The sequence below is a fragment of the Bos taurus genome, chromosome 13 (genome assembly GCF_002263795.3).
Source record: "Bos taurus isolate L1 Dominette 01449 registration number 42190680 breed Hereford chromosome 13, ARS-UCD2.0, whole genome shotgun sequence".
Lineage (NCBI taxonomy): Eukaryota > Metazoa > Chordata > Mammalia > Artiodactyla > Bovidae > Bos > Bos taurus.
This window is the reverse complement of record NC_037340.1, coordinates 78,738,294-78,851,720: the sequence shown is the minus strand read 5'-3', so window position 1 is coordinate 78,851,720 and position 113,427 is coordinate 78,738,294. Positions and strand designations below refer to the sequence as shown.

At 50.1% G+C, this 113,427-nt stretch overlaps 2 protein-coding genes, 1 long non-coding RNA gene and 1 other non-coding gene across 17 annotated transcripts; 3 read left to right on the top strand and 1 right to left on the bottom strand.

Annotated features, from left to right (window-relative positions):
* Nucleotides 1–2,867: 2,867 nt before the first annotated feature.
* On the top strand, nt 2,868–33,943 carry ADNP (activity dependent neuroprotector homeobox). The gene is made up of 4 exons (NM_001206031.3): nt 2,868–3,033; nt 23,345–23,457; nt 25,246–25,338; nt 28,488–33,943. Exons 2-4 carry the CDS (start codon nt 23,350–23,352, stop codon nt 31,593–31,595), a joined length of 3,309 nt encoding a protein of 1,102 aa, NP_001192960.1. The 5' UTR covers nt 2,868–3,033; nt 23,345–23,349; the 3' UTR covers nt 31,596–33,943.
* Nucleotides 29,825–29,919, top strand: MIR6527 (microRNA mir-6527). The gene has a single exon (NR_107796.1). It is a non-coding gene; the product is annotated as a microRNA mir-6527 (primary transcript).
* Nucleotides 33,944–42,766: 8,823 nt separating the features above from the next.
* BCAS4 (breast carcinoma amplified sequence 4) lies at nt 42,767–99,321 on the bottom strand. 13 transcript variants are annotated; one of them, XR_009496795.1, is made up of 7 exons: nt 99,138–99,321; nt 82,236–82,307; nt 74,378–74,479; nt 68,313–68,447; nt 47,401–47,495; nt 44,686–47,137; nt 44,052–44,142 (listed from the first exon to the last, which is right to left on the bottom strand). XR_009496795.1 is itself a non-coding variant. In XM_059892768.1 (7 exons), the coding sequence occupies exons 1-7, from the start codon at nt 99,225–99,227 to the stop codon at nt 45,678–45,680; spliced, it is 807 nt and encodes a 268-aa protein (XP_059748751.1). In that variant the 5' UTR covers nt 99,228–99,319; the 3' UTR covers nt 44,360–45,677. The 13 variants fall into 13 exon arrangements, 11 of the variants coding, with proteins under 11 accessions (XP_059748753.1, NP_001069942.1, XP_059748757.1 ...); XR_009496796.1 differs by lacking the exon at nt 44,052–44,142 and having other exon boundaries at nt 44,356–45,725; nt 46,604–47,137; XM_059892768.1 differs by lacking the exon at nt 44,052–44,142 and having other exon boundaries at nt 44,360–45,725; nt 46,873–47,137; nt 99,138–99,319.
* LOC132346986 (uncharacterized) lies at nt 78,296–89,452 on the top strand. Of its 2 annotated transcripts, XR_009497051.1 has the most exons (5): nt 78,296–78,542; nt 81,085–81,359; nt 82,462–82,697; nt 84,113–85,628; nt 86,151–89,452. It is a non-coding gene; the product is annotated as an uncharacterized lncRNA (long non-coding RNA). The 2 variants fall into 2 exon arrangements; XR_009497050.1 differs by lacking the exon at nt 78,296–78,542 and having other exon boundaries at nt 80,290–81,359.
* Nucleotides 99,322–113,427: the final 14,106 nt, after the last annotated feature.

The window sequence follows — 113,427 nt, the reverse complement described above, 5'->3', positions numbered from 1 at the left end:
ACATAGCTTTTAGATCATGTAGTATCTTTTAAAATTTTGAGTGAGACATACTTGAAGCAAATGAGCTTAAAATCAAGTTGACTTTTCCTTTACAAGTAAAAGGGAGAGGCGTCTCTAAATGAAATAAACATATTTATTGGACAGTATTTCTCTGACTACATTTTCCTAGTTTAATTTGGCTGCTAAAGCAATTTAAAATCTGATTTTTTCATTTGCATTCCCAACAGATCTTAGCAGAAATGAATACCAGAGTATACAAGCTTTGGTGTCATTTTGAACATGACCTGTTCCGAGGTTGGATTCACAGAACATGTTCTAAGAAGGGCCAGTGCTATTCTGTCTCCCTTCTGTGCAGAGCCCACCATGGACCCCTCGGGGAAATAACTTCTCTCATCACTGATAACAGCTAGGAAATTTATCATCACTGATGTGAAGTTAGTTTCAAGATAACAAAGAATTTTTTGTATGTTTTCTTTTTCATCTAAACCCAAAGTTAAATCTTTATTGTCAGCTATGTGGAGCAGAGATTAAATAACCACCTCAGAGATCTCACTACTAAAGTATTGCCTTCTCAGATGTCACTGGCGTAGGTTAGGTACCTTTTGCCTTTTTTAGTCTTTTGATTCTTATTCCTACAATCAATCCAACAGTATCACTGTTGGAATTTACAGTAAAGTATTTGGGCAGTGAAAATTTGGACCATTTGGAAGTTATTAGAAAAGAATCTGGACTATTTAGATGCATTTTTGTAGTAAGTCTAGTGACTTAAATACTGGAAAATCTATTTAAACATTTACATGTGAATCCAGCATCCCTTTTTACTTCGTAAATGGGGCCAAGGATGAAATCCAGATGTTCTCCCTTTGTATTGGTATTATCTCTGTATGAATCTAAGTATGGAATCTAAAAAAAAACTAAAAATTGTTTTATTTCATATTAGTTGTTGCTAGTGTCTTCTGCAACATGTAATTAGATTCTTCATCTTTGTCTCTGTAAAATCAAACTGTTTTCAGTGTCCCCCCTCTTCTTTTTTTTACAACTTTTTCCAGCTATTGTTTTCCCTTGAAGTACTGATTTGGCTTTTAAAGATATATTTTATCACAATTTCAGAAATGAATGGAATACTGAGTTGGATGAAACAGCTTGTTAAACCTGCTAACTGAAGCCTTAGACAGTAAGCTCTATGTAACCATAATTTGTACTATTTTCAATTAAGTCAGCTTCTTTGGGGGTGTTACCTATTGTTTGAAACTTAACTTGAAATTTAGAGAAACAGCAAAATAAGTGTAAGATGTACAGAGCACATCTTAACGGGTTTGGTTAATTCTCCACAATAGACATCATTGTTAAGTATGTTTAGCCAATGATAGACACTCAGCTATAAAAGATGGGTTCAAGAATGTTGAGATGATGTGTTGGCTGGGGTTGACCTAACTCTTCAAAGGCCTCCATTACGTTCTGTGCTATCCAAATTGTGGGAGCACTTAAAGTGACTGTCTTTGGGACTAGTCTGTGGTTTTCGAGGATCTTATGGAGGCCCACTGGCAACATCATTTCTCATCCTTGGCTCACTAGGCCAATGGCCTCAAAAAACGAGGGATCCCATTTGTTTTCTTCAGGCCAAAGAGAAGAGCCCATCACTGATTTGGAAGAATGCCCTGTCCCCGGGTAACAGCCGGCCTTCTGTAAAATGCAGGCCTGTCCACTGAATAGCCCACCCCACCCGCAAGGGGTCAAGCACCCATGAGTTGGGTCGCATCTCTGGTCGGTGTGTGAAGCACGAGGCCCTCACGCCTCCTCTAAGGCAGGAAGTGTCGGGCATGGCCGGCCAGGTGTCCTAGGCTTCCTTCTGCCGAGCCCCGGAGCGCGGGCTTCCCAGCACGTGGAGCCGCGGGGCTGCCCACACGCCCCTCCCGCCAGATGTAGTCCAGGCCCAGCCGGGCCCGCGCAGGGATCCCCAGCACGGCCACCTGACTGAGTGCAGGGCGTGCTGCGGCCCGCTGCTTGTACCTCCGCCGTCGGCGCTGTGACCAGAGGAAGGCGCCCGCCGTGCACAAGGGCCATGGAAGCGCACTGCGGCCATTATCCGCGGCGCCTCCTAGTGGGTCAATGGCAAATCCTTTTGGTTCTCGCGAGAGCTCCCCCTCAGTGGGGATTATATAATTTCCCTGAGGCGGGGATAGGGGTGCTGATGCCACCCTCCCTCAGAAAAAGTTACGTGCAGGCACATATGGAAGTGAGAGTTGTCTTTGGGGGGCATGGGGGGAAGGGGTACTGGCCCCCACTGCCCCCCCTACTTAGCTGGACAATGAGTCCTCTTATGCTAATGAGGTGCTTACGTCACTTCCGCTCTTTCTCGGCCGCCATTTTGGCTAGGGCAGGTTCGGGGAGTCGCTCCGAAGCGCTTGTATTGTCTGCCGAGGGGAGACGCGGGATCAGCCCCCTCCCCCGCCCGTTGCCGCCGCCGCCTCCGCCGGCCCGGTCTCCCCTCCGCCGCCCGCCGGGATCCATGAACTGAACTCCCGCCCCCCCCGGCCGCCGCCATCTTGTGCCCCCTCCCCCTCCCGCAGGCAGCGCTAAGGGGGATTTTGGCGTCTCCTCAGACACAGCTCCCTCTCTCGGTCCCCGCTGCTGAGGAGCGAAAGGAGCGCGGCCGCCGCCGCCGCCGCCGCCGCCCGCCTGCCCGCGCCGGTGAAGCCGCCTCTCCCACACCCTCCGTCTCCTCCCTCCGCCCCTCCTTTGTCTGCACCGCTCGACGACGCTGCCGCCGCCGCCGCCCGCGCGGGGACTGGAGGGATCCGCTCGCGCCGCCGCCGCCGCCCGCCGCTCTGCTGCGCCCGCCGCGCCCCCCGGCAGCAGCCGCGGCCGCGGCGCGAGCCGGAGCCCACCGAGGCCGCCGAGCCGGAGCGCGACGAGGCCCCGGGCGCGCCCTCGCCGCCGCCAGCGCCGTGCCGCCGCCATCCGCCCGCCGCCGCCGCCGCCGCCCGGCCCCCGAGCACGCCGGCCCCGCGCGCGCCTCGAGGCCGAGTCAAGGTAAGCCCGGCGGCCGCCGCGCGCGCGGACCCGCGGCCGCCCCGGCCCCCGACCCTCGGCCCGCGCGGCTCCCGCCCGCCGGCCCCGCGGGCGCATTGTTGTTGGGACCGCACGCGCTGCCTTTGCGCACTCGGTGCCGACGGAGCGCCCGCCCCGGCGCGGACCGCTACCCGGGCTCTGCTCCGGGGTCCGGGCGCCTCCTCCTGCAGCCCGACCCCTCTTCCCCGCCCCGCGAGCCCGCGGAGGCCGGCAGCCGCCCCGGCCGCCAGAGCTTTTGCCGCTAGTGGCATCTCCCTCCACCCCGCCCCCAGCGAGAACCGAGCTGCTCCCATCCTTGGAACCAATCCCTCTCTCCCGACCCCCACCCCAAACGAGCCCCCCACGCACACCCCCAATCCCTGGGACGAGCCTTCTGCCGGGTCTCCCCACCTTTAGCTGGGGGAGGGGGGACAGGTTGGGGGGGCGGGGAGCATGCAGGGCACGAAGTGAAAGTCTTTGCCTCCCCTGTGCGGTCCTTCCTCCCCAACATGCCAGCTCCTTTCTATCCTGACCACGGAGTCCTCCACTACCCCCTTTTCTCAATCGCAGCTGCCTGGTCAGCACGACCTCTTGCGAGCATTCTGAGCCCCAACTTTGCAATAAGATGGTGAAAAATGGAAATCCAGAAAGCTGCGAGTTTGGTTTGGGTTTTTTGGTTTTTTAGTGCAATGAATGGGAATAGTTCTTTGAGCACCCATTTATTCACATCTTCTCTTCCTCTGGACTGCCTCCCTGCCCTCCCCTCCCCCCCAAATCTGGATGCCTGTCTGCTGGAAAAGGCGCGATTACCTCTCTTCCTCTTCTGCCCAAGTCCAAGCGCTAAGACCTAATATTCTTTTCAGCCACACACATACCACACTGAGTCTTCTTGATGTTCTTGCATTTCCCCGTTCCTCTGGACAGTTCTTGCCATAACCCCATTTCTCAGACAAAGGCTTAGGAGGGAAAAAGAACCAAACTGTTTCCTGTGTTTGCCATTTTAATGCTGTCCATCCCCACAGACCCAAGCCCTTTCCCTCATGCTTCTTGTGCCAATGTCTTGAACCTTCAAAACGAAAGGGAAAAAAAAATCTCCTGGGTAGCTTGATAGAGTTTCTTTATAAATCTGCATTGTTGCTTCTGGTTTATGGCCATGAAGAAAATACCAGCCCCCACCCAAAATGCACCGCAGCCAAGTCGGCTAAAGGCGATGAGTGTTGGAGTCAGTAGGGGGCGCATTCCCTGCACTGGGTAAGGCTGCAGAGGGGGGAAGGGCCCCAGAGCTAGAGCAGGATGAGCTTCACAGCGCCTTCTACAGACCATGGGAAAATGGACCCAGCAAGACACTCTGACACTCTTAGTTGGTGAGCTGACAGCAACATGGTGAAGGATCAAGTGAGTCAAGAGCAGTGATTTTATTTCTATTAAAGAATCCACCCTGCAGTTTAGAAGTTTTCTCTTTTGACTTTTTCAAAGTGTTGACCCTTAGACAATCCACATTTGTTCTTGACGAATCACCTTGCCACATCTTGGTACACAGATTCCCCCTCCTCTGGAATTCTTCCGCCTTAAGCTTTGAATGTGTCACCATATCTTTCCAAGGTCAGATGGTAAAGGGAAAAGTTCAAAACCTGAGAGTAACAGGTTTGGGGGAGTATTGTTGATTTCATTCCTTCTTCATGGCCCCATGTCTTTTCAACTCTTTGAGAGTTCAAAATCCTTGAGGGATGTTAGATTTTAGTGGGGGAGTAATTTTCATAAGCATGTAGATGGGTGTCATGATTTGCAAAGCTTTGTTGGTAAACGTCAAGCCCATGTTGAGTTCTCCACTGTTAAACTCAACTGAGTTGATTGTAAAATTTTGCTTCTTTCCAACTTTGGACTTGAAATTGCCATTCATTATCCCAGTAGCCAACCGCCTTTGCAAAAGTGTTGACACCAGTCTTCTGTGAGCACCCACCTTCTTAGGGTGTGTTGATTTCTGTAGATTTTACTCCTCTTGTTATTTCCATAGGTGTGAGATGCACAATGCGAAACCTAGGCCCCAGCTTTTGCACCATGATGCGCAGGGTTGTACTTTTTGTACTGAACTGATAGGTGGCCTAGTGGTTATGCCCTGTCCTACCATTTTGAGGATCTGGACTCCGTTCCTGCCTTGCTCTTTGGACCACATTGTCAATTCACACCGGTGGGTATATTCATTTTGGAGGGTGGGAACTGCAGCAACAGGGAAGCCAGAGATTTCTTCCTCTTTGGTCACCACCAAAGCCAACACTTCCAAATTTCAGCCTAGCCACATTCCTCAAGGAACCAGTTAGAGCTGGTTGGTTAGAGCTGGTTGCTGACATGGGTTCTGAACAGAGAAATGACTTGTGGCTTGTTTAAGAGAAAATTTTAAAGTTGCTAATATTGTTTTAATGATTTTCATTCTGCACTCTTGTGTATAAAGTACCTTTAGTTTTCAATTACTGTTATTTTGATGACCCAATCTCAAGAGTTGCTGAGCTTTTAGAAACCGTAAAGATTCTCTGATCAGAACAGGCCTTTCCATGAACATGTACTTGCTACCAAAGATTGGCAGTGTTTATTGACACTCGGGGTACTTTTAAGACCTTGATACAAGTGTTTTATAAAGATTCACCAAGGTAAATCTTTGGGAAAATAAATGTTGTAGTCTTTGAAACATATTTAACCAGTTGATGCTTAAGGGAGAATTTGCATTGGACATTTGCTACCAAGTAACATTTTGGTGAGTGAAAAGGAGGCAGCTTGGTTCAGGTATTCCATTAGAGACTTAACTATAATTGCTTTTATAATTTGTTTAGTAATTAGAAGAATCAGATATATAATCTAAATGGTATTACTTGTAATTTTTAAATACTGTTTAGTATTTGTTAAGTAGATAAAATTTTGACCTGAATTTGTGTTTGATATAGAGTTGTACAACTTTTTAAATGACTAATTTGAATAAAGTTTCTTCTTTGAGGGTTATGTTGGAGGTGAAGTTTGTGAAGGTGTTTCTGTTTGATTGAGTAAATTACGCATAAGATACAATGTTAACTGATGTCCTTAGTGGTAATAGCCATTTTCCCCCTACAGGAAAACTTGCTGTGAGCTCTTAAAAAGCATAAATTCTGCAATTTCAAAGGTTTCCTGATTTTGGCGTTCAAAAAAAAAGGTGAAACAGTTGGCCTTGAAGGGCTGAAATTTAGGTAAACTGTGAGGGTTTATTAAAAAGCCTCAATTAACTAGAGGGTGGGGAATGGGTATTCTATTTAATTGAACTTTAGGTAAATATTCCTTTGTCTTTGGCCCATTTTGAAAATTTCCTAACACTGCCTTACTAGAGACTGCTTTACTTTGAACTAACTCAATCTTTGGTTTTTGGTTCTTAAAGTCTCTGTGTAGGAAATAGAGGAAGTTGGACTGAATCTCTAAAGATCCTTGGTCCTCCTTATTCTGAAAGTCATTGGTTTTAAACATACCTGTTATGAATTTGTTTTACTTCAGTTTGTCTTTTTTCCCTTAAACCGGAGTGCAGGAAAAGTTATAATACTGTTTATATTAAGAATAGAATGCCACCAAGTTGGATAGATTAAATGGCAAGTAAGTTCTAGATTATTATTATTTTGATGACCCCGTCTCAAGAGTTGCTAAGCTTCTAAAAACCTGAAACATTCTCTGATCAGAACAAACCTTTCCATGAATGTGTACTTGTTTGCAAATAATCGATAGGCTTTTATCAAATAAAAATGGCTTTTGATTTTATTAGTGACATACACTCCTACATGTGTTTATTATTTGTATTTGATTGCTAGAAGTATAATTACATTAGGTGCATTATATATTGAAGTGTAACTACTGGTAAGTTTTAGAAAATATTAAAAGTAGTTTTTAGTATTTAAGTAGCAATCTGGTGGTTAATGTACACATTCTGACTGCACATTTAATTGTGAAAAATACAGTTTAATAAGGAAGATAGGGCTGTTCTGTTATAAAGGAACAAGTAGGGATCCCTCCTTGGGTAGGGGAAAAATAAAAAGAAAACTTGAGAATTTATTCTGAAAGTAGTATTTTTTCTTTTGAGAACCATGCGTAAATAACAAAATGCATAAGTTGTTGTAGACCTTGGCAGATTGATTTTCTTAATAGATGGGTGGATATATACACACACACACACACACACACACACACACACATTATACTTTTTTAGTGTTGAAATGATATATACAAATAAAATATAGATAAAAAGTCCGAATATCAGACGTAATGTTTTAAAACAATATATTTAAGTGTACAGGGGGAGAAAATCAATTAAATGTCAGGGTGTTTTTTGTTTTTTTTTTTTAATCTGTTTAAATCTTAAACTTTTCTTTTAATGTGAAAATACAAAAATTTAATTCTTGTTTTATAAGATTAGAAACTAATTCATAGCTTACATCAAGATGCTCAAGTACTGTTATGTAATAAACTACTTGTTCAACCTAGACTTCCAAAGGACTTTCACTTTTAAAAAACCTCATAGAGTCTGTTATATCTTCAGAAGGTGAAATATTTTCCATGAGAGTGTGATTTTCATTTATTTGCCTAAGAGGCATGAACATGAAGAGAAATGTTACTCACTGTGTATTAATTATAATTAAATTCACAGACCTTGATGTGTTGCTAGCATCATGTAAACTTAGAAAGGTTTTCCTCCCCTGGTTCTATAAGAACTTGCGGCGTTAAGTCTGGAGTGAATGCCAGGTTTTGCTGATGTGCATCTCTGTTGGTTACACGGTTTGTGTTGTTAGTTTGGAAACTTGGTGTTTGAACCTGGTGTGAGCCAAACCCCACACTAATTAAGTGAATTGATATTTTGAACGTCGAGGCTGTTTCTTGTTTACACATTGGCACCTTCCACCTGGATTGCTGAGTGGCCACCGCTCCACGTGACTGTATTTTTCTGTTTGTTTGCCTGATTCAGTTCATTGGAAAGTGAGGGGATGGAGGATAGGGTTCCCTCAGTCTCTTAGGGTCTCAGTACCCCTTATACCTTTGTTTTGATCACAACCTGTCTTTGATAATCTGCCAGTTTTGAGGGGTCGGTGGAAATGAGAATTCATCCTCTGCTTCACTGGAAGGAGAAGGCTCTCTGTATATTAGCAGGCTTCTCAAACTGGGAGATACATATCTCTCTCTATAGGGATATGCTTGTATACAGGAAGTCACAGGTAAAATGTGAGCCAGCTATGTAAAGTGAGTTTTGATGAGGGGGTGCACATTTGTGTTCTAATAAGTGTAAAATGCAGAATTCTTTTCACTGTTACAGTCCTCAGTTACAATTTCTCTCCTTGTATGTGTTCCTGTCCTCTGTCTTCAGATGCAGTCACAGGCCTCCTTGGTTTTATTGATCCCTAGCTTAGTTCCAAGACAGCAGCTAGAGAAATCTTGATTATCTCAAGAATTTTAGCAGTGTTCCAGAAATAAAGGCTTGAAAATTAAGGAGAAGAGCATGAAAGACTTTGAATAGAATTACCAGGGGAAGACCGCCCTGAACGTATGCCACAGTATAAGACTGCGTTGTGGCTAAAAACACGCACGGAATCTGTAAGAGACTCCTGCGTGGACCATCTCTTAGAATTAAAAGCAAATCCTTCCACATCCTAATTGCTTCTCCAGTAAGGGTGTAGATTGTAATGGAGTCTCTTAGCTTTGAGCTGTTTGTATGTCATTTCACATATGATTTGGTCAAAGCCTTTAATATTGGTATCATTTTCTTAGCACTTTATAAACCATTCTCAATTTTCTGAGGACTGTCCTTGTTTCACAAGTAGGGAAATCAAGGCACTGCGGTGTGCAGCAGTGAAGTGAGCTTTGGAATGTGTCCGGCCCGGCTCCCAGGCTTGTGTTTGGAGCACAGGCTTTTATAGTGCCCCTGTGAGCTGTTGGGCTAATGAGGGCCCAGATGAGTGCTTCGTAACTCCATAGTGATGTTGTGTGTTTGGATGTCAGCTAACACCCAAGGATCCCAGGTAGGCCGTGCAGTTAAAGCATCTGGCTGTATACTAGCTTCTTGATGAGTGAGAGTTGTGCCAGTGGTAGTTGAAGAAGTAGCAACTGTGTGAGGTTTGAAGTTGCCTGTATAAGGATCTGAAAGGAAAGTTTGTTTATGGTCTGTTGCTCTTCCCAGTGTTTTGTTTTAGGACAGTCTTGTTCCTTCTCTCCTCTGAGCAGTAATTTTTGCTTAGACAGATAATTGCTGTCTTTTGCCCTTCTGCCTTTTCTGTCTTTTTCTGAACCCTCTATGCTCCCATTTAAGAGCTTATGGAAACTTGAGCTTCCCTTGAAAATTTGTAAGGCTTTCCTTTTCTGGTGGGAGCTGGCAACAATTGAGGACCTGTATGAGTGGTCTCTTGAAACCTAATGTATCTGAAGAAACCTCTATCTAGAGGAAATGTGGTGGGATTTATTAAAATTTACATATTGTACATTTTAAGTCAGCAATTAATTCTTGCTCTGGTGAAGAAGACGAAGCGAGACTCGCTGTGTTCAAATGCAGGGAGTGCTTAAGAATCCTGGTTTGAGATCAGAAAAATAAAGCTTTTGTGGAAAGTGTAAGGATTGAGTCATCAAGTGGCAAAACCTGCTGTAAGAATAATGCTTTTGCTAAGCCTTGACTGTAGGAGATAGCTTAAGGTAATTCAAGAAAATTATGTATTTTGTTATTCAAGAATAGTAAGAAAAACATGTCCCATTACTATGGAGAAATTATTTTGACTAGTTTTGATAGAGCATGGAAAACTTACTAAGGAATTGAAAATAACTTACTTTCTATCTTAGGCTATTGAATGCACATTTATAAATGGACACATCTGGATGTCCTCTTAGACCTGCCTGTGAATTCATTTGATTTCCCTCTGTCACATCTCTGAAACCTGGTTATCCATTGACAGCAAGCCGTTCCGAGGCTGTGCAGTTCCACTTAGGCGGCGTAGTGCTGGAGTCACTCACCACGGTGTGTCCCTGCCTTGCTGGGGCGCCTATTAAAATGGAGGAAATGTGGAAATGCTTCCCATCTCACACCCTCCCTGAAGCTAGATTGGGATGTAAGACATGTTCTCAGTCATTTTCTCTAGGGTTCTTGTCTGAAATCTGAATACTCAAAAGTGACAGTTTCTGGTTGTAGGCACTAGTCTTTTTGCCTGAAAGCCTTTTAACAGGAGTAACCCAAATTTTATATTATAAGTACACATGTACTTTATAAGCAAATTCTAGATCACACCTTTGTATTTCTAAGTCACCTAGGTTTATTTTGGGTACTTGTGGATGCTCTATTGCATTAACTATTATAAGTGCCACAGAACTTGTGAAGTTAATATGCTGACTCTAACATAAATGGCTCACAGTGATGTATAGAAACACTAATCTGTGTAAGTATAAATGCACATTATAATGCATTCAGGAACATGTATGGCAACCACATCTGATTCTCAGTTATAACAATAGTCTGTGCTTTTTAAAAGACTATATCCTGGTATGAACGCATAATTTGCAAAGGTATTGCTGTAGCTTCTGATCTAGTTTAAGGTAATAACTGCTCTAAGCATTAATTGGCTTCATCTTGATTCTTCTGACATTTGAACAGTGAAATGGTGTTATACTGGTTATGGCCTAGGAAACAGACCTCCAGAGGTTAAGTAACATTTTTAGAGTCACAAACCTAGTAAGCCGCAGAGCAAGGATTTAAACAGATCTCTAGATCTGTCGAGCTCTAGAGCTGTACTTTTCACTATGTTGTACCGTCTTTTCTAGCAGGGCAAGAAAAGTACTTGTACTATGTCGCCCTACTTATTGTATTACAGAAGTTTAAAGGTATGAAGGGCAGAGATTTTTTACACGTGGCTGATAGGAAGCTGAATTTTTGTCCATAAAACCAATATAGTCTTGCTGGAAAACAAATTTTGAGGTCGGCTGTAGTTTTACGCTTCAACTTTTTACCTCTGTCCTTCTGCTATCACTTCTGTATATTGTTACCTTACACCTTAGGCTTTGGCTGTTTTGCAGACTGTCCAGATGGAGCAGGCAGCTCTGCAGTGTGTGTGCGCTCCCTCAGATCTCAGAAGCTCGGGGAGCAGCCGTGCAGTAAATGCAGGTTTTTCTCTGAACACGGTGGCCACAGTGCAGGAGTTTCTTCCACCCTCTCCTGACCACCCCTGCCGAGAATGAACTGTCCCTCTTAGCCTCAGAACGTTTAATCTGTGACGCATCTGAACGCATTTCTTTTTTCCATATACGTATGTGTGTGTGTGTGTGCATATAGGGAGTCAGCTCTGTAAGCCCTTTGTAGACAGGGACTGTTGGTTCATTCTGCGCTTACTGAGTACATGCCATGTGCCAGCCACTGACGAGCGTGTTGAAACTTTGTGAGTCACAATGTGATTATAGTTTTGGTGACTGACAATGCGGTGAACTAGGTGGTTTACTTCCCGTTAGATTCTGGTTCAGTACTGATGAACCACATCAACACTAAAGGAAACAGTACTTGTTTAAGCTGTTAAATTTTTCAGCATTCTGTTACCTTTGGAAAGGCTTCCTGTTTTGTTTTTCCTAGGGCCTCTCCTTTTGTCCAGTTCTATCCTGTAACTGTTTGAAAGAAACTTAAAGTGATTTGAAAGTTTAATACATGAAAATTATGTGAAAATTTCTGTACTGCTTGCTGCTACCTGCTGTAGAATCATTTCAATTTTTTGCAAAATAAAAATATAATTGAACTTCTCATTAAAGTAACCCTACCTGGGTTAAACTGTTGGTTAAGACAGAGTGAATTTTACAATCTTGGACAAAAGTGATATAGTCCTCTGTTCCTGGTCTCTTGGAGTGAAGCAGTTTTGCCAGGAAAGTGAACTCTCTACTAAGGTTTATCTTTTTAAGTACTTAACAGTTTGGAGGCCATTCATGTATTACCAGAGAAGCGCTCATTTAATATAGTCCAAAATGGTCTAGAAATTTGTCAAGGCCTTCAGAGTTCTTTTATTACATCCAGGACTTGCTCTAAAGGATCTATCCTGTTCAAAGGAAGCTTTAAACAGTCTTAACAGATACTTAATAACAGCCTTATCTGCTTCTGTATTCACTACTTTTGTCTTGTATTTTTCTGATAGTCACTTTTTTTTTAACTTGAATTGTGGTAAAATATACAGGACATAAAATCGATGCATCACGTTAACCAGCCACTTTCAAGTGTACAGTTCTGTGCCGTTAAGTACACTCAGATTATTGTGCAGCAGTTACCACCATCCATCTCCAGAACTTTTACATCTTGCAAAGTGCAAACTCTGTCCCTGTTAAACAGTAAATCCTCACTCTCCCCTCCCTGCCAGTCCTCGGCAGCCACCTTCTACTTTCTATCTCTGTGAATTTCACTACTCTTGGTGTCTCAAGTGAGTGGAATCATGGAATATTTGTCTTTTGTGACAGGTTTATTTTGCTTAGCATAATATCTTTGAGGTTTTTCCAGGTTTCCAGTAGCTACTTTTTAAAAAATAAAAAGTGAAATGAATAATTTTCAATCCAGCATATCCAAAGTATTGTCATTTCAACATGCAGTCTATTTTTGGAAGGTTATTTATGAGATACTTTGCATTTTTTTTCATACTAAGCATTGGAAATCTCAAATATATGTTATGCTTAAAAGCAAATCTAGATGGGTAAAGAAGATATATTAATTGCCAAAAAGTGCATGGAAAGCTGCTCAACATCGCTAATCTTTAGGGAAAAGCAAATTTAAATTATGATGAAAGTAATAACCTCACACCCATTAAGATGCTTACTGTCAAAAAGAGAAAAACAAGTGTTGGTGAGGAGGTGAAGAAATTGGAACCTGTACACTTGGGAGTGTAAATGGCAGAGCCACAGGGTTACCACGTGATGTAGCAACACACACGTTTGTCTGTGAGAGCTGCTTGTACACCCATATTCCCAGCAGTGTTATTCAGAGTAGCTGAAAGAGCAAGTGTACACCAGCAGGTGAATGGATAAATGTGATGCCTACATAGCATGGAATGTTGTCCAGCCTGAAAGGGAAAGAAAATCTGATGTGATGCTACAGCTGGGTAAACCTTACAGGCATTTATGCTGAGTAGAATAAGTAGTCACAAAAGGACAGGTATTTATTATTCCACTTCTGTGAAGTACTTCGAGTGGTCAGAATCATAGAGGCCACCAGCGTGGTGGTTGCCAGGTGCATATGGGAGGGGAGAGATGGAGCGTTGCTCTTTGATGCAGATGGAGTTTCGGTTCTGCAAGGTGAAGGAGTTGTGGAGATGGATAGTGGTGATGGTAGCGTGGCGGAAGTTTAAAGCATCTCAGCTCAGTTCAGACTAGCCTCATTTTAAGTGCATAGGAGCCATGTGTGGCTAGTATCTGCTATATTGGAATGCATAATTCTTAAAAATTAATTTAGAAAATTTTCAAGCAATATGGGTTTTCTTGCTGTGTGAGTAAATGCTGAATAAAATACATTGATTCCCTTTTTGTGTGTATGTTGTTGTTGTTGTTTTAAGAAAAATTATGCATGCATAAAATCTGGAAGGATAAGTATACCCCAGTATTTACTGTTGTCTTGTCTTTGGGTAAAATTATTTGTGTTCGTCACCTTATCTACATTTTGTAATCTTAGGCCTGTTAACAGCTTAAAATATTTTTTGTATTTCATACAGTTCACCCATTTAAAGTATATGATTCAATGTTTTCTAGTATATTCAGAGTTGTGCAGCTATCACCACAATTAATTTTTAAATATTTTCTTCACCCCACCAAGACCCTAGTTAGTACCCAGTAGCAGGCACCTTCTATTCCCTCCCTGCCCCCACAACTCCTCCAACCTTAGGCAACTTTAATCTCCTGTCTCTGAGATTTGCCTTTTCTAGATACTTCATGTAAATGGAATCATACAATAAGTGGCCATTTGTGACTTTTCATTTGGCATGGTATTTTCAGGGTTCATTGTATTGAGCATATATCAGCATTTCACTCCTTTTTATGGCTAAATCATATCCCAATGTATCGATATTACCACATTTTACTTAACCATTTATCAGTTGATGGAGATTTGGGTTGATTCTCCTTCTTGGATATTACGAATAATGTGGAGAACATGTGTGTGCAAGCTTTTGCCTGGACATGTGTTTTCATTTCTCAGTTGCCTTTGTAACAGTAATGAACAGGATTTGGCAGGGGAAAGGAACCTGAGCTTTAGAGGCAGTTGAGAGCAGACTAGTCCCCCGCCTGCCCTTGCCCTTAGAGAAAGAAAAAAGATGGCTAAAGCCTCTGCTTTTTCTAGGCAGTTCTCAGAACACTCTTTGAGCATGATAATGGTTAACTGGTTCATTATCATAAGGGAGACCTAGAATATACATCTGGCTTTTTAAAAGCTATTTTATTTAAGGATTCTAAGATTGTGGTTCTCATTTTGCAAGATGCTGCCATTACAACTTGGATAGAAAGCTGTCTCTCAGATGTGACCATCTAGTAACTGTCGGCATCCATAGTGATGTTTAAAGCACTGTAGGGCAAGTGGTCTCAGTCAGAGCTGAGTTCATGTCTCACTTCTTTGAAGGTAATGGGACCATCTGATCTGAGATGTATGTATGCATTCTTAATCTTATATCTCTGTTTGAGCTGGTTTGACTGAATTATTTATGGTTATTTCATCCTTGGATATTAAAGTCTTGACACTTTCAGATGTGTGTATATCATATGCATTGTTTACTTTTAATTAATGTCAGTGATCAGAGCTTCCTCTGCATGGATAATAGGAAGAACACTGCATCCTAGGTCTGAAGATGACCTTGAGACCCAGCTCTGTGAGTGACACGCTCGTTGCCCTTAAGCCGGGTGCTTCTCAGTTGCTTCTCTGTAAAACAAGAAGAGTTTAGATTAAGTAAAACCCTAGATTCTTCTCAGTGATTCAGAGTGCTGCATTTTCATAATTGATTTCAGTTGATACTATGATTTGAAATATGAATCTTAATCTTTTGTCCTTCTTAAGGCCTGTATGTCCATGCCCCTTCAATGAGAAGATGCCTAAAGATTGTTGATAGTTATTTCTTTTGTAACCAGACACGTATTCAGAATAGAGTATCTTTTTCTCATCAGCTAAACCAGCTAATGCTGAAAACGATGGCACATGATGCCAAAATGAAAAAGGCTGTTTGTAGTCGTGTGTGTGAAGTGAATGCAGCCAATACAGATGCACCTTTTAGGAGCATTAGTTTAAAAATCATATTGAGAACTATGGAAGCACTGTCCCTCTTGGCCTGATCATGTCACGCCTGAAGTAACCATGTTTTAACAGGGCACCAGAGATTGGCCAGCTGGAGCCCATTTGCTGGGGACTGGCTGAGGTGAGGAGGGAAGGAGCTGTGAGAAGCACTGAGCGTGGGAGCTTGGAGAGGGGGCTCCTGGGAGGGGAGCGGGGAGGGGTGAACACCTGGAAAGGCTGTTGGGCAGCTCAGTGTTTAGACTTACGCAGCTGAACCGAGAGTCGTGGGCTGCTTTCAGAGCGTGTCGAGTAAACTCGTGAACACAACTGTTCCGCGCGGGACAAGCTGCCTGGTGGGGTTTGTGCTTCGCTCACACTAAGCAGTCAGGCAGACAGTCTCTTAGAGCAGAGCTGTGTGTGGGAGAGAGTCACACACTGTTGATAGAGAGGGGACAGAAGTGTCCCTGTGATAAAACATTTCTGTACAGGATGCTGTATCTAGAGAATACAGACATTTTGCCTTGCATAAATACAGTCTACCTACCAGAGAAATAGTTAGGAAAACTTAGTTATAAGGGGTTTAATAACTGATTTGGTTAAAAACTTGAAAATGTTTTTTTAATTGGGTTTCTTTTATTATCAAACTGAAAGAATAGTGGGAAAAATTCAGTTAGTAGTTAAGAACAGAAGAAAAATTAGTTACATTTCCTATTTGCTTCTTGTCTTTATTAACAGTGTTCTAATATGATCATCCTAAGCAACGCGATTGATGTTTAGTGTTTAAATTTACCTTTGGTGCAACTGTATCTTCGTTGGCAAAGTAGTTTCTTTTTCTGATCCCTCTGGGCTTTCCAAATTCCTTGGCACTACTGAACATTTTCTGGTGAAAAGGAGACTGAACTTTCTTTTATGCTGCACAGTTTTATCCACTAATCCAGAGTAGCATTCTATTCCTGGATAGTCAGTTACTTGTTTTGTGGTGTTTGAGATTGAGGAAGAGAGGAAAAGGAGGACACCCAGCTGCCTTTTATGTGAAGAGCCTGTGGCATCTGGAAGGTCTTTTGCCCACAGTTATAGGAAATTGAAAGATAAGCTGCTTCTGTTCGGGTCTGTGTTTTAGGAAAAGATTGAGTGGGGTGATTGCTTCCAGACTGGATGTAGGCTCTACACTCCCGATGTGTTCACTCATCAGAGGGTTGTTCTAGAAAGGCTTTACAAGGTTCATTTCCTTAAAATACAAATGTATAAACCTTTTTACATCTGGCTGAATTTAAATGTAGGGCTAGTGACAACCTGCAAAGCATGTAAGGTGTCTGTGTTCACCACTTGGGATCCCAGAATAGTCAGGAAAGATAAACACTTAATTGGTTATAAAAAGAAAGTGTTTTATAGTGACCACACTTTTACTCAGTGAGTGATATTTATAGTATTAAATATGTTGCTGAGGGGTGACAGAAATATGGAAATGAAGTTTTCCTTCTGCCTGAGTAGTTTTTAACTTAACAGGTCCAAAATGTTTCCACAAAGACATCACACACATATTTTTAAGTGCCATCATGGGTAGCAGTGGAGTACCTGATGCTTTAATTCTCTTCCTGTTTCTCTTCAAATGCCTACGCCTCTTAGAAAAGAGCATAACTTTAAATATTATTTAGTTAGATCAGTGGTTTAAAGAAATTTCAAATACTGACTTAAAAACCCCAGTTTGGGTTATATAAATACTTGTACCAACATTAAGTGGAATATTGTTTTAAGTATTTAGGATCTGAATTTCTTACATATTAATTTGGGTTGATGATGTACCAGAACTGAAATTGTTTATACTGTAGTGTATTTGAATGTAGTATATATTGTAGTATGTATTTGAATGTCTTCCTGATTTTTTTTATTGACTTAGAATATATCGCTGCCTTTTTTTTTTTTCTTCACTAGTAATGGCATCATTTCTGGCCTTTGATTCTCCCCAACTCCTTACCAAAAAGATGTTTCCAGAGAGGTGTTTTTTTTGTTGTTTTTGTTTTTAACAGCTTTAATGTAGAAATGTTTAGAAAACAGGAGTATAAACTGTGTCCTAATTCTTAAGCTTACTGTGGGCTTCCTGTAACTGTATTCTGATAAGACTGTAATTTTATTCAGGGGAGATTTTCAGTAAACCACTGGAATTCTGCTCTAGCCATCAGATTTAATGCTTTGGGTGACCTTGGCATAAATTTGCATATTGAGCTTAGTTTAGACAAGTTACTGTTTCAATGAGAGACTTGGAGAACTTTTCCTTCTTCCTCTTTCTATCAACCTGAGCCCCTCTCTCCATTTTTTATCCTTTTCATATTTCAAGTAAGATTTCTTTTTTTTTTTTTTTAATTTGGCGCCCTGGATCTTGGTTGCAGCACACAGAATCTTTGATCTTAGTTGTGGCATGTGGGATCTAGTTCCCTGACCAGGAATCGAACCCAGGCTCTCCGCATTGGGAGTGAGGAGTCTTAGCCACTGGACCACCAGGGAAGTCCCCAAGTAAGATTTCTTTAAAAACAAGGATTTCATCTCTTTAAGGTCAGGTGGGGGCAGTGGAAACCACTGGTTTAGACTGAGCAACTTATGTTCAGGTTTTACCAAAAACCTGGTCTGGTCTGCCTCTCAATAGTGTTAGAAATGCTTTTCTCCATGAAAATTGTAGATTTGCATTCACTAGTATAACTGATATAGTACTTGTCATTCTAGCGTATGTTCAGATTTCACTTCCTACATAAAGTATCAGAGTTATGCCTGCAGGTGCTGGAAACCAGGACACACTACTGTATTTACTTCTGTATTTGCTGGCCTGTTAAATTAGCACCATATATTTTTATTAGCAACTTGAAACATGTAAGAATGCACATAAAAATATGAAGAATTTGTATACTGGAAAATGCTGTACTAGATCCATACTTGCAGTTATTTAAAATATAATCTGTAGAAGTTTGATTTGGAGGTTGTTTTTTTTTTCTTTCCTGATTCAATTATGTATGGCTAGTCAAAGGTTTCGGAGAAGGCAGTGGCGCCCCACTCCAGTACTCTTGCCTGGAAGATCCCATGGAAGGACGAGCCTGGTGGGCTGCAGTCCATGGGGTCGCTAAGAGTCGGACACAACTGAGCGACTTCACTTTCACTTTTCACTTTCATGCACTGGAGAAGGAAATGGCAACCCATTCCAGTGTTCTTGCCTGGAGAATCCCAGGGACGAGGGAGCCTGGTGGGCTGCCGTCTATGGGGTCGCACAGAGTCAGACATGACAGAAGCGACTTAGCAGCAGCAGCAGCAGCAGCAGACAAAGGTTTAATATTGGGTTTCATGGGGGTTCTTTTTGTTTTGTTTTTACTTTGATGGCGCAATTATAAATGCTTTTCTTCTAAAAACAGGGACAAAATGATGCTGTCCTTGATATGGTGTCTTTGCTGAGGGACTGCAGTGTACAGACAAGCCCTGCTGTCTGTTGGTCCTACACATCTTGCCTTCAGCCTCCTGAACTAGCACTGTCGTCTGTTGGGCTCCTCTCCGTGTTCTTGGCCCAGATGAGCCTGAGTGCAGCCCCTGACAAGGTTTAAGCCTCCTGGCAGAGCTCGTTTCTGAAACGATGGTTATTGTGTTTGTCAGTTAATGACCTCTTTGCCTAAATAAAGTTCACAGTCATTGATGTGTCATGATCCTTCTGTCAAGATTTGACCTGTAGATACTTTCTCGTGAGGCAGGCTCTTTCTGCTTTTACTTACCTCTTTGTAGTTGTGTAGGTGTGAAGGAGTATTTTTGCTTTTGAGATAAGAGGTTCATGCATTTGATCAGTCTTATGTATAGTTAGAATTCATATGGTTTTAAATCATCTGTACCCTATGGCCTCAGATCACATATTTTCATTTCAATCATCTGACTCTTGCTTTCTGAGGAAGGAGTTACTTTCTGAGAGGGAATATGGCCGGGGTTATTAGTAAAACTTTAGTGTTTTGGCCCTAATCAGTAGGTGTGGGTATATTTTGCAGAGATTGATAAGAAGGAATATGGCTGAAATATTCAGTAGTGAATTTAAATCATTCTCAAAAATTGAAGATTTAAGTGTAGTTCATCAGATGGCATATGCTTAACCAAAATTCACTTCAGTTAATAGAAGACTTAGTAATGTTAACTCCATTATTAATGAGTTTGAACTTTTCCCAAAATCTTTTAGAATTTACCAGGTGTTTTACTCTTCCTATAAAGTGTTTTTGTTTTTAATTAATGAAACCAGGGCCCGATGCCTCTTTCAGAATAATTGTATCTTCCTGACAAATTCCTACTACTCCCAGTTCACGAATGTAATTATTTTGCATAAAATTCCCAATCTTCCCTCTTACTTACTCACTTCCTCTTCTGTTTCCCACTACCAAAACTTTTGGTTGCAAGCACCATGAACTAAAACTTAAGCAGAAGTGATGATGTGCTTGTACTTGTTTATGAAAAGTTTGGGGGAGGAATGGTGAAATCAAGAGGACTGTCTTTCGGGCACAGCTGGATTGAGGATCTAGCAGCAGCAGCGGGAGAGTTTTCTGTTCTGTGCTTTTCTCATGCTCACTGTTAGCCCTGTTTGGGGCACATGTCAAAGTCTGTACTTAATCAGAATCTTCAGAGAGAGAACACTAATTGGTTAACCAGAGTCATATACTCTCTGCTCTGGCGGTTCCAAGAGGAAGCTGGACAGGGAGGGGAACGAGTATCTCCTTTACTCCAGTGACCCAGTGCCTGCTGTATACCCGAGAAGCAAGATGGGCTGTTGAAGGGGAAGAACTGTATCCTGTTCAGCTCTCTATATTTAGCACATTAATGGATAAAGTGCTCCAAATGATTGATGAACCCATGAACAGTGGTTTCATTCTATTAAATTGGATATTTTCCCCTTTTTTATGCTGTGAGCCCAGAAGTGTATGGTTTGGCTAAAGGAAGCTTTCCTTAGTATTCGGATAGTGGTGCTGACCTGCTGAAAGTGGCCATTCTGATAGCCAAGGAGGCTCATGAGAATGGTTAGCCACTTGGGGGCAAATCTGGAGAGCATGCCCATCCATCTGTACTCCTTTCAGTGCCCACCTCTAGGCAGTTTGATGTTATCGTAAGACACCTTCCTCCCTAAGAGCAATGATGGTGAATATTTTCAGGTCTGTTCAGAAGTGAGGAGTTCCCCTTAACCTCAGGCAGTCAACTGCCTATTTACTCTGTCCTTCTCCCTTCCCAGTTAAGAACAGAATAAATAGGAAGGTGTGGGCCCTTTGATTCAGTTTCTGATTCAAAAGGCTTTTAAGGGGTGAAGCAGAGGCCAGTGTCTTTTAAATGTTTTTAAACAAGAATCAAATAGATAACATCAATGAACCCCAAAGGAAGCTGTTGATTTGAAGTTGTTTCTTAACAGCAAGCAATGAGCTGGGAAAAAAATTAAAAAACATAGGGCCCTTGAGTTCTTTTTCTAATCACCCATAATAATTCTAACATTAGCTGATAGAGGTTGTTGGAGACTTTCTTTCAAGGAATCTTTGGCTTGTTGTCGGCATAGAAAAACTGAAGAAATACACACAGAAAATGGAAGATAGGAGTAGGAGGGAGCCTTCTTTACTCATTGTATTTCTATACCATGTACCTGCTTTATATCTGAAAAAAGTGTTTTATTCAGTAAGTGAAAAGCTAGAGGAAGTTTTAATTGTTTTTGAGGGTGCTAACACACATGAATGTGTTATTCTAGCTCCAGATGGACAAAATTTTGGAGATGGTCTCCGTGAAGGGTACCTTCATCCAGGGAAAGGGGCAAATGATAGAATTCCCAAGATGATGAGAAATGTCAGAAACCTGCTTATGAAGACAGTTACCATCTTAACCGAGAATATTTTTCATCTTTCAATGTAAACTTTAACTTGGATTCCTCCTAGCTAGTTGTAGAATAACCATTTTCTGTACAGCATTTTCCAGTAAGCAGTGTCATTATTTATAAGACTGTTTCATTCAACTCAAGTAAACTGAAGAAATTTACTTTATGGCTGAAATAATCATCTTTTATATGTAAGATTTTGTAGCTAAGCTCCCTTATGAGCATATTCTAACTTTTTCACAGCTGTAGGTAGATAACATTGGGTACCATGGAGCAGTGAGGTGTGCCTCACTCGGAAGTCTTACACCAACTTTGTTAGCTGTTGTGGGGCGGGCACTTAGAACACTGGTGTTCTCCGTAGGAAATGGGGTTTTCTTTCATCCTGAGCTGCAGTTTGACTCCCCAGGATGTTTTCTGTGTGTGGTGACATTTCCAAATCTTTCTATATTTGTTTTACTAAGATGTTGAGCTGCTTTTCCAGGAGGCAGGGAAAACCAGAAAGGGCTGTCTTTGGGTCACATCTCTGCTCTGAAGTGGAATGGGATTAACATGGAAGTTCCAAAGGAATTGGATTTGGGCCCATGGAGAGTTTATGAAATGAATGGAGAAACAAGATGTCTCTTCTCAGAATTCATTGTGATGCTTGGTCTCTTCAGAATTAGCCTAGAACACCTCCTTTATTTCTGAAACACTTTTCTGTCAGGTGGTTTTCTCTAAATGACCTAGTTTGTGGGAACCTTTTTTTTTTTCTTTTCTTTTTAATCAGTTTATTAAGCAACAGATTTTTTGAATCAAAAAGATGGTTCAAAACAATTTAGCAATAAAATTTCCATAAGGGATAGTGAATTTGGCCTTTAATGCAAATCAGTTTGCACCAGAACTGACTTCCCTGTCTGTTGGCTAAAATACTGGGCAGAATGAGATGCAGAGTGTGCAGAGGACGCCAGAGCCATGCTTTATGACTAACTAGGGTTCCATCGTGAGGACGTTTGTCTCAGCTGCATGCTGCTTTTGGCCTCAGGTATACCAAGTTCTGGTAATATATCCAGATTTAGGATTTCTGGAAGTTGCTGGGGTTTTTGGTAAGATTCATTTTCCCCCTCATTTTTCATAGTTAATATTGATTTCTAGAATAGTAGTGCAGTAACTTATCTTACCACAGTTGAATTAGTTGACTTTATGATCGTGGTTTACAAACGGTGGTGGTATGAGAGTGACGGCCTTAATGATTAGAAAGCCAGATTTGCATGTACTGAACTTTAAATCCTAATGTATTGGCTTTTGTTTCTGCCTGGTTTTGGTCTTTAGAGTTACTTTATAGCCTGTAAATTTTATTTAGATTATTAAGTCAATGATAAATTTTTACCCTGCTGTGTAGGGAACATTCATGGTCACTTTGCAAGCCATACAAATTATCAGTTGCCCAAGTTTTATCTTATTTTCTTAACCATTGTTTTTAAGGAACTTGGAAAAGTGGATCTAAATTTCTGCTTTTATGTATTGGGTCATTTAAATAATTTTTCAGTTCCCTCATATACACAGAAGCTTTTCCTTTCTCAGAAGGATCCCCTGATTCTGTCAGTTAACCGTTTGTTCTGACGCCTAGTGCGGGCTTTCCCCGTCTCTGCACTGACTCCACGGCACGAGAGTGCCTTTGTCCAGGAGTGGTGCCGACTGTGGGGCGGGATACACGGCCATCCATGCCTAGTTTGGGTAGTGTGCAGAAACTCCCAGTCCCGTCACAATCTGCAGGATAGTTCCCAGGCAACACAAACTTACTTTCTCTGGCACTCAAGATTAGGTGGTAATGACACTGAAATGGTGAACATTTTTCTGTTTTCAGAGGTTCAACATCACAAGGAGAAAAACATTCACATTTGATTTTAAAGTAATCGGTTGGGATATAATCCTAATTCTCAACTTTAAATATTTCATCCCAAACTAGTTTTTTAAAGGTCTGATCAGAACTCTGCCTCACTGGATTCATGTCATCTACAGCATAAAATGTCCTGTTAGAGGTAGAGAAGGTCAGGCTGTGCTTCCTTTAAGGGTTCAGAACATACTGGATAAGGATATCTACTCACCTTTTTTTGTCATACTGGGCCAGGGTTTATGATCCTACCATCAGTGGAATTAGTAAATATTGCAAGTTGCTCGTGTTTTGACTTGACTTAAATTTTTTTTTCCAATAGAAACTATGTTCCAACTTCCTGTCAACAATCTTGGCAGTTTAAGAAAAGCCCGGAAAACTGTGAAAAAAATACTTAGTGACATTGGGTTGGAATACTGTAAAGAACACATAGAAGTAAGTAGCATGCCGTTTTCTAATTTTCACACGACTCAGCTTCTGCTCCCTTACTTTGTGTCGGTGGCCAGGATCGTTCGTTTTTAGATTCGATTCTGAAGTTTAACTGCAGCATTAGCTTTGCTAGAACTTTCTCAATTAGCCTAACTTGTTCCCTTCTCCCTAAAGTGGGCTTTTTCATCTTTGCGTCCTGAAGCAAAAGCAGTTACCACTGAGAACGTGCCACATCGGACGTTTTCTACTAGGTGCTTTAAAATGGTCTCTAAATTCAAATCCTTTAAAACAGCCCCTAGGGGGGTATAGGAATTCTTCTCTCAGATACGCATGTGAAGAACCAGCAAAGGACTAGGTCCCCTCACAGCTGAGCATGTGGCAGGTCTGTCTGTGGGACTCCGGAGCCCTTTCTCCTTCCGATGTGCCTGAGTGTTTGGCCGGCCTCCTGATTGCTGAGGCGCAGTGCTTGGGAGCTCGTCGTCTCTTTCCTCGGGTTTGAGCGTTTGTAGGCCCTTTTGACCCATCGTAGACTATTGTCTTTCCCTCGGGAACAGTTTGCACTTTACAAACTGTTTTTCTCGCCTTTTATTCTGTGAGCTTTCTACCAGCCCTGTGGGATAACCAGTGCAGTGGTCTCCTCTTCTAGATCTCATTACTCTGATCTTGTGCTTAGTGGATCAGAAACCTCTGATTGGAAAGAAATGTTTAAAGCTGTTTTTCCCACTAGCCTTTTATGTTCCAGCTGGCCAGGGACTGTAACTACCTTGCCCATCTGTGTCTCCTCAGCACCTAGCACAGTGCTGGGCACACAACAGGCACTTGGTAAATGTTGGGAAGAAATTGAAAGTGAAAAAGCAATTTCCTTCATGCAACAGGTTTTCTTTTCCTGGTTCCCTTACATACTCTAGGGGCATATCATGAAGACTAAAGCTTCTCAGAATTGGATTTCTCTAGCTATGTCATCCCCAGTGTGGAAGTTCACTCCACACCCTCTCCAATACTTCAGGTACAGGTAGATCTACCTGATGAAGTAGTCCATTTACTTCCCATGCAGTGGGGTAATCTTCACAAGAATAAATAGTGCAAATATTAAAGGTACTTTTCCTATCCTACATTTGATTTGTTCATCCCTATTACACCCACTACGTACTCTGGAATATATTTATGTATACTTGATATTCCACTCTGAACTGTGAACCTTTTGGGAACAAGAGGAATTTTACCATAAAACTTAATATTCCTAGCTCAAGCTTGGGGGGGGGGTCAAATTTTTACATAAGAGTAATTTAACATAATATCACATGCTTTCTTTGAGTAGCTGTCCTCCTTTGGGGGTTCAGAAATCCTGAGTTTTCCTTCTAGTCCAATCCCACCCCACCCCCATCTCCATAGAACATTTTTCTTCACGGAACCAGAATACCACATTTGTAGTGCTAAGACTGAGTGAATGTCGCTGTCTTACGCTCTGCTCTAATATTACAGCTGATGAGGTACAGCTCTTAAGAAGGGTGCTTTGGTATCAATACATGGCTTAATTTTTTACTTAAGTAGAGCTTCCAATGGTTTCTTTGGAAACCTGGTGACCATGAGGAGAATGTTCAGTTGATGTACCGTGTTCACTGTAACACCTACGTGCCCTTTTGTTTTTCCTAAGAACCTTACTACTCCTCGTCTCGTTCTGGGTGGGGTTGACTTTCTGTTCATCTCCCCAGCCCTAGTAAGAGAGAGGATTTATATGTCAAGTTGGGCTAGAATTAATACCATGTTTTTGAAACTTCTCTCACTGTTTTCTAGGACTTTAAACAGTTTGAACCTAATGACTTTTATTTGAAAAACACTACATGGGAGGATGTAGGACTGTGGGACCCCTCGCTTACGAAGAACCAGGTAAGCGGCGCGGGAGGCTGCCCCAAGGCAGCGTTTCCCCTTTTCAGTTCTGGGCCTTTCATAGTGTTACATTATTTGTAGACAACCTAATGTGGAAAGTGTTAAAAATTTATTATTTCATACTTTCCTAAGAGATAGAGAAAAATAGGAAGAACTTTGGTCTAGTTTTTTTCATTGTCCTGAAACTATATGTAAGAGGAATAGCAAAGTTTGTTACTTAAAAGTTGTAACGCCCAATGTATACCAGAATTCCCCTCTCCTCCTCTCACCCTGCCAAAAGTATTCTGGTTCTTCTGATTCTCTAGTGTTCCGTCCAGTGTTCAGTTTATCTAGGGTATCCATCATTTTTCTGTGTTGCAGTCCTTGTTTTTTCTATAAAGGGGAAGTCAGGACTCTTTCTTCCATTTAGGTTTTCTTGCTCGTCTGTATCGTCACCCAGCCTCTGGGGGGTAGTCTGAGCCAGCACTCGGGCTGTGGGATAGGTGGCTCTGTAGGGTGGTAGAGGTGGGCAGCTTAACTGTTACTGATTGGAATTACAAACGGTATTAGGTAATCAAAGGCACCAGCAGTGCCGACAAATAGCAATAGGTGATGTTACAACAAAAGATAGAGGGCCACGGGCGATGTGTCTTCCCAGGGAGAAGTGATCATCAACTCAAACTGCACCATCATTTATTTCAGTGGTGATTGAATTCTGGATTGTTTATCTGTTCATCCGTTGGAACATACTTGGCAGGGAGTTAGTACTTTTAAATGCCACCTCAGAAATGTGATGTCATCTGGTTCTTTTCTTACTAATAACCCAGGAAAGGGTATTAACCAGCAGCCTTAAAATAGGAAAGCTTCCAGTAGGACACATCACTTAGTTAATTCAGTTTTACCAATACCAGAGAAGGAAAAGCACAGTACTTCATTTTGGTTGTAACCAGTGTCTGAAACAAGGTAGATTTTTTATAAGAAAAAAATGATCACCTCTCACCAAACTTGTGTTTCCTCTATCATGAAAGGACCAACTGCACAGATGTTGATGAACTGTTTCTGTAAGTTGCTCTTTGACACTAGTAAATTGTGCAGTGCTTGTTTTATTGGCTTTTTAATATCCTGCATTCCCCACATTCTGTAGGAATTTTTACTTAATTTCTTAATTTGAATCAGAGCAGCTGTCACTTCATTACTTCTTTTGAAACTGCTCTTGCTTGAGAAGAAGGAACAGCATGGCTTACAGAAGAAAGCTGACTTTTCAGATCAGTGGGGTTTTGATCTCAGTGAAATCCGAATACTACACTCTACTTAGATCAGAGGAGGAGAATGTTTGAAATTTTTGAAAATGTGCCCTTTTTTTTCTATGAAAATTTTTCCATGATGGAAAGGATCAAAGGTGTGTCTTTATGTTGTATGGCCTAATTGCACTAGAACACTTTGGGGCCTGAGTTTTAGTGTATAGTGAGTCTGGAACCTTCAGCAACTTAACAGCTGTACTTACAGAGTAATTGTAGTGATTTCGCTTAGCTTATTCTTTGTCCTTTCTAATTATAAAATGTTTATCTTGAAGCCATTTGTCTTTGGGTTTCTCTAAACCAGTGAGCAAATGTGACTGAATGTGACTGTTCTTTTCTAAAAACACTGAGGAAAAATTCTGAATGGAGTTTTTATTTGTAACACCAAAATAAGTGTTTATTAGTTTACAGCCGCGTTTTCGTCTGGGTTTGTATTAGGTTGGTACAAAAGTGATTGCGGTTTTTGTATTGTTGGCATTTACCTTTGCTGTTGGACTACACTTAAATAAATGTAGTTACGTTATACGTTTTAATGCACATGTCTCACTTTATGTTTTTTTGTGAATGACTTATTACTTGCTGTTTATATTTATTTTAGACTATGGAAAGGATGTTAGACAAAAAGCAAATTCAAGTGATTTTCTTATTCGTGTTCAAAATGGGTTGTAAAGCAGCGGAGTCAACTAGCAGTACAGTGCATTTGGCCCAGGAGCTGCTAACGAGCGTACGTGCACTGGTGGTTCAAGAAGTTTTGTGAAAGAGACGAGAGCCTTGGAGGAACGTAGTGATCACTCATCGGAAGTTGACAATGACCAGGAAGTTGACAATGACCGGGTGAGAGCCATCATCGAAGCTGATCTTCTTACTGCATGAGAAGTTGCCAAAGAGCTGAACATTGCCCATTCTACAGTTGTTCACGATTTGAAGCAAATTGGAAAAGTGAAAAAACTCGATAAGTGGGTGTCTCATGATAAGCTAACCGAAAATCAAAAAGTCGTTTTGAAGTGTCTTCTCTTATTCTGCGCAACAACAGTGAACCGTTTCTCTATCGGATTGTGACATGCAATAAGAAGTGGATTTTATATGACAGATGGTGACAACCAGCTCAGTGGTTGGACTGAGAGGAAGCTCCACAGCACTTCCCAAAGCCATGCTGGCACCGAAGAAGGAACGTGGTCACAGTCTGGTGGTCTGCTGCCTGTCTGATCCACTGTAGCTTTCTGAATCCTGACGAAATCATTACAAGAAGTACGCTCAGCAAATCGATGAGACGCACCAAAAACTCGACCACCTGCAGCCGGCACTGGTCTGCAGAAAGGGCCCGGTTCTCGGGCACAGCACCACCCGGCGCACGTGGCACAGCGGCACTCACAGGCTGCACATGCCGGAAGGTCCGCCTCGGCCGCCGTGTCCACCTGGACTCTTGCCAGCCAACTGCCACTTCCTCAGGCATCTTGACAGCTGTTTGCAGGGAAAACGCTTCCACAACCAGCAGGAGGCAGAAAACGCTTTCCAAGAGTTGGTTGACTCCTGAAGCACAGGTGTTTACCACGCTGCAGGAATAAACAAACTTACTTCTCATTGGCAAAAATGTGTTGATTGTCGTGGTTCCTATTTTGATTTATAAAAATATGTTTGAGCCTAGTTATAATGATTTAAAATTCAGTCCAAAACCGCAATTACCTTTGCACCAACCTAATGTTTTATAAATTATGCATTTTGCAGAAGGAAGTTTTACTCAGATCAATGCATTACAGTTTCAGTTCTAAAAATTGCATTGTCTCTTCAACACTATCTTGGGGAAAAAAATCTAGAACCTGTTAATGCTTATCTGAAGTGGCATTCTGATTCCAGTTTTTGTCTTTTCTTTAGGACTATCGGACAAAACCTTTTTGCTGCAGTGCTTGCCCATTTTCTTCAAAATTTTTCTCTGCCTACAAAAGTCATTTCCGGAATGTCCATAGTGAAGACTTTGAAAACAGGATTCTCCTTAATTGCCCCTACTGTACGTTCAATGCAGACAAAAAGACTTTGGAAACACACATTAAAATATTTCATGCTCCAAACGCCAGCGCACCAAGTAGCAGCCTCAGCACTTTCAAAGATAAAAGCAAGAGTGATGGCCTTAAACCCAAGCAGGCTGACAGTGTAGAGCAAGCGGTTTATTACTGTAAGAAGTGCACTTACCGAGATCCGCTTTATGAAATAGTTAGGAAGCACATTTACAGGGAACATTTTCAGCATGTGGCAGCACCTTACATAGCAAAGGCAGGAGAAAAATCACTCAATGGTGCAGTCCCCTTAGGCACAAATGCCCGGGAGGAAAGTAGTATTCACTGCAAGCGATGCCTTTTTATGCCAAAGTCTTACGAAGCTTTGGTACAACATGTCATTGAAGACCATGAACGCATAGGCTATCAGGTCACTGCCATGATTGGTCACACAAATGTGGTGGTTCCCCGATCCAAACCCCTGATGCTAATTGCTCCCAAACCTCAAGAGAAGAAGGGCATGGGACTCCAGTCAAGAATTGGTTCCCTCGCTTCTGGAAACGTACGGTCTTTGCCATCACAGCAGATGGTGAATCGACTCTCAATACCAAAGCCTAACGTAAATTCCACAGGTGTCAACATGATGTCCAATGTTCACCTGCAGCAGAACAACTATGGAGTCAAATCTGTAGGCCAGGGCTATGGCGTTGGTCAGTCAATGAGACTGGGGCTAGGTGGCAACGCACCGGTTTCCATCCCTCAACAGTCTCAGTCTGTGAAGCAGTTACTTCCAAGTGGAAATGGAAGATCTTACGGTCTTGGGTCAGAGCAGAGGACCCAGGCGCCAGCAAGATACTCACTGCAGTCTCCGAATGCCCCGTCTCTCTCTTCAGGCCAGTTAAAGTCTCCATCCCTCTCCCAGTCACAGGCATCCAGAGTATTAGGTCAGTCCAGCTCCAAGCCAACTGCAGCTGCCACTGGCCCTCCACCACCCAATACTTCCTCAACTCAGAAGTGGAAAATATGTACCATCTGTAATGAGCTGTTTCCTGAAAATGTATATAGCGTGCACTTCGAAAAAGAACATAAAGCTGAGAAAGTCCCAGCAGTAGCCAACTACATTATGAAAATACACAATTTCACTAGCAAATGCCTTTACTGTAATCGCTATTTGCCCACAGACACTCTGCTCAACCACATGCTAATTCATGGTCTGTCTTGTCCATATTGCCGGTCAACCTTCAATGACGTGGAAAAGATGGCGGCTCACATGCGCATGGTTCACGTGGACGAAGAGATGGGACCTAAAACAGATTCTACTCTGAGTTTTGATTTGACATTGCAGCAGGGTAGTCACACTAACATCCATCTCCTTGTAACCACGTATAACCTGAGGGATGCTCCTGCTGAGTCTGTTGCTTACCATGCCCAAAATAACCCACCCATCCCTCCAAAGCCACAGCCAAAAGTGCAGGAAAAGGCAGATATTCCTGTTAAAAGCTCACCTCAAGCTGCAGTGCCCTATAAAAAAGATGTCGGGAAAACCCTCTGCCCTCTTTGCTTTTCAATCCTGAAAGGACCCATATCTGACGCACTTGCACATCACTTACGAGAGAGGCACCAGGTGATTCAGACGGTTCACCCAGTGGAGAAAAAGCTCACCTACAAGTGCATCCACTGCCTTGGTGTGTATACCAGCAACATGACCGCCTCCACCATCACTCTGCATCTGGTTCACTGCAGGGGTGTGGGAAAGACCCAGAACGGCCAAGACAAGACAAATGCACCTTCGCGGCTTAACCAGTCCCCAGGCCTGGCACCTGTGAAGCGCACTTACGAGCAAATGGAGTTCCCCTTGCTGAAGAAGCGAAAGTTAGATGAAGATAGCGATTCACCTGGCTTCTTTGAAGAGAAGCCTGAGGAGCCTGTTGTTTTAGCTTTAGACCCTAAGGGTCATGAAGATGATTCTTATGAAGCCAGGAAAAGCTTCCTAACAAAATACTTCAACAAACAACCTTATCCCACCAGGAGAGAAATTGAGAAGCTGGCGGCAAGCTTATGGTTGTGGAAGAGTGACATTGCTTCCCATTTTAGTAACAAGAGGAAGAAGTGTGTCAGAGACTGTGAAAAGTACAAGCCTGGTGTGTTACTGGGCTTCAACATGAAAGAGCTAAACAAAGTTAAGCATGAGATGGATTTTGATGCTGAGTGGCTCTTTGAAAATCACGATGAGAAGGATTCCAGAGTCAATGCTAGTAAAACAGCAGACAAAAAGCTCAATCTTGGGAAGGAAGATGACAGTTCCTCAGACAGTTTTGAAAATTTGGAGGAAGAATCCAATGGAAGTGATAGCCCTTTTGACCCTGTTTTTGAAGTTGAGCCTAAAATCCCTAATGATAACCCAGAGGAACACATACCGAAGGTAATTTCTGAAGATGCTTTAGAATCTGAGAAGCTAGACCAAAAAGCGGAGGATGGTTCAAAATATGAAACTATTCATTTGACTGAGGAGCCAACCAAACTAATGCATGATGCCTCTGATAGTGAGGTTGACCAAGATGATGTTGTTGAGTGGAAAGATGGTGCTTCTCCATCTGAGAGCGGCCCTGGTTCCCAACAGGTGTCAGACTTTGAGGACAACACGTGTGAGATGAAAGCAGGAACCTGGTCCGATGAGTCTTCCCAGAGTGAAGACGCGAGGAGCAGTAAGCCAGCTGCCAAAAAAAAGGCTACCGTGCAAGGAGACAGAGAGCAGTTGAAGTGGAAGAATAGTTCCTATGGAAAAGTTGAAGGGTTTTGGTCCAAGGACCAGTCACAGTGGAAGAATGCCACTGAAAACGATGAGCGCTTATCCACCCCACAGATCGAGTGGCAGAACAGCACCATTGACAGTGAGGATGGGGAGCAGTTTGACAGCATGGCCGACGGGGTGGCCGACCCGATGCACGGCAGCTTGACGGGGGTCAAACTGAGCAGCCAGCAGGCTTAAGGGCCGGCCTCTCGGGCCTTGGTGACAAATGCTGCGGCCTGGAACTCTGTTCTCCTTTCAGTTAAGACTGCAAAGCTGTGTTCTAACTGGTACTGCCTTTCGAGTGCCGGGTCATCAGGCGGTGGGGACATGTGGCCACTCCAGTCCCAGTGGTCATTTCTAAGTCTGTGACACGTGATTGGCTGATCTTGGCTTTAGAACGCTCTGTGACAGACACAGTAACTAAATGTGAAAAACCAATAAGCTGGTGGCTCATGAACGCACATGAGAAAAAGCAGAGGTTTGTTTTATCTGCCGTCTCACCATTTCTTTCCCTCTGTAAAACAGTGTCTGGTTGGACGTCCTTGAGAAGCATTCTCCTGATTACAATGGTCGTGCAGGGCCAGCACACAAGCTACCAGTCCAGTGTGTACAGTAGACTTCGGGGAAATCAATTTTTTTCATGTATTCATTCTGAATAGTTGAAATGTATATTTGTACAGTCTTTTAGACCTATTCAAGTGAAGCTTACGATACTGTTACTGTGTACCCATCATAGACTCTTTTCTTTTTTAGTGTTGCCCTTGCTGTGTAATAAGCGCTGTATCTAGCTGACCTAGCAAAAGCCTGAAACTACGCTAGTGTGGACTTCGGGACAGACTTAGTTTTTGCACATAACCTTGTACAATCTCGCGACAGAGGCCAGCCACGTAAGATATATATCTGGACTCTCTTGTATTATAGAATTTTTCTTGTTCTGAATATCCTTGACATTACAGCTGACAAAAACAAAAACTGGTATTTCAGATGTTTTCTGAAATCTTTTAAGCTAAAAATCACATGCAAGAATTGACTTTGCAGCGACTAATTTTGACACCTTTTAGATCTGTATGGAAGTGTGTTGTGTTGAAGCAGCAGGCCAATGAGTGCTGCTTTTTGGATATTTAGTTTTATCTTTAGTTAAACACCACCCTGGTGTATTCATTTATACCATCTAATATATGACACACTGTTGTAGTATGTATAATTTTGTGATCTTTATTTCCCTTTGTATTCATTTTAAGCATCTAAATAAATTGCTGTATTGTGCTTAATGTAGATACTTACTTGCGTTATTACACCTCCAGTCCTCTGTGTCCGTCACGTCTTGTACCAGTTGATGCCTCATCAGAGAAGGAGGCACAGCCACCGAGGAAGCTTGTGGAAGACCAGGAATGGCATAAAGAACGCTTTCTCTCAAGGCTCTTGTTACACATTCTTTGGTTCGGTTTGGCTTTTGTCTGTTACCTTTTTAATCACTAAAATAAACATCCTTGAATTTTTTCAGGTCCCCTGTTGTTAAGGATCAGAACCTGCTTAGATATGTAAATGTCTCAGTGATAAAGGATGTAAACATAAATAAGCATTGATTTGCAAGCAGAATCTTACTACCCTGGTGTTCTTTCTTCTAAATGAAGTCCATGTTAGTTTTCACTTCATAATGGGAACAGTTGTACTAACCAGGCAACTACTCTTCTTTTAACTCTGGACCATCTTGCTATTAAGAGAAAGGCTTTGGAGAGCACATGTTCTGGGGGCTATCAAGATGCAGGAGCTGGTAGGGCGCGAGTGACCCCGTACCAAAGAACAGGGAGTTAGGAGGTGGCAGAAGTGGTCCAGTGTGTTTGGTGGCGGTAACATGACGGGATGGATGCTCTTTAGTCCATGCGGAGGCTGGTCAGTCACCTTTCAGGGACATTGGCCTAAAGAGTTCTGAAGTGGACTAGTTTCCATGATTTCTAAGACTCCAGAAAGTTCAGTTTAACGCTTTTGTTACCCGAGAGCAAAAGTTTGACCAGCCTCCCCCCAAAATGTAAAGCTGTGCCTCTCAGAACAATATAGGAGAAAGCACAAGAATGGACTAGAACCTTCAGGGTGTTTGGAGCTGGCACGGAGCTAATTTTTTTTTTTTTTTTGAGCTATTTTAAACTGTCACACAGATAGATTATAAATTCTGTGGACATCCAATATGCTGCAGATTACCTAATCAGAAAAGGTGGCGTTGAGAACATGTCTTACCTGCATTTAAGCCATCTCACATTTACTTTGAAATTACTCTGCCTAATAGGAAGAATTTAGCCTGGTCTTGTGAGTCCTACATGAAGTACTAGTGAGACTTGTGCAGTATAGGGGTTGAGGGTGGGGAGGTGTGCTCCGGGCTGGACATTTGAGCAGAGAGATGGGGACGCTTCTGTGCTGTGGTGGTGTGAGTGGGCCTTGTCAGCAGGGGGAAAAGAGTTTAGCCACCTAAGGACTGGAAATAAAGATTCCCCAGTAAAAACTGTTGGAGAAGTCCTGAAAGTGTCTCAATAAAAGCCATTTTAAAACAATGCCGTTGCTACTGTTTGCTTTTGGAATAATCTGGAAAGAAAAGCTGGCTTTCTGCCATCTTCTAATTAGAGAGGGTCTATAACTGTAGACTGAATAATCCTGTAGATTTTCTTTTGAACAAGGAAAAACAAAATTCCAGAGCACTTTTTGCCCTCTGTGGCCAGAAGTTCCAGACTCAAACTGAGTAAGCACTGTGGTTTCTCTCCCGTTTCAGCACGTAGAAGCATTTTCTTGTCCCATCTTTGGTTCCTTACCATTGATTAGTACGAGGGTCTTCAGCAAACAGCTCTTTGTTCCCTCTTAAATTCCAGGCAGAAAAGGAAATGCCCCTTCCTCCCCCTCCCAACCCCCATGGCTGTGTCTGTCTAGCCACTTGTAAAGATTCACACTTCTTCAAAAGGGAGCAAAAAGATTTGAAAATGATTTATATCAAAGATTGAGGAATGCCCCACCTGAAACACTTCTCTAGGGGCGATTCACCTTGCTTTTGCCAAATGAGTACCGCCATATAGACGGGTGTCTCCCTGCTCTGTGGACTAAATCTTAAGGTGGGGCTCCCAGATCATCTTGACACTACAGCTTGAGAGCCACTTAGCCTGAGTGATGGATCTGATTTTTACCAAGAGGTTAGGTAGAGCATGCTGAATCTGGATTCCACAGAGCAGCTGGTCAGCCTTCTGCCCCTCCCTTAGGCAATGGTCTTTTCAACCCATTTGACACTTATTTCTAACCCACCCAGTAGCTTATTGGCCTGGCACCAGTTGCAGGCATGTTTCACCAAAGTGTCATGTAGGAACATAACTCCTCAACCCCCAGAGGCCCAAAAATTAAGGCAAGAGACTGCTCTCACCAAACTGAAATGCATTCCGACATACCAGTCATTAAAGGGCCGCTTTGACGTGATCTAGAAAAAGACTGAGAGAAACCAGACAGGCAAGTTAAAAGATAAAAAGGTGTTTTCTACCAACTGCTACTGGGTTAGCTCAAAAATGGATCAAAACTTGCACAAAATGAAGATTATTTGGAAAAGTATTGGCAATTCTTTGCATCCTGCTACTTCCGTCAACAAACTCTCAAAAAACTAATATTCACTAGAACTTGAATCCTAGAGGGATTACGACTTGGTGGAGTTGTATTTAAAAATCTGCATGTAAGGCATAGCTGCAGATACCCTGAAAATCCTTGAGTCGTGTTTTCAAAGGGCTCCAGCTACAGGGATACAGGAGGGACGGGCCCCAGGATTTCCAGGACACATGCTCTGCACCGCGTAAATGAGGTGTTGCGGGTGTCTGTTTTTTTCAGCATATGTACAGCGCGCATCTGTGATGCAAACCAACCCCCAGGCTCGCAGCAGGACACCATCAGTACCCCCTAGAAAGGCGTAAAGGCATTCAAACCTAAACTGGTTGTTGCAAAGATCTGGCTGTACCTTTATTAATGTCTTCTTACTACCAAGTGAAACAAAATGGATATCCTGATAGCAGATTGTTCACCTGGAAGCTGATAAAGCAAGAGGCTAGAAATAAAGACCTTTTCCAAAGCACGCATGTGATCTGTCGCCATCAGGCCTGAAGCAGAAGGCAACAGCTGTGTAAGAGGGACAGCCATCTGGGAGTCAAAACTTTTAAGACCCCGCGTTGAGGATGGCAGGTGAAAAGATGCCTGCACGGCTGCATCTGCTGGGCTGGCTCTATTGGTATTGGCTTCCCCCGGGGGAGAGGACTCCAGAGGCTTAAATACAGAGTCCTCCAGGCCAGGGGTGAGATTCCACCTTTCCCAGGAGTTTGACACTGTTCATAAAATCGCCCCAAGCTCACCACACATCCTGAGCACATATTGACTCAACAAGAACTTTCCAAACATCACAGAAGTGTTTAGGACTAGTTGTAGGGCACTAGATGCCAAGATAATTTGAATCCTCAAAACAGTCCTGCCTCACACCCCCACCCCCTCAAAAAAAGTATTGTAAAAGGAGTGTTAGTTCCCAGGACATGATGCTTGAGCAAAGCCAATTTGTCCCAAGACTCCACCTGGCAGAGAGGAGATGCTTGTTTGGACCCAGGCTATCCGAGTCCACAGCCCCTGGATTTCCCAGCCACACCATCCAGCCCTGATTCTGGCTGAAGACTACCCTCTTGAGAAAGGCTTTCCCTGCTGTGAACGCAGAGACACGTGAGCCCCAGGTTTTAAACCAACACCTACTTTCCCCAGCACAGTGTCTCCCAAACGACTCATTCACACTGCCATCTTCGTCATTTTTGCCACATCTGCCTAACAGCTGCTTTACATACTTGGTATGTTTCAACTCTCCTTTTTAGAAGGGAAAATTATTTTTGCAAGAAAAGTCCAACCAGCGTGCTTTGCTATTAATGGTAGCACCCCTGAAAACAAGGCAAAACGTTAAGACTGAAACTGTGCCACCTGCCATCGCTTGCCGAGGGCTGTGAGCCCGAGACTTGCTTTGTTGGTTAAAAAGGAAAATCACAGGGATCCAGGGCAGACTAGCACCAAGATGAGACCTTTTCCTTGACCCAGGCAAGGCTGGAAAAATTGGATATGTCTCTGTGGACTCGTGTTACCTAACGCATGCCAGATGGCACCAAACCCATTTGTCAACAGATGGCTCCGGTTCAGTGTTTCCCAGGGAAGTCTCTGCCCATCAGTGAGTACCCAACTCTTCTTACCTGGTTTTAGACTCCTTTTTATGACATAGGACTCTCATTGGCAGTTATGGGAACTCCAACTCAGATTGGGCTTTTCACAAGGGAAAACACAAGCAGCCGTGGTGCCCAAAGAAGGCAGGCTGCTCAGCAATGCGGGCAGGGCCTCCGGGCCTCTTGTCTTCTGGTCCTGCCACCCACATGGTCACCTTCATTCTAAGCAGGCACCCTGGCGTTCCTGTTGCTTCCCATTCACCTGCCCTGAGAGAGGGCATCGCCTCCCTCGCTACTGAGCAAGGGTCCTGAACTTGGGGCCAATTGGACCATTCCAGAACCAGTTTCCATGCTGGTAGGCTTAAGATGGGCTTCCCTGGTGGCTCAGTGGTTAAAAAAAAAAAAGCCTGCCAGTGCAGGAGACTTGGGTTCAATCCATGGGAAGGAAAGAGCCCCTGGAAAAGGAAATGACCACCCACTCCAGTATTTCTGCCTGGGAAATCCCATAGCCAGAGGAGCCTGGCAGGCTGCAGTCCATGGGGTCGCAAGAGAGTCGGGCACTGCTTAGTGACTGCTGCTGCTAAGTCACTTTAGTCGTGTCCGACTCTGTGGGACCCCATAGATGGCAGCCCACCAGGCTCCCCTGTCCTTGGGATTCTCCAGGCAAGAACACTGGAGTGGGTTGCCATTTCCTTCTCCAATGCATGAAAGTGAAAAGTGAAACTGAAGTCGCTCAGTTGTGTCCGACTCTTCACAACCCCACGGACTGCAGCCTACCAGGCTCCTCCGTCCATGGGATTTTCCAGGCAAGAGTACTGGAGTGGGGTGCCGTTGCCTTCTCCGACTTAGTGACTAAACACCACCAAACAAGGCTTAGACCAGAACTACCTCGGTGAGTCACTGTGAGCTAGGTTCACCTGGATGGGCTTAGATCAGGCAGTACCCATCTCTGGAGCTGAGGCGGAATCGGTTCAACTCAAGCCAGAAACCAACTCAAACCCAATTACACTCGGGAGGCTGTGAAACGGATATTGAGGTCTCGACACTCTTCAAAGGAAACCTTGAGATTTTTCTTAACTGCTCTTCTTGGAAAACATGTCCCAGAACCGGCTGCGTCTCCAAATCACCTGGGGAGTTTTAACACTTAGAGATCCTGAGGACCCTCCCCCAGAGATTCTGATGTAGTTGGTCACAGGCTATGGCCCAGCTGACTTCAAAGGACAAGTAAGCCGGAGAACCACCATTCTTTTTTTTCTTCGGTCGTGCCTTCTGGCATGTGGGATCTTAGTCCCCGACCAGGGATCAAACTTGTGTCCCCCTGCAGTGGAAGTGCAAAATCCTAACCGCTGGACCACCAGGGAAGTCCCTTTTTTAAATTATTTTAAATTTTTTCCCACCATTCTAAAGACACAAGTGAATGATGCTACAGCATGAACCTTCCGCAGTTCATCCCTTTGCTACCAGTGGTCTCCTGGGTAAGACCACTGATTTTATTTCTCTCCATTCAACAAACATACCCTCGCCGGACAGCCTGAGAACCCCCGTCTCTACACCCAGAGGTGCAGTTTGTGTGCAGAAAACAGCACGTGTGCAGCTGATGGCCCGATGTCTCCACAGTTCCCTGGGAGCCATGAGGAGACCGTGGGTGTACACAGGGCACCCTTACTGCAGGAGAGGTCACTGCTGCAGCCACCCCAGCCCTGGTGCCCACAAGAAAAGCACGGACTTCATCATCCAGGGTGCTCCTCCAGGTCTCCTATGCCCGCTCCTCGGGCACATCTCCCCCTGGAAGAGCCTTGCTGATGAAACACTGACCGTTAGCATGTATGATGGTGCTGCTCCCTGGATGACCCCATGAGGAAGTCCTTCCGGTTGAGGGGCCGACCTCCAGCATTCAGGCTTGGCTGGACTTGGTGCCTTGAGGGAATCTTGCCATTCTCCTGATACATGCCCCCAGCAGCCATCTCTCTACCTCCTTCCTCAAACTCGGCATCACGGGCCGACAGCAAAGCACAGTCGTCAGAAGTCCCAGTAAAGAAAGCAGAAGCAAGGCTCCGGCCACCGGCCCTGCCCAGCTGCTTGCAAGGCTAAAATGCATCCAGATGGTGCTTCCTGATAAGATGAATTCTGATGATTTTATGTCTACAGCGAACACACGGGGCTGAGAGAGGAAATTCTGTGACAGCTGCTCAGTCATAATCGCTTTGAATTCTTGTAAACCCAAAGATGGTTGTGCTCTTGACCGGGACACAAAGCACAAAGCGGAATTTTGTTTGAAGATGGAGAGGGAGATGCCCTGAGGCCTCCAGGTGCCTCGGTCAACAGGTTGTCTTGGAAGAACTGATAGTCCTGGAAACAGACCCCTTTAGGGGTGTCTGCCCGGCTTCTCGCCTCTTCTCTGGAACTCCCCTTTTGACCCCAAGAAAGAGCGCTTTTATGATGAATGGACATTGAGTTTTGTCAAATGCTTTTTCATGCATCTATGGAGATGACCATAAACATCTATGTGAAGTTTTTTTTACTTTATTCATCCAAGTGTGTTGCACTGATTGATTTTAAGGTGTTAAACCCACCTTGTATCCCTTGGAGACAGTCCACTTGGTCATGGTATATAATCCTCATGGTGTATAATGTTTCTGGATTCAGTCTGCTAATAATTTGTTGAGGACTTCTGCAAATGCAAATACCAGTGAGTCCAGGCATGTAGAGAAATTAGTGAGATAATCTGGATACAAGAGAAACATGGAGAGTGAGGCCCTTCTAAAGGGACTCAACTTTATTGTCCAGCAAGAATATGAACCCAGTACTGCCATATTTTAGTTTCTGAGTAGAAGCTGAAAATCCAGTTCTTCATGAGAAATGTCCTGATTTTTAATTGCTAGCAACTTATTTTAATCAAATTTTTTGAATAGGGAAACATCGAAATATCAAAAAGTATAAAATAAAAATGGAAAGCCCACATCTCACCGAAAGCAGAATGTTCACCATTTTCAAATATTTGTTTATCCTCCCAGAGAACTTTAGCGCTTTCCTTTCTTACACAGATGATAGCATATCGTGTCCTTCTTCTTCCACTTTGGTTTTGGGGATTCTCCACACCAAATCGTAAAGAACTCCTAATCCAACTTTTACATCTTCACAGGATTCCCCCACCCATGCATGTGTGGCGGTACTATAACTGAGCCAATCCCTAGTTGATGGACACTTAGATTCTGTCCCATCTCTTGCTATTTCAATGTGCCGTGAATAAATTTTTGCATTTATCATTTCTCTTGTGTGTGTATATTGGGAGGCTAGATCTCTAGGGATGGAACTGGGTATGTACATTGTCTAAGAACACATACATTTCTAACTTGGATAGGCACTGCCTGTGGACCTCCATGAGAATCGTGTCCCACCACCAATGTATAAGAATGCACCTTTCTTCAAGATTTCACTAACAGTGTCATCAAAAACATTTTACTTTTGCCAGCGTGATAAATGAAAACTGAGTATTCAATATTCTTTCATACTCGCAGATTGAGGTTCATCTTTTCATATTTTGAAAATGCCTTTTGCATAGTCTTTTCTGTGAAACAGGTATTCATATTCTTTGCTATTTTGGGGGGTTTCTTTCCTCTTATTTATTTGTAGGAGATGTTTATATATTAGGGGGATCATCCCTTTGTAGTACAAGCTGCAAGCATATTTTCCTAGTTTGTCATTTGGCTTTTGCATTTGGTTAGAATTCTGTTGTTTTGTTTTTATTTTTTATTTTTTGGTTGGATTTTCTGCTTGTTTTTGCCATGCAGAAAATTTAAACTTTTTAAATATCACAATTTTCTTCTATGGCTCCTGGATTTTTTATGATTCTCCAATGTTTCTGCCTCCTTATTCTATAAATTCACTTTACACATTGAACTCCTCCTTAATCCATTTGGAATTTTGGAACTGTTCCTGGTGTACAGAGTGAGGTATGGAACTCACTTTATTTTTTCCAGATGGTAACCGCGTTGTCTCAACATGAAAACAATTTTGAAACAGTTTAGGGCAAACCACACGGTTCTGCCAACCTGTGGGCCACCGTTCTGAAACCTCTTGCTCTGGACAGATGTGAAGTTCACCTCCATGGCGAGCGTGGGAATGATCAAAGGACCTAGCTCTTCTGAAGACTCACAATGGCCTAGGTTCCGGCACCCCTGTCCGAAAACAGCCACCAAAGAAGGAAAAAGACGAAGATCGCCCTTTCCCTGGCTGCAAAGTGACCCTTGCCGTGGGCTTGGGTTTGACCCTCCAAGGGGTTTGACCCTTGGTGGGTTTGACCCACCAGGGCTTTCGTCGACTTGCCAGGAGACATCCGACACTTGTTTTGAAGATGACGCCCGTCAGGGTACCTGGCCCCAGGCCAGCACCTCAGCTGCTCAGAGGACCGAAGTCAGCGATTCCTAGCAGGCCCTGTGCCCTGGCTCGCCCTCCCGCTCAATGTCTCCAAGCGTCCCTAAAATTTCATTGTTTGGTACTGCAACTCCAGGAAACTTGGGAAACCAATTCTAGCTCATGAGTCACCATCTCCCCATAGATGCTGTCAAGGAAACTCACCCCTCCTCACTGCCCTGGGGGTGTGGGGGTGACCCTACAAACAGTCCCCGGACAGCAGAGTCGGCTAGGTGGAGTAGGACTCCGTAGCTCTCACTCGCCATTGCCGCCTCCTTACGCTGAAAGGTAGGGCCGTTCCCAAGGCCCGGGCCCTTGGATGCCAAGAGCCCAGCAAGAAACACAGGCCAGTCGGCCCTTCCCCGGCCCAGCCCCGTCACCGTCACAGCCCCCTGCTGCCCAGCACCCATAGCCAGGCCCCGACACAGGTCATCGCTCCCTCACTGCAGCCCCAGAGGCAGGCGCCCTTATTCTCTGCCTCTTACTGGGGAGGAGGCTGGGCTCAGAGAGGGCAAGCCACGAGCCCAGAGCCACCGGCCCAGAGCTGCAGGAGGCGAGGGCTCTGAGCCCTGGGCCTGCGGGTCTCTACTTCAGGACACTTTGCGGCTGTGGCTTGATCACGTGACCCCCACCTGCCTCTCCCGGGCCCTCGGTCCAGGCTTTGGAAGGAGAAAGAAGCATGGGCGTCTCCAGCCATCAACATATGCCTGGTTTTCCAGAAACGTGTGCCCTCGCTGCTTGTCTGAAAAACGAACTTGCCATCGACTCTCCACTCTCCCTCAGCAGACCGGGGCACCGGGAAGGGTCTAAGCTTCTCTCTTCGTTAAAAACAGTCCTGCTCAATATAACGCAGCCATGACAACGAACGGTCAGCAGCCGCAGGGACGCTGCCCACAGACTCGGCGGCAGCCGCGCGAGCAGGCACAAAGCCACCACGCTGAGCCTGCACACGCCAGTCTGCCTCCAGGGACAGAACAGAAGCCCAGACAGCAGCCCCGTGTGCGCTGTGAGATGTCAGGATGCTGTTAGCTTGGGGCGGGGGGGTCAGGGTTGGGTGGTTGGAAGGGAGCAGGAGGGGGCTTCGGACAAGGAGTGAGCGCTTCTAGACGGGGTGAGGGCCAGGCAGATGTGTTCAGTGTGCGAAGGTTCAGTGACCTCAACACTGGATTTATACTTCAGTAATGGATAATAAGGTCTCAACGTTTTAAAATAAGTTTACAAAATTATCTGTATACAGAAACACTGGCTCTACTTGAAGCGAGGGCTTCACGTAATATCTTATTTTAAAAAGTATCCTAAAATTGACAAGGCTCAACTTTTTTTTTTTTGCCTTGCTACTACTGCTCTCTTGCCTGATTCATGATGTCAGATTTCCTTGAAACTTGAATGCAGGTCTGCAGAACAGGGTGTGTGCGTGTGTGGTATGTGTGTTGAAATCTGAATGCAGGTCTGTAGTACAGGGTGTGTGTGTGTGTTCTTAGCTCTGGGAAAGATTCCAGAAACTAGAAATATCCATCACCAAAGTGAGGAACCCAACGTTTCGGGACGATAGCTCAAAACCCATCTACATAAGAAGTTAAAGCAAACACCCCTTGGGAGACCTCAGGAAATCCTAATGGTCTCGGCATTCTGCTGGGCATCTGAAGGCCAAAGCTGTGCACTCCCCTCAGGTGAGGAGCTTTAGAATAAGCAGCTTCTGAGGATCTGGCTTGACTCGGTAGCAGGAGCACCCATCAAGGAAACATTTACACCAGGTGACCTCTTGACACTTTATTGAGATGGTTCACAGGGCCAGTGGGCACTGGGGTTCAGACAAACCAGCCAAATCAGATGGACCTGAAGCCATGCACCCTGGTGACACCTCCCAAGACCCCAATAATTCCTGTGCAAAGATATCCAAGTCCCACAGCCCACCACCTGGGGTGACCAGCTATCCCCAGGGGTGACCACCTCGTCCAGACCATCAGGCGGGCCACAGCTGGTGCAGGAGGCCTTCCCAGCTCATCACCGAGGCACTGTCCACCTCCTGGGTCCCAAGCGCTTCTCCAAACCCCATGCACCCCCATGAAGCAAGGGGGAAAACTCAGAAAACGAACCCACAATAATAAAATAAAAGAAGAAAACCACATCTGCTCTGCACACAGATTTCACTTCCCAACACCCGGATGGCAGGACGGAAGCGCTCACAGACGCCTTTGGCAGCTGGGGGCTCAGGGCATCACCTCCCCCACGTCCACGGGAAAATAGTCCTCCGTTCTGTACAACACGGGCAGCTCGAACGTCGGGGCCACCGGTGCCCATCGCTTCTGGAAAGACAGAAAACCAGGTGCCCTGTCAGTCACGTGAAGCCACCTGTTCTGAGACCCAAGAACTCCAGTAGCAGGAGTTCACCCCGCAGGGAGGGTGGTCCAGGTGAGCAGAGTCCATGATTCTTCATCAAGAATCATGGTGAAGAATGAAGAATCAATGTCACAGTGCCTGCGACAGCCAAAGCTAGCCCACCTGACACCTGATGGGGACCGGCAGGGCTGGTATGTGTGCCCAGAGCTCCGTAGTGTTTGAGAGGACAGGCGGAAGAGGGTTCTGGGAGGATGGCTGAGAACGCGGCTGCACCTCAGGCCACCGAGTGCGAGGAAGCGGCATGTAGGACCCGCAGCACCGGGAGTCTAGACCGCACCTCAGGCCGCCGCTGGGGGATCTGGGGTCGGCGATAGTTCTGTGAGCGCCCATCTGTGCTCCTGAAGGCCTTGCCATATGCATGGTTTAAGAAGGGCTTACTTATGTCTCGTGTGGGTCTTTGTGGCAGGGAGATTGGGGAGGGGAGATTTTCCATCAAGCAATGGTCTCCAAGCTCTCCTAACCCTACAGGTTACATAGGCATCTCTGGGTCAAACCGGTTTCACAGAGGACCGCCCCAAACAGTGCTTCTCAAACGCGGCTGCACAGGGGACCCCCTGCCAGACTCCTGGAGGCTTATGCCCAGGCCCCGCCCCCAGAGCCTGAGGTCATCGGTCTGGGGTGTGGCCGGGCACCTGGGTATTGCAAAGCTCTCAGGTGATTCTCAGTTAGAGCCGGGGCTGATCCCGTGACCTGCTCGGAGGAGGGAAGTCCTGCAAGGCTCCCAGGTGTACCTGGCAGACAAATACGGGCATTAATGTGGGGGTCCGGGGGGCAGAGGGAGGAGGTTCTGCACGTCTCCACCTGGGGTCCCTCTGACCACCTTCTGGTCCTCCCACCCCCACCCGCAGCTCCCTCTGCTGTGTGATCTACAGGCCACCTCCGCCCCCAGGTCCTAGCTCCGCCCCCGAGCCCCAGCCCCGCCCCAGGCCATAGCTCCGCCCCCAGGCCCGCCCCCTGGGCCTCAGCCCCGCCCCTGGGCCCCAGCTCCGGCCCCCAGGTCCCAGCTCTGCCCCAGCCTTCAGCGGCCGTCACAGGTGCCAGCGAGTGGTGTGGGGCTCCAGTCCACGGTTAATAACAGCGCCACCAAAACTCAGCCCCCCATGAGCCCCACACTGCCCTGCGTGTACCCTCACCTGCCCCATGCTTGTCCCTGCAGCAACACCAGGCCCGCCCTCCCCACTGTGGCGGGGGGCGAGGGAGACAAAGCCCAGGAAGGTGCCTTACCCGCCACCCCCCGACCTGCAACTCCGAGCGCCTGTCCCCTCAACTCCTACCTTACGCGTGCTCGCACCCGGCCAAGGCCACCACTGTAAACACGACGCAGCCCCAGTCATCAGGGGCTCCCTGCTTATCCTCAGACAAGGGAGCCACTGGGAACACACCCCCAACGTGTGACGGGGAATGCAGGGCTCAGAGGTTCCCAGGGGCAGAGGACCTAGGAGGGGCTGTGTGGGGGGCGGTGGGAAGGGTGGTGGCCAGGCTGCAGACACCCCGTGTCCGTGTGGACAGTGCTGGGGGTGTGTTCTGGGCCACAGGCACCAAGGTGGGTCCATCTGTAGTCAGGCTGGGTCAGCGTGTGGACAGGAAGTTGTAAACCAGGGCCAGATGATGTGGGCTCTTGGAGGTGGTACCAAGAACTTTATCCTAAGAGATCAGGAGAGAGACGGGGGGGGGGGGGGGGGGGGGGGGGGGCAGGGAGTATGTGTAACGAGATGTGTTTTAGAAAGAGCAGAAACCAGACTGGAGGGGAAAGAGGGGACCAGAGCGGAAGCTGTTACAGGCAGGCGTCCCTTCAAAGTGAGAGTGGCCGGATTTGGGGTGAGAGAGAACAGACTCTAATGTCTGACCCCTGAACTCCCCACTCCCCACCAGAGCTTGTCTCTGCTGCAGAAAGAAACCACCAAAGAATACCTTATCTACCTTATTTCAGATGAGGTAGAACTCACCTGGGGTCCACGGACTGCATACCTCCCTGAGTCACCACCACCCACGTCTGGAAAGCTGGGACCAGCAAGCAAGTCACCTTGGCCAAGGGTCTGCCTCACGTAAGGGAACATTTAACCAGCAAACGCCGGGTCAGCTGCTCTGGGCTCAGCCTGCATGGCGGGGTGGGGGAGGTACTTGGGCAGCATCTTCCTAGGCTGCCCCCCACCCCTGCGACTGGACTCGAGTCCTCCCATAGCACCACGACCAAAACACAGCTGGGAAAGGAGCCCCAAGATTGTCTCACAGCCTCAAGGACGCCGTCCGTGGATAAGCCATCGTTTTAGATAATCCTCACCCTCTTTCTCCTGAGATCTGACCACTGTGGTGTCTAGAAAACGCAACAGGCAAGTAATGACAGTTAAAAGAACAGCTCCCTTGTCCTGACACATGGCATGGGGGCTAAAGTGCACCTTCCTCTCCTGATCTCGGGACCCAGGGCAAGGGGCCAGGCCAGAGCTGGTATCCCTGTCCTGGGGATGCCGGGCCTCTTGACCCCGTTCTTTTCGTACTTTTAAGAATATTTATTTATTTATCGTATGTATCTGGATGTGCTGGTCTTAGTTGCGGCATGCGAGATCTAGCTGCGGCATGTGGGATCTAGTTCCCTGACCAGGGATCAAACCCCAGCCCCCTTGCACTGAGAGCTTGGAATCTTAGGCAGTGGACCCCCAGGGAAGTCCCTCCATATTCCTTCTGAAATGGTTCTCCCAACAGGGACGGGGCTTCTGCCTCCTCTCTCAAGGAGACAGGCTCCTGGAAGGAGGAGAAAATCCATATAACGATGAAGGAACCAAGGAGAAGGAGTCCTGAGAGACTGCGAGCAGCTTTAAATAAAATCGTATCTTTGGTTCCAGCAAGGTCTGGTGCAAAGAGTGGCGGCACCTTTGCTGGTGACGGAGCGGAAGCATCCTTCCTACATTCAGGGGGGCGGGCGCCCGGAGAGGTGAGCCTTCTGCTGACACCATGGGTTACTAGAGAATGGCCACGTGTGCGCTCGCAAGAGGAAGTCCCTTCACCCGGACCCCACAGGGGCTCATGAGGACGAGACATCCCGGACGAGCTTGCTCCCCTTTTCCATGGGGGGCCCCCAGCCTGGGAGATGGCGAGAGACACCCTGGAGGCCAGTTCGCCCCTCCACACTGGCCCTGGGCCCAGCCCCTGACAAGTTCTTGGGGCACGTAGGAAATTTGTGGGAAAGTGACTCACAGCTCATCGGAGCTCTGGGCCTGCAGTCAGCCCGGCGGCAGGGGGACCCGAGCTGAGCCGGGGGCTCAGAACGTGGCCGCTTCCAGCCCTCGATGCTGCTCTTGGAGGACGGGTGGGCACGGGATGCTAGCTCAGCCTGTCCAGCCTCCACGTCCCGCATGGGTATCAGTGCCTTGATGGTCTTGAGGGGTCCCTGGTGTCAGCTCCCCATCCCCGCTGCCCTCCCCAGCCCCCCAGCTGAAGGAGGGGTGAGAGGAGGCCTGACCCACCCGGGCCGTGACTGGTCCAGGGGTGAGCAGATGACCCAGGATCGTCCAGTTGAGAAACAGGCTTCTCTGGCTACTGGGAGAGGCATGTTTTCTGCCCCCGTCGGCCCTTCCTAGGTTCCTGTGAGGACGGGCCATGAGCCTGGAGGTCACTTCTGCCCCCATGCTGGCAGTCGATTCGGCCCAAGAAAGAAGCCAACACAGGGGAACAGGGGAGCAGAGCTGGGAGGTGAAGCAGCACAGAATCCTGACAGGATCACTGGAGCACCTGAATCACATTTTGCCCAAGGTTAGTGTTAACTCGGCAGTGTTGGGCTCCCCCGGTGGCAGAGACAGTGAAGAATCCGCCTGCAATGCAGGAGACCGGGGTTCGATCCCTGGGTCGGGAAGATCCCCTGGAGAAGGGCGTGGCAACCCACTCCAGTATTCTCACCTGGAGAATCCCATGGACAGAGGAGCCTGGCGGGCTACAGTCCACGGGGTCGCCAAGAGTCGGACACAACCGAGCGACCAACAAACACTTAGTGTTACCTTGGGGCTTTTTCTGTTCCTGAGACCACGGGATTCTCTTCTTTTCTTAAACCAGGTTGACCTGAACAGTTGCCACTTGCAACGAAGCATCCTGCCTAAAGCAAACAATAAATCTGCAGGAGTGCAGGGAAGCGCCTGGAAACCAGCAGGGAAAGGGCAGGTGAAGGCTGGTGCGCGAAGCTGCAAACAGCCGGGCACCCCCGATGCTGTCCGGCTGAGCAGGGCCACACCCTGGAGGCCCGGCCCCAGTCCCAGCCAAGGAAACCCAGCTCTCACGCCCATGCTTTCTTGGATTCTCAGGACGACCTGCAACAGGAGGGGCAGTCCCCAACTCAGAGGTCACATGAGCCAGGGAACCACGGAGCTGGGGTCCACTCAGGCCTCTCCGGCTCCAGGTCAGCCCTGCCCACTGCCCCACAAGGCTCCGGCCTCAAACCCAAATCCTGGAGAATCTCGGAGGGGACTTCTGAGAGCATCCCTGCCCATCCCTGGCCTGCAGCTGATGCTAAGATGCTTCTCCAGGGGCAGCCAGGTTCGCAAGGAGGCTTCATCCCTGCCCCCAGCCTGTGGGCGGGAAGGTTCCAGCAGGGGGGAACCGGATGGGAGGAAACCTGAGACCACAGGTCCAGGGCTCTGCCACCCTCCCCCCAGCCCCCAGCTGGAGGAGGGCCTCTGGAGCCGGGGCGCTGGGCCTGGCAAGCCCTCCTGGGTCTGCCCAGCCTCCCACGTCTTCCTCACTTCCACCCGGGACCCCCGCGTTCCCAAACCTGCAGCCCACACACCAGACACACACCAGTGTGTGTGTGTGTGTGTGTGTGTGTGTGTGCGCGCGCACGCACGCACTTGGTTGGCTACATGATTTTTAAAAACTGGAATTCATTTCAAACATGTTGAAAAAAATCAGATTTCTCAGAAAAACCAGCCTGCCAGCTAGCTTCTCTTGGAAAATCAGATGATCTGGAAGCTCCCGGTGGCTGGGTTGAGGCGCCCCTTGCGGGCGGCCCCAGGCCCCTGGCGGCCGCGTCGCCTTCCCAGAACCCACTGCTTCTGGTGGTGGATGCTTCGGGGCTGGCCCCCCTTGGCGGGTTGCACCCCTGACAAGTTCCTCTTCTGACAAACCCCCACTCGGTCACTGCAGCATGTGGCAAAGGAAAGCCTCAGGCCAGCCTGGGGTCGGGGCCTCTCCTGTGAAGCCCCCTACCACCCCAAGTCAGAGCACCATCTGCTGAAGCTGGGCCCACCTGCCTCAGGGCTTCATCTGCCCAGTCCCGCTCCCAGAAATCCCCCACGGCCCCCCGTGAGTCCCAGCCCCCTTCTGTCTCCCTCCTGGAAGCCCCAGCTACACATTCCCGAGCCTGGACTGCTTTCTCTGCAGGCCAGGCTCAGCACATTTGTTTTGCAAAGAGCCAGACAGTAACTGTTCACAAGCCCCATGGTCTGGGTCACAGCTACTCAGCTCTGCCCTTCCAGCACCAAAGTAGCCATGGGCGATGGTAAAGTAATGGTGTGGCTGTGTGCCAATAAAACTTTATTTACAAAGATGGAGGCAGGCCCCACGGACTCCCCTGGTGGTCCAGTGGGTAAGACTCCACGCGCCCAGTGCTGGGGGCCCCAGGTTCAGTCCCTAGTCAGGGAGTTAGATCCCACATCCTAAAGCCAAGAAATTCACATGCCACAACTGAGATCCAGCGCAGCCAAAAAAAAAAAAGATGGGGGCAGGCCAGATTTGGTATTTTTAGTTTGCCCCTAAATTAAATCTGCCTTCCTAAGTAGAAGAGGCATAACAAAGCCACCCCTGTATCTCCCATGCAAGTGGGCACCAAGCAAGAGGCCTCCAGACAGAGGCTGCAGGGTCAGGGCGGGGCCCACTCACCCCAGGCCAGAGTGATGCCTGGCCGGCTGCTCTTGAGACGCCACTGCAACTCCATCCGGTCCCAACTCACTAAGCATCCTCCACTTCAAAAGAAACACCGCACCTCCATCCCACACGTGGGCCGGGTTCTGAGGCTCCAAGGTGTGGTCAACCTCTGGGAGGCAGAGGTGTCAGGCTGACCGTGGATGCAAGCACAGGAAGCCAGACTCACCCTCGCCCGCCAAGTGACCAGGCACCTCCAGCGCAGGGGACTTGGAAGAGGCCCAACCTACTGGGTAAGCAACAACCTCGCCTCCTGTGACCCTGTTCAGTATGCTCATCTCTAACCCTCACAGCACTGCTTCAAGGCTGAGCTTTCCCATCCTTTAGAGCCTCACTTTCCTCTCGTCAGATGAGGATAATGCCATTGACTTCATGGGGTCCTGCCTGGAGCACAGCAGTGATTCTAGAGGTGGTGCGGCCACCTTGGCACTGTGAGGACAAAAGCCACAGGCTTGAGGATGACAGCCAACTGGCCATTCAGGACTTCCTGTCACACAAGGAGAAGCACAAACCCTACTTGGTTAAACCACGTCAGTCAGGTCTCTGTTGCGCAGCCTGACGGATGTATGCTATTCCGCTCACCATCACTCCAGCGAGTAGCGAGCTGCCCACGGTCATGCAGCTACAAATGGGTGGAGCCGGGACTCAACCCAGGTCATTCGTATGATGAATGGAATGAGAACCAAAACACTGAAGACTTCTGGATCTCAAAATTGTCCCAAAAGGTAAAATGGAATTCCAAATAACTGAGGTATGCATTGCCCCCTGCAGAGGCTCCACTCCCCTTGCGTGGGGGCTGCACGTGGTGACTTGCTTCTTCGGCAGAACAGAGCAGGGGAGAGAGCGGGGTGGAAACAACCACCCAGGAGAGACACCTGGCAAACACTGCCTCGGCCAGATGGTCAAGGGCAACATCATCCGTGCTACGTCACGTTGAGAGCAGGGGCCCTGGATCTGACGTGACGAGAAGGGCACTTCACCTCTGTGGTCTCCTCCCCCAAAACCCACAACCCCAACCTAACCACGAGAAAAACATCAGATCAGCCCTAATTGAGGGACGGTGTACAAAATACCTAACCAATAATCCTCAAAACTGTCAAGGTCATCAAAAACAAGCAGAGCCTGAGAAGCTGTCATAAACCAGAGGTGGCTAAGGAGACCCACGACTATCTATGATACTGAACAGAAAAGGGCACTGGGGAAAGCTAGCGAAATCTGAATAAAACTTGGGAGGTTAGTTAGATAGCAGTGTATCAAGGAGGGTCCTTTAGCTGTGACAATGCACCCCAGTCAAGCAGGATGCTAACAATAAGGGAAGCTGGGTGAGGGGTACATGAGAACTCTGTATCATCACAGCAACTTGTCTCTAATTCTATCATACAAAATTGTACTGGGTGGAGGCAGGGCGAAACAGGCAGATAGCAGAAACATCCTGGTCCATCAGGACAGACCAAGCCCCCAGGCTTTCTCATCTCAACCACAGTGATGAGTAATGAGCTCTTCCTGAGTGCCCAGCTCACAGCGGAACCTACAGGCCCACAGCCCGTTCACGTCCAGCTGCTGAGACAGACGGGTGTTCCTACTCCCATTTTCCAGAAGAGGAAACAAAGGCTCACAGACACACCTGCCCAGGATCGCCCCACCGGGAACTGGTAGAGAGCAGAATTCAAACCCAGGCCCGCCCTGGCCTAGCACAGCCAGGACCCAGGGGCCCTGGGGCTGACTGGGGCAGGGAACTGTGCTCTCGCCCAGGACTTGAGACATCCCTCCAGGATCTGCTTTCCAACCTTGGACCCTCAGGTGCCCCCCTCTAGCCTATTCAGAAACAGCAAATCATGGCCTTTGGGTAGCATCCGGCCCACACACTTGACAGAATCAGTTCAGTTCAGTTCAGTCGCTCACTTGTGTCCAACTCTTTGCAAGCCCATGGACCGCAGCACGCCAGGCCTCCCAGTCCATCATCAACTCTCAGAGTTTACTTAAATTCATATCCATTGAGTTGGTGATACCATCCAACCATCTCATTCTCTGTCATGCCCTTCTCCTCTTGCTCTCAATCTTTCCCAGCATTAGGGTCTTTTCCAATGAGTCAGCTCTTCACATCATCAGGTGGCCAAAGTACTGGAGTTTCAGCTTCAGCATCAGTCCTTCCAATGAACATTCAGGACTGATTTCCTTTAGGATGGACTGGTTGGATCTCCTTGCAGTCCAAGGGACTCTCAAGAGTCTTCCCCAACACCACAGTTCAAAAGCATCAATTCCTCGGTGCTCAGCTTTCTTCACAGTCCAACTCTCACATCCATACATGACCACTGGAAAAACCATAGCCTTGACTAGACGGACCTTTGTTGACAAAGTAATGTCTCTGCTTTTGAATATGCTGTCTAGGTTGGTCATAACTTTTCTTCCAAGGAGTAAGCAAGCGTCTTTTAATTTCATGGCTGCAGTCACCATCTGCAGTGATTTTGGAGCCCCCCAAAATAAAGTCTGCCACTTCACAGGATGGGCTGGTGCAAACTGTAAAATGCGTTACCTGCCACCGTGGAGGCACCAGGATGGTTCAAGTAAACACCGCACCCCTGTTTCTCCTGAACAATGCAGCCACCTGGCCGCGCTGGGCCCGTTTCCTGCGGGCTGTGGCGACTTGGACCCCCTAGATGGGGCATGTGCCATCTGGTCTGCCACGGGCCTGCCTCACTCGCCCTCAGGACTTGCCAAGCCCGTGGGCATCCGGGCCAGCAGTGGCTCCAGGTTCACATCACCATGGGGCCATGGATGCTTCCAGTCCTGCAGCCTGGTCCCCTGGGGGCAGGGGGAACGGCCAGCCTGGGCCGCTGCTGGGACCAGTGGCTGCGCCCTCAACCCGGGGGCCCCCCAGGGCACGCCAGCACCCGGAGTCAGGTGCGGCCCCGGGGCTGTTCTGTGGGGAAGACCGCCGGCTGGGAAAAGGCAGGGAAGGGCATGTGCCCAGGGTCACACAGCTGCTAAACGGCAGAGCAGAGCGCCAAACGGGCTCTCCTGAGCTCCTGGCAGCGGCCTCTACCTCCGCCAGCCCGCAGGCCCTTCACCCCCGGGCCCAGCCTCCCTTCTCAGCCCCATCAAGGCCTCCTCAGGTCCCGCCCACCTGCCCTGCCGGCCACGCCTGTGAATGCTGCAGGGCCCCCAGCCTTCCAGAACACTCTGACAGCTGTGAGCAGAGCCCCTCCCATCCCTCTCGAGCAGCCCCTGCGTGTCCAATCCTGCCCACAGGGTGGGCTGGCCAGCCCCACGGTGGCCGCACGGACCAGCACCCCTGCCCCCCAGTCCCCGGCTCCGCCAGCCCCGCCAGCCCGTTCAGCAGGGCAGTGGCAGAGGCTGCTGCGGCCACAGTGACGGGGACAGGCCTGGGGGCCCCCAGCTGGGACAGCTCCAGTGCAAGGGGCACCCCAGAAGCAGGGACGAGCTGGTGCAGGCTCGTGAGAGGCCACGCTGGCCCTGGCGACTTCCAGAGCCCTGTGGATCCCGCTTTTAGCTGGAGGAAAAGTGTTAACATGGAAACCAGCAGAGGAGGAGCCCCAGAAAGTTCTGCCAAGACAGTGGCGACCAACTGCAAACTCACACGGGGTCTGGGAGGCAAGACAGGACAGCGGGTAGATGGAGTCACAGCACGGCCCCTCCAGAGCTGGGTCTCTGGGGGCTCCCTGACCCCTCCAGCCGTGGCCCCTCCGCCCTCCCTGGCCATCTCCTGGAGGAGGCGGGTGTCTGACCTGGGCTTTGCTTCTCATCAGATGGCCACTGAGGCTAACCGTCTAACTACTGTGCACTTACATGTATATATGTTAACTGGGCACCTGCTACATTTCAGAGACTTAAATCTGCAGATCACAAAGGCCCTTCCCAGATGAGGAAACAGGCTTTCGGGAATCCCCGGCAGTCCAGGGGTTAGGACCTGGCGCTTTCACTGCGTAAGGCGCACGTTCAGTCCGTGGTGACGGAGCTAGGATCCCACATGCTGTTTGTACAGCCAAACAAATAAAAGCACACAGTAAAAGCAACGCATGGCTCTGGAGGGGAGCCTGGAACAGAAACCGGATGAGAAGGGAAAATCTGGTAAAATTCAAAGTTCCGTGAATAACACTGGGCCAGTGTGGGAGGTCTTGGTTTTGACAACTCTCCCAGTGGTTGTCAACCCACCTGTCATGTGAGGTGACGGGAGATGGGGAGACGGAACAAGGGGAGCCCGGAAGCTCTCAGGAGTACCGTCTTTATAAAAGGTTTTCTGCACATCTGAAATTACCCAAAATAAAATGGTCATTTAAAAATAAACACACGTGAGGAGCACAACACAGGTGAAGAGCTATCAAACAGTCACACTAATGTCCTAGTGATGAGGCGAGGAAGCCGGCAGCCAGACCTTCCTTTATCTCAGCCACTGCTCAGGACAGTCCTGGACAGGGGCTAGGCCTGGGTGTCCACCCCATTTTACTGAGATGCTGCAAGCTTAAGCTCCATGCAAAGCACGACACTTGCAAGTGATGGGCAGGCCCGGCCAAATGGCTTGATCTGATGCTCTGCTATCACTGTCTTGAAATTCTCAGTAAGCTGAATATTTTAGAAAACTTTTACTCGCTTATTTCTGGCTGTGCTGGGTGCTCCGTGCTGTGCTCGGCCTTCTCACTGCGGTGGCTCCTCTTGTTGGGGAGCTCGGGCTCCAGGGCACGTGGACTTCCGTCGTTGCATCACTTGGGCTCACAGCTGTGGCTCCTGGGTGCTCTGTGGCGTGTGGACCCCTCCTCCCAGACCAGGGGCCAAGCCCATGTCTCTGGCATTGGTAGGCGGACTCTACCACTGAGCCGCCAAGGGGAAGCCCCTCTCAGTGAAGTCTTCACAAAGGGGCCCCAGGTTTTCATCTTGCATGGCCCCCGCCAATTCTGCAGCAGGCTGCGGTGACAGAGCCGGATTACAAACTGGGATCTGCGTTCTCCATCCTTAGGACAGTCACACGTGGTCAGCTCCGTGCCCAGCGTGGGCCCAGAGCTCCTGGATGAGGAAACCTCATGGGGCCAAGGGCGGCTTGTGGCAGCAACGGTAGAGTTTGGGGAGGACCTCAGTGGATGGATTTGGCTGCAGCTGGGGCTATCCCAGAACAGATCAGGTAAAACAAGATGCTTTTCCAGGCCAGGGCACCAAACCAGCTGCCCACGGCCAGTGGCCTCCCTGTCCCACTGGGGTTCTCCACGTCCACGTCCATGAACCCAAACCAACAGCTGGCCAGGGCCCAGCAGCTGGTCACAGTCTCATCAGAGCCATCCTTGTTTCACTCTGATGCCGATTTTCAACAGAATCTTCGAGGCTTCATTGGCTGACCTCAAAGGTGGTTGACTCCATGAAAGGATGTTGGAAACAGCACCAGTTAGCTCTGGGAAGCAGAGAGCAAACACACATACACGTGACCGTTTTGTTGGCATCCCGCACGTGGGCAGCTGTTCTCCGTTAAACAAGCCGTCAGGGCGAAAACGGAGGCAGCCACCAGGACCAGCAGGCACCGAGCAGCTGCCCACGGGCCCGCCTTGCACCCCTGCTCTTTGCCCAGGACTGCAGGAACCTGCTGCAGGGCCGCCCCAGGCCGGCACTGGGCTCCCGCCCCCCGACCCCAGGCAGGTGGGTGGCCTGGGAGCCTCTGATGGTCCCTGTCACCATCCCGTCCCCGTGGCCCCAGAGGCGCAGACACGGGTCTCATGAGGCGCTTTCACAGAACTCAGCTCGCACACTGTCCTGGTCGGATTAGGACATTTTATCCATTGGGCCCCCTGAGAGTGAAAAAGGACGTTTTCCAAAGTCTGCGACATAACATTTGAGAGCAAGAGAAAGGAAAAGAGGGAGAGAAAGAGCTTGGTGGAAACGGAGAGGAAGATAATTAGAGATGGGGGCTTCCCTGGTGGTTCAGACGGTAAAGAATCCGCCTGCAATGTGGGAGGCCTGGGATCGTTCCCTGGGTTGGGAAGATCCCCTGGAGGAGGGCATGGCAACCCATTCCAGTGTTCTTGCCAGGAAAATCCCATAGACAGAGGAGCCTGGCGGGCTACAGTCCATGTGGTTGAAAAGAGTCGGACACGACTGAGCGACTAAGCACAGCACACAGCCCAGAGACGGAGACTCGGACAAAGGGAGGTAGAGACAGAAACAAGAAACAAAGGAGAGAAAAATATGAAAGAGCCAAAACAAGAGAGAGAGAAGATGCAGAGACGAGAAACAGGAGAGTTCAGAAAGAAGAAATAGATGGGAAGGAGGAGGGAGAAGATGGGGGGGTTGGTGAGAAAATGAGAGGGAGGAGGAGAGGGAAGCGCGGAGAAGCCCCGACAGGAAACGGGGGGCTGTCGGGGGCGGGGGGCTCGGGCGAGGACCAGAGAGCAGACGTGATGGGAGCTGGGGAGTCGGTCCTGGGATACGGGGCCTCCCCAATCCCAAACCTAGGTGGTGTGCCCGGCAGGGACACAAGAAACTCCCAAGTCACCCCACCCTAAACCCCATCCCTTTGTCCAAGAAATAATAGTATTCTGAAAGGACAAAGGCCAGTGCAGAAGACAGGGCGGTCTGGGTGCAGCAGACTCCATCTGGCCTGAGGGACAGCACCAGGCTCTTCTCTCATCTGACTCAGGACCCGGGAGAAACCTCTGGGCTCCCCCTTCCACCCAGGGGCGGTGCCCTGTCCCTGGCTGCAAAGCCAGAAAGAGGAAGAGAGATTCCGGGCTGTCCCCTGCCCCCCACAGCCAGCCCAGGCCTCCAGCCCTGCATCAGGGGCGTCTTCCTTCTCCTCTCCTCCGTGACTGCATCCACTGCGCCCAGGAGCGCCTGGTGCACGGCAGATGCTTAATCAGCAAGTGCTCGCTCTGCCTCCAGGCTAAGCCCTCAGGCTCCTGTTAGACCCCTCCAGCCCTGAGCCCCACCATTGCATCTCCAACCCTGGTTCCGCCTGCCAGTGCACCCAGAGGGACCCCCGACCCACAGCCACCTGGATGGATCTCCGGGAAATTATGCTGAGTGAGAAAAACCAGTCCCCAAAGGTGACCCGCTGTATGACTCCATCCATAGAACACTTCTGAAATGGCCAAATTTTTGACATGGAGGACAGAGTGGCGGCTGCCAGGAGCTGGGGAGAAGGCTGGGGGAGGGAAGGTGAAGGTGGTCACAGAAGGACGTGAGAAACCCCTCCGGGGCTGGGACCGTTCAGCCTGCGCTGTGGTGGAGGAGACAGGAACCTCACACAACAGGACTGTACAGGACAGATCCAACTGTACAGAACTTAAAACGAGTGAGTACAGGTAAACCTGGGGAAACCCAAGGGACTTCCCTGACTTCCAGTGGTTAAGACTCCCTCCAAGGCAGGGGGGCGGGTTTGGGGCTTCCCAGGTGGCGCTAGCGGTAAAGAACCCGCCTGCCAACGCAGGAAACAAGAGACGAGGGTTCCATCCCTGGGTCGGGAAGATCCCCTGGAGGAGGGCATGGCGACCCCCTCCAGTATTCTTGCCTGGAGAGTCTCATAGACAGAGGAGCCTGGCAGGCTGCAGTCCATGGGGTCGCAAAGAGTCAGATACAACTGAAGCGACTGAGCACGAACGCAACCACGCAGGGAACTAGAATCCCACATGTCATGCGACGTAGCCTCCCAAAAAACCCAGGGAGATCCAAGAGCAGCAACAGATTGTATCAAGGTCGAAATCTCAGATGTGATGGAGCACAGTTCTGGAAAATGCTGCCATCTGGGCAAAACTGGGCAAAGTGTACAAGGGCGCTTTCTATTCTATAAACTCTCACAACTGCATGTGAATCTCTAACTGTGTCAATGAAGAACTTCAATTAAACCACACACGTTTCCCCACCTCCACTCTCCAGGCCCCCAGTGTCTCCCTATGGACCACCCCAGCAGTTAGTTCCAGCCTCCCGATCTCCACCCTTGCCCTTCCAGCATCTCCCTCCGTATCTCGAAACCCTCCAGGGCCCGGTCCTTGGACGATCCCAGGACCTGCTCCATCCACTCCCCTACCTTCACCTCCAGGTCCGACACACCGCCCACCAGGCCTCGCCTCCCGCCCCTGCCTGAGACGCCTGCACACTCCCCCCTCACCTCCTCCGCGGCCTCGTTGTGCCCCATGTCTCCTCAGGGAGGCCTTCTCTGACCACCTCCTGCCCCTAGACCCACATCACCCCCTCCCTCACCTCTTTCTCCCCCAGGAGGCACTGCATATGCTGCACTAGACTATCGGCTGTTGGGGGCGGGAACGCTCTCTGTCCTCCCCGGTTCCGAGGATATGAAACAGCCTCTGGCTCAGATAGGTGGGGGATGATAAGTACTTGTTGAACGAATGAATGAAAAAGGAGGTGGTTGGCGGAGATCTGGCATCAAAGGAGTTAAGCCCGGCCCGGGGGCTGCGGAAGAACAGGGTAAAGGGCTGGGGTTGCCCACGTGGTGGCTCCTGGAGCAGCCAAGGCCTTCAGGGGAACAGAAGTGGAGACTTAAGGGGAGGAAGAGCCCAGCACAGAGGGGGATGGGCGGGCTGGCCTCCAGGCAGAAGCTCTCTAGGTCTCCCGGAGCAGAAGCCCGGGGTACGAAGAGACAGCAGCCAGGACAATACCGGCAGGCTGGGCCACACTGTCCAGCCCACCCCACCCACACGCTCTCGAGAACAACACACCGGGGTGGGTTGGAGGCTGAGCTCCCTTTCTGGGGCCTCTTGGGGGGCCCGAGGACAAGCCGTAAAGGCTTCCCACCACCTGCCCATTGCCTCTGAAGTAGCTCAAGCCGCCAGTGGGAACGGGGTTGGGAGTGAAGGCAGGGGTCACAGAGGACCTCTGACCGGCACTTTTTTTTTTTAATTGAAGGATAATTACTTTACAATATTGTGATGGTTTTTGCCATCAACACGAACTGGCCATGGGTACACGTGTTTCCTCCCTTTGGAAACCCCTCCCGCCTCCCTCCCCACCCCATCTCTCTCCGTTGGCACAGAGCGCCAGCTCCGGCTTCCTGCATCACACATCAAACTCCCACAGCCGGCTTCACCTCTGGCAATGCACACGTTTCAGTGGTCTTCTCTCAGATCATGCCACCCTCCCCTTCTCCCACTGTGTCCAAAAGTCTGTTCTTTCTGTCAGTGTCTTGTTTGATGTCCCACACACAGGACTGTCAGTACTATCTTTCTAGATTCTATATATATATATATAAATATACGATATTTGTCTTTTTCATACTTCACTCTGTATAATAGGCTCTAGGTTCATCCACCTTATTAGAACTGCCTCAAAAAAGTGTTCCTTTTTATAGCTGAGTAATATTCCACTGAGTACATGTACCACAACTTCCTTATCCATCCGTCGATGGACAGCTAGGTTGCTTCCATGTCCAAGCTATTGTAAACAGTGCTGCCGTGAGCCCTGGGGTACATGTGTCTGTTTCGATTATGGTTTTCTCAGGGTATATGCCCAGTAGGGGGATTGCTGGCTCATGTGGTAGTTTTATTCCTAGTTTTTTAAGGGGTCTCCATACTGTTCTCCAGAGTGGTGGCACCAATTTGCACTCCCACCAACAGTGTAAGACAGTTCTCTTTTCTCCACACCCTCTCCAGCACTTATCGTCTGTAGACTTTTCGATGTTCTCAACATCCCCTCGAGAGCCCTACCTGGAGCTGCCAGTGCTGAGAGCGAGACCCCTGCCCTGGCACGGTAAATGAGGCCCCGTTCCTGAGTCCCTCCAATGACAGCAGTGCCTCTGTCGAGCTGCATGACCTTGGCCAAGTCGCTGAACCTCTCTGTGCCTCATTCTTCTCATCTGCCAACAGGGCAAATAATAGTTTCTACCTCAAAGGGCGTTTTACCCAAATCCCCCCAAAGTGCTTAGAAAACAGTAACTCCTCAATGAATGCTGGAGAATGGCATTATTTATTACTGCCCTCTGAATTTCTTTTTCTTTTCAAATTGGACTATACTTGATTTTCAGTGTTGTCTTTGTTTCTGCTGTACAGCAGAGTGAATCAGTTATACTGTAGCTGTATCCATTTTTTGTTGTTCTTTTATTCTTTTCCCATATAAGTCATTACAGAGAACGGAGTAGAGTTCCTTGTGCTATACAGCAGGTGCTTATTAGTTATCTGTTTTACATACAGCAGGGTGTATATGTCAGTCCCAATCTCCCAATTTATCCCTCCTCACCTTATCCCCTGGTAACCATAGATTTGTTTTCTACACCCATGACTCTACTTCTGTTTTATAAATACATTCATCTGTACCTCACCTGTTTTTTTAGATTCCACACATAAGTGATATAATGATGCGTCTGTCCGTGTCTCACTTATTCACTCAGTATGACAGTTTCCAGGCCCGTCCATCTTGCTGCAAATGTCAGGCCCCTCAATTTTCTTAAACGATGTCATTAGCTTGTGAACAGCCCAAGTGTACAGTTCTACAACACTGCGTTTTTTTCAGTGTTCAATGCATTCAGTTTCAAAACATGAGTATGTAAACTAAACCACAACTGTGGAAGCCGGTTCTGCTTTGATTTTTAATTCCCAGCGACCCTCAGAAACCATCCAGCACGCTTCTCAGCCCCTAACACACGTGACTTATCATCACGCAGGTGACCAGGCTCAGTGGAGATGCCCAGGAATGCCTCCTGGCCAGACAGGGACAGACCTCTGGGGCCACACGGGGCACCGGCCCTGAGACCAGCCCCCTGGCCCACGGCCTCCCGATTCTCCCCAGCAACGGCTGTCACCTGTGTCCTGCCTGCCCACCACCCCTCCTCATGCACACTCCTGGGAGCGGTGCCTGGGGCCTCTGGAGCCAGGTCCAGCCAGCCAGGAGCCGCCAGATACAGGAGGGGACACGACAGAGCTGGGCCACAGTGCTGAGACCCCCGGCCCAGGTCACCAGGGGACGCCTCCCACGCAGGGCTCAGTGAGGTCCATCCCTGCACTGGCCACCTCCCTGCTCTGACTCCTCACTCCATTGAAAAGCCAGGACTCCCCACTCTTCAACCAAGTTTCCCCGGTTACTTATTAGGACTCTCCAAGTAACAGGAACTTCGGCCTTGACATTACAACATGACAAGGTGTGATGGTATCAGCCGGAACAGGCACCTGGATGAATTTACTGCTTAATGAGACGTGGCTTATTTTCCCGGCAGAAAGCTGACCATGAATGGAGCCAAGTTCAAGAACTTCCCAGGCTCCTTAGGTATTAAAGGATCACACTTTCTGCAGATGCCTCAACCCCAGCTACAGGCATCACAGGGGTTCCCACACCAGGAGGGACTCACCCACTCCATCCATCACGTCACCTGCAACCTGCAGTCATGAATGGGAGCTGCTGGTGCTCTGCTGGGGCCTGCTTCGCTCAGGACTGCCGTGCCACCCAGAGCCAAGCTGATGCCACACATCGGGCACCATTCCCTCCCACGGCCCTTTCCTGGCCCCTCTTCCCCTGCTTTCTGCCATGCACAGGAGCCCGAAGCACACACCCCACTCACAATTATCTGCTGTAATGCCCACCTCTGAGTTTACTCTCCAAGGTGAGTGTGAGCTGGGGCAGGGACCAGTGTCATCACTTCTGCGCCCGTTAGTGCTCAGCTCACCACCAATATCACTAACAGCGCCCCCCAGAGTCTCCCGCACACTAAGCACATCTCTGCAGGACCACCTCCCCCACCACCTCCAACTGTGGCCCCGTTTCTGTCCAACAAGGAGCCCCGGGCTCTGAGGACAGGAGGCGTCCTTGGGGCTGCCCAGGCAGCAGACGCAGACTAGACGCACAGCCGGCCTGCCCCTCCAGTCCCCACCGGGAGCCCTCTCGGGCCCACAGCCTTTCTCTTTCCAGCTGAGGAGGGAGGTCCCAGTGAGAGCCCTAGGGAAGCTGGACAGACGCCAAGGCTGGGGAGGGGCTGGGGACAGGGGCAGGGTGCGGGCTTCTGTGTCAGACCAAGGAGAGACAAGGCCCCGGGCTCCACCCCGGGGTCAGGAGGACCCCTCGAGGAGGGAATGGCAACCCACCCACTCCAGTATTCTTGCCTGGACAATCCCATGGACAGAGGAGCCTGGCGGGCTACAGCCCACGGGGTCACACAGAGTCAGACACGACTGAGCGACGGAACACATGGAACAGGTGGATGGACGTGAAGATGAACCGAGCCAGGGCTGGCAGGGGAAGGATCAGGGGACTGGGGAGCCCAGAGGAACGCTGCCTGGGGCAATCTAGATGGCTTCCCAGAGGTGCTGATGCTCAACTTAGCCTTGAACGACAAACAGCACCCAGCAGGGAGCAGGCAGGGTCTTCCAGGCAGGGGGACCAGCATGAGCCAAGACCAGAGACAGTGTCCACCAGGCCCAGGGAGGGCCACGAGGCAGCACTGGGCCCAAGGATGTTCACAGGGGGCAGCCCTGATGGCGGTGCTGTTAGGAGACGGGGCACTGTGTCCTGCCAACCACGGAGAAGTTGGGGTGCTCCCACGTGGGCCTCATCAGTAGGCCCTGCCCCAAATAAACACTCCTCTTTGTGGAAAGGAACTTCCTCCCCGCTCAAATGGGAAACAAAAATGTAACACTTAAAAAAAAAAATCTGATTCCCAAAGCAGCCGGCCAGGAGCTCTCTGTCCCTCCCTGGCACCCTTGCCACCAAATATCTGGACTCAAACAAGATCCGTTAACGTGTGAGTGCTGAGGAGCTCGGGGACAACGAGCCTGCTGGGGGCACTAACCCAGCCCCCCTCGCCTCCATTGCTGTGTTAATATCTGCCATCTGCTTTTTTCCCCCCCCACCCCGCAATGGACGACGGGGCAGAGGAGGAGAGGCCGCTCCAGGGCCGGGAGAAGGCGCCAGGGGATCTCCTCTACCTTCTTTGTGCGGCCCCGAGATAAAGGCCCAGCCAGGCCGGGCCTCCTTCCGGGAATCACCCCTCCAGGGGGACTGGGCACAGCGAGAGGGCGGGGCAGGGGGCCCCTGCCTCCCCGGGCCGGGCGGGGTGGGATGAGCTGGGGGCGGGGTGGGGGGAACGGCGGGGGGTGGGGCAGCGCCAAGCCTGGCACCGAGGCCGCTTGCAGGCGGGCCTGGCAGGACAGCTCCGCCCACAGCCTCCACCACCTCCAGAGAAGCCCAGGAGGCGGCCCCGGGCCGCTGGGCAGATGTGGGCTCTGTCCGGCCCAGCTCTCCACTGCCTGGGGACCACCCCCAGAGGGACACAGGGGGAAGGGGGCCTCCAAGGGCCATGAACGCCTTCAGAGCATCCACTGATTAACGTTTATTAAACACCTACTAGGCGCTCGACCCAGTAGGAAACTCAAGTGCCCACAGGCAGGTAAGGACAAAGGGTGACGTGGGCTAGTTGGTGGCTCATCGGGGATGCTGCTCGCGGGCCCAGACCTCTGCTTTTTCTTTTTTATATTTTTATTTATATTTTATTTGGCTGCACCAGGTCTCAGTCATGGCACGTGGGATCTAGTTCCCTGACGAGCGATCAAACCTGGGCACCCCTGCATTGGGGGTGCAGAATCTTAGCCACCAGACCACCAGGGAAGTCCCCCTTCGGTTTTCTTAAGAGAAGCCAGAGGTCTACATTCTTATGTAAAATTTCCTTTTTTAGATGCTGGCAGCCAATTCAAATTTAACATGTACATATACCAAGCTGGCCAAAGAACACATGTTGGTGAGGCAGACTGGGGGCCTAGGGACCTCCAGTTTGCAACCTCCACCATCTAGGCTGTGGTTCCTGCACCTGGGAAGATCACAGAGAGAAGGGAGAGACCCTGAACAAGGTCAAAGCTGGGTCATATCTTGTCTCTGCTGCCTACGCTGTCTGACCCTGGGCAAGTGAACAGCCCTCTCTGAGCCTCAGGTCCCTTTCTCAGACGATACCCTTTACCTCTGGGGCTGTTACGGGAAGTTGAGACAAGGCACAGAAAGTCCTTCATGAAAGTACTCAACACGCTGTGCTGTGCTTAGTCACTCGGTTGTCTGACTCTGTGCGACCCCATGGACTGCAGCCCGCCAGGCTCCTCTGTCCATGGGATTCTCCAGGTGAGAACGCTGGAGTGGGCTGCCATGGCCTCCTCCAGGGGATCTTCCCAACCCAGGGATCCAACCCAGGTGTCCCACATTGCAGGCGGATTCTTTACCATCTGAGCCACCAGGGAAGCCCGGAAGAACTCAATACAACTGCCATGGTCTGGAGCTGGAGTAGACGCCCAGTAAAACTCCAGGTTGCTCATCACGCTGCTGCAGAAAGCTGAGGGCCCCTGCTGGGGCTGGCGCAGAGTGAAGGAAGACGCCACGAGCTTTCCCCTCATCCCTGGTCCCAAATGCCTCTGAAGGGGAGGGGGGCAGGGGACCTCTGGGATGCCGGCCATCAGCCCCAAATCCAGAGCTGGGGAGTGTGCAGGGTGTGACCCAGGGCACAACACATTTTTTCCCCCTCAAATGTTTAACAGTGAGAAAAATCAGTTGCTGACTTTCAGACATTACAAGATTCATATACAACTCCACATGCCCAGCATCCTCCCCCAAATAGGAAAATCTGGCCCTCCTTGATCCCGTTTCTGCAAAAGCTGCTTCTGAAATTCGCTACCTCTATCATTAAGGCATGGGCTCTACAATTCGCCACAGTCTACACCACTCCCTACTGTGTCACACCTGGCGGAACACACCCATTTGTGTTACCAGATCGCCCTGTGGGCAGGTGTGGGGCGAACAGGTGGGTCAGGCAGCTCCACGTCGCGCCCAGGCCACAGTCCACCCCGGCAGCCTGCTCTGTGCCGCGTCAGGACTTGGCCCCAAGTGGTTTCGCTCTTAGCCAGACAGCCTTCCTTGGAAAACGCTATACTGTTATCCATCGGGAAATTAATCAAAATGACACCTCGTGAACAAGATGTTTTGGTTTGGCGGAAAACAAACAGTGGCTGACAACAAATTAGTGAGGCTGCTCCGTGCCTCTGGGTGCGGGCGCTGAGCGGAGGGCCTGGCGTGGCCAGGACACCATGGTGGGCGCTCGGCCATCACCAGGACCTGGACCCGGGGGGCACGGCGACCCCTGCATGCTCTCCACGCCCCCTCCAAGGCCACACGCCTGCAGCCCCGTCTCACTTTCACTCCCACATGTGCCTGAAACGATCTCCAGATGTGAGGGGCCCTGTGTGTGAAGGCAGGGGGGGTCGCCTCCTCAGGCAGGGTCTCTGGGATCATACACATGCCAGGAGACCTGTGCGCCCCCCTGAGAGCCCGTTCTCTCTCCCAATTGGACAAAGGCCCTGAGACCCGGCAAGGCAAGGGTCTCAGGGAGCTCCGGGCACAGCATGCAGGGTTTCCAGGCCAAGGAAATGCAGTCCTAACAGCTGAACTCTGAAGCTTGGAGGGCATGCCTGTGCCCGGCTTGGCTCTTGTGGTCAAGTCTAAACAAGACAGTGCTGACCCCGAATGCCAGCCTGAGCTCAGGGTACAGAATGAGCCCTGGAAACTCCCTAAAGCAGTGCACATCTACCCAGGCACTCCCTGGCTCCGAGCCCTCCCAAGGCCGCCGTTGGACTAGCGCTCGGGCCCCCTGTGTGGCCCGAGCCCCCTGCTTTTGTCCAGGCTGCCCCCCACCTCGTCTCCTACACCCTTCCTGGCTCCCCACACGGGACTCACTGCTGTTCCTCAGGACCCAAGCTCATCCCACCCCAGAGCCTCCGGGCCCGCCATCCCACTGCTGGGAACATCCCTGCTTTTGACTTCAGCCTTCTCTCACTCACCATCCGGGTCTCAGCTTACGTGGCCCTGCCTTAGAGGTCATCCCTCAGAGCGAAATGTCCAGTTACTGAAGTTTCTGAGGATTTGGTCATTGCCTCTATTCTCCCACTGGACATGTGCTTCCTGAAGTAAGAGGTCACGGCTCTCTCCCAAGATAACGAGGGATAGACTCAAGAAGCAGATTCCTATCCTGATGCTCAGCCGTGTAGCCCTGGCTAAGGGACTAAACCTCTCTGTGCCTTGGTTTCCACTAGCACCTCCCTTGTGGGGTCCTGGGGCTGAGAACAGCAGCTGGTCTGTCACCACCACCATGAAACCTGCTCACCCCGGAGGGCCCAGGCAGTCTGTCCTGAACCATTATTTAAAGGCGCAGCTGACTTTGCAGACCCACCAATGCTCAGAACCCTCCGTCTGAGAGTTCTGGACTCTTTTCTTCTTTTTCTTCCCACTGCTTTAGTGGAGGAGGCCCTCTTCATCGCACATCAAATCGAAACCAGTTCTCTCGCAGGCAGACTGTTTCATGATCAAGCCCATGATAACCGACAGGTAAGCGATCTGAGGCCTGCAGAGGCTAAGAGACTCACCCATAGTCACACAGCTAAAAAATGCCATAGCCAAAGAGAGGCGTGATTCTGAGTTAGAGGTTTGCAGCATTGTAAGAATCAACATAAAAGCTCAATGGGAAACTTCCCTGCCGTACAGCATGGAAACACGAACCTCTGTACCATGAAAATAGTCATGTGTGCGTTAGCATGAAAACTGAAGCCTAGAAGTGTGTACATTTTTACGTCTGGGCACAGAGGGCTCAGGGCACCAGGCCAGCCCTCACCCCGGTCTGGGCACTGACCGCACACTTCTCCGGCAGTTCAAGTCGGAGGCCAAAGGCCCAGCCTTCGGGGGGAGCGCGTGACGAGGAGGGACACTCAGCTGGCATCCCCAGGCTGGCCCAGGCCTTGGCCAGCACCGAGTCACACAGGCAGGGGGTGCAGTGTTGGGAGACCCTGGCCCCATGCCCTGCGCCCTCCCTGACCTCCCCACTTTAGCTGCAGAGTGAGGGAGAAAAAAGATGCAGAAAGGAGGCCAGGAGGGCAGGTGGCGCTGGCAGAGTTAGCAGAACTGCAGACCCAGCCTCTCCCCACCCCTCTCTCTCCCCAGGACGCCTGCTCCAGCAGATGGCCGAGCAGGGAGGGGGCAACCCCCCCCCAAAAGGCCCCTGCCCAGCTCCAGGGGGTGAGGGCGGAGGGCCTCCTGCCTGAGCCCCTGAAGGGAGGCCCCCCGCTGATGCCCCTGCCTCCGGGAGGGCCTGGGGGCAGCAATGAGCAGCCCATTTCCTTTGAGGGGGTGGGCTTCCAAAGGAGTTTGGACAGGACTCTCAGCCCAAGAGCCCCTGCCCCGCATCAGCCCCTCACTGCATGGGGCAAGGAGGGTGAGTTGGGGCAGGAAGGCAGAATTTGGAGGGCTCCTCGCTGCTGGGGGGAGAGGGGGGCCGTGTGGCCTCTGAGGGTGAGGGCAGTGGTCAGTGAGGTGTCCACCTCGGCAGGGATGGAGGGGAATCGGCTGGACACAGCGTGAAACCCTGGCTGGGTGGGTTCTTCCAGACAGAAGAAACAGGGACCCACGTGGGGGCTCTTCAAGGACCCCCACCCCAGACCGCAGCTGCAGCGGTCGGAACCGGGCTCAGAGAGACCCAGTAGGACCAGGCGCTGCAGTGCACCAGCTCCGCAGGTTCAAATCGCAGCTCCACCACATCCTGGGTGGGCAAGCGGTTTGACCCTTCGGTGCCTCAGCTTCCTCATCTGATGACTAGCCCTCCCTCACAGGATGGACTGTGAGATCCCTGCAGGTCTGGGCCCCAGGGCGAGCTGCGACGACTCTGTATCTAGAAGAGCCCCTGCAGCTGGCGCCTTGGGTGCAGATGCAACCCTGGAAACCCTTGGGTTTGCACTCGCGTGTGAGCACACTCGCCCGCATCCCCTGGACCACACAAAGCCCTCCTGGGGCCAAGATCAACACACCAGGGTCGCTGAATGACTCACCAGCCCTGGCTGGGACGCGTTTCCTGGAACAAGTCACCACAGGTAGGGCTAGGGGGCCCCCCGAGTCTGGCAGAGATGAGAGGGTGCAGGTCCCAGCGTGTCTGGCCACACCTCGATGGGATCCCGCAGCAGAAGCAGGCAGGGGACCCCATCCCACAGCCCCTCGGGCGTGGGTTCCAACCCCAGCACTGACCTCAGCTGCCTGACCCTCCCCTCCAAGCCTTGCCACTAAAGGAAGACACTGGTGCCAACCACAAAGGGAAGCCCTGTGGGTTACAGAAAAAGACCGTAAGGCACAGAGACCAAGGACCCGTCAGGCCCCATGTTAGGGCACCTGCTGCAGACAGCAGGCAGCCAGGGACCTCTGCCCTCCCTCCTCTGTGGTGCTTCTGAGCCATCAGTGGGCAGAGCACCGTGTGAGTGGGGGGCCCCTGGTGCCCTGCAATAGTCACCATAACTTTAGGGAGAGGAGGACCAAGGAGGCTGCTCCCGACTTCTCTGTCATTGGAAGGCAGAAGAGAACGCATTTGTCTAGAGAGTGCGCAATCCCAGAGGGCTTCTCAGAGGAGGTGACATTAACTTGGTCTCTAAAGGATCAGTAAGAATTCTGAGACCATGAACTCTGATGCCACAATCCAACTGCTACTGGCTTTGGGCCAGTCCCTCACCTGGAGGCAAGCAGGTAAGCAGCACATAGCAGTTTTCCCACCAGTATAAGGGGCACAGTGACCCTTCCTTTGGCATAGGGAGGAATCCAAGGAAGTAGCAGTGTGGGAGGGAGAGGCCTTGGCCAGCTGTGGGCTCGATGCCCCTCCCACTGTGCCCCGCCCTTCTGGCCTGCTGGAGGGTGATTTGTGCCCTGGGAAGGGGAACCCCACCTGAATTCTGGAAATGGCCCTGAGCCTCAGATGCGGAAGGAAGGGCCAGGAGCTGTTTCTAACCAGCATGGGAACTCCAGACAGACCCGTGCTTAGCAAACAGCAGGATTTACTAAACGGTGGATGAGGGGGCGGGCAGCCATGGCACCACCAATCAGGGAACACGGGGGCACCCCAGGGAGGGTCTGCGATGCCCCAGCCGCCCGGCCAGCCCCCCACCAGCCAGCCAGACGCCGCTTCCTGTCTGCAGAAGCCAGCCGTGCCCTTTGAACTCCCGTTTCCGGTGCCCCTCTCCCGGCTCCGGGGTCTGGGAGGGGGCGGGGAGGTGGCGATACTCACGTTCCCGAGCGCTGGGAGCCCCGAGGAGCCCAGCCACTTCCGCAGGGCCTGCGAGAGGGCCCCGTGGTCCCGCTCGGCCTGGAGCACGTGGGCCTCCAGGAAGGAGACGTGTCGTCTGACCATCTTGACAAAGGCCTGTCGGGGGAGCGGAGAAAGTAGATGCCACGGCTGCCTCCCTCGGCCGCCAGCAGCTACTGCCCCCAGCCTCCCTCTGGCCTGACCAACGGGCGCCAGGCTCTGGGAGACCTCAGGCTCGCTGGTGCCTTGCTGGGAGCACCTTCAGAAACCCTGACGGTAACAGTGACGCCCCCTCCGGCCCGGCCAGGCCAAGCCTCCACTCCTGTCCTTTCCCCTTCTCCCCCTAGTGACCCTCTGTTTAGACTATTTTACAGAGGGGAGAAACCAACGGTCAGAGAGGTCGGACCACCTGCCCAAAGTCACACAGCCAGGCAGCAGCAGAGAGGAGACTCAGGCTGCACGGCCTTCTTTATGAAAAATGAAGTTTTCCGAAATCGCTCTCTTTTGGTTTTTTGGTCACACCCATGCAGCTTGCAGGCTCTTGGTTCCCCGACCAGAGATCAAACCTGCGCCCCCGGCAGTGTTAGCGTGTAATCCTAACCCCTGGGCCACCAGGGAATTCCCCGAAATTGCTCGGTTTAATATTTGATGGGTATTGGGGAGTCTCACATTCAGAAACCGCCAAGGGGCAGGCAGATGACAAGCGAGTGAAACAGGCTGAGAACAGGCTGGGTAAGCTGAAATACCAGGTCCCTGGTCCCTGGGGGTCACTCAGCTTGGGGCTCTACTGCAAAACCTCCAACATTGAGAAAAGAGAAGGCTGGGGTCAGACCCGCTGGACTAGACCCAGGGTCTACCACTCACTGGTTGTATGCCTTTTGCCAGGTTACTTCATTTCTGTTACCCCCAATTTTAGTATCTGTGAAGCAGGAATCATAACAGTATCAACCCTGCTCAGCAGTTTAGCGCTCAGGGCATATTAAGAGCTCAATTAATGCCAGATAACATCATTTAAAAAGAAAAAACAGGACATTCAGATTTCATGAAAAATGTCTAGTTTTTAACAATGTTAGCAGTAACTCCAGAGTGTCTAAGACAAGGCTGTGCGGCCCACTTGTTTGGGACTCCTGGCGTGCCTGTGTGCCGGGTGTGTTCACGGGTCACGTGTGCGTGCACTGCTCGTACACCCGCGAAGGCCGCCAAAGGTGGCAACTCCAGGTCCATCTCAGACAAGCCTCCCCTCTGTGGGCCTCTGTGCTCCCAAAGGAAAATGTAGAAGGTTTTCCTGCACCAGGAAGAGGCAGGAGACCCTCTCGGCGCCAGGCCCCATGGGGCAGCCTCCCTTCCACAGACGGAAAGCCCCAGGCCCGCCCGCCCAGCAAGGCCCAGCACCGCTCTGCCCTCTCTCCGTGTGTCCCACCCAGGCCTCCCTCTGGTTCCTCAAAAACTCCAGCCTCACTCTCCTCGGAGCCTTTGCAGCAGCTCCCTCCATGCCCGGGCACCTCTCTCTTCTCCATGGGTGAACCTTGCTTGTCTCCCAGGCCCGGGGTCCGCTGGGCCATCCACAGAGGGGCCATCCCTGACCACCTAGGCTAAGGCGGCCCCACCGCAGAGCTGCCCAGGCCCCTCTTCTTAGCTCTCCTCTCCCTCTCAACTTCCTGTCTGTCGGTTCTGGGGCCATCTCCTTCCAGAGTGAATTCTGGGAGAGCAGGTGCTGAGTCAGTGCTGTTCACAAGGCCACGACCAGGGCCTGCTCAGCTGGATGGCGGAGGCAGGAACGCATGCGCGCGTGAGTGGATGAATGTGCACAGAATGCATGTATGCACGGATGAAGGCGTGCACACGTGAATGAAGGCGTGCACATGTGAATGAAGGCACACACACGTGAATAATGCATGTACACATGAATGAATGCGCACATGCATGAAGGCTGCACACACATGAATAATGCACGTATGTACGAATGCACACACAGGAATGAATGCGTGCATGAGTAAATGAATGAATGACTGCATCCTTAGCAAAAAGACACTGGACGAGCCCAGGATGGCAGCACTGTTGTGTGGCTGCTGCCCTGTGGTTCTGGCAAGGGCAGAGCTGAAAGGCTCTGAATAAGGCACTTCAAGCGTGGGTGTGTGCATGTCTGTGTGTGTGTGTGCTGGGTGGAGGGGGAGACGAGGAGCCCTGGGCCGGGCCGCTTCTCCTGGCCTCACCGGCTGGCACATCTGGCTGTAAAGCCCAGAAGAAGTCCTGCAGCCCCTCCCTGCAGCCGATTCCAATTTTACGCTCCCTGCGTTAATGCCGCTGTGGTGGGGAGTGTGAGGGACGCGGAGGAATGTGCGCTCACGAGGTCTGATCCGCCTCCAAAACGCCTGCCAGGGAGGGCAGGCCGGCCAGGCCGCGGCCAGGGAGAGGCCAAACCTGGCCAGGAAAGCTGACGGGGGCAGTGGGACGACCCTGCCAGGCATCCACACGGAGTGGGGAGGAGAGGGCACAGGAGGAGGCAGCTGGGGACTGTGGCCACCCTTGGGAGCAGAGGTGACTTCCACATGATTGTCTCCACCGTGAAAATAAGCCACTTTTATTATCAGAAGCGAGGGAAGGAAGAAAGGAAGGGAAGGAGGAGGGGGAGGGGTGAGAGAGATGGGACAGTCACATGGTCTAAAACACAGGTGTGAGTTCGGCTGTGCCTGAATCCTTGTGACAAAGGCCCCCGGTTTCAGAGCAGGGCCAGGTCCAGAGCGGGGCCAGCACCCAGCATTGAGGATGGGTCCGGAGCAGACTTCTGTAATCTCAGCTCCGCCACTCCCCAGCTGTGTGACCCTGGGCAAGTCCTGTCACCTCTGTGCCGTAGCCACTCTATAGAACAGGACCAATACCAGGACCTCGCTCTGCTGCGAAGGGTAGGCAAGCTCTTTCATCTAAAGCACTCAGAGTCCCTGGCTCACAGCAGTGGCTCAGTAACTTGGTTTTTTCTGGCCTGAGAGGTCACCCCCCCGGTTCTCAAGCCTCCTGGCCCTCAGTGGGTCACAGTGATATGGGAGCAGAGTGGTCCTAGGCTCCCTGGAGCCCCCAGCTGGCTGGGCAGAGTGATGAGCAGGCACTGGATCCCAGCTCTCAGCCTGTGGGCACCCCCGCAGTGACAGCCTGTCCTCCCCGAGCACCTGCAGGATGCCAGGGGCCAGCCTCACACCCTCACGACGACACACCCCACCTAGAGGAGGAAACTGACTCGAGAGGGGAGTGAGTGACCCGCGTCGCAGACCTAGGACATCCCCGGTGGCCCGGCGGATAAGGCTCTGTGCTCCTAGGGCAGTGGGCACAGCTCTGATCCCGGGTCAGGCCACTAAGATTCCCCATGGCGCAGTCAAAACAAACAAACAAACAAACAAAAACCAGTCTCCAAGGGGCAGATCTGAGCCCCAGGCGGTCCAGTTCTGGAATCCATCTGCCTCAGCACAACGCTGGGTTCTGATCAGGTCCTACGTCTTGTATCGCACATAGCTCAGCAGGAAATACGGAGTCTCCCATTTGCCTTGAAATCCATGACCCTCTTGGACCAAGGTAGTTTTTCTTCTTTTTAACTAGGGCCCAGTTGCAGAGAAATCTCTGTATGCTCTAAGGAAAACAGCAGCCCAGAGGGCTGACAGGAGGCAAATGCCACCGGGCCTCGATGGTAGCAGACTCTAGGTCAGAGTGGGGACTCGGCGGCCTGAAGATTCACACCTCATGGGAGGGGAGAGTTGCTTCTCAGCTCCAGCTGTTCCCAGAGGACAAGGAGGAGTGGCTTGCGGTTGGTCTTCTCATCCCTGGCTGCCCAGGGCAGTCCTGGGCCCTGCTGGCATCTCCTAGGCTCCTGCGGCTCAATTTCTCCAGCCCCGCTCTGATCATCACCCGCCTCGCCCCTGTATCCTGGCCTTCCCAGATCCTTCTGGTCCATCATCTTGCTGCCCAGAGCCCGGAGCCTCCCACCGCCGAGCCTCTACCCCGGCTGTGCCCCCAGCTCCTTCCACTCACCCTCCAGGGCCTGTAGCGTCCACTGCCCATTCCCTACTGCCCTCCAGAGCACGTGCCTCTGAAGTCACCCTTGGTGAATGTGGCAATTAGAGTAATGACCCCACCCAAAGGTCCCCAGCCTCATTCCCAGAGCCTGTGAACATATCACCTTCCATGGCCAAAGGGACTTGGCAGGTGTGAAAAAGATCCTGAGCTAGGGAGACTGTCCTGGTAATCACGGAGGTCCTTCTAAGACGGCATCAGGAGACTCAGAGGAGGACATAGCCTGGAAGATGCTGTGCTGTGGCTCTGAAGTTGGAGGAAGGCGCCACGAGCTGGGAGATGCAAGCTGGCAAAGGCCAGGACGGGAATTCTCCCCCAGAGAGAGCCGACCCTACCGACTCCTGCTGCCACGGTTCAGACTTCTGACCTCTGGAGCTGTAAGATGCTTAATTCATGCTGTTGTAAGCCGCTCCGTTTGTGACAACTTGTCACAGCAGCCCCGGGAAACACAGTGGTCACGCTCTTGCTGTTTCTCCTGGCGGGAACCACAGCCTTGAACTCTGTCTTTCTCACTGTGAGGGCCTGCAGCGGCATCCAGTAGGTCCTCAATAAGCGTCAGAAGACTGAATACTAAGGGAAAATGGGGCTCGAGCGGTGGGGTGGCCCAAAAAGGCTAGAACCAGGGCTGCACATCTTTGCATTTTTCTGTCCTCCTTCAAACGTGTGGAATAAAATCCAAATGAATCAGCTATTCCAAGGGCAAAGTTTTAATTATATTCCTGCCTCCTTCTCTGCTGACAAGAATGTTAATTCTCTGCGAACTCCAGGGCCCACTGCTGGCTCCCTTCCTGGGCAGACTGGAGGGGCTCACGTCTAGTCCAGGCCACCTCCGCTACACTGCAGGCTCTGCCAGCCTTCCGGTCTTCACTGCACAAGGAGCCAGGAGCCTGACCCAAGGGCCCTAGTTTGAGGAAAAGCCTGGGCTCTTGTGGATGTGAACTGAAGCCCCCGCTTCCTGGAATCAGCTGTGTGATCCCTGGGAAGCGGATGACCTCGAGGAAGTCCTGCTCCTCCACTGGGAGACGGCGAGGGGAAGGTGCGGACTCGCAGTGCAGCCAGGAGCCAATGAGACACCACGCACCTTGGCCCGGTGCCCACACAGATAAAAGGCAGGTGAACTAAGTCAGCAGTGAGGCAACAGGGCAGGGTGGGGACTGTGGGGAAATACAGAGCGTGTGCCCTGTCTGAGGGGCAGCTGCACCAGTTCTACCGGAATGCAGCCTAGGGAGTGGAAAGGTTCAGTTTCTCAACCTGGGTCATCTTCATGTGGGTGTTTACTCGTGAGTGTGCTCGGTCGTTTCAGTCATGTCTGGCTTTTTGCAACCCCATGGACACCACCAGGCTCCTCTGTCCATAGGATTCTCCAGGCAAGAGTACTGGAGTGGGTTGCCATGCCCTCTGCCAGGGAATCTTCCCAACCCAGGGACAGAACCTTCGTCTCTCGCATTGCAGGCAGATTCTTTACCACTGAGCCACCGGGGAGGCCTCCATGGGGGTGGATACATGTTAAAATTCACTGAATTGTACACTTATGATACGTACACTTTATGTATTTATACCTTAAAAAGTAAACAGGACAAACTATTTAAAGAAATACAGAGTTCTGAGAACTTCTAAATTTCCAAAAGCCGCCTAGGGATGTCTCTTGCGTTCCAGTCGTTAGGACTCCGCACTTTGACAACCGTGGCTCAGGTTCAATCCCTGGTCTCACAAGCTGTGTGGCAAGGCCAAAAATAAATAAATAACAAAAAGCAGCTTGAAATTTAGGTTTTTATAGAAAGTACCCCAATTTTAAAATGAGATTCCTTATATAAATTCATATTTTTTATATTTTAAAAATACCATGTAGGCCCCTTTTTGCCACCCACCCCCTCCACTGGGTTTAAGGCCTAACACTATCAATGCCAGATCAGCATCTTGGGAGAGAGGACGGAAGAGCCAGAACAAGTCCACAGACTCACAAAGAAAGTTAATTACCCTGTACTCACCTCCAGCTGGTCCACTTTGGCGTAGATGCCACGCATTTCCACCACCTTGGCCTTAAGGAGGGGAATGTTTTCTTCCAGGATCTGTGAGGTGTCGCTCCTGATCTGCAGGGAACAGGACAGCTCGTGAGCCCCTCTGCCCCGGCCCCTGCTTCTGCCTGCTCTGGGGGTGGCCAGGCTCTATAGAGACCTTGCCAGTGGCCGAGACACCGAGTGCTACCCTGCCCAGGGACAGGCTCAGGAATGACCCAAAGTCCCAGGTGGGGACTGATGTCACTGCCCCTGGGGACCCAGACCCAACCAGGTATGATTTACTGAGCTACAAATTAATTGGGCTTCCCTGGTGGCTCAGATAGTAAAGAATCTGCCTGCAATGCAGGAGACTGAGGTTCGATCCATGGGTTGGGAAGATCCCCTGGAGAAGGGAATTAATTGGTTCCTGCAAACATCTAAAACAGCACCAGCTTCAAACTATCTTTATTTTATTAACCACTGAACTGAACCAAATGGAAAGAATCAAAATCTTTCCCCTAAATTAAAGTTGAGCAAAGTCGAGTTTTTGTTCCACTGAAACTAATACTGGAGAGGGTTGCCATTCCCTTTTCCGGGGGATCTTCCTGACCCAGGGGTCAAACTCAGGTCTCCTGCATTACAGGCAGATTCTTTACTGTCTGAGCCACTGGGGAAGCCCTAATGATAATTAATAATAATCATTAACTGCTTCCTACATGTAGCCACTGTGTGAAGTATTTCCTGCACATCACGCATCTCACTTAAGTTTCTTCTGCTTGGAAGGACCCCAAAAGTGACTGTGAAGTTTGGGAAGCTGTATTTCTTGATCACTGAGATTGGACACTTAATTCCTTCAGAGCCAAGAGGACAAGTCTAATCCTTAAGTGTGTGTGTGTGTATGTGTATGTGTGTGTGTTAGAGAGAGATACAATTTCCATGTTACCACAACCTCATCACGCAGAGGCAGTATACATATGACTCTCAGGTGCTAAGGAGCATCCAGATCCCCTGCTGCTGCTGCTGTTAAGTCGCTTCAGTCATGTCCAACTCTGGAGGAAGCCTAATACTGATTCCCAGGCCCATCTAAGTCTGGTCTAGCTTGTGTGGGGTCAGCTGGCAACCCGTTTTTAGCCAAGCTCCACGCCTACACTGGAGCTTCCGCAGGCACCTGCATTTGTCAGCTGGAATAGGCAAAAGTGCTCAATATCTTCCTTTGTTCCCCCAGGCTGAATGTCTAGAGAGAAGTCTCTCCCTCAGCAAGACTAGTTCAGTCCAGTTCAGTCACTCATTCGTGTCTGACTCTTTTCGACCCTATAGACTGCAGCACGCCAGATTTCCCTGTCCATCACCAACTCCCAGAGCTTGCTCAAACTTATGTCCATTGAGTTGGTGATTTCATCCACCCATCTCATCCTCTGTCGTCCCCTTCTCGTCCCGCCTTCAATCTTTCCCAGCATCACGGTCTTTTCAAATGAGTCAGTTCTTTGCATCTGGTGGCCAAAGTACTGGAGTTTCAGCTTCAGCATCAGTCCCTCCAATGAATAGTCAGGACTGATCTCCTTTAGGATGGACTGGTTGGATCTCCTTGCAGTCCAAGGGACTCTCAAGAGTCTTCTCCAACACCACAGTTGAAAAGCATCAATTCTCTGGCACTCAGCTTTCTTTATAGTCCAATTCTCACACCCATACATGACTACTGGAAAAACCATAGCTTTGACTAGACGGACTTTTGTCAGCAAACAAGGCTAACCTCAGGAGAAACTGCTAAGACACAGTGAAGAACAGGAAACTCATGGCAATCAGGAGCACCGGGATCAAAGGCAGGTCTTTTCTGCTGATTTCTAAAGAGGGGAAACACGTGAGCATCAGGAGGGACTGGTCCTAGCAACCCATGGGGTGAAGGGAATGTGGCAGAGACGAGATTCAGGGACCCCTCCCTGCCTTCCTCCGGATCTGTAGGAACTGGAGGGTTGAGGGTCTGTGGGCGGAGCAGGAAGACCCCTGTCCGCAGAGGCCTCTCCACTGGCTGAGAATGAGGGCAGCGGGGAACTGTCCACTCCTGCCCGGAAGGCAGACTGCAGGTCCTTGAGGAGGAAATGGAGGGCGTCTGAAACAACCCCAAGCCTTCCCCTGGGCTCCCCAGTAAGCTGGGAACCAAAAGGCAAAAACCAGGGAGGGCGGGACACCAACACCCAGGAGCATTCATCATGTGAATGATGAACAGCAGGAACTGTTCACTCTTCAACCTCATTGCATAGGTGATGAAACAGAAAAACCACATCATCTGGCCAAGGTCACAAGCTGCAAAGTGGGAGATGGTCGATTCTTTGGGTCTGAGGCCACCTGCTAATACCAGACGTCTGCAGATGTGTTCCAGTGGGCCCATGCAGAGCCAGCCTGTGTCACGCTTAAAGCCCCAGAAGTACAACCAAGCTAGGTGCCAAGATCTAGAGTTGCAGGCATTCGCCTTAGAAACTCAGATTTCTAGCTTCTTGTGAAAAACAGAGGCCCCAGCCACACTGAGCCCATGTTCCACGTGGCAACAATCAGCTGGAGCCAGGTGACAATGGCCTCGTTGGGTTAACCACAGTCCCCACCACTCCCTAAAGTCTCCCCAACATGGTGTCCGTGGCCACACCCTACACCGTTTCATCTTCTAGGGGAGCGGGAGAAAAGGAACACATTTCTTTTCTTACATCCAACTCACTTCACATCATCACGTCACAGACATCTGAGTTCATGCTTGGGCCTACTGCTCAGAAGAACAAAGATGGCAGGGAAGAATCAGTACTATCTGAGCCTCTGCTGGGACGAACCTCCAGCCAGGATTATGGACCTGGGAGCCTGTCATCTCCACTCCCCAGAGCTGGTCTCCGGAGCCCAGAAGTCTGGGCAGCAGATGCAGGGGGTTATCACAGAGCAAACGCGGCTGTCCTGGACGAGGCAGGGCCCAGAAAGGAGAGCCAAATGCACTTGACCTAAGAACACACGCCAATGCCAAATGCAACTGCTGGGCTGAGGCCAACAGGAAGTTTTCTCCGCCTACGTGAGAGAGGGGAGAGTCCGCTCCCCACCAGAAGGTGGGCCCAAGGCCACTGGGGTTTCGGAGGGCCCAGACAAGCTGCCCAAGGCCCCGAGGGCACTGAGCTGAGCAGCCTCACAAATCCAGTTTCTGTGGATAAACTCATCAGTGGCATGACCCTCTGGTGCTTTGAAATTGACGCCGCCTATGACCTCAGTAGCTGCTATTCATGGGTCACTTAAGACATAGTAGGCACCATGCTAAGCAATTATTATTAATTGAGTGCAAATGATACACAGTAAAGAGCCCAGGCCTTAGCCAGCGGCTTGATGAACTGGTACATGTGTTTACATCTGTGGAACCAGACCAATGCATGGAACACCCCTTGCTCTGTAAGACTCCCTCTAGCCTCCTCCCAGTCATGAGCACCCTCCCAAAGCTAACCTCTATCTGACTTCCATCACAGGGAGTGGTTCTGCCTGTTTTTGAACTTCAGATTACGGAGCTCCACACAGAAAGTGCTCCTGTGTCCAGCTTCTTTCTCTCAACAGCATGTCTGTGAGAATCACCTGTGTTGTATATGGCTGGTCATTCTCTTCCACGGCTGTGCATCCCAGTGTATGAATAAACAACAGCTTATTTACTCAATTCTTTTTATTTTTCAGTGATGCCACAAGGCTTGTGGGATCCTAGTTCCCCAACCAGAGATTAAACCCGAGCCCTTGGCAGTGGGAGCACCGGGTGCTAACCTTTGGACTGCCAGGGAATTCCCTATTTACTGGTTCCTACTGCTGACTGGGGCTTCCCTGATGGCTCAGTGGTAAAGAATCTGCCTGCCAATGCGAGACACATGGGTTCCATCCCTGGGTCAGGAAGATCCCCTGGACAAGGAAATGGCAACCCGCTCCAGTATTCTTGCCTGGAAAATTCCATGGACAGAGTATCCGCGGGCTACAGTCTATGGGGTCACAAAAGACTCGAACAACTAAACAACAGCTGCTGACAGATACTAGGTTGTTTCCAGTTGAGAGTACGACGGACAAAGCTGCCATGAACATTTATCTGCAAGTCTCCGAATGCTTGTTTTCACTTTTCTTGGGTTATTATCTAGGATTAGAACTGCTGGGGTGCAGGGTAAGTGTATGTCTGACTTTATAAGAAACGGCTGTGTGTTCCACGTGACTGTCCCTTTGCGTATTTCCACCAGCCAGTGAAGGGGAGTGTCAGCTCCCTACACCCTCACCCACACGTGCCACTGTCTTTTGCGTTCTGGTCATTCTAGCGGGTGTAAAGGGCACACCCTGCCTTGTCTATTCCTCATGGTAACTCTTTGGAGATGGGTACCATGTGCAGTGGGTGAAAGACGGCCACACATTCTGCACATTCCTTCCACGAAGAAGAGGGATCTATGTCCTTTCCCTTTGGATCTGGGTAGGCTGTGTGGCTCCTCTGACCAGTAAGATATGACAGAAGTCACGCTGTGTCAACTGCCATACCCAAGCATACCTCTATGTTCTGTTTGTTGGAATGCTGGCTCTGGGAGGCCAGACTGCCATGCTATGAGAAAGCCCACGCGGCCACGAGGAGAGGCTGTATGGAAGAGACTTGAGCCAACTAGTGCCCGGCCACCCAGCCCTCCCAGCTAAGACATCAGACAAGTGAGGGAAGGAGCCACCCTGGACGGCCTCACCCCAGCAGGTGCCACTTGGCTCAGACCAACCATACCCTCTGTGCTCTGTCCTGGCCCACGTGATAAACTGGTGGGTGTTTCACATCATGAAGTTTTGGGGCAGTCTGATGCTGCCACAGATACTCAGAACCAACCACCATCTCCATTTTACAGAGGAGGGAATCCAGGTACAGAGAGGTGACATACCGTGGCCACAGCCTCACACTGGGAGGAGTCAGAGCTTGGGGTGAAGTCAAGAGGCATTATATCCCAGATCAGAAAAGGTGGTGAGCACACGTGTGAACGCTGGTTACTTAAGAGTGATCCGGGACAGACTGGCGGAGAACTTAATTCAACAGACTGGAAGCTGGACTCTCATTTCCAGGAGCCTGATTTCATCAGAAACGAAGTGTTTCTCTCTGGACAGCCACCAGGGAGACCAGCCTCTCTGGGACCTCTAACCTGATCGGTGTTCACAAAGGCCCAAGCAGGGGACAGCACTCCACGCTGGGACATCGCCTGCCTCCCACAGGTCCCCACTCGTCCGAAGCTTGGATCAGAAGAAAGAAGGAGGTCCCAAGCCAGGGCCACTAGCTGGATAGATCTCTTTCTCTACCATGGAGTCCATGACACCTGAGCACAGACACACTGGATAAGCTAACCATCAGCTGGCGGGACTGAGAGGATCTCTATAATCTAAATATCATCAGTGCAGAGCCTCCTCGTAGTGACTGCAAAAAAACAAAAACAACGCCTCCAAGGGCCACAAAGGCATCATTCTATTATGATGTAGACATGCTTATTTGCATATAAGCACATGGAAACAGTCTTCACTTTGACAGAAGTACACTCCATTCCATTTCTTAAAACACAGGACTCTCTTGGTCTGTTTACTACGTGCCTGCTTTCAGTAGGGCCCGAAGTACAGAGAAATTTTCTCTACCACAAAAGACACACACGCAGGATGGATGCCGCTGGCAGGTGGCAGGGGAGTCAGGAAGGCTCCCATGGGGACGGTGACGAGCTGCAGAGCACGTGTGCTCTCCACAGGGGGCAGCCACTACCCAGCTCGGCTGATGCTGGCCGGGTGAGGAAAAGCACCCAAGGGGTGGGGGGACGCGAGTGGAAGACAGATCTTTGCTTTTCCAAGAGAAGCTGGAAATCCACTTTTTTTTTTTTTTTTTTTTTGCATGACATTCTATAAATGTCAGCCGCTTAGTCCTCCTTTCTTTTTTCCCAGAAGCATCCAACACGTCTGCAGGCAGGATTGGGCCCACAGGTCATCCTGCGACCTCTGTATTTAAAACCTTTGCATCAATGCATCTCTAGACTTTGAGTTCAGAAAGGACCTTCTCCATGCTGCATGCAACCTTGGGCCTCCTGTCAAGACAAACGCAGGCTTTGGGAAGCCTTGACGTTTTTAAGGCTAGTAAGGCTAGTAGTAAGGCCTGGGCCCCTCTCTGTCTATCCAAGCGGGCTTTCATCCAGAGCTCTCATCATGGGTGGAGAGTGGGTCTCTCGTCACAGGAGGAAGATGGGCTGGGATTTGAGATCAAAGATGTCTCAGGATCACCCGTCCCTACCACCTTCGCAATCCCCCTGTTGCGGGGGCCCACATCGGTCCGCTGCGCCCAGCACACCGCCCCCACAGACCAGTCCCTCTGCCTGGATGCCTGCCACCCCACCCCCCACTCCCAGCAACTGAATTCTTCTCGTTCCTCTTTCAAACCCCAAATTAATCACCACCTGTTCTGCAAAGCCTCCCCAATTTTCCAGGCACAATTTAACACCTCTGCTCCTCATATTTTTTTTTAAAGCAAACTGAGTCTTGGGATTATGTGCCCGGTTCCTTCTAGAACCTCTTTCCCTTTACAAAGCCTCCCATTTGCACCTGGAACACACCTCCAGGCCAGCGCTGATACACAGATCGGTTTCCCCGGTAACCTAGGGGATCAGAGACAGGGGGTGGGGGCAGGGAGACAGATTGGTCTCTCTCTGCATTCTCAGCCTCTTCACGTGACCAGTCGGAGAAGGTGAACGATGTTCCGATGAAGAAACGACTACTCAGGCTGTTCAAAGTCGGTCTCGTTACCTGGTTCCCACCTGGACCCACACCTGAACTAAAAAATCGGCCCTCAAGAGAAACACACACGCAGGTCCTCGTGGGAACGTCTGTTGCCTGGTTCACTGCAGCGTCCCCAGCGGCTGGCGAAGGGAGGCGCTCAGATGTGTGCCGAGCATCGGGGGATGGAGCTGCACCCATCATGGAGGGCTGCTCTGAGGTGAGACGGGAGGACACGGGAAGCACGCTCCGGACGGAGTCTGGCACAAAGCAGATGCTCAACAAACGTGGCTCTCCGGGCTCTCACCACCGCATCTCCAGACACCCGGAGCCCTTCCCCACGGCCGCGCCCAGCTGGGCTTCCAGTGCTCCGGGGAGAGGCAGGCCTGCTCCCAATATGGAGCTCAACCCTTTGGGCCTCCAGGCAGAAGCCACGAACCCTGGCTGCTGGTGTGCCTTTAATAAGCTTGGGAACTTCCAGAACATTCTGTCAGTGCTCCTCAGGGCCCCTCATCTATCTGGCAACAATCCTGCAGACCTTGTCTTCCTGGCCCAGGGCACCATCTTCCCCCCAGCCAGGAGGATCCGTCTCCACACAACAGGGGAGGAGGCAACAGCGGAGCCAGCCAAGGATTCAGGAAGGCACTCCATGCCCGGCCCCGCCAGGGCCAGGGCCCGGCCGGGAGGCTCCCCCTGGGCCTCCCAGGCCTGAAGCCATTTCCTGGCTGTCTCCACGTTTGCCTGGTGAACGGCGCCGAGCGAGGAAAGTTAAATATAGGCTTAGCATCCCCGCCGGTCGGCGCCCCGCATCGGGGCCGAGAGCGCCACCTGGTGGCCCGCTCCCGCCTCCTCCAAGGAGTGAAAGCGTCTGGGGGGAAGGGCGTTAACAAGATGGCCGCCTCGGGGAGCCTTGTGTGGAGAGAGAGAGGGAGAGGGAGAGGGTGGCTTCCCTAGGCCGGCCGCTGCCCACGCCTCCTGCTCGCTAAGCCACCTCCAAGATGGCTCCCCAGGGAGGCCCAGGAGGGCCCTGAAGCCTGGCCCGGGCCTCGACCCGCGCCTCCCAGGCAGGCCCTCACCATGTCAGCCAGGCACTCACCATGTCAGCCAGGCTGCAAAACTCTTCCAGCCTGAGGAGCAACCCCTCGATGGTCTCCTCCACCTCCTTCGCCTGAAAAGAGACAATATCCTGGAGATTAGCAAGTGGTTTCCAGGGAGACAAACGCCCTTCATTTTCTTTTTCTTTTTTTTTTAAGCAAACTAAATCTTAGGATTATCTGCCCAGTTCCCTCCAGACCTCCTTTCCCTTTTCAAAACCTCTCTAGCCTCATTTGAAAGCTGGAAGTGCTGGTGGCAGTCTCGACGCCTGTGGACGCCTCTGTTTAACTGCTCTGGTTAAAGCCACTTCGGACCATCCGCTCTATGCAGTTCTCAAAAGAGAGGAGATAAATAAATACCCACAGGAGATAACAAAGTGACCCTTATCACCACCCATGGTCCAGATAAGGAAACTGAGGCTCAGAGAAGTAAGGGAACCTGCTCAAGGGGCCCACATTCTCAGGTAGGTTTGAGTCCCCAGCCTCAAAGCCTGCTCTTATCAACACCGAAAAATGCCTACTGAGAAACACCATGGAGAGAAACAGTGAGCTGCAAGAGAGGCAGAATATAAAACTATCCTTGTATGAACACCGAGAAATGTACATGTTTCAACAATGGAATTTCATTCCATCTCATTTCAACTGGAATGACATGTGTGTGCATGCTAAGTCAATTCAGTCGTGTCCGACTCTTTGCGACCCTATGGACTATAGCCTGCCAGGCTGCTTTGTCCGTGGGATTCTCCAGGCAAGAATACTGGAGTGGGTTGCCATTTCCTTCACCAGGGGATCTTCACGACCCAGAGATCCAACCCGAGTCTCATTATGTCACCTGCGTTGCAGGCGGGTTCTTTACCACTAGAGCCAGCTGAATGACATGTACCAAACTGCAAATAGTTAGGGGGTTAGCCGATGCAGGAGACACCAGAGATGCAGCTTTGATCCCTGGGTCGGGAAGATCCCTTGGAATAGGAAACAGCAACCCACTCCAGCATTCTTGCCTGGAAAATCCCATGGACAGAGGACCCTGGTGGGCTCGTCTATGGGGTCACAGAGTCGGACATGACTGAGCGCGCACACAAGGAAGCATACTTCCCCTGGGCTCCCTGGTGGCTCAGCGGTAAAGAACCTGCCTGCCACTGCAGGAGACACAGGTTCAATCCCTGGGTCGGGAAGATCCCCTGGAGAAGGAAATGGCTACCCACACCAGTATTCTTGCCTGGGAAATCCCATGGACAGAGGAGCCTGGTGGGCAACAGTCCGTGGGGTCACAAGGAGTTGGACACAACGTAGAGACTAAACAACAACACTTACACTAAAAAGTATTTGTTGTTTACCTGAAATTCATACTTGATGGGGGATCCTGTAGTTTATCTGGAGACCCTATTCATAGTGTGTGTTTAGCCCTGGGGAGTAGGAACTGGAGAATACGGTCTGACATGGGAGCTTTGAGTATTTTATGTCATGTGAAGGGTCCAAAACTCAAAAGTTACCAAGACCATGCAGTAAGGCAAATGAATGAAGCAGGCCACTGGGGCTCGGAGTGACTCGAGAAGCACTTGCCTAGTTCGAGAGCAGCCAGCCACTCAGAGAAATCAGGAAACGTGAGGCCAGGGTTGCCAGAATCTTCCATTTTCAAGAGAAGCCAGAAATTTTAACTTTATAGAAAATGTCCCGATTTTTAAATAGTGGCACATTTATTTTTAAAAATTGTTTTTCCTTTTTAATGCTTCATGGGCCAAGCAAAACAGAACATGAAGGGTCTGCTTCAATGACTTGCATAAAGGAGTAGTTTGAACCCTTTTCCCCCTCAAGCATGTACTATTTTCATGACAAATAAAATACCTGCTTTTTTGTCTTTTTCCCCCCTAATAACCAGGCATCTTGGAAGGAAGTTCAGTTGGAACATGAAGTACTTTCTCTGGCTTAAGAGGCCGAATTGCTCGCTGCAGGGAGGTGTTCCCAACCGTTTCTGGGCAGGCCTGGCACTGCCCCCTCACCTGAAGGCTGCCCTCAGCGCCGACTTGTCCCCAGAGAAATGTTTATACAGTGCAGAAGCTGCCGCCTGCAGCCTAGGCTGTCGCTACCACAACCAAATAAACGGCTGCGCAAAAAAACCTCTTTCCGGCTGGAGTATAAATAGTACAGAGCTGCAATTTTAAACTCTGGAGCCTTCGTCTCACAGCTGGGACTATTTCTGTGCCTGACTTGGGGAGGCTTGACAGGGGAAGGGGACCACAGTGGAAGGGGGGCTGGAAACACACAGGAAGGCCCCCCCACCCCCCAAAAACAAAAGCATGGTTTTAAAAAAATGTCCTGAATGCACTAAGGGAGAAAGGAGCTGAGAGGCCACTGAGCTGGGAGCGGGGAGGTTGGTGGTTCCTTCGGACCCAGAGGAAAGCATGAGAGACGGGAGAGGGCACAGATCTGTGATGGAGCACAGTCTAGATGAGTCGAGTCGAGTCTGTAGCCCGCCAGGCTCCTCTGTCCATGGGGTTCTCCAGGCAAGAATACTGGAGTGGGTGGCCATTCCCTTCTCCAGGAGATCTTCCCCACCCAGGGATCAAACCCAGGTCTCCTGCATTGCAGGCAGATTCTTTACCATCTGAGCCACTAGGGAAGCCCCAAAAGTGAAAGTGTTAGTTGCTCAGTCATGTCCGACTCTTTGCCATCCCATGGACTGTAGCCTACTAGGCTCCTCTGTCCATGCGATTCTCCAGGCAAGAATACTGCAGTGGGTTGCCATTCCCTTCTCCAGGAGATCTTCCCGACCCAGGGATCAAACCCAAGTTTCCTGCACTGCAGGAAGATCCTTTAGTGTCTGAGCCACCAGGGAAACCCCAGATGATCTACACCCCAATCCAAACATGCCTGGGAAGATGGAAGCCTGGAGGGACACGAAGGACCACTGGCTGGGTGGCCTCTTCCCAAGACACACGTGCAGTTCTTTGCTCACAGGAAGAGCTCTGGACCTCTCCGAGCATGTTCAGGAAGGAAGTAAGTCCTTAGTTCCAACCCCATCTTCCCTCTGCCACCTGGGGGACCTTAACCCAGTGGCTTCCGCTGGGCATCTGGGTTGGCTCACCCAGGACAAGAAGGGCCACACCCACTTGGCAGGGTTGCTAGGTTAACCTCACACTGGGGCTACGTCCTTTAGCAGGGTGTGGGCACACAGTAAGCATGAATAAACCTCTCACTAGATAACAGAAGTGGCAAATCACTACACATGAATTATCTCCTTTGATTCTCACAAAAACTCTCTTCTGCAGGTGCCATAATTTCCCCCTTTCTATGAATTGAGAAGCAGAGGATCAGAGAGCTTAAGTCATCTGTTCAAGGTCACACAGCTAATATATCCTGAAGCCAGCGTCCGACCTCTCTGACTTCAGAAGCTGGTAAGGACCAAGGTGCTCTCTGGGGAGGGGGAAGGTGTGCCCGCCTTATGCTTCCTGTCAACTATGGCCACGCTCACCCCCCACCGTCTCCGCCTGGTGCTCAGGGCGGTCACAAAGCAGCAGGAGGGGAGTGAAGAAATGATCTGCTGACTGCCTGGTCAGCTGAGCGAAGAACAGGCCCTAAGACATTCCCAACCAACAGGGGAGGATCAGCCACCCCACTGTGCCCCACAAATCATTCACCGGACAATTTTCTCCCAGAAAGGGGCCCCAGAAATACGATTCCTGCAGGCTGAAACCCACATGCCTTTTTAACCCAGCCCATAAGCAATATGAATGCCCTCACCATCCTTTGCAACTCCCCGGGCAGAAACTGTCCCACTCTGAGGGGAGGGAAGCAAGTGGTTCCTCTTGAAGTGACATTCAGGGCTTGACCAGTGGGGATGGCAGGTGGGCATTTTTTAATAAGTGTGAATTACAGCATTTACTGCCTTCTTCCACACCCCCTGATTTCTCCCAAAGTGCCAAGCCAAGCTTCCCAGCCGAGTGTGCCAAAAACCGAAAAGAGGCTGGCCCTGTCCACCAGTGACTGGCACAAGAAACACAAAAAGATCCTCCGCCATCTGTTCTTCTCCAGCGCCACAAGTGGAAACTCCACTGTCCAGGTGCTCAGGCCAAATACTTGGGAGGATCCTTGGCTCATCTTTCTTTCCCACCGCCCCCCCCACCCTATCCATCTTCTATGCAAACCCTCTCAGCTCTGCCTTCACAATACACCCCAGATCCAACCACTCTGGTGCAAGGCACCACTCTCCCTTGCTGGGACCATTGCAGTAGCCTGTTACTCACTAGTCCCCTCCTTCCTCTTTTGCTCTCCTTCAATCTGTTCCTCAGAGATTCTGTTAAAGCCAAAGCCCTCTTCAGCTCAGAATCTTCCACTCTACCATTCTCAGCCACTAGGATGGCCACGATCACAAAAATGGCAAGTGACAAATGTTGGTGAGGATATGAAGCAACCCTTAGCACCTGCTGGTGGGACTGTGAAGTTGTGCAGCTGTTTTGGAAACAAGCCTGGTTTGGAGACCAACCTCTAAAGGTTAAACATAGAGTTACCCTATGACCCCGCAATGTACCCAAAAGAACCGAAAACAGAGGTTCTTACAAAAAAAACCTTTTACATTATTCCTAATAGCCCAAAAGTGGAAACAACTTGACGTCCATAAACTGATGGGCAAACAAGTGACACGGCACAGGGTGGGGTGCTGTTCAGCCATAAAAAAGAATGAAGCTCTAATACATGCTGCAGTGTTGATAATCCTTGAAAATAATCCTTACACGATTCCTTTTATGTGAAATGGCCAGAGGCGGCAAATGCACAGAGACAGAAAGTGCGTTAGTGGTTGTCTCCCCGTGGAATCGGTGGGGGGTCGGGGAGGGGAGCAGGGAATAGTTGCTAATGGTTATGAGATTTCTTTTTTGGGTGATGGAGATGTTCTGGAATTAGGTTGTGGTGATGTATGCACAACCATAGTGAATATACTAAAAACACTGAACTGTATGCTCTAAAATGGTAAACTTTATATTGCATGGATTATATCTTAACTTTGACTGTATCTTCCACCTCAGTCAGCAAACACCTACTGGAGGCCTCCCCAGCCCCACACCATCATGACCTCATCACTGACTGCTCACTCCCCACCACCCACGCCAACCGTGGTCCTCACCCCAGGGCCTTTGCACTTGCTGTTGCCGTCACTGGCAAAGCTCATCTCACCCTTCCTTCCAGCCTGTGCCCATATGCTTCTCCTTTGTGAGGCCTTCCCTGGTCTGTGGCTTTCCTGCCATGCCCCATCCTGCGCCAGTTTCTCTCTCTCTTTAGCCTGTATTACCATTTACTACATATTTCACTTGTTTGTTGTCATCTTCCCTCAACAGAATGAAAGCTCCTGGTGAACAGAGGTTTTCGTTTCATTTACCTGGGTGCCCCTAGGGCCTAAAATAATGCCTGGCACATAGTAGGTACTTGTGTTTCCTAAGATAGCCTTCCAACTCTCTCCATGTCTTTTCACAATACGACCTTGCCCCTCTGCCCATGGGGAGGCAGCATCATTCCTTTCCACCCCTGAACTAGCCTGCGACTTGCTTTGACCAATAAAATGTGGAAGCAACACACTGCTCTACATTCGACTCCGAGACTAGAGGCCCGGCAGCTTCTGGCTCACCCTCTTGGAAGACAACAGCAGGCAGTTCTGGTCTTCTGAGAGGCCTCGGGGGAGAGCAGTCCCGGAGAGTGAGAGGCCGTGGAGGAGAACCGAGGCACCCCGCCTGCCAGCACGACCGAGGCCACGTTGGACCTTCGGCTGCCGCGGACCCCAGCTGTCTGCAGCCACGTGAGGCAGCCCACCCAAGGCCACAGACAGAATGGCTCAGAGGAGCCCGCCAACCCGCACAATCATGCACTCTAAACTGGGGGTCGTTTTTATCCACTGAAGTTGGGGGTGGTTTATTACCTGGCAACCGGTAACCAATATAATGCTCAATGAATATTTGTTGCAAGAAAGAGGGGAGGGAAGAGAAAAGAAAAAGGCCAGAGGAAGGAGGAAAAGTGCTCTCTTGGAAGAGGGACGGCCCGAGAACCGCGGCCTCGATGAGTGGTGCCTGAGTCCCGCTCTCCCATTCCTGGCTGCGAGGTCCTAACTATGCCTCTGACCATCCCTGTGCCTCAGTTTCCCCATGTGAAAGGGTGTGTGTGGGGGGAACTCCTCAGACTTTCTCTGTCTTGAGCTGGAAGCTGAAGAGGGTCTGGTAAGTTCTTTGTCTAGGCTACTCTTGGCAAGATGCTCCACCCACACAGGGGAGGACTGTGACCCACTAGGGTCTCCAAACTCAGAAAGAGACGGAAGCCAGGCAGGAAATGAATACTAGGGAAGGAAGCCAAGCTTACGATGCTGTTTTCCTCACATTGCTTATTTCAGTTTCCCACTTTTGACAGAGACTTTTTAGTTTCCTCTGAGAAACAGCAGCATCACCAGCATAATAAATGGCAGCTGACACTCAGGCAGGAAGACAAAAGGGACGGGTGGAGACTGTGGCAAACAGAGGCCCCTGACCCCATCTAAAGAGGACAGCTGCCGCTTGGTTTGAGCGGATCATTCCAGGTGGGAATGCACCAAAACTGGTTTTATTCAAGATGAACGGTGATAGAGGTCTTTATACAAACTCTCCCAATTTGCAAATGTTGACAACTAACCTAAAAAGCTAAAAAACACTGTGACAGTCAAGCTCCGGGAGATGGCGAAGGACAGGGAAGCCTGGTGCGCTGCAGTTCAGGGCGTCGCAAAGAGAAGGACACGACTGAGCGGCTGAACAACGATGGCCAAGCAAGCCTCACTGCAAGCTGAATGCGGCCTTCACCCCTCTGGCTTATCAGTCTTTAAAACACAAACATCGATGAAATGTCCAGAACAGGCACATCTTTAGAAGCAGAAACTAAACTAGGGGCTTCCTGGTGGTGTGAGAGTGAAGAGGGCCAGGGTTTCTTCTGGGGACAAAAAAAGTGTTTTAAGACTGATTGTGGTTGACAGTTGTGCAACCCTATGAATAAACCAAAAGCAGTGAAATTACTGAAGCCTTTAACCGTGTGGGTCACAACAAACTGTGGAAAATTCTTAAAGAGATGGGAATATTAGACCACCTTACCTGCCTCCTGAGAAATCTGTATGCAGGTCGAGAAGCAACAGTTAGAACTGGTCATGGAACAATGGACTGGTTCAAAATTGGAAAAGGAGTACGTCAAGGCTGTATACTGTCACCCTGCTCATTTAACTTATATGCAGAGTACATCATGTGAACTGCCAGGCTGGATGAAGCACAAGCTGGAATCAAGATTGCCGGGAGAAATATCAATAACCTCAGATACGAAGATGATACCACCCTTATGGCAGAAAGCGAAGAGGAACTAAAGAGCCTCTTGATGAAAATGAAAGAGAAGAGTTAAAAAGCTAGCTGAAAACTCAACATTAAAAAAACTAAGATCATGGCATCGGGTCCCATCACTTCATGGCAAATAGATGGGGAAACAATGGAAGCAGTGACAGATTATTTTCTTGGCCTCCAAAATCACTGCAGATGGTGTCTGCAGCCATGAAATTAAGATGCTTGCTCCTTGGAAGAAAAGCTGTGACAAACCTAGATAGTAATATTAAAAAGCAGAGACTTTGGCAACGAAAGTCCATCTAGTCAAAGCTATGTTTTTTCCAGTAGTCCTATGTATGGATATGAGATTTGGACCATAAAGAAAGCTGAGCGCTGAAGAATTGATGCTTTTGAACTATGGTGTTGGAGAAGACTCTTTAGAGTCTCTTGGACAGCAGGGAGATCAAACCAGTCCATCCTAAGGGAGATCAGTCCTGGGTGTTCATTGGTAGGACTGAAAGTCCAATACTTTGGCTACCTGATGTGAAGAACTGACTCGTTAGAAAAGACCCTGATGCTGGGAAAGATTAAGGGCGGGAGGAGAAGGGGATGACAGAGGATGAGATGGTTGGATGGCATCACTGACTTGACAGACATGAGTTTGAGCAAGCTCCAAGAGTTGGTGATGGACAGGGAGGCCTTGTGAATTATATCACAATAACACTGCTTACACACACTCTCTCTCTGTGAGAATCCTTCCAGAAAACACAAGGTCCGCTCGCCCAGGACAAGGCCGCTGAAGATCTACACCTTTTGTCACAACATTTTTAGAAAAGCCAGACGTTAGGATTTTTATGTGAAAACTCCACTTTTTTTAGGGCTGGCGTCTACTTAGCATTTTACAAATCAGATCACTGGGCCAACCAGAGGACACCCACGTGCAGCCAGACCAAGTCTGGGGGGTCCGGGTGGGTTCAGCTTTTGCTTGACACTTGGTGCTTCGCCTGACCTTGTCCTCTGTCCCCCAGCCAGGCTGGGCCACAGTCCACGAGTGCAGGATGGGGGTGAAAGTGAGCCCGGCCCAAGGACTGCGAGGCCTGCCCACACCCAGGGCAGGCAAATTAGGAATGCCGCCTCTTCTCCAAAGGCACTCATGGCGGCCCCTTCAGACGGCAATGAAAGCAAAGGTCTTTAGCAGAAGCAGTCTTGTCTCCGTGCACAGGATGAAAGGGCTGGACTGCCACGAGTGAAGGCCTGGAAAGAGCAAAGGAAGGAACTCTCCTTCCTTGCGCTGGAATCCCAAACCCAGAGGGGCTGGCCCATCATGTGATAATCCACTTCCCAAACAGGAGACGGGGAACTCCTTCCTCCAGGCCCCCAAAGCAGCCCAAGTAAGCGTTCCCATCCCCAAGGGACCCTTGACCTTGAGGTCTAAATGTCCAGAAGGGCTATTATTGCCATGACCCTGACAAAAAGGTTAATTTGGCAACAGCAACTAAAAGAAAAAAATTTTTTTTTAATATTTATTGATTGATCTTTAGCTGCATTGGGTCTTAGCTGTGGCACATGGGCTCAGTTGCCTCGCAGCATGTAGGACCTTAGCTCCCTAACCAGGGATCCGACCCAAGTACCCTGTGTCAGAAGGCAGACTCTCCAACGCTGGACCACCAAGGACGTTCCCCTTAAATTTTAGATGTATGTATCCTTGGACCCTGTAAATACCCCATTGAGGTATTTATCCTCCAGACATATTTGCACAAACGCAGAATGATATAAGTACAGAGATACTCATTGTAATAGACTTTGTGACAGCAAAAGGAGAGGAACGGTTACCTAAATTACCATTCAGACCGACAATGAGATTGTTTGGCGGCTAGAAGCAACTGGCGCGCTCGCTGTGCACTCGCATGTAAAGCTAAGGCACAGCGAGTGAAGACCGAAAGATGCCGATGGGGCGGGGACGTGGGCGGGGCCGCGGGCGGGGACAAGGGGCGGGGCCTCGTGGGCCCGTAGGCCAAGCCCGGCAGGGCGGCGCCTCACGCATCCCTACGCGGTCACAGGGACCTTTGGATTCTGTACCATGTGCGCACATTTTTTATTTTTAAACAAAACCTATTTAAAGAGAATCAACTCCGGGCTTCTCTAGTGGCTCAGTGGTAAAGAATTCACCTGCCAATGCAGGAGTGAAGTGAAAGTTGCTCAGTCGTGTCCGACTCTTTGTGACCCTATGGACCATACAGTCCATGGGATTCTCCAGGCCAGAATACTGGGGTGGGTAGCCTTTCCCTTCTCCAGGGGATCTTCCCAACCCAGGGCTCGAACCCAGGTCTCCCACATGGCAGGCGGATTCTTTACCAGCTGAGCCACCAGGGAAGCCTGATCCAGGAAGATCCCACATGCCGAGGAGCAATGAAGCCCGTGTGTCACAATTGTGAGCCTGTGCTCTGGAGTCTGGGAGCCGCAACTGTTGAAGCCCACGCACCCCAGAATCCGTGATCTGCAACAGAGAAGCCACCGCAAGAGAAGCCCGCACACCACAGCCCGAGAGGAGCCCCCGCTCGCCACAAGCCGAGAAAAGCCTGTGTGGCAGTGAAGACCCAGCACAGCCAAAAATAAAATAATAAATACAATTATTTAAAAATCAAAACTCCAATCCACTTAGAGGAACCCACAGGCCAAATGTCCACCACATTTGCCCCAAGGAATCAATTCAGATCCTGAAACAGTTTAAGAGAACCGGGGGCTCATGTGGACCATGCAAGGAGCAACTATATTTTGCAAACTAAAAACTGGGATCTACGGTTGGCCTCATGTACACAGATAGAGAAAGTCAGCCCTGGACTTCCAGGCCTCCAGGAGGTCATGCTAGTGAGAAGAACTCACCATCTTCTGCACAAGTGGAGGCTGAAACCACCCTCCTGCAAACACAAAGTAGAATTATCAGTGCATGTCCCACCCCCACTCCCACCTGTTCAGAGAGCCCTGCGGGTGGGCGCGCCTCCCTTGCACTCTTACTTCCCAGCACCTGGTTCGGAGTCCACACCCAGTACCGGTTCCAGAAACACCTACAGAATGAATAAATGGATAATCGCAGCTAATGCCACAGACCACCTACTGTGGGCCAGACTCCGAGCGCACATCACCTCACCCAACCCCACAGCTCGGGAGGACGGGCAGAGGGGGCGCAGGGCTGAGATCCGAACCCAGGCCCTGTGACTCTGGAGCTGACCTCCCACCACGCAGCCTGACCAGGGCAGGGGTGCTGGTGGGGTTGGGGGGCACACATCTGCAAAGGATGCTGCTTCAATGGATATGCGAGGAGTCACTAGCCGGTGCTGTAGACACCGCAGCAGGCAGGATCGAAGGGTTTTCTGCCCTCTGCGAGTGGCGGGGAGCCAGCACCCCAGGCCTGTGGCAGGTCCCGCTTGCAGGGAGGCGAGCTGTGAGCTACCCACCAGGCTGACCATCAGAATCTCCAGAGAGGGCTTACAAGTCCAGATCCCCAGGCCTGGGGTGCCTCCTGGGTGCCCCCAACAGTCAGCAGCCACGGGGACTTTCCAACAGACAAATCAGTCTTGGTCACCCCGGGCATTTCAATCCTGCTGGAAAGCTTCCAGTATTCCAGTGCCCAGGAGGTGCCCACTCCAATGAAATGAGGGTGTCAGGGGTGGGAGGCAGGCAGCAGTTCTCGTTGTTGGTGGAGATCACAGATGAGGCCGATGTGAGGCGCAGGTTGGGGACCACGCCCTACACCAGGGCTCACACCTTGGCCATACTCCACCCCACCCCCTAGAGACGGGTCTATCTTAATCTCTTATTTATAGGAGCATGAAATAAGTGGTTTCCTTAAAGTTTTTATTTACACCACACACACCTCTGGGCATCTTCTTTTCTCCCCTGGCTCCAGAATGGTGTGTTCAGAGCGGCTCCTGCTGCAACCATGAGGTCTGCTGTGCAGAAGCATCCCTACGTGACCAGCCTGCATGGGTGGGTACCAGGGTTACTTCCCACGTTTGGGACTCTGTTTCCAAGCTTCTTGGTTAGTGCTGAGAATCAGCAGACTGGGAGCTTTTAGCCACGGTTCCAAGGTGACCCACCCCCAAAACCCAGATGTCCTGTAATAAGAGACTATTCAGAGTCGGGAATGGGTCCTTCCACTGCTGGACAGTTCAGCCTGGGGAAACATGAACTTTCTTCTGAGAAACACTACCCTTCTCCAAGCGCCCACTTTGGCCTTGACTCTCACACCCCCGAAAGCTCTGATTCAGGGAGCCTGGCCAGCTCGTCCACCTCGATGTCCACATCTGTGATACCCCTGCGGCCACACCAGCCCCTCCAACTCGTTCTGGCACTACACTAAGTCCACAGACCTGATCCTGTCTTTCTCCTGCTCACATCCAGCTTGGCTCTGCTCACAGCTCCATCCATGACCCCTTAGAATCGAATTCCAGACTCCTCCCTTTGGGCCCTGCCCACTCTCTCCTTGATCACTGAGGTCCGCCTACTCGGGCACCTCCTGAGTCATCATCCTTCCTTGCTTCTAGCCGCACACGCAATGCCAGATCTCTGCCTGGTGGTTCCTTCCAGTCCTCCCTGTGTGTCTCCATCACAGCCCCCAGGTGTCTCCGCTGGGGCATATGCCACCGTTCGATACTCTGTAGGATCGTTCCTTGCCAGCTCATCTCCTGTGCTTGAGGGCAGGCACTGCATCCATCTCGCTGGCCTCTCCCCTGTGCCTGGCACACTGTCTGGCCCGCAGCAAGTCCACCATAAGGATCAGAGGACTAAACTAACCCAGAACTATATCTCGAAACACAGTAGACTGTGCCCTGGAACCCACCCACAGAGTTCTAATCCGAACATCCAAAGTTTGAGCAGAAAGGGGACTAGTAGGTCAAAAGAATAAGACACATGCCAGGGTTCCCAGAGGCACGTGGCGCCTACAGGTTGGACCCAATAAACAGTCTCTGCTTCCACAAAGAAACGGTCTCTCCTACATTTTGTCTTGAGACCCAAGGGCATTTGGGGCTAACTCATGTCTTCCTATTTCAGTCCAGACTCCTGGTTTGGAGAAACAGTTTCCTCTCCTCTTATCATGACTATAGAACGTCACAGGTTCAAGCACACGGGTAGGTGGTAACTGATGCCAGCTTCAGTAGAGGGAGACAATAAGGAGGGGTGAGGACTGTGGCAAACGGGACCACCACTAGGAAACTGGGACCGAGGATTTCCAGACTGTCCGTTATTTTAAACAAACAGGAAACTCAGATTTTTTTTTTCATGAATATTCTCCATTTAAGAACCCCTTTGGAAAAAGGGATTAAACAACAACAAAAAAAGAGCCCCTACGTGAAGCGAACCAATCATATCAGAGTTCTGGATTCAGCCCCTGGGCCACCAGTTTGCAGCCCAGGACCTCATTCACGGGTTAACTCTCCCCTCTCATCTCTGCCCACTCAGGCAGAGCAAGTGTGAGCAAGTGAAGTCCTTCACTTCCTTCCAGGCAGACCATGAACCCCATCTGTGGGCCAAACCTGTCCTGCATCCCAGCACAGGAACCAAAGGGAACTCTGAGTCTTGTCACGAATTCCCCCCTGGATGGGTATCAGGACTCAGCCATCCAGGAGAGCCCCCAAGAGGCAAACATCTCTTTCTCTCCTTGCCATCTTGAAGCAGATTCCGGAGACCCTGCCTGAAATTTCCCCCAAAAGAGGAAGTTCAAATCAGAAAGAGAGAGAAAGTAAACCACAAAAAAGTTGGTTGGACAGAAAACCCCAAAGCCCTAGAAAGAGTGAAATGTTCCCCAGTCAACTGGTCAACACGCAGCCCTTCAGCGGCTCCTCCGTCCAGGGAGGCAATGCAAAGTCCTCTTTCTGGTCCTCTCACTGGCCCCACCCTGCCCCACTGCCCCACCTTCTACCTGCTGTTCTTCTCCCCTCAGGATTACCATGCTTCATCCCACCCCAGGGCCTTTGCAAGTTCTGTTTCCTCTGCCTGGGACATTTTTCTCCTCCCTCTCAGGCTGGTCAACTCCTATTCATGCTTCAGAGCTCAGCCTAAACTGATGTCGCCTCAGGGAAGCCCTCCCTGACCACTCCCAGACAAAGTGGGGGTCTCTCTGCTACTCAGCCTCCTGGATCTCTGTGCTCCCTCTTCCCTGCAGATTCCTCAGGGGTTTGGAGAGGCTTTCCCAAGTCTCCCAGACACTCTCTACCACATCACCCATGCTGCATTCCCCATGGCATTCATCACAACCCAGAGGTTTTGTGTGTTACACGTTTACTGAGAGTAGGGCCATGAAAGTGGGGGGCCCTTGTGTGGTTCACTCCCAGCAAACAGCAGGGGTTTGAGGTGTTGAAGGACCCACCTCCCTAGAAACTCCAGGGCACCCCCAGGACTAGAGTCTGAGACTCCGACTGGGCTGCTACAGGAGGCTCCAGGCACCCAGGCCTGATCCCAAACCAGGCTTCCCTTTCCCAGCTCATTTGCCCATCTCTACAAACAGCTGCAGCACGGGGGAACTGCTAATGAATTAAGCTTTAAGTAGACGCTGCAAGTGACTCCACCTGGGCCGTTTTTTGCTTCTTTTGGTAAATAAACTTCAGCAAGAGCCTGAAGTGCCTTTATTGCCGCGTGGAGCTACGGGGAGTTCGGCTCTTCATTACAGCCCTTACAAATGAGCATGAGCCAGCTCATGTCTGAGTTAGAGAGAGCCCCGAGTGAGCAAATGAAGTGAATGCATGCAGCTTCTCCTGGAGGCTGTCCCTAATCAGACAAAATGAGGCTGAGCCCCTGGGCACAATGACATCTTGCTGCTGAGAGTAAGGTGGACAAAGAACAAGAAAGACGCTCAGGTTACTTAAACCCTTAAGCAGGTACACAGCCTCAATGCCCATGCCTGGGGGCGTGGTTCAGAAATTACCAGACATCCACAGGATGTTGCTTATTTGGTGAGGGCCTCAGGTTTCACAGTTATGAGGCTGACATAGCAACATCCTAGCCACTGGGTCACTGCCAGGATTCGATGACACAGTCCATGAACAGAGTTCAGCATGCCGCTGGCACATAGTATATGCTCAGAAAATAGGAGGGATTATTATGTAATGGTAGTCATGTATGGATGTGAGAATTGGACCATAAAGAAGGCTGAATGCCAAAGAATTGATGTTTTCGAACTGTGGTGCTGGAGAAGACCCTTGAGAGTCTCTTGGACAGCAAGGAGACCAAACCAGTCAATCCTAAAGGAAATCAACCCTGAATACTAATTGGAAGGACTGATCCTGAAGCTCCAATACTATGGCCACCTGATGCAAACAGTCAACTTACTGGAAAAGACCCTGATGCTGGGAGAGACTAAACACAGACAGAAAAGAGGGCGACAGAGATGGTTGGATGGCATCACCGACTCAGTGGACACGAGTTTGAGCAAACTCTGGGAGATGGTGAGGGACAGGGAGGCCTGGCACGCTGCAGTTTATGGGGTCACAAAGAGCTGGACACAACTTGCCAACTAAACAACATTAAGTAATGGCAGGACACTAGGAAGGTGAAGAACGATGAAGACCTACACTCTCCAGCATGGAAGCCGCCAGCCTCTCACGACTACTGAAAGTGAAAGACGCTCAGCTGTGTCCGACTCTGCGACACCATGGACTGCACAGTCCGTGAAACTCTCCAGGCCAGAGCACTGGAGTGGGGAGCCTTTCCCTTCTCCAGGGGATCTTCCCAATCCAGGGATCGAACCCAGGTCTCCCACATTGCAGGCAGATTCTTTATGAGCTGAGCCACTAGGGAAGACCGTTACGACTATTAAAGGCTTAAAATGTGGCTGGGCCACACCTAGGTGTGTTGTAAGCGTGATATTCCAAGCCTGGTTTTGAAAACTTAGTCCAAAGAAGAAAATGTAAAAATCTCATTGATGGAGAAGGAGATGGCAACCCACTCCAGTATTCTTGTGTGGAAAATTCCATGGATGGAGGAGTCTGGTGGGCTACAGTCCACGGGATCACAAAGAGTCAGACATGACTGAGCGACTTCACTGGCACTATAGTTTACTCATTATTCAAACTGTCCCCCAAAATAAGTGTGCCTTGAATTAGAAAAAAAAATTAAAAAAAACAAAAATATCATTGAATTCTTTTTACATTTATGACATGCTGAAAGGACATTTTGGATAGTTATTTTAAATATATTGAAACTTGTACATCTTAACCTTACAGCATTGTATGTCAATTAGATCTCCATAAAACTGGGAAAAATATATTGACAATTTCACCTGTTTCTTCTCCCTTTTTGTATGGCTCCTAGAATATTTAAAGTGTTAAAAAAATAAAATTATTGGCTCATATTTGGCTCAAATTATATTTCTATTGGACAGCTCTTACATTCTGACATGGAAATATGTCCATACTATTTTTTAAACTGAGATAGAATTCACATACTACAAAATTTAACCTTTTAAAGTGTACAATTCTGTGGTTTTCAGTGAATTCGCAAAATTGTGCAACCATAGGCAGTAATTCCAGAACATTCTCATCACCCTGAAAAGATACCTTGTGCCTTATCATTAAGTCACTTCCTATTTGTCCATGCTATTTTGAATAACGAAAAGCAAGTTGCAGAACAGTATTCTGGTACCAAGCGGGGTTTTTGTAAAAACTAATTAGGTGTAATTGTTAGTATACATGCCTGCCTACATTTGTAAATGCATTTTTAATGTGCTTGGCACGATGTACACCAAACTGTGGAAGATGATTATCTCTGGGAACCAGAACTGGAGTGCGAGAGAAAGACAAAAGGTGCTTCCTCTTTATTTTAAATACTTGCGTAACACTTCTGAGATTTTAAAAGAGAATGGGTTGACTTTCTGGCCCTAAATAACTCCGGGTGAACTTGGGTAAACAACTTTTTCATGGCACTGTCAACATACTGGCTTCAGCTGGAAAATAAAGAATCCAGCGTTAGATCTACTTTTTATTCTGTGCTTTTAAAACAGCAAGAACAGCCAGAGATGAGGTATTTTTCCTCCTAGCAACAGAAGCGGACCGAGGCCGGGTGCGTCCTCACAGACGCAGCCTGCCTGCCTCCTGCGGGAATCTGGCGTCAGCTCAGAGCCGAGCAGGCCGAGCGCGCGGGCAGAGGCGGGACCAGGGCTCGGCCGCCCCGAGGGCCCGGGTTTGCAAAAGGCATCGGCTCTCGGCGCGCCTGCCTCTGGCATCCCGGCGGATGCCGGTGAGGGCGAGGAGCGGGGGTGGAGAGGGGAGAGGGGATGCTCAGGTAAGGATGGGAGGCGAGTCTGGGCCCCTGAGAGCCGTGTTGGCTGGAGGACGGGGCGGGAGCGACCTGACGCGCATCTCTGGGTGACCCTGGGCAGCCACCGCGCCGCCGAGGAGGAACCCCGGGGCCCCCCGTGCGTCCCCGGAGCCCCAGCGCCAGGTACGAGAAAAAGCTGCGGGGAAGCCCAGGGCCGGGCTCAGCGCTCAGGGGTACCCCCACCCCTATTCGTCCACTCCCCTGCTGGGGCGCGCGGCCCTGGACGTCCCCCCTCCCGCAACCCCGAGACCCGCCTCCCCCACTTCCAGCCGCGTCCCCTACCTCGGCCCCGGGCTCGGGGGTCAGGAAGACCGCGAGCTCGCGCGCCCCGCCGCGCACGGGCTCCGGCCGATCGGCGTCCACGAGCAGCATCACGAGCGCGGCAGGGTCCGGCCGGCGGAGGCTGCCCGGGAGCCCGACGCCGTGTCCCGGCCTCGGAGCCCCGCCCCCGGCCCGCTGCACGCCCCGGGGCCCGCCTGGCGGAGGCGGGGCCGCTGCGCGCCGAGCAGAGCGCCGGGCCGAGTGGGCAGCGCCGCCCAGTGGCGCGCGCGCTCCCTGCGCCGGGCCCCCGCACCACCTGGCAAACCAGCGTCCCAAACTCGCTTCCAGACGGCGATCACCGGGGGCTCCTTTAAAACGCCCCACGTCCAGGCCACACACAGTCTCTAGGGCTGGAACCTGGACATCTGCATGGTTTGATGCTCGCCAGGTGATTCTGACACACCGCTGAGTTTGAGAACCGTGGGTACAGACTACCCTGTTGCATTGAAATCCAGTGGAGCAGCGGGTCCCAGCTCCCATAGCACTTTAGAGTGGACCGGGGAGTTTGTTGAAGGAAGGAGAAGGGGACAGAGGATGGGACGGTTGGAGGGCATCACCGATTCCTTAGAGTTTGAGTTTGAGCAAGCTCTGGGAGTTGGTGAAGGACAGGGAAGCCTGGCGTGCTGCAGTCCATTGGGTCGCAGAGCGTCAGACACGACTGAGCGACTGAACTGAACTGGGAAGTTTCTAAAAGCCCGGAAGTCAGACCTCACCCCAGGCCTATTCAGGCAGAATCTCTGGAGGTGGAGCTTGGGCCTCAGTAGTTTGTAAAGCTCCCCGGGTGGTTCCAGCGTGCATTCAGGATAGAGAACAGCTATCTTAGAGGAGCCTTTCATTTAAAGACCACCCCTCCCCCATCACCCCGCCCACCAGGCCTCTTCTAGGACAGCAGCTTGTTTGCGCCTGGCTGACAGTCCTAAAAGTTAGGGAAGCTGGTGTAGCGATCCTCTTCCTCCCTGGGGCAGATTTTAAAGTAAACTCCACATGGAATCCTTAAGCACACTAAATTTGACCCCCACCCCCTAAGAGGCTAGTCTAGACTCCTTAGAGGCTGAAGAGGGTAGGGTCCAAAGCAATGCTAAAATTGTTCAGTCGCTCAGTCTTTGCGACCCCATGGACTGTAGCACGCCAGGCCTCCCTGTCCATCACCAACTACTGGAGCTTGCTCAAAACTCATGTACATTGATTCGGTGATGCCATCCAACCATCTCATCCTCTGTCGTCCCCTTCTCCTCCCGCCTTCATTCCTTCCCAGCATCAGGGTCTTTTCCAGCTCTTTGCATCAGGTGGCCAAAGTATTGGAGCTTCAGCTTCAGTCCTTCCAGTGAATATTCAGGGTTGATTTCCTTTAGGATTGACTGGTTGGACCTCCTTGCTGTCCAAGGGACTCTCAAAGAGTCTTCTCCAGCACGACAGTTCAGAAGCATCTAGTCTTCAGCGCTCAGCCTTCTTTATGGTCCAACTCTCACATCCATACATGATTACTGGAAAAACCATAGCTTTGACTAGACGGACCTGCTAGTGAGTCAAGTTTTTTAAAATGTAAGGAGGTATCCAGAGGTCTAGCAGTCTAATTTTTCCCATGATTATTTTTCTTTTAAAGTGTTAATTTTTTTTTTTTTAATCGGGCTTGGCTTAGGGCTAAAATAAGTATACAGGATTCCCCTTATCTCCATCCTGTTAAATCTGAATTTGTATTTTATCCGACAAGCTTAGGTAGGGGGGCCGTGAGCGTAGGCTTGGTGTGTCTTTTGGGTAATCCATCTTCCCCCTTCCACAGCTGTCCACTGCTAATTGCTTTACACCGCCGCCCAAATATCCAGGCTTTCGGGCCAGAGGAATATTCTGGAAAATTCTTGGCCAAGACTTGGGCCTCAGGTGCTAAGGAAAAGGATTTAATAGAAACTCACTGAACCTGTACTTGGACATTCATTGCTGTCCTGAGGCGTCTGATGCCCAGAGCTCTTCTGCATCACACAAGACAGCCAGGAGCCCAGCTCTGACCCTCACCCCTGCGCACGGAACCGGCTTCAGATTAGCCAAACAGGCTAAGTGCAGCAAACTTCCCCTGATGGAGGAATCTCAAAAACATAATGTTAAGAAAAAGAAAAGGAAAAGGGGCGGGGGGCGGGAAGCAAGTCGCAGAAGGCTCTGTAGGGCACGCTGCCATTAACATAAAGTTTTTAAAACACGCGAAACCGCACTATATATTGTTTATGGATACAGACATATGGAGTCAAAGTATAAAGCTGTGCACGGGGGTGCGGCGCCACATTCAGGAAACTGGTTACTTTGGGGTGGCAGGAAACGGGAGGGTATGAGAGGGGTTTCAATTATGTATTCCTAGTGTTCTATTTTTTCCGCTGATGCTTGTTACAGTATTTAAACTTTAAAGATGCCCAATATGACTCATTGGAGAGGGAAAAAAAAATAGAAAAACCAAAACCCTAGGGTGTTAGCTAAAAATGCTGCCTACCCCGACCCCCTTTTCCTGGAGATGGGGTTTCGGGGGAAGAGATCCGCGCTCTGCACAAGCGTCATGGGGATTCCTACCCTGGGCCAAGTTGGCTTGCCAACAGGCACTTTTGCTTCCAGTCTTCCCCCAATGTAATGATGCCTTAGAAACATTTTGCTTAAAATGCAGCTGCCCGGAGCCCCACCCCAGCTTTCGGAGTCGGAGTCTTTGGGGAGAAGGGGCGCTGGGCGGGGGCACTCTGGAAAGCTCTGCGGTTGCCTGTGATGCACGCAGGATACCCAGGATAGCCCAGGGTGTGTCGGCGGGCTCAGGAGCCCCCGTGGGGGGCCAAATGAATGATTTGAAACAAAGAAGACAATTACAAACAAGTCTCCCCGGCCCCCCGGAGGCGCTCGGGGCGACCCCGGAGCCGGCGGCGCGCCCGCGGCCTGGAATGCAGCCCGCCGGGCCGCACCCTGCCCGAACCAGTCTGAACCAGCTGCGGGGACGGGGGCGCGGCGCGCCCGCGAGCTCCCCCTGGCGCCCGAGCCGCGCTCCGAGCCGCTCCGGCCTCCTGCCCGCCGGCTCCCTCCCCGCCGGGACTGAGGGCGCCCTGGCCGCCGGGCCCCGCGACCCCCGAGGGAGCGCCGCAGCCGCCCCCGAGCTGGGCCCCGAGGCCCCCCAGCCTCCCACCCCCACCCCGTCTGGCTTCACCTCCAGCTGCAAAATGGTTGCCTGTGTGTGTCTTTTCAAGGTCACCTCTGTCCACTCAGGCCTCAGGCACCCGAAGTTCTAGATGAGCGTGGTTGCCAGACTCAGCTGCGCGTTGAAAACTCCTGGAGACTTCCAGAAAAATACCGATGCCCAGGCCGCTCCCCAGAGACTGGGATTTAATCGGGCTGGGGACCGTGGCCTGGGTTGGGGAGGTTGGAAGGATTCCCCAGGTGATTCTATCTGTGCGGCTCCAGCGCTGGTTATCTCTGTGGGCCTGTGAGTCTGCAGCTACCCGTTTCTAAGGTCCACTGTCCTCACTGAGAATGCGAAAACTTCCTGGGGGCCAGACTGTGTTCTAAACTCTTCACATAGATACTTGCCTTGAATCTCCACCGCACCCTGGGAGACAGGGCCACTCTGCTGATACCCATTTTCGAGATGAAGAAACTGAGACCCGGAGAGGTTAAATCACTTGCCAGGGATTATAATTAGCTCCAAGAATTGACTGCTTTCCAATTGGGCTGGAGAAGACTCTTGAGAGTCCCTGGATAGCAAGCAGGTTAAACCAGTCAATCGTAAAGAATATCAACCCTGAATATGCATTGGAAGGACTAAAGCTGAAGCTCCAATACTTTGGGCTCCTGTTGCAAAGAGGCAACACGAACCAGTCTTTTCCCTGGAAAAGACTCTGATGTGGGAAACATTGAAGGCAAAAGGAGAAGGAGGCTGCCAAGGAGAGGATGAGATGGTTAGATAGCATCACTGACTCAGTGGACATGAATTTGAGCAACCGCTAGGAGATAATGAGGGACAGGGAAGCCAGGCACTCTGCAGCCCATGGGGTCACAGAAAGTTGGACACGATTTAGTGATTGAACAACACAACATATTGATGATTAGCAAATGGAAGAACCCAGGTGATTAACTGCTACTCCCATCCTGCCTCCTACAGGATGGCCCTGCCGTTGGTCCTGGGGCAGCCGCCTCAGCCCAGCCTGGCCTGCTGGGTAGGTGGGCAGCTGCCCTGCCCCCTGTGCAGAGCCCCACTCCCCTTTTCACTGCCCTCCCAAAGGAGCAGCCAGCAATCTCCTCCTGCTCTCAGTTCCCCAAGTGAACTTCAGGTTCAACAGTGCAGTTCAGACCCCGCGCCCAGCCCTCCCTTGCCAGTGTGTCCTCTCTGAACCCTAAGATGCCAATGGGGACCCACAGAGCAGAGCTCGGACCTGCAGGAGGCAAGAGAGACCCCTGGAAGACAGTCTGTTTAAGGGGCCTCCTGCTCAGGAGCAGCCCCCGGGAGCGAGGGTCTCCCTTTGGTGGTGGGTGTGTCCTGGGCATCCCTCCTGCCTCACCTGAGTGCTGGCCCTGCCATGGAGCTTGACCCTATGGGCTGAATGTGTGTGTCCCGAGTTCATACGTTGAAATCCTAACCCCAAGGTGATGGTCTCTGGAGGTGGGGACTTTGGGAGGTGGTTAGATCATGAGGGTGGAGCCCTTCCCTGCTGTAGCGCGCTCACAGAGGTGAGCCAGGAAGCCCAGGCTGGGGCATCTAGTGTACAAGGAGATCTGCACCGCATCACCTCCACACGGTTGCCACCAAGACGCAGGAGCTCCGGAGGGAGATACACACACACACACACACACACACACACACACACACGTACGTGTGAAAAGTGAAAGTGTTAGTTGCTCAGTCCTGTCCGACTTTTTGTGACCCCATGGACTGTATACCCCACCAGGTTCCTTTGTCCATGAAATTCTCCAGGCAAGAATACTGGAACGCATAGCCATTCTCTTCTCCAGGGCATCTTCCTGGGGATCGAACCAGGGATTGCTCCTGTGACTCCCACATTGCAGGTAGACTCTTCACCCTCTGAGCCACCAGGAAAGCCTCACATAAGCATGTGTGTGTGTATATAAGTATATATATACACACACACGCATATGTGTGTGTACACGCACACAATAAGAAAAAAAGAAAAAGAGACCCCGAGAGCGCTCCCTGCCCTTTCTGCCGTTTGAGGACGTGTGGAGGAGTCAGCAGCCTGAACCCTGGAAGCAGGCCCTCACCAGAACCTGACCCTGCTGGCTCCCTGATTCTGAGCTTATAGTCTCCTGATCTGTAAGAAATAAATGGCTGTTGTTTATAAGCCATGCAGGCTAAGGTGTTTTGTTATTGCTAAGTTGCTAAGTCACATCCGACTCTGTGCGACCCCATAGACGGCAGCCCACCAGGCTCCCCCGTCCCTGGGATTCTCCAGGCAAGAACACTGGAGTGGGTTGCCATTTCCTTCTCCAATGCATGAAAGTGAAAAGTGAAAGTGAAGTCGCTCAGTCGTGTCCGACTCTTCGCGACCCCATGGACTGCAGCCCACCAGGCTTCTCTGTCCATGGGATTTTCCAGGCAAGAGTACTGGAGTGGGGTGCCATCGCCTTTTCCAAAGGTGTTTTGTTATAGCCTGGCCCAAAAGAAGACATTCACAGATATGTTATATTGCACATCACCATGCTTAAATGCTCAGCAAACTGTGGAAGATTCTTGAAGAGATGGGACTACCAGACCACCTGACCTGCCTCCTGAGAAATCTGTATGCAGGTCAGGAAGCAACAGTGAACTGGACACGGAACAATGGACTCGTTCCGAATTGGGAAAGGAGTTCGTCAAGGCTGTATACTGTCAGCCTGCTCATTTAACTTCTATGCAGAGGACATCATGAGAAACGCTGGGCTGGATGAAGCATAAGCTGGAACCAAATTGCTGGAAGAAACATTAATAACTTCAGATATGCAGATGACACCACTTTATGGCAGAAAGCGAAGAGGAACTAAAAAGCCTCTTGATGAAAGTGAAAGAGGAGAGTGAAAAAGCTGGTTTAAAACTCAACATTCAGAAAACGAAGATCATGGCATCCGGTCCCATTACTTCATGGCAAATAGATGGGGAAACAATGGAAACAGTGACAGACTTTATTTTTTGGGCTCCAAAATCACTGCAGATGGTGACTGCAGCCATGAAATTAAAAGACGCTTGTTCCTTGGAAGAAAAGCTATGACCAACCTCGACAGCGTACTAAAAAGCAGAGACATTACTTTGCCAATAAAGATCCATCTAGTGAAAGCTATGGTTTTTTCAGTAGTCATGTATGGATGTGAGAGTTGGACTGCAAAGAAAGTTAAGCACTGAAGAACTGATGGTTTTGAACTGTGGTGCTGGAAAAGACTCTTGAGAGTCCCTTGGACGGACTGCAAGGAGATCTGACCAGTCCATCCTAAAGGAAACCAGTCCTGAATATTTATTGGAATGACTAATGCTGTAGCTCAGTACTCTGGCCACCTGATGTGAAGAAATGACTCATTAGAAAAGACCCTGATGCTGGGGAAGATTGAAGGCGGGAGGAGAAGGGGACGACAGAGGATGAGATGGTTGGATGGCATCACCAACTCGATGGACATGAGTTTGAGCAAGCTCTGGGAGTTGGTGATGAACAGGGAAGCCTGGCGTGCTGCAGTCCATGGGGTCGCAGAGAGTCGGACGCGACTGAGCTACTGAACTGAACTATGCTTAAATGTCTGTATCTTTCAATATGGTGCCCTTTGACAGTCTGCACAGACATTCAGCTGCGGCTTCTCTCGATAGGAAAGGAAAGCTTAGGAAGCCATGGGCCTGCACTGTGACATGGCAGTTAATGAGATGCCCTCGTTGGCACATTCTTCCTCACTTGGCCTCAGTCTTTCTCTGACTTCTCGGTCCGTGAAGGTTCTGGGTTCTGCCCCCGGGGTCCCCTGAACATGCCCCACGTCTGCCGGGCTCCACGTCAGAGTACCATGTGTCTATGTTGGAGGCCTCAGCTGCCCCGGGGCCGACTATCCTCCCTGCGTTTCCGCCTAGTCTTCGAGGCCGTTCTCCCATGGTCCGTTTTCTGACCCCCAAACAGATGGGCCTTTTAAGCTTACCTTCTGCTACCTCGTACCTTCTGCTAAGTTGTAAGGCCACCGTCAGACAGGAAGTTCCCGAGGCAGAGCCCACATCGGCCGTTTGGGGGGCTTACCATAGGAATCTAGTGACTGCCTTTGCACATACAAGTCTGTCCTCAATAAGCACGTTTCTCTAAAATTTGAAGTCGCCCTCCTGCTCAGCATCTCTGCCTCCCCACCAGCAAAACGATTTAGAACACAACCCCTCTTGAGAGAAGCACAGTGAAAAGCCAGGCTTTAAAAGCATTTTTTCGAACACAGTTTTGAAATGATCTCTCTATAGTAATGGAAGACAGCACATCCCATTCTTTCTCTGTGAAAGAAGGCTTCTAATTCTCCCCAGGAATTTGATCCGTTTTTCACTGTGGCTTTTCTTTCTGCAACAGAGCTACACAAAGGGTCTTGTAGCTTTGGAGGCAAGAGGCCAAGGGTCAAGGTTCAAAGTGCTCCCTAAGCGTCGTTTGGCTTTCTGGCTAGCGCTGCATGTGTCCTGGGAAGTGAGAGGAGAATCATGGGTTTAGAGGAAAGAGGAGATTTTACCCCTCTAGCTACTGAAATATGAGGCTTCTCTGGTGGCTCAGTGGTTAAAAAAAAAAAAATCTGCCTGCCAATGCAGGAGACCAGGGTTCGATCCCTGGGTCATGAAGATCCTCTGGAGAAGGAAATGGCAGCCCACTCCAGTATTCTTGCCTGGGAAATCCCATGCACGGAAGAGCTTGGTCGTTATAGTCTGTGGAGTCACAAAGAGTCAGACATGATTTAACAACTGAACAAGTTACTGAAATGTGGGTCCCAGGCTGTTTGTTCTGCCTCCATTTAAACAGACGCTGGAGGGAAGATGCTGCCCAGGAAAGTGTGAAGGGGCAGGACTCAGGTGACCCAGGCATGAGCTTAGGGTCTTCTGCAAATTCTCCTGCTGGCCAGAGGCCGAACTGGGTATTACAGGCCCACCATTCCTAATGCAAAACCCTTGGGGCCAGCGGGTTTCAGCATCAGGGCTCCCAGGTTTTGGAAGGGTCAACACCCTGTTATCACCCTGTTATCTGCTGTATTTCTCAGCAGAATGTGTCAGCATTCACCTTCCATGAGCTAATTGGAGGTCTTAAATAAGTCTCATGCCAGTTCGGCTTAGGTTTTGCTGGTCATCACATTTCTGCTGGCCCGATGGAGAAAAAAGCAAATGGTTTTGTTCCCTGGATTTTGCTATGCTATGCTAAGTCACTTCAGTCGTGTCCGACTCTGTGTGACCCCATAGACGGCAGCCCACCAGGCTTCCCCGTCCCTGGGATTCTCCAGGCAAGAACACTGGAGTGGGTTGCCATTTCCTTCTCCAATGCATGAAAGTGAAAAGAGAAAGTGAAGTCGCTCAGTTGTGTCCGACTCTTAGCAACCCCATGGACTGCAGCCTACCAGGCTCCTACATCCATGGGATTTTCCAGGCAAGAGTACTGGAGTAGGGTGCCATTGTCTTCTCCGTCCCTGGACTTTAAAAGTATCAAAAAAAAAAAAAAGAATTGTGGACTTGATTTTCTGTTTTGCAGCTGGGAAAACTGAGGCTCAGGAAACTGTGGCCCAGGCCCATGCATATAACTAAGTGGGGTTGGGTTTCAAGCCCATGGCTCTTTCTCTTGTATCACATTGAGATAGATCTGAAGTTAGAAAATGAAGTGCCCTGGTAAAACAATATTCGTCAGACTATTTGGGACATGGGAGTATATTTGTTTTTCTGCTTTAGGAGCCTGTGTCTCTTTTCACTAGGGTTCAGAGGCCCTTTGCTGTCCTTGGCATTACATGGTACAGCATTGTCTACACAGTAGGCTCTCGGTAAATGAGATTCTGCTCTATGTGAAGCCTGCAGGCATACCAGCAGTGGACAATGAGCCAAGAGGGGCCTCTGGCTGTAACAATGAAGTTTAGCAAAGAATGAAGAAGAAGCATTTACTTTTTTGAAGATTATTGAGGACATGAGAAACCTCATCTATAGCGTGACAGAATTTTTTTAGACTTCTTAAAAAATAATAATTTTGTTTGTTTACTTTTGGCTCTGCTGGGTCTTCACGGCGAGGGCTTTTCTCTGGTTGCAGTGAGGAGGCGCCACTCTCCTGGTGCAAGGGGTTCTCATTCCGCGGCTTCTCTTGTAGCGGAGCAGCGGCTCGAGGTGTGTGGGCCCCAGAAGTTGCGGTTCCTGGGCTCTAGAGCACAGGCTGAGCAGTTGTGGCACACGGGCTCAGCTGCTCCGAAGCATGTGGGATCTTCCCAGACCAGGGATCGAACCGGTGTCCCTTGCATTGCAAGGTGGATTCTTAACCACTGGACCACCAGGGAAGCCCAAAAGATAGGTTTTTAATCTCTCTTGATCAGGGATCAAACCCTTGTCTCCTGTATTGGCAGGCAGATTCTTTACCACTGTGCCACCAGGGAAGCCCGACAGAATTTTTTAATTGATTTTAAATATAACTTAAACACAGTGAAATAACACAGTTGCTATAAAGGCAATGAGAATGAGGAGGCTTTAATTAAAACATACAGAATGCAGGACAAAGAGTGAGACGTGGACAGTCTTCTGGCTCCTGAAGGGCCCCTGCCAGGTTCACAGTGAACCTCTGGGACAGTGACTAACAGCACAGCCTCTAGAGTCAGGCTGTCTGCGTGCCAGCCTCCAAAAGCTGTGTGATCTCGGTGGAGTTACGTAACTTCTCTGTGCCTGAATTTCCTCATCAATAAAGTGACATGATACAACTTCATGGTGCTGCTGACATGATTCAATGAGACAATCTACGTCAACTGCTTTAAGCACTGGCTGGCGTAGAGTAATTGCTCAATAAATCCTACATTATAAGTGGAATATTGACAAACTAGAGTGTTTTCCAGGGAGGACAGAGAAAATGGCCAGATAGGTAACATAGCTGATGGTGACAAGGATTTGGTCACCAAGAACGCATTTAATAAATGTCTGTCCAGGCCAGGGCTTCCCGGTAGGTCAGTGGTAACGAACGTACCTGCAGTGCAGGAGACCCAGGTTCGATCCCTGGTCAGGAAGATCCCGCAGAAGGAAATGGCAACCCACTCCAGTATTCTTGCCTGGAAAATCCCATGGACAGAGGAGCCTGGCGGGCTACAGTCCATGGGGTCGCAAAAGAGTCAGACACAACTTAGCGGCTAAACAACAACTGTTGAGACAAACTGAACATAAAGTCAGTTTATGACCGATGTGATGTTCATGGGACTTCTCAGCTGGCACTAGTAGTAAAGAACCCGCCTGCCAATGCAGGAGATGTAAGAGATGTGGGCTCAATCCCTGGGTCGGAAAGATGCCCTGGAGGAGGAAATGGCAACCTACTCCAGTATTCTTGCCCAGAGAATCCCATAGACAGAGGAACCTGTGGCCTACTGTTTATCAGGTCATTTTCAAGACCAGAGTACTGGAGTGGGTTGCCATTTCCTTCTCCAGGGAATCTTTCCGACCCAGGGATTGAGTCCAGGTCTCTCGCATTGTAGACAGACACTTTACCGTCTGAGCCACCAGGGAAGTCCCATCGGGTCATCACTTCACGGCAAATAGATGGGGAAACAGTGGAAACAGTGACAGACTTTATTTTCTTGGGCTCTAAAATCAGTGCAGATGGTGACTGCAGCCATGAAATTAAAAGACACTTGCTCTTTGGAAGAAAAGCTATGACAAGCCTAGACAGCATATTGAAAAGCAGAGACATTACTTTGCGACAAAGGTCTGTCTAGTCAAAGCTATGGTTTTTCCAGTAGTCATGCATGGATATGAGACTTGCACCGTAAAGAAAGCTGAGCACCAAAAAAATTGATGCTTTTGAACTGTGGTGTTTGAGAAGACTCTTGAGAGTCCCTTGGACTGCAAGGAGATCCAACCAGTCCATCCTAAAGGAAATCAGTCCTGAATATTCATTGGAAGGACTGATGCTGAAGCTCAATACTTTGGCCACCTAATGTGCAGAACTGACTCATTAAAAAAGACCCTGATGTTGGGAAAGATTGAAGGCAGGAAGAGAAGGGGGCAACAGAGGATGAGATGGTTGGATGGCATCACTGACTCGATGGACATGAGTTTGAGCAAGCTCCAGGAGTAGGTAATGGACAGGGAAGCCTAGCGTGCTGCAGTCCATGAGGTCGCAGAGAGTCGGACACGACTGAGCAACTGAACTGAACTGATATCATGTGATGGTCATGTGACTTTATGACATGTGATGACAGTTTGAAGGGGCTGGAGCTGTTTTGCCGGGAGAAAGTTTGGATTATCTAAAGGAATATTGCCAGGAAGGCATCAAGGAGTTCTGTGGGGCTTCTGAGAAAAGAACAACTGGGCCAGGAACACGAAAATTCAGAGCACTCCCACCTGCCTGGCTGTGCAGGCTGGTCATTGCAAAACTCCAGGACGCCACTCACAGACGATAGCGTGCATGGCACGCTCTGGAGTTGTGTGGAATTCCAGCCCACCGGTGGACCGCACCTCATCCCCACGTATGGGTGGAACCAGAGGAGATAGTGGGCTAGCCTTCCCGTGATGAGGTTACTGGTTAGTTGACTTGCTAAAGAAGTAGGTGAAAGTCATTCAGTCATGTCCCACTCTTTGTGACTGCACGGACTGTAGCCTTCCAGGCTCCTCTGTCCATGGGATTTCCCAGACAAGAATACTGGAGTGGGCTGCCCTTTCCTACTCCAGGAGAATGGACCTGGGTCTCTGGCATTGCAGGCAGATTCTTTGCCATCTGAGCCACCAGGGAAGCCCTGTTCTTTAAGGTGTCTTGGTAGTTAATCAAAAAGGAACTTATCTTGGGTGGACCTCACCTAATCAGAGGCGCCCTTAAAGCGGCTTTAGAGGTCAGAGCTGGAACGACTCAGGGAGGCATTCTCCCGCTGGCCTGGAGGAAGGTGAGCGGCCATGTTGTGCTCCATGCCCTGGGGGCCACGGGCAGGAAAGGCTGGTGCCTCCAGAGTCCAGGGCCTCAGTCCTACAGATGCAGAAAATGAATATTCTACCCACAAGTGACCTGGATGTGTAACTGTACCTAGACTTCTGACCCCCCGAAACTCAGGTGACACGTGTGTGTGGACTGAAGGCCTCTGAGCTCGTGGGAATGTTTTACACAGCGGGGGGGAAGCGCGCACAAAGCTGTTACTAAGGGGGGGAAGCGCGCACAAAGTTGTTACTAGGGGGGAAGCGCGCACAAAGGTGTTACTAAGGGGGGGAAGCGCGCACAAAGGTGTTACTAAGGGGGGGAAGCGCGCACAAAGGTGTTACTAGGGGAGGGAAACGCGCACAAAGGTGTTACTAGGGGGGAAGCGCGCACAAAGGTGTTACTAAGGGGGGGAAGCGCGCACAAAGGTGTTACTAGGGGGGAAGCGCGCACAAAGGTGTTACTAAGGGGGGGAAGCGCGCACAAAGGTGTTACTAGGGGGGAAGCGCGCACAAAGGTGTTACTAGGGGAGGGAAACGCGCACAAAGGTGTTACTAGGGGGGAAGCGCGCACAAAGGTGTTACTAGGGGAGGGAAACGCGCACAAAGGTGTTACTAAGGGGGGGAAGCGCGCACAAAGGTGTTACTAAGGGGGGGAAACGCGCACAAAGGTGTTACTAGGGGGGAAGCGCGCACAAAGGTGTTACTAGGGGGGAAGCGCGCACAAAGGTGTTACTAAGGGGGGGGGGAAACGCGCACAAAGGTGTTACTAAGGGGGGGAAGCGCGCACAAAGGTGTTACTAAGGGGGGGAAACGCGCACAAAGGTGTTACTAGGGGGGAAGCGCGCACAAAGGTGTTACTAATGGGGGGAAGCGCACACAAAGGTGTTACTAAGGGGGGGGGAAACGCGCACAAAGGTGTTACTAAGGGGGGGGGGGAAACGCGCACAAAGGTGTTACTAAGGGGGGGAGTTTCATCTCAAAGTGGGGGACGCGTCTCAAGTTGAGCTGCATGTGAATCAGCAGATAGGCTCCAGGAGTGTGGGGGCACTTCAAGCAGAGCTGGGCACCACCTCCCAGACTGTACCCCAGTACTCAGGGACAGTACAGATGGGGTTTCTGCTCTGGCTGAAGCTCACCTCTAGATCACTAGAGGCTGCTGAACCTCTAGATCACTGCTTCCTAAACTTCAGTGTATCAGGTGAATGATGCATCTCCTGGGGATTTTGGTGAAATGCAGATTCTGGTTCAGCCAATCTGTCCAATGACTTGGAACCACTATTCCTCAAGAAATGTGAATTAGAAGCCAGAAGAATCTCTTTCTTTTTTATTTTTTAAAAAATGTTTTTGGCCACACCACGCAGCATGTGGGATCTTAGTTCCCCAAACCAGGGTTCAAAACATGAATGGAGATTAAATGCAGTATGGTATCCTGGACTAGATCCTGGAACAGAAAGGAGATATTATTGGGAAAATGGTGAAATTCAAATAAAGTCTAAAGTTCAGTGAGTAGGAATGTCCTGGTATAGACTGAATAGTTGATCCTCTTCCCCTTTCTCAAGTTCATATATTGAAGCTCTAACCCCTAGTGTGGGTATATCTGGAGACGGGGCCTCTAAGGAAATAACCGCCATGAAATTAAACGATGCTTACTCCTTGGAAGGAAAGTTATGACCAACCTAGATAGCATATTCAAAAGCAGAGACATTACTTTGCCAACAAAGGTCCGTCTAGTCAAGGCGATGGTTTTTCCTGTGGTCATGTATGGATGTGAGAGTTAGACTGTGAAGAAGGCTGAGCGCCGAAGAATTGATGCTTTTGAACTCAGACACATGACTGAGCGGCTGAACTGAACTGAACTGAACTAAGATCGTAAGGGTGTGGCCCTGATCCTATAAGATTTGTGCCTTTAGGTCTTTATGAGAAGACATGCACTCGAGCTCGAGCCCCCTCTCTCTTGCACAGAGGAGAGGCCACGTGAGGGCACAGAGAGAAGCAGCCCTCCTGAAGTAAGCCACGCCAGCACCTTGATCTTGGACTTCCAAACTCCACAACTGTGAGGCAGTACACTTCTATTGTTCAAGCCACCCAGCCTGTGGTATTTTGTTATGGCAACCTCAGCAGATGAAGACACGTACCAATGTTAATTTCTAGTTTTGACAAATGTACCGTGGTGGTGTAACA

Excerpts from the sequence above, each read along its gene's own strand:
- ADNP (NM_001206031.3), top strand. The coding sequence starts at position 23,350 with ATGTTCCAACTTCCTGTCAACAATCTTGGCAGTTTAAGAAAAGCCCGG. Across the intron at positions 23,458-25,245 it reads ACTGTAAAGAACACATAGAA|GACTTTAAACAGTTTGAACC; the intron begins GTAAGTAGCATG and ends ACTGTTTTCTAG. Across the intron at positions 25,339-28,487 it reads CCTCGCTTACGAAGAACCAG|GACTATCGGACAAAACCTTT; the intron begins GTAAGCGGCGCG and ends TCTTTTCTTTAG.
- BCAS4 (XM_059892767.1), bottom strand. The coding sequence starts at position 99,227 with ATGCTGCTCGTGGACGCCGATCGGCCGGAGCCCGTGCGCGGCGGGGCG. Across the intron at positions 82,308-99,137 it reads CCCCCGAGCCCGGGGCCGAG|GCGAAGGAGGTGGAGGAGAC; the intron begins GTAGGGGACGCG and ends GTCTCTTTTCAG. Across the intron at positions 68,448-74,377 it reads CCAAAGTGGACCAGCTGGAG|GCCTTTGTCAAGATGGTCAG; the intron begins GTGAGTACAGGG and ends CTCCCCCGACAG.